Source organism: Sebastes umbrosus, chromosome 14 (assembly GCF_015220745.1).
Source record: "Sebastes umbrosus isolate fSebUmb1 chromosome 14, fSebUmb1.pri, whole genome shotgun sequence".
Taxonomy (NCBI): domain Eukaryota; kingdom Metazoa; phylum Chordata; class Actinopteri; order Perciformes; family Sebastidae; genus Sebastes; species Sebastes umbrosus.
In genome coordinates this window covers 2,797,419-2,916,606 of record NC_051282.1, presented here as the reverse complement: position 1 = coordinate 2,916,606, position 119,188 = coordinate 2,797,419, and the positions used below count along the sequence as shown (strand labels likewise).

General features: G+C 42.5%; 7 protein-coding genes and 1 pseudogene across 11 annotated transcripts; 3 read left to right on the top strand and 5 right to left on the bottom strand.

The window, feature by feature from the left end:
* Positions 1-7,509: 7,509 nt before the first annotated feature.
* LOC119502255 lies at positions 7,510-8,924 on the top strand. The gene is made up of 2 exons (XM_037793127.1): positions 7,510-7,571; positions 7,702-8,924. The coding sequence occupies exons 1-2, from the start codon at positions 7,523-7,525 to the stop codon at positions 8,262-8,264; spliced, it is 612 nt and encodes a 203-aa protein (XP_037649055.1). The 5' UTR covers positions 7,510-7,522; the 3' UTR covers positions 8,265-8,924.
* Positions 8,925-16,522: 7,598 nt separating this feature from the next.
* On the bottom strand, positions 16,523-20,274 carry LOC119501243. Its single transcript, XM_037791484.1, has 2 exons — positions 18,877-20,274; positions 16,523-18,838 (listed from the first exon to the last, which is right to left on the bottom strand). The coding sequence occupies exons 1-2, from the start codon at positions 20,272-20,274 to the stop codon at positions 16,898-16,900; spliced, it is 3,339 nt and encodes a 1,112-aa protein (XP_037647412.1). The 3' UTR covers positions 16,523-16,897.
* A 4,542-nt stretch (positions 20,275-24,816) lies between these two features.
* Positions 24,817-34,610, top strand: si:dkey-283b1.7 (von Willebrand factor C domain-containing protein 2-like). The gene is made up of 3 exons (XM_037793119.1): positions 24,817-25,280; positions 27,823-27,952; positions 33,834-34,610. The coding sequence occupies exons 1-3, from the start codon at positions 24,882-24,884 to the stop codon at positions 34,073-34,075; spliced, it is 771 nt and encodes a 256-aa protein (XP_037649047.1). The 5' UTR covers positions 24,817-24,881; the 3' UTR covers positions 34,076-34,610.
* A 4,831-nt stretch (positions 34,611-39,441) lies between these two features.
* Positions 39,442-52,754, bottom strand: LOC119502238 (SWI/SNF-related matrix-associated actin-dependent regulator of chromatin subfamily E member 1-like). Its single transcript, XM_037793084.1, has 11 exons — positions 52,650-52,754; positions 52,361-52,418; positions 50,243-50,286; positions 49,447-49,545; positions 46,015-46,107; positions 45,217-45,348; positions 44,515-44,686; positions 42,520-42,692; positions 42,247-42,348; positions 41,710-42,007; positions 39,442-40,149 (listed from the first exon to the last, which is right to left on the bottom strand). Exons 1-11 carry the CDS (start codon positions 52,737-52,739, stop codon positions 39,755-39,757), a joined length of 1,656 nt encoding a protein of 551 aa, XP_037649012.1. The 5' UTR covers positions 52,740-52,754; the 3' UTR covers positions 39,442-39,754.
* Positions 52,755-58,591: 5,837 nt separating this feature from the next.
* LOC119502234 (all-trans-retinol 13,14-reductase-like) lies at positions 58,592-69,352 on the bottom strand. The gene is made up of 13 exons (XM_037793078.1): positions 69,267-69,352; positions 67,427-67,772; positions 66,262-66,444; positions 65,027-65,165; positions 64,694-64,796; positions 63,481-63,676; positions 63,196-63,393; positions 62,881-63,000; positions 62,634-62,772; positions 62,410-62,519; positions 60,377-60,543; positions 59,933-60,092; positions 58,592-59,087 (listed from the first exon to the last, which is right to left on the bottom strand). The coding sequence occupies exons 2-13, from the start codon at positions 67,590-67,592 to the stop codon at positions 58,936-58,938; spliced, it is 1,833 nt and encodes a 610-aa protein (XP_037649006.1). The 5' UTR covers positions 67,593-67,772; positions 69,267-69,352; the 3' UTR covers positions 58,592-58,935.
* A 1,883-nt stretch (positions 69,353-71,235) lies between these two features.
* On the top strand, positions 71,236-72,028 carry LOC119502259 (annotated as a pseudogene).
* Positions 72,029-74,017: 1,989 nt separating this feature from the next.
* Positions 74,018-97,665, bottom strand: mpp2a (membrane protein, palmitoylated 2a (MAGUK p55 subfamily member 2)). Of its 5 annotated transcripts, none has more exons than XR_005210027.1 (14): positions 90,479-90,612; positions 85,530-85,630; positions 85,221-85,376; positions 83,258-83,428; positions 82,910-83,017; positions 81,893-82,012; positions 80,510-80,641; positions 80,272-80,374; positions 78,848-78,916; positions 78,516-78,677; positions 77,664-77,866; positions 76,739-76,867; positions 74,821-76,571; positions 74,018-74,790 (listed from the first exon to the last, which is right to left on the bottom strand). XR_005210027.1 is itself a non-coding variant. In XM_037793082.1 (14 exons), exons 2-14 carry the CDS (start codon positions 90,619-90,621, stop codon positions 76,395-76,397), a joined length of 1,662 nt encoding a protein of 553 aa, XP_037649010.1. In that variant the 5' UTR covers positions 90,622-90,640; positions 97,451-97,664; the 3' UTR covers positions 74,018-76,394. The 5 variants fall into 5 exon arrangements, 3 of the variants coding, with proteins under 3 accessions (XP_037649010.1, XP_037649011.1, XP_037649009.1); XR_005210028.1 differs by having other exon boundaries at positions 75,332-76,571; XM_037793082.1 differs by adding an exon at positions 97,451-97,664 and having other exon boundaries at positions 74,018-76,571; positions 90,591-90,640.
* Positions 97,666-101,175: 3,510 nt separating this feature from the next.
* Positions 101,176-109,988, bottom strand: pyya (peptide YYa). Its single transcript, XM_037793132.1, has 4 exons — positions 109,856-109,988; positions 106,879-107,078; positions 101,703-101,783; positions 101,176-101,588 (listed from the first exon to the last, which is right to left on the bottom strand). Exons 2-4 carry the CDS (start codon positions 107,064-107,066, stop codon positions 101,564-101,566), a joined length of 294 nt encoding a protein of 97 aa, XP_037649060.1. The 5' UTR covers positions 107,067-107,078; positions 109,856-109,988; the 3' UTR covers positions 101,176-101,563.
* Positions 109,989-119,188: the final 9,200 nt, after the last annotated feature.

Sequence of the window (119,188 nt, the reverse complement as noted above, 5' to 3'; positions counted from 1 at the left end):
CCATCAGAGGACATGAGATGATTGATAACAGCTGATTGGAGAACAGAGAGATCAATGACTGAACCAACTTACAGCTAAATGTGAATGAGAAACTCTTCATACAGTGATGATGACTGAGACAAATATGACGCTTTACAGGTTTTACAATGGAGGATCTTGAATGGAGTCACATCAACCAGACGGTGACTGTTTAGATGTTTGATCTCAGCACAACTTCTGAGGTGATGTTAATGGTCATTTTCCCAAAACCGTCACAATTGATGTTGTTTGACATCCAACATCTGGGACGGTGGAAGCATTCTGTACTCTGACGTTAGTTATTTCTGCTGGAATCATTTCAATTCAAACCCATTGTAACATGAACATCATTTCAAATAGAATCATTTCATATATTTTCTGACACTTCAGACAGATGTTGGAGGGAGAGAGTCTTGAGTCTCTTGTGTTCTGACTACTGTATGCTCTGAGGACTCATTCAAAGGGGGTCCTCCAGACAGAGTCCTGTTAGTCCTGATGGGTTGTTTCTCTGAGGAGCTCTATAAGACTGCACAGATGTTTCATTTCTTATCAGTAGATTTAGTAAATAATGTCTGAAGGCAAAGCAGAGTCCAGCACAGAGAGCTGCTGTCAGTCCCAGTCCAACGTAGAGGTCGATCCTTCCCCGACTCTCTGGTTGTGGACTCACTGTTGGTCTCTGAGGTGTGGGCTCATCAGGAGCTGCTGTCAACTCACCAGTGACATTGAGGCGACATATCCTAGACTTCCCACCATAACCTGTGAGCACGTCACACCGGTACAGACCCGAGTCATGATGCTAATACAAAAACAATAAACTACAACTACAGCAATGTAAAGACATCTAACATTTATAATAAAGAAAATGTCTAAGCTGCAGTAATGTGTTTCTCTCATAAGATGGCGCCAGAGGTTAAACTCTCCAAAAACTCACGTTTTTTCATTTTTTAATTCAAAAGGAATAACGGATTATCCGATGATACAAAGACAACTGACTCTCGTCACAGCAAACCTTGTGATTCCAGGGGTCATTTTGATGACATTTGCAGCAGCTGCCCTGCCATGTACATCATGAGGTACTGAGCTCCAACAGATCTTACCATTTTTGGACTTGAATCTTTCAGCGGGAGCAGCTTCACCACCGGTGACCTCCTTATCAGACTCATCAGATGTGTCTGTGTCTTCTGGATGATACTCCACATTGTCTTCCTCCTCAGAAACCTGCTCATCCGTATCGCTATGCTGCTCTATGTCCTCTCCCTCATTTTCACCAAAAATATGATCCAGAACTTGTATCACTGAAAATCTTCTTTTCATTTTTGCATGCTGCAAATTGGAGATGTGCACTCTGCAAGTCACCAACTCTATACTGAATTGACCTCACATGTCTGGACATGCCCGTCTTTGTTTGTTTTGTTTTTGTGCAGGTATACTGGATAACAAGGCAAAATGAGAATCCCCTAAAGCTCACATGATTGGGAGAGGAGCTGGCTGTCAGTGTGTTGGCTGACAGTGCACTTATGATTTCAGTTTTGGCTCTAATTATTGCTTTATAATCTTATTTTTATAACTGGGTCGAACGGACCCTAACAACACAAAGGTCATAATTTCAACCAGAGCATTTTATAATTTAGTGAAAAAAAATGTTTTTGTTTTATTTTATTGAAATAGAGGTTCCTGACAAAGTCAAAAAGCCTTGATGCAATAAACAAATTCATGTGGTTCTTTTATGCATTTAAAACCTAAAAAGGGTCAGTGCCGACCCTAACACAAGAGGAAGGTTAAACAGATGAGGAGCGTGCAGGAGAGGAGAGAAAGGCTGCGCCAGTGAGGAACAAAAAAAATGCTTTCATCTGCAATATCCAACGCTCTTACCGTGTTACCAAAATAGTAATGATCATGCACTCGCACAATGCGACTAGGTAAAAATTTCACTCGCATATGCGATCATTTTGGTCGCAGTCTAGAGCCCTGTATTATACTCGTGAGTCAGTTGTTTAATAGAGAAGGACTACTTTATAATTACTCCGAATTTCTCACCAGGTACAAGATACCAATAACCCCAAAATAATTTTCTATTGTTTTTGATGCTATCCCATCTGGTTTGTACATGTTATTGAAGAATGCTGACCACTCTCCGCCCTTGTCAGTGTCGCCCCCTGACCCAATTAAATCTCCCTCAGCTAAAGTCTGTTTTTCTGTTGATAGGAGGTATGAACTCCAGGATAAGGGCCTTGTTTCAGGACAACATGGTTTCTACTCCGGCAGCAACATTTTATTGGAGTAATTTTGTTAGTGATATTGACTGGAAGAAAGTTTGGTCCTTACCGCAAAAGTTCCTTTTAACAAATAAGGTAAAAGAGGTGTCATTTAAGTTGATCCACAGATTGTATCCAGTGAAACATTTCTTACAAAAGTTAAAGAGTGACATAGATGTAAATTGTTCCTTCTGCGAATCACATCCTGAAACGTGCTCTCATTTATTCTGGTCCTGTCAATTTATATGTGAATTGTGGAAAGATGTCAACAATTTTATACTTGTTAACATTTTCTCAGATGTTGCACTGTACTATAGAAATATTATATTTTGTTGGTATGATTACAGAGACAAAGACAGTAATGCATTTTTTCTTATTAATTTAATTTTAATTCTCGTGAAATTCCACATTCACAAGTGTAAATTTACCAAGAAAAAAAGCCTAATTTCTTTGTATTTATGAATGAAATGGAATTATATCTGTCAACAATGTATTCCTCACAAAACAAAAAAGCAATGAAAACAATGAATTTATGCAATATCTTTAAAGTTTTTAAGTGAAAAAAAACAAACAAAAAAACAAGCGTCACTAGACACAGTGAGAGGCCCAACCCACCAAGCGTCACTAGACACAGTGAGAGGCCCAACCCACCAAGCGTCACTAGACACAGTGAGAGGCCCAACCCACCAAGCGTCCAATGAGAAGCGAGTCCCCGATAAAAAACGCCCCACTGCAGCTGGTCGTGCGTTGCTATATCATACTCATATACTGTATATCAGACATATATACATATATATATATATATATATATATACACATACTGTGTATATATATATACATATATATATATATATATATATACACATACTGTGTATATATATATATACTGTGTATATATATATACACAGTATATGTACATATTTTTTATACTTTATTTTGTCCCTTTTTTCAAGGCTGTTTTCATATATGCAATCCACTGTGTGTAATTACAACAGTCTATAAACCCACTTTTAAGTAGATGAGCTTACGGGCAAACCCATCAAGTACTCTAGTGAAAACAACCTCAACATTCTAAACCAAAACAAAACTAGGAAAAGAAATAACAATAATAATAATGACAAAAAGATAGAGTAGAGTTAAAAAACAACAACAACAAAGCAAACCCAAAAAAAACACACATAACAAACAAAAAAAATAATAATAGTACAAAAATACGAGAGTAATAATAAATGAAATCAACTAATAAGTTAATAGAAATAAAAGGGGGTCGGTTGGGGGAGCGCAAATATCTAGTAATATCATTTACATGGGCACACATATGCATCCTCCTTAATGTGAGGTCACCTCCAAGAATATGTACATGTGCATGCGTGTTAACCTATGTAGCTATATTTTTTCTTCTGTCAGACTCCATCTCTTCTAAAAAAAAATCCATATTCCTTATTTTGTGAGTTCCCTTTTCCATAACTTTTACTTCTTAAATTAAACTTTTCCATTTTATAAAATCTGGGGGTTTAGTTTTTTTTCCACCCTTTTGTTATTTGCTTCAGTGCTGTGATTCGGAGTATTCTAAATAAGTAACGTTCATCTTTGCCGAGACCAATTGGGTGTTTCCCTGAGTATGATATGCTCTGCTTTTAAATACAGAGGTTTTCTGAAAATGTCTTCTATAAACTTAAATATTTCTAACCAAAACAGATTTAATACACTATATGTGTAAAAAATGTGTAAATGATTTGCATTACTTTCACCAAAGCATCTCCAGGACTGAGCGCTTGGTTTTATTTTATATTTAGAAGTGGGACGGGGTAGCCTTCACTGACTGTGGGCCCGCGCACACATCACCTCAGGCCACATACACTAACATTTCTCCGCCGCGCCGCAGACACACACACACGCCAAACATTTCTCCGCTCCCTTCCTGATTCACTCCGTAGTTAAAACACATCGCGACATATCCCTCTCCCCTAAACTGTTTATCAATAGTGCAACCAAAGGTGCACACTTGATTGTTCTGCTGTTTCCTATACGCATATATTCACACAACGCTGCCTGTCCATCCTGTCATGTCCCATTCATGGGTTTGCCGAGCGAAACAGGGCCGTAACAAATCCCCCCGTTAAAAAGGGCGCTCTCGAGCGTTTTTGAGATCATGTGATCAGCATAAATATGTTTATTATTTTGAATTGTGATTTTGTTGCAAATTAACTTGTTTTGGTTGGGGGGGAATGTTTAGACAGAGGTATATAATTTATATGTAAAATATGCCTAGGTTAAAGGGGCTATAAATATCTTCTATGATGAAGAATGTTGTTAATTGTTATTTTTCTATGTAAGTAATACGCCCAGGGGAGGGGCTATGAGTTTAAAAGGGGGTCATCTTGGCCTGCTGAAGTCAGTCTGATCTTGAAGTGGTTACAGAAAAGGTAACACTCAGGAAGGTAACATATATGTAGATTGCATTGTTTTTGCCTGTTTTGAAAGAGAAGCATGGAGTTATTGTGGAACTCAATTTTCAGTGCTATTTGATGTACATAGCTTATTTTCTATTTTTTCACTTTTTGTAAATATTAAGCACTGATTGCACTTTGGGAGGCCGGCATAATAAAAGGGATTAATACAACGTTTTTCGACTATGCCAGTGTTTTTCATGTTGTACAGAGTTTGGAAATAGAACCCCGCGACAAGAATTTATTTCAGATGTCAAGAAGTATCTCATATTTATCTTCCAAGCGAATTCTCTCCAGAACAAGGAACTGGTTGTTTTATATATTTCACTCGACATCTGTTTCCATTCTTCATCAGTTATTTGTGTTCCCAACTCTTCTTCCCATTTTGTCTTTGTATTCATTGTTTCTTCTTTCCCTTGTAAGATTTTATATACATTACCTATAGTATATTTAAGTTTGCCATTATAATTGCTTAAAATATATTTCAACAGGGGGTGAATATTTTATATGTCTTTTATTTGTTTACTTTTTACATAACTTCTAATTTGTAGATATCTATAAAATTGATAGTTAGGTATGTTATAATGTTTGGAGATGTTTTCAAAAGTGTCCATTTCATTTCCAGTAAACATTTGCCAAAATTGAACGAATCCCTTTTTAGCCCATGTGTTAAAGACCATGTCTGTTGCATTTGGTTTAAATTCTGGATCTTCAGCTATTTCCTTCAGATATAACATTTCATTTTCTGTTATATTCATTACCTTAACAATCCTAATCCATTCAATTCAATTCATTTAATTAACAGAATACTCAAAAGTCAGATACAGTCGTCTAGATGGAGCAGTGATATTATAAATAGCTTTCAAAATAAATTAGACAATTAAATTACACTTGATTATGCCCTTTGATGTGGAGGTGTGGCGATGGAGATCTACCCCGATAAGAAGTGATCTACCTTCGTAGGAGTGAAAACCCTGAAGGGTTAACCCTGAAGTTACCTCACTAACCCCAGATCCTGCTTTGTAGTCCAGACCTCTGGTGAAGTGAAGATAACTACAACAACTACTATGGTTACTGTAAATGCAATAAAACCTTTGTGAGTAAAAAGCCAATACTTTATCAATAAACCTGTTCAACAAGCATGAACATGATGTTAACATGTTATGAAAACATGATATTTCAATCTGCTCTGTCTGCAGTCTCTCATCCGCTGCTTAGCTCAGTTTGCCGCGTATCTTGAAATTCTGATGAGTTCTGGAGACTGAGACAAAGCAGGCCCTCCTCCAGGGCCGGCTCTAACCCTTTTGGTGCTCTACGCCAAATTCCTCGTAAACTGCAACTCACATCAGACATCACAATGGTTTTAAAACAAAAGTTAAGATTTTTATTTTCATAAATACCTGTATTTATTATAATATAAATAAACTATTGGTCCCTGATATTGTTGGCTTCAAAGTGTTTAGTCAGTTTCACTACAATTTACATTTTTATTAACAAATAAGTGCAGCCAGGCAGATGAGAAAGTGTGAGAAAGAGAGTTACAGAGCTGAAAAGTGTATTTCTTTCTTTATTTTTTTGTTCATTCGTTACCTCAATGCAGAAAATAAGGAAGGGTGCCCATCGGCATTGAGATATATATATATATATATATATATATTTTTAGAGGGAGATAAGCGTCCTTCCGTCCGTTCACGTGTCACACTTTTGTTTCCGGAGCAGAACTCAGAAACTATTTAACTTAGGAACTTTAAATTTGGTCTGATGGTTGACAGTGTGGTCTCGTTGTGCCTTTTGGGGGTTAGAAGTCCAGGGTGCAACAACATTTTTGAAATTTTGGCCAAAAACTGTGAACTCGAATACCATTTAATTTTATTGACATTTTAGATTGTTTCCAGTGAGATTATTGAGTTGATATGGTGACTTTACTGTTGTAAACATTACTGTCGCTGCTCTAAAACAACATGTAGTTATTTTTAATGTATAAATAAATTCTAATCCTGTTCTGAATATATTCTTTTTTCTTGTGTTATTTGTAGCCTATAGTAGGGTATCATTCAGATCCAGGCAGGATGCTCCTACATATTATGCAGCAGGATAAAGAAAAGCTTAAAGATCATCTTGCTATAGTTAAATATGTATTTATTTATTTACACATATCACAGTCTTCATGTGAACATTTAATTATTCTAGTTTGCCCGGTGATATTATATTTTGTAAATCAAAAGTGCAGAAAAGTTCTCTTTGGTTTTAGAAAATTTAAAAAGCAGAAATAACAAAAAAAATGACTTCGAGAGGGGGAGAAGGAGTTAAAAAAAGGTGCATAAAGGCTAAAAATAGATGCAAAGCCATTACAAAAAGATGTATGAAGACTGAAAATGTATGCAAAACGACTAAAAATAGATGTGAAACTACTAAAAATTGATGAAAAAAGACTAAACATAGATGTGAAATGACTAAAAATAGATGCCAAACCACTACAAAAAGATGCAAAAATTGTTTCCTGGAGAGTTTAACCTCTGGCGCCATCTTATGAGAGAAACACATTACTGCAGCTTAGACATTTTCTTTATTATAAATGTTAGATGTCTTTACATTGCTGTAGTTGTAGTTTATTGTTTTTGTATTAGCATCAAGACTCGGTGTCCATCAGTTGTGTTTAGTAAGCAGGCTAATAAATACAGAGGAGTATTGTGATGACTACAGACAGACTGTAGATTTCCCCTCTATCACCTGTAATGACTGAACTTTGATGTGATGTGTTTGTGTCTTTTCTCCTCCGTCTGCTCTCACAGGGAGAAGATGATCTGCTGCATCCTGCCTCTCATCAGCCTGACCTGCTGTGTCTCTGGTTAGTTCACTTTATTATCTTTAAAGCACTTTACAGCACTGAGACCATGATCACTAAACTCTCCACAGAAACATCTCTAGACGGAGTTTGACATGTTCAAGTTGTCAGTTTGTCTCTGTCTCCTCAACAGGATCATTTGTAGTGAATGTGACACAGACCTCCTATCAGGCAGAGGAGAACCACAACATCACACTGGAGTGGACGTTCACAACCAGAACCAACAGTTCACCCAACTCACTTTATATCTACTGTGAACTGTTAGCTGATCATAAGGCCTTAGTCCTGTTTCATCTCCATGAAGGTGTTGAGCTCCCAGATTCTCAGGATGAACAGTTTACAGGACGAGTCCGGTGTGACGAAGACGTCCTCAGAGAAGGACGACTCAGACTTCATGTGTCCAGACTCAGGACTAATGACTCGGGTCTGTACCGGTGTAACGTATTCACAGGTTATGGTGGGAAGTCTAGCATATGTCGCCTCAATGTCACTGGTGAGTTGACAGCAGCTCCTGATGAGCCCACACCTCAGAGACCAACAGTGAGTCCACAACCAGAGAGTCTGGGAAGGATCGACCTCTACGTTGGACTGGGACTGGGACTGACAGCAGCTCTCTGTGCTGGACTCTGCTTTGTCTTCACACTTTCTTTTACTAAATATACTGATCAGAAAGGAAACATCTGTGCAGTCTTATAGAGTTCCTCAGAGAAACAACCCATCAGGACTAACAGGAGTCTGTCTGGGGGACCCCCTTTGAATGAGTCCTCAGAGCATAAAGTAGTCAGAACACAAGAGACTCAAGACTCTCTCCCTCCAACATCTGTCTGAAGTGTCAGAAAATATATGAAATGATTCTATTTGAAATGATGTTCATGTTACAATGGGTTTGAATTGAAATGATTCCAGCAGAAATAACTAACGTCAGAGTAAAGAATGCTTCCACCGTCCCAGATGTTGGATGTCAAACAACATCAATTGTGACGGTTTTGGGAAAATGACCGTTAACGTCACCTCAGAAGTTGTGCTGAGACCAAATATCTAAACAGTCACCGTCTGGTTGATGTGACTCCATTCAAGATCCTCCATTGTAAAACCTGTAAAGCGTCATATTTGTCTCAGTCATCATCACTGTATGAAGAGTTTCTCATTAACATTTAGCTGTAAGTTGGTTCAGTCATTGATCTCTCTGTTCTCCAATCAGCTGTTATCAATCATCTCATGTCCTCTGATGGAGATTGTTTCAATGCACTGCCTTACATGTAAAGTTCATATTGTAAATAAATGCTTATTTATATGAGAAGTTGTTATGAAGCTATTTTGTATATACATAAAGTTTGAACTAAATCTAAAATGTAAACACCTGACATCTCTCCAGCTACCAGTCCTCTCTCCATTCCTGGTCCATGCTGGACTTGAACCGGCCACCCTCCGGTTCCCCAAGTCCCCACGGACTTTAAAGTAAAAGTACTTCCCCCTGTGAGTTTCTGTAGTACATCTACTGAGGTACTAATATACTGTAGGCCTGTAGGCCGACCAGTGTAGCCAACATGAATACTCCTGCATTACTGCTACAGACCAGCAGAGGGAGCTCTTTACTGGAAGTCAAGAGGTCTTGTTTGGAAATGCTCACCTGTCTGCAGGTTACAGCTGGGAGGTTTTAGGGAATATAGCCCATTTTTTATTTTAATTCTCATCTGAAATCTGCCTCACATGAACTCTGACTACACAATCTGTGTTGAGTTGAGTTTGAAGTGTGAAGGACACAAAGAACAGCTGCTGTCTGGTTACCTGCTGGACTTTATTCTGGTTGGAGGGAAACAGCTCTTTCAGTCACACAATACATTCACTTCATAAAAAATACATAACAAGGTATATTTACACATAATACAAAACACTATAGTCACATATTGATGTTTCAAACAAAGTTAGAAAGTGATTCACAGAGTCTAGTTTGGTTTTTAGAAACGATTTAAAAAGCAGAAATAGCAACAAAAAAACACCAGAAGGAGGTGCAAAATGAGAACAAGATGTAAAAATACTAAACATAGATTCAAAACATATAAAAGAAATTGCAAAACCATCACAGAGATCACTCAAATTAGATGCAAATAGACTAAAAATAGATGCAGAACGACAAGAAAAAGTTGCAAAACGACTTAAAATATAAGCAAAATTACTAAATATAGATTCAAAATGACTTCAACAAGATGCAAAACAACTAAAAATAAATTCAAAAATGACTAAATTAAAATATTAATGAAATGTTTAGATATTTTTATTTGACCTCAGATATAACTCTTTTATCCTCACTGTTATAAACTTATTTGCTTAACTTATTCAACTTTCCATGAATACCAAAACCACTACAAAATGATGCAAAATGACTACAAAAAATGCATAAAGACTAAAAATAGATGCAAAATGACTAAAAATAAATGCAAAACTACTACAAAATGATGCAAAAAAAAAACTAAAAATAGATTCAAAACGACTAAATTAAAATATTAATGAAATGCTTAGATACTTTTTTTCCCCCTCAGGTATAACTCTTTAATATTCACTGTTATAAACTTATTTTGATCTCGTCAGCTTCCCATGAATAGCAGATAAACAGCACATGCACATCAACGGTGTGATCATGTGTAGAAACTGTTGTTCATGTTGATGATATTCAGGTTCAAACAGAGAAGAACCAAACCGTGTTGTTTGTGGGAGTTTAGGTGTTAAACGTTGACTAGTTCTACTTGATCCTCGTTTAAGGCTGATTCTGCTACTTTAGAGACTCAATGTGTCTGTTGGAGACAACAAAGTCATGACATTAAACATGAATAACAACATGTCATGGTCTTTATAGGAAGTCTAGTGGTGATTAAAGGTCATCTCTCTTCGCTTCACAGTTTTCAGGGATCCATAAAGACTTTAGTGGTCTGTGTTGATCCAGATAAACAACACTAGGATGTATTGATGACACTGATACCAAGGTTCAAATACTGAACATCTTCCTTATGTCAGGCTTGGCACACATCTCTGATGAAGCTGTATTTCATGGTTGTCAAGACACTTCCTCTTTCTCTGTGAACGAACTAGACAACAAACTTCTTCATCATCTAAACTAACAGAAGCCTTAAAATGTCTTTTATTTCTTTGTCCTGTCATTTATATATTGAACTGAACCATATCAGGACACAACGGTTAATGTCACCTCATTGGCCCAGATAACATAATAAAATATTTTAAATGCAGTTGGTTGCCTTGTAGTCTACATTTTGCCTCACTAACCAAACTTCTTTCTTGGCTTAAATTGGTGCTGGCATTCATTGATGTACTTCTGACCATACAGAGTGTAGCCTATTCATATTCATACTACTGTACTTTAGGCTACATGTAGGATCTATAGTGTAGTAGACCTATACACCACATTCTTATCATACCTCCAGCTGTTATCTGTATATCATTTCATACTATAGGCCTATATATATTTTTACTGATACTTTTACATACACTGCCTGCTGTAATTGCTGCACGTTCTACTGTTCTTACTGTATACAGTAGGCTATATAACATGTTCCTATCCTTACCGTTTGTTCTACATGCTGTATGTTACTGTTCATTCTGTAGTATTCTGTACAATATTTACATCTCTGGTTAGATGCTAAACTATATTCCGTTGTCTCAGTAACTGTACTCTGTGCAATGACAATAAAGCTGAAACTTCTATTCACTTGTTGTGCATGCTTATGTGAATGTCACAGTAATTATGACCACAGAAGCACGAGAAAAATATTAATAAGCTACTGTATCAATATTCAACGCCATGCTGACATCCCCCTTTCCCTCCATAAAACTCAATAATACGGTTTCTCTGCCACTCCCCACAAAAACAACATTATATACATTATATAATACTGAATATAAATGTAGTCAACGTAGTAATCAATGCGCATGATGCGTTAATATTCACTGAAAACTGCTGCAAATATAATCACTGCTGTCTGTCCTGCTTGAAACCATTCAACACACTGACAGAGCAGGAGTGTTTCACAGTTTTCAGTCACGTGACTGGCACAGAGCCTGGACGGCAAAACCAAGCCCCCAGGAAGAGCACTAGGCTGTCAAATCTTTATTTTTTACAATCAGCAAGTGTTTAGATCACCTCTCAAACGAGGTTAACACAAAGCTTTTGTTCTGAAATATTTGCAAATCTGCCTCACATGAACTCTGACTACAGGATCTGTGTTGAGTTGAGTTTGAAGTGTGAAGGACTCAAAGAACAGCTGCTGTCTGGTTACCTGCTGGACTTTATTCTGGTTGGTATATATATATATATATATATATATATATATATTTCTTTATAGGAAGTCTAGTGGTGATTAAACATTATCCAGGGCTGGACTCGCCATCTGCCAGGCGGTCAAGGTGAGGAGGAGAGGGAGAGAGATGAGGGAGGGAGTGTAGAGTTAAGCAGTTCTGGGCTGTCTGGCTCAACATGTCATGAGAGATGAGCAGTGCTCTAGTGGGCCAGTACGGAGCGGTACGCAGTATTTTACTCATTTTACTCCTTGGCGTACCGTGACTTTTTCATGCGTACCGGAGCTTCTCACAAGCTGCCGGATCTCCTCTGACCTCTCCAGATCAGGTTCTCTGGGAGATTCATAACGGCGCAGAGCCAGCGGATTTGCGCCGCGTGCATTCCCGTAGTGAACGGAAACGGATGAAAAAGACTAAACATAGATGTGAAATGACTAAAAATAGTTGCCAAACCACTACAAAAATGTGCAAAAATAGTAAAAATGGATGCAAAAATACTATATAAAGATGCAAAATGGCAAAAAATAGATATAAAATTATTAAAAAAGGATGCAAAACAACAAAAAATGTGTGGACCAGTGAGGAAAACTCCTGTTGACCTCATTCTGTGAGATGTCACATGATTCATTTTGTAGTCTTTAGGCAAGACTCGATTGTTTCCTGGAGAGTTTAACCTCTGGCGCCATCTTATGAGAGAAACACATTACTGCAGCTTAGACATTTTCTTTATTATAAATGTTAGATGACTTTACATTGCTGTAGTTGTAGTTTATTGTTTTTGGCATTAGCATCAAGACTCGGTGTCCATCAGTTGTGTTTAGTAAGCAGGCTAATAAATACAGAGGAGTATTGTGATGACTACAGACACACTGTAGATTTCCCCTCTAACACCTGTAATGACTGAACTTTGATGTGATGTGTTTGTGTCTCTTCTCCTCCGTCTGCTCTCACAGGGAGAAGATGATCTGCTGCATCCTGCCTCTCATCAGCCTGACCTGCTGTGTCTCTGGTTAGTTCACTTTATTATCTTTAAAGCACTTTACAGCACTGAGACCATGATCACTATACTCTCCACAGAAACATCTCTAGATGGAGTTTGACATGTTCAAGTTGTCAGTTTGTCTCTGTCTCCTCAACAGGATCATTTGTAGTGAATGTGACACAGACCTCCTATCAGGCAGAGGAGAACCACAACATCACACTGGAGTGGACGTTCACAACCAGAACCGACAGTTCCCCCAACTCACTTCATATCTACTGTGAACTGTTAGCTGATCTCAAATCCTTAGTCCTGTTTCGTTTCCAGGAAGGTGTTGAGGTCCCAGCGTCTCAGGATGAACAGTTTGCAGGACGAGTCCGGTGTGACGAAGTCGTCCTCAGAGAAGGACGACTCAGACTTCATGTGTCCAGACTCAGGACTGATGACTCGGGTCTGTACCGGTGTAAAGTGCTCACAGGTTATGGGAGGAACTCTGGGAAATGCTGGCTCAATGTCACTGGTGAGTTGACAGCAGCTCCTGATGAGCCCAGACCTCAGAGACCAACAGTGAGTCCACAACCAGAGAGCCAGGGAAGGATCAGCCTCTACGTTGGACTGGGACTGACAGCAGCAGCAGCTCTCTGTGCTGGACTCTGCTTTGCCTTCAGACATTATTTTACTAAATCTACTGATAAGAAATGAAACATCTGTGCAGTCTTATAGAGCTCCTCAGAGAAACAACCCATCAGGACTAACAGGAGTCTGTCTGGAGGACCCCCTTTGAATGAGTCCTCAGAGCATAAAGTAGTCAGAACACAAGAGACTCAAGACTCTCTCCCTCCAACATCTGTCTGAAGTGTCAGAAAATATATGAAATGATTCTATTTGAAATGATGTTCATGTTACAATGGGTTTGAATTGAAATGATTCCAGCAGAAATAACTAACGTCAGAGTACAGAATGCTTCCACCGTCCCAGATGTTGGATGTCAAACAACATCAATTGTGACGGTTTTGGGAAAATGACCATTAACATCACCTCAGAAGTTGTGCTGAGATCAAACATCTAAACAGTCACCGTCTGGTTGATGGGACTCCATTCAAGATCCTCCATTGTAAAACCTGTAAAGCGTCATATTTGTCTCAGTCATCATCACTGTATGAAGAGTTTCTCATTAACATTTAGCTGTAAGTTGGTTCAGTCATTGATCTCTCTGTTCTCCAATCAGCTGTTATCAATCATCTCATGTCCTCTGATGGAGATTGTTTCAATGCACTGCCTTACATGTAAAGTTCATATTGTAAATAAATGCTTATTTATATGAGAAGTTGTTGTGAAGCTATTTTGTATATACATAAAGTTTGAACTAAATCTAAAATGTAAACACCTGACATCTCTCCAGCTACCAGTCCTCTCTCCATTCCTGGTCCACGCTGGACTTGAACCGACCACCCTCCGGTCCCCCAAGTCCCCACGGACTTTAAAGTAAAAGTACTTCCCCCTGTGAGTTTCTGTAGTATATCTACTGAGGTACTAATATACTGTAGGCCTGTAGGCCGACCAGTGTAGCCAACATGAATACTCCTGCATTACTGCTACAGACCAGCAGAGGGAGCTCTTTACTGGAAGTCAAGAGTTCTTGTTTAGAAATGCTCACCTGTCTGCAGGTTACAGCTGGGAGGTTTTAGGGAATATAGCCCATTTTTTATTTTAATTCTCATCTGAAATCTGCCTCACATGAACTCTGACTACACAATCTGTGTTGAGTTGAGTTTGAAGTGTGAAGGACACAAAGAACAGCTGCTGTCTGGTTACCTGCTGGACTTTATTCTGGTTGGAGGGAAACAGCTCTTTCAGTCACACAATACATTCACTTCATAAAAAATACATAACAAGGTATATTTACACATAATACAAAACACTATAGTCACATATTGATGTTTCAAACAAAGTTAGAAAGTGATTCACAGTGTCTAGTTTGGTTTTTAGAAACGATTTAAAAAGCAGAAATAGCAACAAAAAAACACCAGAAGGAGGTGCAAAACGAGTACAAGATGCAAAAATAATAAAAATAGATTCAAAACATCTAAAAAAAATTGCAAAACCATCACAGAGATACAAAATCACTCAAATTAGATGCAAAAATACTAAAAAAATAGATGCAGAACGACAACAAAAAGTAGCAAAACGACTTAAAATATAAGCAAAATTACTAAGTATAGATTCAAAATGACTTCAAAAAGATGCAAAACGACTAAAAATAAATTCAAAACGACTTAATTAAAATATTAATGAAATGTTTAGATATTTTTATTTGACCTCAGATATAACTCTTTTATCCTCACTGTTATAAACTTATTTTTTATCTTATTCAACTTTCAATGAATACCAAAACCACTACAAAATGATGCAAAATGACTACAAAAAATGCATAAAGACTAAAAATAGATGCAAAATAACAAAAAATAAATGCAAAACTACTACAAAATGATGCAAAAAAAAAATAAAAATAAATTCAAAACGACTAAATGAAAATATTAATGAAATGTTTAGATATTTATATTTCCCCTCAGGTATAACTCTTTAATCCTCACCGTTGAATCCCATGAATAGCAGATAAACAGCACATGCACATCAACGGTGTGATCATGTGTAGAAACGAGAGTTACGTATGTAACTACGGTTCTATGAGTTCTGGATGACTGCCAGAGGCAGTGTTTAACACTGGATGTTATCCATCTCGCGCACGCGCAGGTCGAGTATTTAATATCAACAAAGTCACATGTGACCTGGGATGACGTAGTTTATATAAGCCCACGTCATCATCAGAGATGTCCCTCCAGAAGCTTCTCGCCAAGATTCCGAGTGACAGCCAACTCTGGCAGTCATCCAGAACTCATAGAACCGTAGTTACATACGTAACTCTCGTTCTATTTCGTTCTTCCTGACTGCCAGAGGCAGTGTTTAACACTGGATGACGACTACCAACGTAGTCACGAGGAAAACCCACCTCACCGGGAACGGCCTGTGGATTCCTGAAAGACCACCGATGCTACTGCATGGGGAGCAGCAACATTGACCCTGTAAAAACGGGCAAAGGTGCATGGAGTAGCCCAGCTGGCCGCAGCGCAGATATCACTTAGGGGGATCCCCCGTAGTGCTGCCCAGGAAGTGGAGACACTCCTGGTGGAGTGGCCTCTGATATTAAGAGGTAAAGGCAGTCCTTTTGACCTGTATGCTTCCTCAATGGCCTGAACAATCCACCTGGAAAGCCTCTGCTTGGACAGGGTGTGCCCTTTCCTATGGCCCCCATAGCAGACAAACAGACTATCAGAGCGGCGAAAGCTCGTAGTCACCTGTATATAATGCCTTAAGGCCCTCACTGGGTAGAGCAGTTCTGCTGACTTAGCATCTTCACCCTGTAGGCATGAAGGGTCATAAGCTGCCAGCTCAATGACCTGATTAGAGTGGGCCGGAGCCAACCTCTTCGGGAAAAATGATGGGTTAGGCCAAAGTGCTACCCCTGTGCCATCCGAGTTCCAGCGAATACACGTTTCACTCACTGACAAGGCGTGAAGTTCACTCACACGTTTTGCTGATGCCATCGCCAAAAGGAAAGCAACCTTTACTGAAGACCACTCCAGCCCCGACTGATCCAGAGGCTCGAAAGGGGGGAGACAAAGGGCTTCTAGCACCAGAGGCAGTTCCCACAAGGGAACCTTGACAGCCTGCGGGGGGTTCCGCCGCTGGGCTCCTTTAAGAAATCGGGTCACCAGAGTGTGAGACCCCACGGTCTGGTTATCCACTCTGACATGCCCGGCTGAAATAGCAGCTACATAGACCTTCAAGGTAGAAGGAGAGAGTTTCTTCTCCAGCAAAGACTGCAAAAATCTCAGTATTATTGGCACAGAGGCACTCTGAGGTATCTCCTCATGAACTTTACACCACTCTGAGAATATTTTCCACCTGTTGGCATACAGTGCCCTGGTGGAGGGTGCTCTTGAGTCAGAAATGGTTTGAATTACCGCCTGGTCACATACCCTTAGGAGTGGGTCCGGCTCCTCAGGGGCCATACCCAGAGCTGTAGGCGATCCGGGTTCGGATGCCAGATGCGGCCCCCCAGCTGTGAGAGCAAGTCTTGCCTCTTGGGCAGGCACCATGGAACTCCGTCCAGAAGCCTGTGCATCCCCGGAAACCAGGGTCTCCCCGGCCAGTTTGGGGCGACCAACAGGAGTCTGTTGTTGCCGTGCTGTATTCTGTGTAGCGTTACTGCTATCAGTGGGAATGGTGGGAAGGCATAGAGGAGGCAATCTGGCCATGGGTGTGCCAGGGCATCCTGTCCCAACGGGCTTGCTGTCTCCGTCAGGGAGAACCAAAGAGGGCAGTGCGTTGAGGCTTCTGAGGCAAACAGGTCCACCTCTGCTGCGCCATATTTGCGCCATATCTCCTCTACCACCTCTGGGTGGAGCCTCCACTCGCCCGCGGGGGGTTTCTGGCAGGAGAGAAAGTCTGCCACCACATTCTGTGGCCCTGGCAGATACATGGCCCTGAGGCTGGAAAAACAAGGGAAAGCCCATACCAGAAGTCTCCGTGCCACCTGTAGCAACCGGGTTGATCTGGTGCCCCCTTGCCGGTTTACATGGTAGACAACTGACTTGTTGTCGGACCGTACAACAACATGCCTGCCTCTCAAATGTGGTAGGAATTTGCGAAGTGCCAAATATATAGCACGGAGCTCGAGCACATTTATGTGCTCCGCCGCTTCCTGTGCTGTCCAGAACCCCCTTATCACTCTGTGCTGCCATACTGCCCCCCAGCCGGAGGGCGAAGCATCGGTCACCACCACCTCGCGACATGAGGGAATCGAACCCAATGAGATGCCCCTGGCCAGATATGCCCCAGCTCTCCATGGCCGCAATGCAAGGAGGCATCGGCTGGACACCCTGACTCTCTTGGATCTGTGGGACTTTGGATCTAATTGGAGACAATTGATCCAAATTTGGAATGGCCGTAAGTACAGGAGGCCCAGTGGCACTACTGATGTTACTGACGTCAACATACCTAACAGCCTGAGAAACAGGCTGTACCTCAACCTCCTGTTCTTCCGGAACCGGAGGAGGAGCTGGAGTATGGCGTTTACTCGTCTTGGTGTTGGGAAGGCCAGCATATGGCGGGAGTCCAGAGTTAAACCAATGAACACTACCCTTTGGCTGGGTATGAGACAACTCTTGGCATGGTTGACGGTAAGGCCCAACCTCGTCACGTGATGCAGAAGGGACGCAGTGTCCCGCTCTGCCTGTTCCCTGGTCAGAGCACAAATTAGCCAATCGTCCAGGTATGGGAGGATAAGCATACCCCTTGCCTGCATCGGGGCGAGTGCCGCCCTCATGCACCTTGTGAAGACCCGTGGGGCAAGGGAAAGACCAAATGGGAGCACCTTGAATTGGAAGGCCTTGCCTTCGAATGCGAAGCGCAGGTACTGCCTGTGAGGTAGTGCTATTGGGACGGGAAAGTATGCGTCCTTCAAATCGATGGATGTGAACCAACTGTGCCGTGTCACGTTTTGGAGCACATCTGCTGTACTCAGCATGTGGAAGGGCAACACCTTCAGAAATGTGTTCAGCCCTCGTAAGTCCAGTATAGGGCGAAACCCACCCTCTCTCTTTGGAATCAGAAAATAAACTGAGTAAAACCCACCTTGCTGTGTCTCTTGCCCCAGCTCTTCGATGGCACCCTTCCCCAGGAGGGTGGATATTTCTTGTCTGAGTGCCTGGGACTTTGTGGGATCTCTGACCGTGGTCAGTCTGATCCCACTGAAAACTGGGGGCCGGCGTCGGAATTGGAGATTGTACCCTTGGGAAAGCGTAGCCACCACCCAAGGGTCTGAAGTGCTGCTTTCCCAGCAGCTGAGTTGCTGCTGGGAGAAGCGTCCGACTGCCGGCCCCGGGGCATCAGGATCTTCCCCTCTGGCCCTTATGGGTACCTGAGGGGGCGATACCCTGACCCCCGACCCCTTCTCACTTGAGGCACCGGCCGTGCCGGAGCCTGCGAGGTCCTCGGGTACGTATCAGGACGAGCTGGAAGCCGAGGGCGACTGGTACCACCACCCTGTGGGGGCCGCTGTCGCAATAAAGGCGTAGGTTCCCGGAAGCTAGCAAACTGCTGCCGAGTCTGGTTCGCCTGGATTCCCCGCTCCAAGGCCTGCTGTGCTGCTGGGCCAAACAGCTCCCCCGGAACCACGGGGAGAGTGCGGAGGGCTCTCCGGCCCGGCTCCGAAAGCGGAGATTGGGCCAGCCATACCTGCCGACGAGTCAGCGTAAGGGTCGACATTAGTCTGCCAAGCTCCCTTGTGATAAGACCGAACGCCTGCAGGGATGCATCACTGAGGCTCTGGACGGAAGCATCCACGCCAGCAGCTTGCAGGGACTGGGACAAGGATAGTATCAGGTGGGAAAGAGAGTTTCCAAGACGGCCCATGCGTGCCGCTGTTTCATAAGCCTTGACTAGAAAGTCGTCTGTGATGCGACACTGGGGCCTGGGACAGCGAGCATCAGGCCTCAAGACCTCATTGGGAGACACAATAAGGGCGGCAATAGATGGCTCCACTGCTGGCATCTTACCCAGTCCGTAAGTGTCAGCGTTCTGCATTGAAGCTAAGGCCCTGCCGTCAGTGGTGTGGTGGGAAAGCGATTTCGGGTCTGGCCAGCATTTGTGGAGCTCCTCAATGTATGGCTGGGAGGGTGGAACAGAGAAACCCGCCAGGGGCGGGGCCCACCTAAAAAATGCACTGGATGAGGTGCCCGCAGTCGGGGCCTCATCCAAGCCTAAGCGTGCCAGAGCCATACGGACCACTGGCTTAACTGTCGCTGGAGCAGACTCTGAGCCTGCCCTGGACCCACTTCCTGACTGCTGGGAACAGGTGTCAGAAGCGTGGGAGGAGGCTACTAGCTCTCCCTGTCCAGGCCGGTCCTCACAGAACTGGCTACAGGAAGCCCTCGTAGACAGGGCATCCTCATCCCATCCCGGTGGGGTAGGTGTCATAGCCTGCGGGCTGTCATTCTGGGTTGCGTTCACCCTGCCTGGCTGAAGGTTAAGGAGCAGCACTTTAATCTCAGCAAACTCTGATGTTAGCGTGTCGACCTTAGTTGCCAAACAGTCCACTTTCCGTGCCTTTTTTGTAGGTGGGGCCCCCTTAGGTGGGGCGCGTCTCCGCCCACTCCGTGCATTTGAAGGTACACCCAATAGGGGCAACTGGCACTCGAGCTGCTCTTCTAGCTCAGCTAATCGAGCTATCTTCAGCTCCCGTGGCATAAAACTACAATTCATGCACTGACTGTCGGACAGCCCCTCCCTCAGGTGTACAACACCGAGGCATGTGGGGCATTCATCATGGCCATCAGTAGCTAGCAGTGGAGCCATGCAGGCACGGCAAACATGCTCACCTAACATGGTGCTGCTGATATTTATAATAATTCTTAGTATTAATTTTATACTCTTATATTTAATTAAATAATGTATTTATCTTACTTATATAATGTGTTTACTTCGTTATGCAAATCATTGGTTACACTGGAGTGAAAGCACTCTCTAGTAACAGAGAGAAAAAAAATTACATCAATTTGCTTAACAGCAAACTGTCTCAGTAACTAGACACTAGCTTTGAACTAGCACTGTTATTATACAAAAGACAGGGGAGATAATAACTTCCCCTTCAACAGCAGCCACAAAATAAGTTAACCCACAAGCGAAATCACTTACTGGGGAGCGGTCGCTCTATCTATCAACAAAGGAGATGTCTGCTTTAACGAGCGAAATCACTCGCTGCTGAGCAATACACACTGTAAAAGGAAATGAATTAGCCGACAACAGCCCAACGGGGCTCGTTGTCCGACGGAGGCTCGCCGATACTGTAGCGCAAACACTTAGCTCGGCGGCAATAAACAATAAAGGAGACCGAAAACAGACTCCTATCAACAAACGTAACTTAAACTCTAACGACGGGAGGATATACTCACCTTGTTATGCTAGCTCACCTGTCGTTAGCCTCGCTGAATTGAACCGGCGAAAACACCGGTGTTACAGCGTCTAAAGTGTTAGAGTGTAGCCGTGATTAACTAATCGCAGCCCTTGGAGGACGAAACCGTAGCTCCAACCATGCGGTTGCAGGGCTTCCAGCGAAAAGTCAACGGCTTATCTCTTTTAATCAACCTGCATTCGCGGATTACCTGCCGCGAGAAGATTCAAGGGACATCTCTGATGATGACGTGGGCTTATATAAACTACGTCATCCCAGGTCACATGTGACTTTGTTGATATTAAATACTCGACCTGCGCGTGCGCGAGATGGATAACATCCAGTGTTAAACACTGCCTCTGGCAGTCAGGAAGAACGAAATAGAACTGTTGTTCATGTTGATGATATTCAGGTTCAAACAGAGAAGAACCAAACCGTGTTGTTTGTGGGAGTTTAGGTGTTAAACGTTGACTAGTTCTACTTGATGCTCGTTTAAGGCTGATTCTGCTACTTTAGAGACTCAATGTGTCTGTTGGAGACAACAAAGTCATGACATTAAACATGAATAACAACATGTCATGTTCTTTCTAGGAAGTCTAGTGGTGATTAAACGTCATCTCTCTTCGCTTCACAGTTTCAGGATCCATAAAGACTTTAGTGGTCTGTGTTGATCCAGATAAACAACACTAGGCTGTATTGATGACACTGATACCAAGGTTCAAATACTGAACATCTTCCTTATGTCAGGCTTTGCACACTTTAAGGGACACATCTCTGATGAAGTTGCATCTCGTGGTTGTCCAGAGACTTTTTCTGTGAACAGTCTTGACAACAAACTAACTTCCCCATCATCCAAACTAATGTCGACGAAGAAGCGTTGAAACAAAATGAAAACTTTTGAAGTTGTGAAGTTCTTTTAGCCATAGGTTTATTTTATCAATAGTTTAATTTGAAATCAATACACAGGCTAAATAAGACCTGGGACCATTAAAGTAACAGTGTTTCTTTCCATTGAATAAGAGAGCATTTAGACATTAACCATCATTGTGGCATGTCTTGATAAACCACAGTGAAGGTGTCAATAAATAAATAATAAATAAGGTCTATGACTCTAAATTAGAAATGTTCTGATCTGTCAGGAATAGACGTGGTTTTAAATATTAATAACTATTACAGACTGTGTGGGCTAAAACACTAGAAGCCTGATTCTCCTTTACAATAATTCACTAGTTACATGTTTACAATCAGGCAGGCAAACTCATTAAAATACATAATAATTAAGATCAGTGTATATGATGGAATAGTAGCATTACAATGTACCAGAGGTCACCAAGTTTTGGCTTTTATAAAAAAAATTATCCGGGGGGGCCTCATGCCACAGCTGACTACTGTTTCCCACTGGCTGGCTACTGTTTCCCCCTGGCTGGTAACTGTTTCCCACTGGCTGGCTACTGTTTCCCACTGGCTGGTAACTGTTTCCCCCTGGCTGGCGACTGTTTCCCCCTGGCTGGTAACTGTTTCCCACTGGCTGGCTACTTTTTCCCACTGGCTGGCTACTGTTTCCCACTGGCAGGCTACTGTTTCCCCCTGGCTGGTAACTGTTTCCCACTGGCAGGCTACTGTTTCCCACTGGCTGGCTACTGTTTCCCCCTGGCTGGTAACTGTTTCCCACTGGCTGGCTACTGTTTCCCACTGGCTGGCTACTGTTTCCCCCTGGCTGGTAACTGTTTCCCACTGGCTGGCTACTGTTTCCCCCTGGCTGGTAACTGTTTCCCACTGGCTGGCTACTGTTTTCCCCTGGCTGGCTACTGTTTCCCCCTGGCTGGTTACTGTTTCCCCCTGGCTGGTTACTGTTTCCCACTGGCTGGCTACTGTTTCCCACTAGCTGGCTACTGTTTCCCCCTGGCTGGCTACTGTTTCCCACTGGCTGGCTACTGTTTCCCCCTGGCTGGTTATTGTTTCCCACTGGCTGGCTACTGTTTCCCACTAGCTGGTTACTGTTTCCCACTGGCTGGCTACTGTTTCCCCCTGGCTGGTTACTCCATATCCTTGTGGAAAGCCCTGATCAGGGCCTCAACAAAATAAAAGCCAGGGTACAGAGAGAACAAGAAAATGGAAGGATCAGAGATTAAAATCTTAACCACTAGATGTAGTTTTATGTGCCTGTTTATATATATTACATACTCTTATGGTTAAAATTCATAGAGGTTGATTTTTTATTTTGGAGAGTTTAAGTGCCCGTAGTTGCAGAAACAGCCATATATGATATAGTGTATATGATGTATATCAGTGGTTCTCAAACTGTGGTAGGAGAGATCTTTATAGTGGTATGCGGAGGAATCTCTGAAATATTTTTTTAAAATGAATAAGAAATAGGGCTGACCCATAAATCGTATTTTCATCGTCATCATATGAACATGCGCGATGAACACATCGCAAAAGGCTGTCTGAAACGAGATGAATAAGAACAGTCATAATATTTAGTGATAGTTAACACTTCATCTTCTCCTCTGTCTCTCCGCTGTGTCAGAGCTCTCCACTCACATCAACACACAGTCAGTCAGTCTGTGAACAGCTGATCAGAGAGGAGGTGGAGACAGATACAACTACTCCTTACTGTAAGTTCAATACAACTTTGCAAGTGTAAAGCCAAGACACGTTATCATTACACCTGTTCAACAAGCATGAACATGATGAAACTGTTAAAGGAAAGCGACGCTTCAATCTGCACAGCGCGTTAGCTCGGCGGCTAACAGCGAACTGGAATGACGTGCAAGTTATTTAGTTGAGTTGTGACTGACTTTAGTTCCCTGGTCAGCAGCGATCCAGTGTTGGTGTCCGGGGAGTTTATTGTGAAGGACCGGAAGACGTGAAGCGGTGATGCGCTGCAGACTGAGCCTCTGTGTTATTCATTTATTATCCTCATAAGGTATCATAAACCCTCGGCTACACCAGCTGAAACTAAAGCTGCAGTAGGCTGTCTAGTCTCACTGTTTAGGTTAGTTTGTCACATAACTTACCTGTAAACTCATCAGCTGGCTGAAACCAAACAGCCTCTCTTCACTCTATCAGCCCTAACTGCAGCAGAGGGAGGAGGACAGAGGACAGGAGGACAGAGGACAGGGGGACAGAGGGAGGAGGACAGAGGACAGGAGGAGGACAGAGGGAGGAGGACAGAGGACAAAGGACAGATGAAGGACTGATACTGACTGATGTCTGTGTTCTTCAGCCTTTATAAACTTCACTTAGTATTTTCATGTCAGGAATATGATTTATTTCATTAACATGTTAGATTGTTTCCAGTGAGATATTAAGGAGTTGATATGGTGACTTTGCTATTATAAACTTTACTGTTGCTGCTCTAGAAACAACATTTAGCCTAGTTATATATTAAATACAGTATATGTATATGTATATGTATAGCTAATATGCACACTTATATATTTGTTTATTTATCACAAGTCATATCGTCATCGCAATATTGAACAGTGTTATTGCGCATCGCAGATGTTCCTCATATGGTGCAGCCCTAGTGTGAGAGGCTGCCCCTTGTGTAGTATGAAAGTTGTGTGGAAGAGTTTAAGTACCAGTTCTAGTACTCCCCCTTTGTACAGCGTGGCTGACAAAAGTCAACAATAAGTAATATTCTTATTAGGAATAAATTTGCCTCCTGTGTGAACTGTGCATTGCTGAATAGTGTAGGCCTACGCTACTGTATTTTAACATCGGTCATAATGGTGATACTTGGAGAGACAAATATTATCTGAGGTGGTACTTGGTGAAAAAAGTTTGAGAGCCGCTGATGTAGATTATATGATAGAGGTCTGTCGCCTGATGCCTCCTGGCTGAACTCCTGGCTGTCCTCCTGAGCTGCATTTCAGTGACACACCGGACTGACGCGCATGTGTCTGCGCGTCACCGGCGCCCTGCCGATGGGAGGGAGGAGAAGCTCCCAGATGGTTTTAGTGTCACAGACTGTCACAGTGTCGGTGGTGCGGGTAACCTGTCCACCATGAGACACCGGCACCGCGCGCTCAGCTGCCTCTCCATCGCGCTGCTCCAGCTGCTGTTACCGCTGCTGCCGCTGCCGCACGGTCCGGGGCGCGTCATGGCGGCGGAGTTGTCCTCCTCTAAAACCGACCTGGACTACGAGTTCGGGGACTACCGGGGAAAGTGGTGCCTCGACGACCACGGCTTCGTTTACGGACTCGGAGAGGTCTATTACCCGAGCCCCACGGCGTGTCCGTGCACGTGCACCGCGGACGGTCCCTTGTGCGTCCGACCCAAGTGTCCCCGTCTCCACCCCCGGTGCACGCGGATGAGGTATAAGGCGTGCTGTCCGGTGTGCGAGGCTGTGGCCCGGGTGTGTGTCTACGGGGGAAGAACGTACCGGCTCCTAGAGGAGTTCAGGGTGAGACACATACACACTTATATACACCCCCCTCCCCCCACACACCCCCACAACAGTAAAGTATTGGTAGTAAATTGTACTTAAAGTATCAAAAGTAAAAGTACTCATTATGCCCAATGGCTCCATTGAAAGTGTTCCATTTATTATGTAGCCTATTTATTATTGGAACTGTATTCCTGGTCGGGTAGAGCTACATTTGAACAGCTTAGTAGTATCATCTAAAGCAAATTCATATTCATAACTACAGCTGTGAGATAAATGTAGTAGAGTAAAAGTGTAAAGTAGCAGAACATGGAAATACTCAAGTACAAGTACCTCAAATGTGTATATCCACCACTGGATATAATTATTGACATGTAAACACCCAAAAGTGACCATGTTGTATAATGAATAGAATATTTGTGTATCATCATTGCTGGATTAAGCCGAGGGCTTAATCTTTACGTGCTTCTTTACGTGCTTCATAAATGCTTTGGCAGCTTGCAGAGAGTAAGCCACTTCTGGGTGCCAGCTGTGCTAGCTGTGTGTGATGAAGGGGGCGTGGCGCAGCACGGTGTTGTACAGGTGATCCTGGCAGTCAAGTCGTCGGTATAGATCAGGGTGTTAAGTTCTGGTTTCAACAATAGCTTGAACTCAAATGCAGACACAGACTTCTTTTAAAGGTGAACAAAGATAATTTATTAACACAATATTAAATGTTCAATGAACAGGGCTGGAGATCCTGGAGGTCCGAAACGTGACAGTAACACAGTCAATACTTAATTCACGGAACGGGGGGCACGGGGAGGGGGTGTCCAGGAATCTTTCCGGAGGACCAGATGAATCCACAACAGCTCCGAGCGGTGGAATGGCGTCGGAGAGTGAATAGGCAGGATATAACTAAAGCAGGGTTCCAGGTCGAGGAGGAGCAGAATGCAGGAGTGAGCAGGCAGGTTGGAAGCAGCCACAGCTGGCAGGTGAACAGACCTGAGCACAGAGCAAAAACGAGGTGAGTCCAAACAATCCAAAAACAAGAGCAACAGCAAAGTCAAGAGCAAATACTAGGGAGCCTGAATTTGTCTAGTACCACTGAGGGCGACGGAACGATCTGGCGATGACTGGCAGGAAAACCGGGGTAGATATACTGCAGGTGTGTGTGATGATTGGATAATTGTTGTCAGCTGCTCCAGCAGTGCCTGCCCAGGAGAAGGAGGAGGAGGAGGAAGGCCACACCTCCCAACACACTGACAGACTAGACAAACCAGGGAAAAACACACAGGAGACAAAAGGGCAGGGAAACAGAGGAAACAAAAGGAAACACTAGACTGCCAAAGTGATATCATGACACAGGGGTCAGCAACCTGCGGCTCCGGAGCCACATGCGTCTCTTTAGCTCCTCTCCAGAGGCTCCCTGTGGATTTATAAAAATGGAAATGAATAACTGTTTTGTGTTTACATTTTCATTTTTATTTATCATTGTTATAGGTCTATGGTACGACAGTGAGACGGAGTATAAGGGCCACATTGAGAAAAAAAAAAATCTGAGATTTCGAGAATAAAGTCATAATATTACGAGAATAAAGTCTGAAGTTTACGAATAAAGTCATAATATTATAAAGTAGTAATTTTACGTGTTATTTTTTTTTCTCGTAAAGTTATGACTCTATTCTCGCAATATTACAACTTTTTTTCTTGTAATAATATGACTTTATTCTGTAAATCTCAAATTTTTTTTCTCTCTTTGCCTAAAATGGCTCTTTTGATAGTAAAGGTTGCTGACCCCTGGTATAGTCTGAGGGCAGACATTATGTTTGAGCCCTGATCTGTCATCCACACCACTTTATTGAGCGCGCTAATGTCTAGCCCGTATTCTGTTTGCATTCGGGTTATTTCTCTCCTGATATTTTCGCCTCGTTTTAGAATCTTCTGGCTGGAAACACTGCCACTGTCGACACTTTGCTCATCAGTCTGAATGCCGTGTCACGTAAAGACATGACAAGTGATTATCATGTAGCTTCATTTGTGATAATCTTCTGTCCAGATGTTCCAGATTTCAGTGGTCATTCCAGCTGTTTTCACTTCACTTCACATGTTATTTAGCTGCTCAATCAACTGCTTGCGTGTCTCTGCATCCAGCTCGTGGCACCGCCGAGACACAGATCTGGGATCAGGCAGTATACTTTGCTGGACAAAGGTCCATCCATGATGTCCAGCACCATGCTGATGATCTCCTGAGCTAACTCCACAAAAACCTCTCCTGCGATGGAACGAAACGGTCTAATATCTTTGCAACAGTATGCAACACATTTCTCTATGACCTTTGATTTGGCCTACTGTCAGATTTTCTTTGAGGGTGTAGTAGCGAAGCCAGTAAGAGTAGTTTGTAAATGCTGCCCTTGTGTGTGTTTGTTGGACATGTGACCTACCAATCACCTCTACCATGCTCTCAGTTCTTGACTGTAATTACACCAAATGGTCACAATTAATGAGGCAACTGATTGTTCAGATGGCCACATGTAAAAAACTTGAAATCGATGACGTTCAAATTGTTTGTGTGTTCCAGTTGTCGAGGTGTGAACGATGTCGCTGCGAGGCCAACAGAGAGGTGTACTGCAGCATTTCAGACTGCCCCGCCCCTCACTGTGTCAACCCCACCTACGAACCCAACCACTGCTGCCCCATCTGCAACGCTGGTGAGACTCACATGCAACTTTCTCTTTGTCACTTCAACACATTGGTCCACGAGTAGCTCTCAAACTGATGTCAGGATGTGCCTTGAACTTGCTGTGGACGTTCACGGTCTACAAAGGACTACTAATGGGTTCTATGGTCACCCCTTGGATCTTTCCTCTCGCTCTACTCTTGAGCCACAGTTTCCACATGCACACAGCTAATTACAACTATTTAAAGGGACTGTTTGTAAGAATCAGAAATGTCTTGTTAACAGTGACACCTGTGGCCGTTAAGTCAACTAAAGTCAGCGTCCTGTTGCTCGCGCTTGTGCTCGCTCTACATAGACATGAACGAGCATCGCTCAAAACAGTGAGGCGACACACGTCATCTAAAAGCACAATATCACTCTATATTTCTGCTGCTTGGCAGTAATGTTAGCTGACCAGACGAAGGTCTCCATGAATCAATGCTGATCCTAGTGTTGGCTTTTCCTGCTTCAGCCTCCCGACCGCGGCCGGAGGGAACAGGGTGTACATTCACTAGATATTCTCAGAGCTAAACTAACTCTTCTGCAGTGTGTAGTGTGCGCGCATGCACGTGAGAGGTGGAGCGAAACAGTGAGAACGAGCGCGGTGTGTGAGTGAAGGCAGGCAGAGGAGCGGAGGAGCAGAGTACAGCAGAGACTCCGGCCCTGGAGACCAAAGCTACGGTCTCCCTGACGTACTACGACTGCGGCCAACACTGTTTAACAGACGGGCTTCACTAGATACAACCAAGAGGTTTTGATGCTTCCGTGTAGTTTGTGTTGGAGTCTCGTCTGAACAGCGTAGCCACACACGAGCGCGCATGGGACACCGACCCGCAATGATTTATACGTGTAAGAAGTTACAAACAGTCCCTTTAATGATGAAGCTTCTAAACTCAGGAATGGTCCCAAGGGGATGAACCCTTTTCCAATTTGGACACTCAACAAGCCGTTCCTCAGAGAACCTCTTTTGGTGTTAACTTTGCACACGACATGTCTCGTGATCTGACCGGGAGATCTCCATAAAATACTGAAGCACATTCACACAAAACAAGTGGATTAACCACTTTGATTGACTGGGTGACATGTTCCTTCATTGTATTCAGACTCAATCCCACATACGCTGTCCTGTTGCCACTAATACTCACTAGAGCACCAAATGTGGCTTAAACAACCGCTGAAAATAGTCCCCAACAAAGGCACTATATATATATATATATATATATATATATATATATAAGACCACCAGCCTTACCCATTACCAGAGCCAGTTCTGAGAGAAACAACGGGCCCTGACCAGTGCTGTTGACAGTTAAAAACTTCAGCCCTGCAAATTTTTTTAATCCTTTAACCACATCCCTCCAGAACATCTCTGGAACTACTCATCTCTTGAATCATTGATACACATCTGTGTGTTTATAGCTCATAAAGACAGAAGCACAAACGATGCGCTTCAGTAACTGTGCTCTGGTTTGGTAATCTGTGGACTTTAGAAGCTGCAGGGACACAAAGAGACAACTAACTACACCGATAAAGCTAAAAGAGCTAGCTGGTGAGATAGACACTGCCATATCTCGCTGTTGTCTGTCAATGAAAACAATTTTTTTTGATGATCTGCCTTCTTGGTAATTCAGTCTTAGTACACATAACTAAACGAGGCGGTAACGAAATTCAACCCTGATGAAGAAAAACAGCAGCTAAAGGCCAACTAACGTCGCAGATATCACTTTTTGACTCTAGTGGAATTCATGTGAATAAAAATTTGAAAGTAGCATCGCCTCAGGAGCTCTGTCTAAACCACCCCCCGCCCCTCGGGGCTCCTTCCAAGGCAACGCCCCCCCCACACACACACATGCACGAGCACCGCCGCATCGTAACTACTTCACAGAGCGGAGAGAGAACCTCAACTCAACAACGCTACCTCATGACAAGTAACCGCAGCAGTGTTACTGCAGGACTGAGTTTTCTCTTCCATTCTCCAGGAAACGTGCGATCAGACCGACAGACGCCTAGCAGAACAGAGAATGAAACAAAGCTTTTTTTTTGGCAGATGCTGTGTTTTCATCTTTTGCATTCCATGAAGAATATCCCAAAAACAGAACGCACTCTGTATTTTTGTAGATTATATGGCGATGGGTTTTCAGGGGTTAAATAATCTGCGTAAAAAATACATCAAATGAAGGCATTACAAGCTGTCTATACTGTACGTTGTGCAGTTTGCCAGCCAGCTTGAAAACTTTAAACCCTTTTTTTCACAACTTCACTACTTCAGTTTCGGCTCTCTGTGTGGGCATAGGCAAACTACTACGACCTATTTTACCTTCCGTACATAGTGTCTCAAATGTAATCTCTCAACTGGCAACATCCATGTGTACCAGGCAGCTCATAGCAGGACGCACGCACACACACACGCACACTTAAGCTCATGCCCTCAGCCTGTGTTGTACACATCATTAGGAGGCTGATCTCCCTACCACTGGTTACGTCACCTATCAAACCCAGCAGCTGTTATGTCATACATGCTTTCACTCTCTAACATCTGTTGGCTTTGTGTGTGTGTGTGTGTGTGTGTGTGTGTGTGTGTGTGTCAGACAGGAATAGCAGAAGCGATAATAACGACTAAGCTAAACTAAACAATCAAAAGCATTATTTCACTTCTGTATTTTGATTCTGTACGAACACCTAAAAGGAAACCACGTGAACGCACAAGCCTGCTGCTTCATGGCAGTTGTGGTTTCTATTTCGACCGCTCCACAGATGGTTGGGTTTGTTGCGTCATTGTTTTTTTCACCCCCTGCTGCTGTCAAATTCCCTCTCATGAGCACTGCTTTATCCAACGGGGTTGGGATCTGGCATCAGATGAACTGTGCTTCCTGTCCTCCTGCTGACTGGCGATGGTAATTGCTTCACAGGTAGCTGCCAAATCAAGGAACCCCCATCTGTGAGAGAGGGATGCTAATGATTTCAAAGGCAGGCTGTTTATATTTTTTGCTTGCATGGTATTCAGCATGTCCGTCCCAAACAACACATAACTGCTTTACTGAGAATATCCTTATTATAGTAGATGACATGCACAGAAGAAAAGAAATAGCATCTGTGGGAAGGATTTTTTCAGGGACAGTTTAATTTGACCTTACGTGGTCGGTGTCTGTAGCTGTTCCTGTGTTGCTCAGATCATATTGCCCACTTCTATTGATATCATACACACATATAGACGAGATTATTTCATGATGACGTTGAACCACAATTGAAGAAAGACTTTGTGCTGCAATCAGTCTAATTAGTCTAATTTAGAGCTTCATTCATTGCAGAAACAAGCCGGAAACACAACACTATAACATTTACTCTATTTTAGCTCCGTTTGTTTGGTCTCCACCAACTCCTGAGGGAAATATCGTTCTCTAGCTGCTAAATGCTCCACTATGTTCACCAACTAACTGTCTGTCTGCCATTTAGAGAAGGTAGGGAGAAGGTTTTAAGAGCTTTTGGCTGTTAACAGCTGAACCAAAACAATAAAGTTGGTGGACATAAAACCAAAACTAGGATCAGAAAGACGCTAAAACCCTCTGTAGAGCAATGAGAACTGCAGAAGCTGGCCTGCAGTCGAATATTAAAAAAAATGACGAACACTTTTCCTCGACCTCGATGGAAAATGTCATGAGGTCAAGGAAAGATCCTGATGATGAGTTCAGAAGGACTTAGGAAAAGACAACCGTGGTGCTATAGAATCTGACTCCAAGTACACTAGACCCCGTAGTTCTGATGGTAACGGCGGATGTTGTTAATGTGGGTCTGCCGCAAGGAATTGTGGGACGGCATTATCTCCTTTCCTTTGGTAAAGGATAGTCCAGTGCAGTGGCGATTTTAGACTCATTTTAGGGGTGCTCAAGTACACCTAAATTTGATCTCGGCACCCCTTAAAGATACTACAGAACCTTAGAAATCCATTGGTACCAACCATGTTAAGGTTATAAAGGGATAACATTAAATGACAAAAGTTTATCTACAGGAGAATAAATATTTGAAAGCAATACAGAATGGCTGAGAGCCTTACTGCATTATATTCCATTATATTCCATAATTTTTAGGGCCCGAAGCACCGACAACGTTGGGCAGCAAAGCCCTATTGAAACTTTAGGAATTATTAATCTTTTTTTACTTAAAATGAATCACATTTCTGAGGGCCTTAAGGTGCTTGAAAAGTTGTTTAACTTTGCACACTTATCAGTTGGGTGTAAGATTTGTTATTTTAAGGGTCTTGGGCTTGGTTGTTGACAAAATGGCTCGCTGGCACCCCTTACAAAGTTAGAAAAATTGAGCCCCTCGTTCAGGTTTTATCTACATGTATGAAATTTGGTAGGCAAATGTAACATGTGGAGACGCACAAACAAGCCTCTTAGAGGTATACCCAAAACTCAACAGGAAGTCAGCCATTTTCGATTCAATGTGCCATTTTCGATCATTTTTAGCGTTTTATAGGCTGTGTACTTTAATGAACTCCTACAGATTTAATCATAATGACTTGAAATTTGGTCAGGACCATCTAAAGACCTTAATGATGGAAAGTTATTAAAACCTTGAGTTTTCATTGAACGACCTTGCCGTGGCGTGGTGGCAATTTTGTGCCATTTGCCATGAAACAGGAAGTTGTTGTAACTCCAATGTATATAGTCCAATCTGCCCCAAATTTCTCAAGCATGATAAGGGTCCAATCCTGAGGACATTTACATGTCAATATTGAGTCACACTTATAGCGCCCCAAACTGGCAACAGTAAATGACATGTTTATTTTTTAATGTACTCCTCCTAGCAAGTTAGCCGGATCCACCTCAAATGTGGTCAGAAAAGCCTGAAGACCTGGATGATACATTGTTGTGAAGATTGTGAGTTTTCGTTGAACGGCGTTGCCATGGCATGGCGGCCATTTGGCGTGATTCGCCATGAAACAGGAGGTTGTTGTAACTTCAGCATACTTTGTCAAATCTGCTCCAAATTTCTGAGCCATGAGGTCATTTACATGCCAATATAGGCTCATGAACGTTGTAGACACTTGTGGGAGGTGTCACTGCACTCAGCAGAGAGTTCCTGTTTCATTGGTGACAGTGTTCCCCGCCCACTGCAATTAAACCCCGCCCTCTTTCAGAACTCATGAACGGTTTGTCGCAGGCTCTTGTGGCAGGCGTCATTGCACTCAGCAGCGTTGCGGTTTCACTGTGCCTGGCCACGTCCACCGGCGTTCTGCCAGTACCCCTGGCGTGCGGGAAGGTGTGAGGGCCCGTTCGTCACTGCTTGCAGCTTTAGTTTTGTTTGTATTTTGAATTGTCACCTGGCGCCTGAATTTAGTGTTTTCCTTTACATAAATAACATTTCCAACAAAACGTGATGCAGAAAAGGCAGATGGTGCATCAAAAATCACTAGAATGCAGGAAATTAATTGTTTGATGCTCAGAATTTCCTGAGGGACAACCCCCAGACCCCTCATTTATGTGTCCCTCCCAATGTAAAAATGAAACCTACGCCCTACTGTACACATGTCACATTAGGGGCTGATTGAGCCTGAAGCTCTGATCCTAGAATCGCTCCTGGTCCAGATTATCCTATGCTAAAGGAGATAAGAAAAGACGCATTGAAGCACCTTCCCTTAGCATTTAGAGGATTCAACCAGCTGTTATCATGGTGGGCTCTTACATACTTCGGCTAATTTCACTCCGTTAGGAACCTTCCTAAGAAGGCTCTTTAAAATGAATCAGGAGACGAGACTTTCTGGCATTCATTGATAATACCAGAAACGAGTATTTAGGCTTGTGTTCACAAGATGGAAAGTACAGCTTTCACTACAAAAGCTGAGCAAAAAAAACTCTTTCCTGTCCCTCTAGGTCCCAACTGCTTTGCCGGGAACAGGGTGATCCCAGCGGGGGAGCGTGTCAACATTGATGAGAGGACGGTATGCTACTGCAGCTACCGGGACGGGACGTGGCACACCCATCCCCAGGCCACCTGCGAGCAGCGCCCCCAGCCCAGCCCGACCGCCGGCGCCCGCACCGAGCCCCCCGGAGACGAGGGGTCCAGGGGGAGAGAGGGGAGGCCGTTTATTCCCAGGCTGGATGTGATACCATGAAGCCGAGTGTGAAATAAATGTCTCATGGTGACAGAGGTACAAATAAACTTCAGCTATATCGATTAGCATCAGGTTTGCTATACCGGGCTGCAATGTAACATTACGTTTAATGAGACTATCTGAGACGTGTAGGGTAACCTGCTGTGTGGTTGGTGTCGAGAGGAAAGAAGGAACACATTTTCATATTTCTAACATTTTGTTTTGTTTAATTTCTCCTGTCAATATTTGTTTCAAATGTGAAAAGTAATGTGAAAAGAAAGAATTTGCATGAAAATGTAATTTTCTCACAGAGAATGAATTTCACATTAACCTTAACTACCCTTCAGTTACTGATGCTATGCCCGTCAAACTTTCCACTCTGGCACGGCACACACGCAGTTTTCGATGATAACAGTGGCTTCTCAATCAATTTCGCCACCATTAAATGAAACTGTCCTAGCAGATTTTATCATCTGTAGCCAGCTAGCTGATCGTTCATGTCCCGTGTTCACAATGTTCCGTCACATTTGCGCTGTAAAAACGTAGCAAATTTTAAGCCCGACCAGTGTTGTTTTTTTCCTAAACGTAACTAGAGTGGTTTTGCTGCCTGAACCTAAACAAGTGTTTTTGTTTAATTCACAACGTTAAGCACCGAAAAGTGACGCAGAGAGGTGCGACAAAGCGTCGGTATGTGATGAGTTGGGACGAGAACGTGTTGAGATGTCTCCTTGGAGAGATGACATCTGAGAAAAGAGTCGTTAGTTGCATGTGAAGCATGAAGAGGAATGATGAATTATGAAGAGGAGCCGCCCACTGACGGGGAGATCTGTCTTTTTCAATGCCTGATGTGGGTGAGGCCTCACTGATGTTAAGGATGTTAACTGTATTTATGTGTGTTTATACCTTCCCTGCACACGGGAAAATCTGCAATCTATCTACCGGAAACCCATAAAACCTCCCATCATTCCGCTGGGGGAACATGGATGGAGAGGACTGTATTGGTGATATTATACAGTGAGTGACAGAGGGGGGAGTGTTTCCGTTAGTAAGCACAGCGAAGCCAGAGATGTCCACAAGTAGACCAGACGCACAGACACACACAAACACTGCTGACGGAGAAAGACTGTAAGCAGAAGATCACACAATACCTGGAGCAACAGATGGTACATGCCAGTAAGCATTGATGTCTTATTCCTGTTAGTCTCAGATTGGGATGATTTGGACTCCCATATTGCCAGGTTTCGTACAGCTAACACATGCTTTAAATCCCCTCTGTTCAGACATCTACTGTATGCATTTTCTGTCCTATCCTCGTGTTATATCCTAGACTTCCTGTCCTCATCTTCACGGTAGAGACTTGTCCTGTTTATTGCTCATTAGAGGAGAGTGTCGCTCAGCTCCTCAGGTTTCTAACCCTTTCCCTCAGTGGTTTGTCTTCCCGTAGTCACCCTAACCCAGGGGTCAGCAACTTGTGGCTCCGGAGCCACATGCGTCTCTTTAGCTCCTCTGCAGTGGCTCCCTGTGGATTTATAAGAAAATTAATGGAAATGAATAACTGTTTTTTGTTTACATTTTCATTTTTATTTATCATTGTTGTAGGTCTATGTTACGACGGTACGACGGAGTATTAGGGCCACATCGAGGAGGAATAATGAATCTGACATTTTGAGAATAAAGTCATAATATTATAAAGTAGCGATTTTACGTGTTATTTTTTTTTTTTCTTGTAAAGTTATGGCTTTATTCTCGTAAAGTTTTGACTTGATTCTCGAAATCTCCAGATTTTTTTCCCCTCAATGTGGCCCTAATACTCCGTAGTACATTTGCACTTTTTCCCTCACTGCATTAGACTTATATATTATATACTTAGACTATAAACTGTGTTACCTTCATCACAATGCTCAAATGTTTTGCTCAAGACAGATTCTTTTTTTATTAATTTGCCTAAACTGGCTCTTTTGATAGTAAAGGTTGCTGACCCCTGCACTAACCTATTGAATTGTCTGCTATGTTGTTATGCGTCTCATCTGTTAAGTAGTCACAGTTACTGTGCAACAACTGTATCCAAACTGTAAACTTTAAAATAAAGCTTTTACAGATCATCATATCTTCTCCCAAGTCTTGTCCGGTTTCAGTACCCCCTCTGATGGTAGGTCTGAGGAAGTGCATCAACATGTGACAAAGCCCTCTATTAAATAAAGCACTCAGGATGTATTCATACATCAAACAGGAAAAATTGGACCAACTGTAGAAGAAAATGATTTCATGGCTGACTGGAAGTAAGTAGCCATATCTGAAAACGAGTGTGTACAATGTTAAGTAACAACCATGTGGACATATAGAATACCATCACCCACAAGAGAAACACCATCCTCACTCAGAGATATCTACAGAGAGCCATCCATAACCCTGCCATGACACAGTTAATCCATGAAGGACAATGGGCCACCAGAACCCCCCTCCAACCACCTGTACTAACCCATGATCACATTTAATTCCATTTACAGTCCACACACCACGTACAATCCATCATTCTCTTTTAAACATCGTCTTGTTATCCATTACCCTTTTAAACACCATCTTTTTTATCATCATTCTTTTACTTATCCATTTATATTTATTTGTTTAATCTTGCCTTAAATGAGATATACATACAGCAGGGTGAAATATAATTTCATTGTAATGAGCAGTTTTAAAAATGTATTAGATTCTTCTAATACCACATCTGCATTTATTCATAGAACTATTTCATAATATTGAACTCTTTGGGTCTCCTATATGTAAAAGCACAATGCATTCTATGTGGTGCTCGAATTTAAACGGATGTAGTGTTTTCTGTGTTTGCTCTCCTTTGTATCTGTAGCTTCCTAATTGTGATTTATGGTGCATTTCTATTATTTCTTTTTGAAAATGTACAGTGGATACTCATGTTAAAATACCCATATAAAAATCCAAGAGATCAGTTTTTCCAACACTCACTCTTAACATACACTAAAATCGGACCTCAGATGTAAAGGTCGAATTAAAGCTGCAGTAGGCGAGATTGGAGCAAATATGATTAAAAAAAAGTTATTTTTATAAAACGGTCGCTATGTCCTGACAGTAGTACATGAAACAGGTAACCTGGAAAAAAAAACGGTATCTGCAAGATTTCACAGACCGGAGGAAAACAAGCAGTAAGAGCTGATCTGAGGTCTGCTGTCCATCTGCCGTCTGCGAGAGCCGACTGTCAATCACTCACGAACTCCGACCAAACGGTCAAACTAGGCAGCGCTGATCAAATATGAATCAATATTATGTTATGTTAATGCCTATTTCTCTCCTCAAATGTTCTCAGAATCATCTTGTAGTGCACGGTTTAGCTGTAAAATGAGAAAGTTTGACGCCGCCGCCATTGTGAAATCTGGTGAAGGAACACCAAGTACCGATCACATGACCGGAGCACATCCAATAGGAACGCTCTCTCAATGAAATGACCTGTGATTGGTCAAAGTCTCCCTTCACGGGCTAGATTTTCTAAAGCCTGAAAACAGAGCCATGAGGAGGAGCAGAAGTCTAGTTTTCTATCAGAACACTTGAATTACAATATGCTGATAGGTTATTATGGAATTTTTGCCCAATGATGCCAAAAATATACTGCCTAGTGAAGCTTAAGAGAAAACCTCCTTTAAAAAAAAGAGGTGAAAAGATCCAGTAATGTCTCGAACTGTAGCAGAAAAAGCCACCGAAGGGACTGAGAAATCATCTTTATTTGGATAGATAAGTTCAGACAGTACAAAAGAAAGATGCAAAAAACAGGCATATTACTAAAAACAGTCCAATTCAAGTAAGAAAAACAGTCCTTTAAATGCACAAATTTACTGAGGTTACATTAGGATGCATTTCTCTGCTTGCGGTGTAAACAGGAAATATGCAGTCTTTAAAAGAGCCTCACCTGGTAGAGAAGCTCTGAACACATTAAAAAGACTGTGTTGGTTCTTTCTACAGGGAACAAAACACCATGTCAACGGTCTATACTCAATGCAAGTCATTTAATCACCCACAGATTTTTAAAAAAAGCACAATCGGAGACGTGCCCATCATTTCATTTTGTCCTACACATTTCATTTCAACTTTTTTTTCAAAGTTTTCCTCGGCCTCAACTCTTTGACTAATGCTTCAGTTCATAGTTCAGATTCTTGCAGGATTATGGTTAGTATTTAGCATGCAGAATGTGAGTGCAGCAATTATTTAAAATACCTGGAAACAATCCTAAATTGTGTTATCCCCAGTCGAGTACAGGATTCATTGAAGTATATTCATCTAAAAAAGGTTCCACTATGTCTCTAAAAAACACAAAGAAGTAGTAACAGTAGGAGTTCTGCAATTCACACAAACTGATAATCCACTAAATTGTGAGGTTTTAAATTGGGGGGAGGTGTGTGTGTGTGTGTGGGGGGGACATAGACTCAGACTCTGAACATGGATTATGTAATATGTACCCCTCACGTTTGCAGCTGTGATGTGATTGAAGAAAACTGAGGGGCTGATTTAAAGGTTTATACACAGAGGCTGAGCTGATATAGAAGCATGAGGAAGTCATTACAAAGACTACACAGTGAGGTTTACATTGGATCTATGGATGCCTGTTTGTCCTGGTGTCATAGACTAGGGAGTCTTATGGAACATGGTAATGAGTGCCCTTCACACAGTAGCTCGTTGATGTAGGATTGTAGTTTAAACGAGAGGATCGACAGATTATTTAGTTTTTTTCCCGAACATACGCTCTGTAGTTGCAGCCGCTTAAAAGGACTGTTTGTCAGAATCAGAAATAACTTGTTAACAGCGACACCTGTGACCGCTAAGTCAACGAAAGTCAGCGTCCTGTTGCTCGCGCTTGTGCTCGCTCTACATAGACATGAACGAGCATCGCTCAAAACAGTGAGACGACACATGTCAGCTAAAAGCACAATATCACTCTATATTTCAGCTGCTTGGCAGTAATGTTAGCTGACCAGACGAAGGTCTCTCCATGAATCAATGCTGATACTGTGTTTTCCTGCCTCAGCCTCCCGACCGCGGCCGGAGGGAACAGGGGAGAGTCTGAGTCTGAATGGGGTAGCCACAGGCGAGCGCGCATGGGACACCGACCCGCAATGATTTGTAAGAAGTTACAAACAGTCCCTTTAAACGTAAAAATGTGCTGCTTTTCTCTGTCAACTGGAGATGTATCTGAGGATTTATGGATGGATGGATGTTGGACTAACGGTGGCGTATAGGTGTTAAGTTGGAGGCGTTACTGTTGACCATGTTACAGCGCCCTGCTACCCTGTATGTGGTTATTTTATGCTGGACATGATTAGAACAGAGGAACGGCTTGTACAACGCCTGGAACACAAACTTGGGTCGGGGTCAAATTTTGTACTCTTTGGTGACATTTCAATTCATTCAGTCACATCATCATGCTGAGTAGGCGGACTTCTCCAACAGGCTGCTGCTTGGCCCGGCTATACGAGGCCGGGTGATGAAAAGCCTTCATCTCTCTCTTGTATGAAACACATGTGGACTGTTTATTGAGCGTACCATCAGACCCTCGCTCATTCACCAGATCCGTTACGATAGAGCCACCACACCACTAGAGCTGCTGCTGCTTCACCCACAGAGGAGGAACGGAGGAGAGCTGCAGCACGGGGGAGGACTTGTACAGTTACTAACGGACTACTACACATCATACTGCTGCTGACTGCTCTGGCTGGAGGGCAGTAGCGGTGGTGGTGGTGGAGGTGGAGGTGGTGGTGGAGGAGGGGCTGCTTCTTCTGAAGCAGGGGGTGGCGGAGGTACTGCGGCCGCGTTAGGGTTAGCCGCGCTGGAGTTGGCTTCCTGAGCCGCCGGGGGGTCGGGGGCTGCTGCTGCTGCTGCTGCTCCGGGGTTGCTGTCTGAGGAGGGGGGGGGCATGCTGTTGCTGCTGTCGTCGCTGGGGGCGCAGCTGCTGTTGGGAGTGCTGGTCTCCCTGGCTGCCTCGGGTGGAGGGGTCGCTTTATCGGAAGAGGGGGGGTCAGACGGAGGAGGCGGAGCAGGCTGGGGGTCTGAGGAGGGCTCCGCAGACGGCGCCTCATCTGGGGAGACGGAGACAGAAATGCTTTAGTTAAAATACTTGATTTGAACACTTTGATTTAAAAACTGAGAGCAAACTCAGCACTCTGGGCTCGAGCACCGCTCTAGTGGATACTGGACTTCCTCACAAACAGACCCCGGTCACTCCGTAGACCCCCCAACCCTACCCGCTGTTAAACCCACGACTGCAACCCGTGACATGGAGAGAACTTGTGAAGTTTGTAGACGTGAGAGGAAATCAACAAGCTTGCAGAGTGGTGCTCGGAGAACAACATGACTTTAGGGAAAAAGGAGGTGAAGACACACACTAGGGATGTCAATAATTAACCCTTTAACCGTTAAACAAGATTAATCATTTTAACTGATTAACGCTATCGGTTAAAACGGTTAAAAGAAATGTTAATAATTAACTCAAAAGCTGAGCGGCTCAGAGGAGCGGCTCGTCACTTTAAGGAGAAAAGCTGGTCCACCTTAACAGCCCATGAGCGGAGCGGAGGAGTTGTAGTTTGGTAGCATTTATTCACCGACAAATAAACTGTACACACACTGCTACACCTACGTTCACAGCTAGAACGCCACCAACAACCTCACACTCACCACCAACACACACACACGGTCTGTTAGAAACTCACTAAAGTTACTCAGACTACGTGTGCGGCGGCGAGCACGAAGCCTCCAGCAATGCTAGAGCTGCTAACGTAGCACAAATACACACACTGTTTGTTGGCCATTCGCAAAAGTTCCGCCGGGCAGACACACAGCTGACAACCTGCTAAACTAAACTAAATGTGCGGTGGAGACTTTTACTGGGAAAGTGGCTGCATGTCCGCGACACTACACGCAGCATCGTAGCTGCTAAGTTAACGCTCCCGGACGGTGAACTGGAGACTCCCGTCAACCAATATCTGTTGTGCTCCTGCAGCTGGTACACCGCTGCAGGCGAGGCACAAATCTTGTCAGTTAACGGTTAATAATCGGTTAACGAGGGTCGGTTATCGGTTAAGATTTTTTTTCAAAATGAGCATCCCTAAAGTGAACCGTTTTAGATTCCTGGGAATCAGCATCCCAAAGAATCCGACAACTTCACCTCACACTTCCACCCTGGTTAAGGAAAGTTAAAGAAGGATCTCACCGCTGGAAAGAGGGTGTTTCATAAAACTAAGATGTCTATGAAGTAGAAAGGCGCACATAGTTTTTGAAAGTGGTGCAACGTGAAAGAGAAAACAGAGAAAAGGGAGCTGTGGTATTCTCTTTTGCTAAGAAGGTAGAAAACCTACAACACCCACAATGCACCGGGCTCACTGCAGCCACTGAGTCTTTTAGCAACTTTATAAATATCACATGGAAATCAAGCCAAATGTGAGCATGACTGCCTGACCCCTGCTAAAGTAGGAACAAAGTTTTACCCTTTAGGAAAAATTTCAGAAATTTTGGGCACCGTGGATGAACCATCTCAGCTGGCCCCTTTACAGACGTATTAAGACGGCTTTCATCCATATCTACAGGAACATCTGCCTTCTGCCTAGGTTGACCAGTGGGAGTTCTGATTGCTGTGTAGGTACCTGTCTCCATTGGGGTGGGCTTGTCCTCCTCCTTGGTCCCTGAGGGGGGGTTAGCTGTGCTGCTAGCATTAGCACTGCTCTGCTCTGCAGCTTTGTTTCCGGCAGCCTCCTGTTGTTGCTGTTGCTGTTGCTGCTGCTGCTGTTGTTGTTGTTGTTGTTGAGCCTGTTGAGCAGCTTTCTCCGCCTGCTCTGCTGCCTCACGCTCCCTCTCCTCCGCCCGCCGCCTGGCCGCCTCTTCGGCAGCGGCCATCTCTGCTGCTAGCTTCTCCATGTCCACCTCCACCTTCTGACTGCACAACTGGAGACAAGAGGGGAACACTAGTAAAACGATGGCTTCAACAAAACTCTATTCTCCATTTACAAAAGTAAGCTTAAGATGTCAGCTGATTGAATGCAAAGGACAAATCAGAAGAAATAAAGTGAGGTGAATACGTGCGTCAGTACAGATGCTCCTTTTGTCTTTTATAAATCAGAACACCTCAGCCTTGCCTCTCACTCAGCTGTCTCTAGGTAAAAAAAAAAAAAGTGCTGCTGTACCCGCTTCAGTTCAGTGTTGAAGGAGTCAGTGGTCTCCAGGAAGCGTCTTTTCTTATCTTGGTGGCGATCCTCGATCTGCAGAAGTTCTGCCTCCAGCTTCCTCTGAAACACAAAAGAGGCCGAGTGTGTGTGACTCTGAGGTGCTCATCATGTGCACAGGACAACATTCTCCAACATGCTTTTTTAGAAGGAAATAAAAAGCCACTGAACTCCTCTCAGCTCACATATTCTCTGGGCCCCCCAATGGCAGAGGATATGTTCGTTCAACCCTACCTGGTGCACCATGAGAGACTGGACCTGCCTCTTAAGGACCTGCATGCGGGCCGTGGTGACCACCGAGCGGACATCAGGCACCACGATCTCACTGAGGATGTCGCTGATGAGCCGGTGGTTCCTCTGGAAGCGAGCGGCTGCCGTGTGCTTCACTGAAAAACCGTCATCGTAGTCTGGACGGAGGAAAAAAGAGGACACTGAGCTGACCGCCATGAGAGGAGCAGGTTAACTGCACACACACACACACACACGCTTTGCAGATGTCCATCCTAAAATTACCTTCAAACCATTTTGTATGTTTAAAGCACAAAGAATCCCACTGAAAGGGCTTTTCAGACGGGGAGCGATTGAACGATTGCAGCTCGTAATTCATTTTCAATGAGAGGCGAGAGGCGCAGAAGATCTGACAGGATGGAGCGATAAGCGGGCGTAATCCCATGAAACTGTCGCGATTGTGCTCGTCTCACGCACACCCGCTGCCAGAGTTGAATTGACTTTAACTTGTTTCCTTACACCTCGTGATGTGAAGTGCAAATCAGTAGAAGAGAGATGGATTCTTGTTGTTTGTTGAGTTCCCTGAAACCTAAAACTATTTTCGGGACACAAACAGGAGGGCTTTCACGCGGCAGAGCATCGGCGCCAGACTGGATGTGTCAGGTAATGTTATGTGTAATGTTATGTGTAGTTTTGACGACAATGCTTTAGCTAACTTTAGCTATCGACAGTAACAGTCTGTGGTTGGCATTGAAGACTAGGAATGCCGCTGTGGCCCTGTTCACACCTGGTATTAACATGCGTCCTCAGTGATCGGACCACAAGTGGAGAGCTCTAAGTGCAGGTGTGAACACACTCGAGACGCATTGAGATCGGATCATTCAGAGGTGGTCTGGGTCACATGTGACCACATTCTTTTAGCAGTGTGTAGTGAATGTGTCCTGGGCCACATTAAGGACCGCCTATCAACTGATCCGCGTGTCTCAGGTGAATAGACAGGCAGACGCGAGTGCTCGTCTGCCTCACGGCATGGAAATGGCCTCTGTGCTCTACTGTTTTCTGTCGGTACAACTGTATTATATTAAAATATATCTTGTTTATTGACTACATATCTACAGACTATTAGACTAGGAACAGGAAGTGCATTATTATCATACTGTCGGAGATGTGTCTGTGTTTTTGTTCCGTTGCTTTGCTCTGAGCTGACACCCGACCGACTGTCTCTCTCCTCCCCGGCTCTCTGAAGCTCTGTACCCCCGTTATCTGGCGGCGCGGATGTCGCGGAGGTCGCCGGGGACCGCCGGTACAATAACCTTTTATTTTGATGTTATAAAAATGTACCCAAATTCACGAATATGTAGGATATTACTACTGACACTCATATAATACGACGTCACAACGGCTGCTGTATTAACCGTGTGTTTACTGCATGTTTATTTGCATATAGAGCGGGGAAGTGAGATCGGATCACAAGTGGCCACTGAAGACGCATGTGGAGACGCATTCTAATACCAGGTGTGAACAGACTTACTTAAAGCTGGTCACTTGTGATCCGATCACTGAGGACAGATGTTAATACCAGGTCTGAACAGGGTCATGTGTCAACAAATGGGCCTGTGATTATGGATATATGAGACACCACACAGTTGTACCTGCAGGGCAGGGATACATACACTAGTGCACAGCGGCACATTTCCATGGTTGTTACGCATAGCGTCTGACGTTTACTCGCAGAGCGCTTGTGTGTCTGTCTGTGTATTCCCATGAGGAGCGCGGTCAGACCCCGCGGATCCAAGCGAGTACGCAGGCGGAGTGTCGCTCCCCATCTGACGAGATCTTCAAACATTGCTTTCACTGCTTTGTAGCACCACACATTCTCATTATAAATGCACTGGCTTTCACATATATATATTCATGTTTTCAAGCTATTGTCAAACATCTTTGATATCTCGACTGATACACTTTTTAAATGATTTTCAAACATCCATATCTAAAACTTACCATCAGGGTCTTCAGCGGGCTGAATGCTCATGTACGGCTCTCCTTTGTCCATACGGCTCTGCCTCTGTCTGCTCTCCTCCTCCATCGCGGCCTCGGCCCGGTTCTTAGCGTTGACGTAGGCCAGGTAGGCGGGCGAGTTGTGGTAGGCCTTCAACGAGTCGTTATATTCAATCTGAGATGGAGAGAGAGAAAAAGCAAATAAGCTGAGCAGGATAATAGGACTGCCTGTCTGGTCCTATAGGCCATCAATCATTTCTGTTAAAAACACATTTGTTATTAAGTTCACAGACTTTTACTGTTAAATGTCTTGTTAGCAATTAAAGGGACATTCCACCCAATACCTATACGCATCAAAGCCTCATCCCTTATAGTCTACTTTGAAGCTTTTTTCCTGAGGGTGGTGGCTGTGACAGAGAGAACGAGCGTGACGTGTGAGTGAAGGCAGGCAGAGGAGGAGAGACTCCGGCCCTTGAGACCAAAGCTACGGTCTCCACCTCGTCCTCCGTATGCTGTTGACTTGTCATTTGAATACTAAAATGTATTTAAGTAATCCACAGTATCTGCAGATCTGTCCTTCCCACCGACACAATTTTCTGAGACGTATGGACAACAGAATTGTGCAAAGTGTACACAAGTAAAAAAAAAATACTGCAAAGTACACAGTACCGTGCGGCCGTAATTAGGACACTCGCGGCGGCTCACCTTCTCAGCTTCGTACTCGTTCAGGTAGTCCTGTTTCTCCTCATCGGTCAGGTCTCTCCACATCCCTCCGATAATCTTTCCAATCTCCCACAGCTTCAGGTCCGGGTTGGATGCCTTCACTTGGTCCCATACCTTGCATTTGCGCACACAAACGCAAGACGCAAACACACCATGCACCATCAGGAGCATCGCCCCACACGCACACGCACACAAACACACACACAAATAACACATGGTCACAATAGGGCTACTGCAGTTGAGGCTAAGTTAGGTTGCTATAAGAGAGTGAAGGAAATAAAGGAGGAAAAGTGCCAAAGAAAGAAGAAATTAGCTCCAAAATGATCAATCTATTGGACAGAATTATTAACTTACATAAGATAAAGCACGTTTTGCAATGGAATGGGATGAAATATATCTAAAGACAGAATCTCCCGTTTTATATGAACATGAACGTTTAGAGTAGATTTTGTCTTTATGGCATATTCAATGTTAAAATTTCAGCTGTAAAAACTAGAGAAGCAGCGAAGCGACAAGCACAAAGGGGGAAACGAAGGCAGGAGCAGATCATGCTGGCAGAAAGACACACAAGGAGATGTAAGTTCTCTTTATAGTTATAGACAAACGTAGGAGGCTACTGGAAGACAACGGCATAACAAGAGTGGAGAGTCTCCACACTGGGTGGTTGAGGTGGTGGTGAAGGCGTCATGGCTTGGCTGTTTCCCACCCTAAAACCCCTGCAACGTTTCAGGGGATGGGAGGACAAGCAGTAAAAGCAGACACCGTGGATGGGTGTCTTACCTTCCTGCTTACCTTCCGGCTGTACCGCATGTAAGGCATCAGTGGCTTGTCTGGAGGTTTGGGAGGCTTTGGGACGGTGATGCCCGTGGAGTTCTGTGGAGGGGAAAGCAGAGAAAGAGAGACAAGGGAGGGGGGGGGGGCAAAGAAGTGTCAACGAGGAGATGGGAGGGATGTAGATGAACGAGAAACATAAAAAAGGGACAAAGGTTTAGAGAGAGGAGAGAAAAAAAAAGAAAAAAAAAACATCAGCTGTTTATGGTCTGTTCATGCCGAGGCTTGTGTGAAGGCAAATTAAGAGGTGTACATGTAAACATGACGATACATAACTACAGCAGGATTAAATGCATTCACGATGCATGTTGCATGGCTAGAAGTGGTTCTAAAAACTATTACAAAAAGGGGAAACGGTGTTGGTTTCTATTTAGGGGGTTGGCTGAATGCCAGGCAGCCAGACAACAAGCCATGTGAGCTTTGGGAGCTGAAACACCACCAACTTAAATCAGGCATCTAATTCCTTTTGGCCATTCCTGTTCACATTTCCACTGCATCTGAAAAAACGGGAAGACGAGGCAAATTATATCCACCCGACTGGCCAAAAGTAGGCTAACCGAGAGCTGTATGGCAGCGTCCCATAAAAAAAAAGGTATATTCAGTCGTACCAAACGAGAGACAGCAGATATTCATTAAAGGGGACATATCGTGCTCATTTTCAGGTTCATATATTTGTATTTTGGGTTTTTACTAGAACACGTTTACATACTTTAATGTTTAAAAAAAAACTCTATTTTCCTAATGCTGTCTGCTTGAATATACCCGTATATACCCTCTGTTTGAAACACTCCGTTTTAGTACATTTCAATGGAATTGCGTTGCTAGGCAACAGCTTGGGTCCATGTTTACATCCTGTCAGCTGATGTCATTCACATACACTGCAACGGGAAATAAATTGGGACACATTTAGAATGTTTATGTTTAAAACTTTGAAATGGTCTAAATATTGAATATTTGGGACATCACAAATGGACAGAAATCCTGACGGCTTATTTCAAATGCAGAGTTTTTGAATATGGGCTGTGTGTATTTATCTGTGGATTGAGCGTTTTGATACTCTTACAGTATTTATAAAGAACTTAAACCTGCTTTATAATATAAAAGCCATGAAAATGTCACTTTTTATAATTTGGGACCTTTAAGTTCTGGCCTGTAATACCCAGGAACTCATAGGCAATGCATGAAAATGACTTGCTTTCAGTCTAAAATAGGCCAGAAAGTCAAACTGCCGTGACTGTCACTCTATATTTAATTTTTTTTATGATGGGACAGTTGTGCACGAGTCTAAAAAGGGGGTAACTGTTCTTTCAGAGGTGGTCTGGGCCACATGTGACCACATTCTTTTAGCAGTGTGTAGTGAATGTGTCCTGGGCCACATTAAGGGCCGCCTATCAACTGATCCGCGTGTCTCAGGTGAATAGACAGGCAGACACGAGTGCCAGCACCCATTGTTTACTACGAAAGCCTACAAAACGAAACGGTGGCATTGAGTCGGACACACCGCTGTCCTATTCCCCAGCGGCTACATGCACCAGTTCTCCAGCACTTGAGAGGGAACTGTCAAACTAATTACAGAGTACGCTTTATATGAAAAGTGTCTTGAGAGAACTTCTGTTATGAACACGGGGCTGAGGCGGCGCTTTAAAAGGTTGCGCACGGTGACGAGATAGTTTGATTTGGCCAGTTTTCTTTTATCCTGACAAATGTACATATTTTTTTGTTTTAGATTTTTAATGTTCGATCTTCATGATTGGTGAGGGGTCTTGCTATGACTTGTAGAGAACATTAGTTATTGTCTGACAGATTAATTTTTGAACCCGAGAATGCAGCAACACATTAAGATAGGGGGTATCATTTTGCCTCTAGTACCTCACAAGTAAAAACACACTAAAAGACATTCATAAACTGAAAAATAGAAAACATATAGCCTACTATTACTGTCCTGTGTTCTCATACAGCGTTTCAAGCTTAAAAACTAGACAGGTAAACAGGTAAATCATCAATCACAAGGACTGATTAGGTTTTCCCCAGTAATTTACATTTACACGGTTGTTTTTACTCGTTAACTGAATGATAGTAAATATGTTTGGTGGAGGAGACGTCAGTATTATACAGCCTGCATTGAAAAGTCTAATTGAGTCAGAATTATGTTTAATGCGGTTGAAAACGTTCTTATACTTTCATTTCCACTGTCCAAAAAATGTAACCCTAAATTATGTTTCTGGTATAATGGCAAAAAACACTAATTTGTTGAGAAACTAAATTAAACTACTAACTACAGCTAACTTAGCAGCTAGGGATGTTAATAATTAACCGTTTAACTGTTAACTGACGTTAAGAACTTTAACCGATTTACGCTATCGGATAAAACAGTTAAAAGAAATATTAATAATGAATCAAAAAGCTGAGACACTCAGAGAAGCGGCTCGTCTCTTTAAGGAGAAAAGCTGGTCCACCTTAAGGGCCCACCTTAAGCGGCGGAGCCGGAGTTGCAAGATACAGGAAGTTGGCTCCGGTCTATGGCTCGCTTGAGCGGAGCGAGTTGTAGCCTCGTAGCATTTATTCACCGACAAAGAAACTGTACACACACTGTCTGCTACTCCTACGTTCACAGCTAGAACACCACCAACAAACCCACACTCCCCGCCGCCACACACATACGGTCTGTCGTACACTCGCAAAAGTTACGCCACAATGACAGAGCGGCGGCGATCACGAAGCTACCAGCAGAGCTACAGATTAAATGTGTGGTGGAGACTTTTACTGGGAAAGTGGCTGCATGTCCGCGACACTACACGCAGCACCGTGGGTTCTAGTAGCTCTCCTGATGGTGAACTGGGGACTCAGTTGTCTGTTGTCCTCATACACTGCAGCTGGCGCACCGCTGCATGCGAGACACAAATCTTGTCGGTTAACGGTTAATAATCAGTTAACGTGGGTCGGTTATTGGTTAAGAATTTTTTCAAAATTAGCATCCCTATTAGCAGCCTAATACTAGTTTAGGTAGTATTTACCACAGGTTGTGGATACGCACTGAGCCCAACTGTGGCATATTGCACTATATGAACAGGAAAAAGATGGTGACCGTTTTAAAAAGAAAACCGTGGGAGCCGTAAATGAGCTGCTTATAAAACTGAACACAACTTTTTTCTCACCGCCACCTCGATTTTGTCTGTTCAAAGATTTTACTGATCGTCTATTCACATCTTATTTCCTTCCTTAGCACCACCTTCTAAACCTTTTTGAGGCTCCTTTCTTTCTACTTGTCCCATATCTGTGCCCCTATATTTAGCCCAAGACAGTTTCTTACTACCCTCCCTCTTATCCTGCACCATCCCCTTCTTCCGGTTGTTTTTCCAAATCCCTCCATCAATTCATTACCCTGCTGGAGCCTCCGGAGCTCCCTCCCAGCCGGAGATTGTTGTAGGCCAGATGGCTGTAAGGGTTGTAGCCCACAAACCCTGGGGTGGTAGGCAATTGCTGATGGAAGACAAATGAGACAAAACACGAATGAGAAATGGTTTACAAACAAGAGGAGGTAGAGGGATCAACATAAATAAGTGAAAAGGGGGGAAAACGTGAAAATATATGCGTATTGTTTTCCTTGGTTTGTTTTTCATGATGTCATCATGCGAGGCAAAAAAGGCAACTGGCTTGCCAGGCTGGCAATCTGAATGTGAGCGTTGCATGTAAATCAGGACCCTGCGACAAGCTCACATCACCCCCCCAAGTTGCATTTAATTAGCCATTTGACCGCAACATTGCATTTCAACTTTAAACAGTGCCGTGGCCTGATACTGGAAGTTGTTGACGCTATAACTGTATACATATGTGCTAAACTCTGACATTTGGTGCAGAAAAGCCTCAAGATCTTAAATCAGATTTACTTCGTAAAAGCGCATGAGGCACATTGATCCCTTCTGTGCAAGACCTTAAATAAGTGGTGGTATGACAGTAAAAAGCAGGAGTGAGAGCGATGATGGAGAGCTGAATAACTCTGTGGCAACCTCTGTGTGTTCAGATAGAGAGAAAGGAATTAAATGAAAGCAATATCAAAAAGGCAGAGGGAGTAAGACTGCAAAAAAGAAAGATAAAAGTGAACCCAAAAGAGTGTACTGAGCTAAAATGGCCCTTTGGCCACTAAACAGTAAAATGCTGAGACCGGTTGGACACTTACTGCTGCAGGGGCAGGGGGAGGGGGAGGGGCGTAGGATGGTCGTTCTGTGTGAGAAAGAAGAGAAAAAAAAGAACCGTTAGTCGGCTATTACCACAACCTGCTGTGTGTATTGGCTATGGTTTATATATATATATATATATATATATATATATATATATATATATAAAATGTCCCTTCATAGTACTGCTATACAGTGAACACTAAACGTTGATGATTCAATCATGGCAGGTCAAACCCTTTACAAACTTGTCTTGTTTCAAAATGACCCAACTGCAAACCTAACTATTTATTTATTTATTAAACATAAAGAGGGCTAATAGCAAATGAGGACAAAGCGACATGGGCAGTTTACTAAGACCAAGGACTATTGAAAGAGGCTGGGTCACACATAATATCTTTAGGTACAACACATGCACTGTAAAACCTGGTCTCCACTCGTCGAAACTGAGCTAATTGCAACGCATGACCGCAGCTCCAGTTACACTGCGCATGTGTTATACCCCAGAGCTCAAAACCATGTCCCAGCCTCTTTCAATGGGCCTTGACTAAGACCAGGAAGTACGCTATATTTCTTTGACTGTGTGTGAATAGGGTGTCTTGTGGCTGTATTCGAAACCACATACTGGTAGTACGTACTGATTTGGCCAAAATGTAGCATTAAGTATGCAGTATGCCAACAAAAGCAAAATCTACAGTATGCCAAAAATACCGGATGTCGTACTGATTTGGAAGAAATCTCCAGTATGCATCGGACCAGTCTACCTCGCTTACTGTATCCCACAATGCAGAGCTCTGGACCGCTACAGGCTACGGTTACGACAACAACCAAAAACGGCTTTTTTTTTTTTTACATTTTTCGTAGCTATTTCATCACTAAATTCAATTTTGAAACGCTTTGAGGCGAGAAATCAACGGCGTAGATTTTGAATATTGACAGTTTTACAGTATTAGATGGCGATTCGAACATTTGCTCCACTGTTTTCGGAGTTTAGAAGCTCCACAAACTGCAGTCACAGCAAGCTATAGTGCCTGCCGGGGTCGATACCTCTCCAGCCGGACAGTCACTCTCACAGACCGCTATGAGCTGGCAGGAGCTCTCTGTAGAGACCGGTCTTGTAAACGAAAGGCTTTTATTTCCTTGTTGACGGATAGTTTTGTTAAAATATCACAACGCACATGTTCATTATAAATAAACGGGAACCTGTGTTTATCTGACTTTTAAATTGAAAAGCTCCACAAGCGCGGGCGGGAAGGGAAAGAGCATCCTCTGACGGGGCAGAGAGATACCTGCTGAGACAACATGACCCTTTTAACATTACTCTAATATCTGGAGGGAGATCACTGTTTTGTTTCTGTAACTGAAAAAGCAGTTTGAGTAAATTTTGTGGATCAATATTTTATATTTCCCGTCTCCCCTCGTTGATGATCCTGTTTGTCCTACTTCACTATGAACTTGTAGAATAAATAATATAAACCTGCAGTATCTTATAAAGTAAACAAAGAGAACATAAATCAACTAAATCGAAGTTGTATTTTTCGATAATATTACAATAGTGGTACGTTTTTTTGTCCAGTGCTTTAAGAGCTGGTTTAAAGGCTAAAGCCTGGTCTAGCATACTGCTAAATACATCACTTTAACTGTCGCATACTGCATACTACTCAGGAACGCAGTATACAGTATACAGTATACGGTATATAGTATACACACATTACAGATGATGTGTTCAAAGGCACTAAAACAAGACTGTTGCTCTACTTTAGGCTATTATAAGAAGACTGGAGTAGCTGCTCTGCAGGAAGGCTGCACTGAGGCCGTGACTAATATTGTATTTCTTATAAATCTACAAAAAACATATACAGTAATAATGTTGAGTTTTTATTTGAAATAATTCTACATAGATACATTTGCCACTTCGTGCAATCTCTTCTCTTGAATTGTGATTTATTCAATCATTCATTTATTTATACACAAGAGCTATGATAGTGTTTACTATTCACTACTTACAGATCCATCACATAATATGCTGCCTGCTCTAATAACAGGAACACCACCAATGAAGTGATCTTTGTTTTTCTTCGTACAGTATTAACAACGTGTGTGTGTGTGTGTTTACTCACTTGACATGGTGGCTGGAGACGAGGCTAAGCAGAGGACGCTGTTTTCATACTGGTTAACCTGGAGAAAGGAAAAAGAGATCAATCAGCCATACAAATTAAACTAACTACAACCAGTCCGCTATCACAGTTGCTAGTTTGGTAGCCAAAGTAGCAAAAAGACATCCGGTAAATGACTTTAAATGACCGACTAAAACGACGAATGATAACAATGGCTGACGGGACTAAAGAAGCTAACTAGCGCTAGCTGACCGCAAGGCCTAAGGAAAGGAGGCTGGGTCACGCGTCATACCTCCAGGGGTATTGCACATGCGCTGTAGAATCTGGCCTGCACTCGTCGAAATTGAGCCAATCGCAACGCAGCTTGAAATACATTGCGCATGCGTCATACCCCCCACACCCATGTATGTTCTATCCTCCTTCTATAGGCCGTGGCGCACCGGCTCGGCCTCCTAGCCGACCCTGCTCACACAAAGACACCATCTGTCCCAAAATAATGTTGAAGAATATCATTCAGTCAATGCGTTTAGGAGCAGCTTCGTCTCACAAATAGAAAACACACAAAACATGCGTTCGTGCAGACCGATTGGCACTTGAGGAGCGTGCACCGTGAGCGATCTGCTGCTGAGGCTAATGAACAACACAAAGTCCCGCTGCCGGTAACAGCTACCGGCTAACAGCTAACGGTAACGGTAGACGGAGGGAAGGAGCTACCGGTAACCTGACTAGCTGAGTTATCTAGTGGTAAAACAAATAGCCTACATTTTAAGTCGTTTTGAAACCGAAGTTACTAAAGTTCCAGTAACGTGCTGTAAGCAGCGTAGAGAGAGAGACTCACTCAGTCGTCCTTTGTTCCCCCTCGCTCTCTCTCTCTCTGCAGGTCTGTCTGCTTCCGCCTTTCACACACAAACCGGAAGTGCTATATTAGTTGGGCGGAAACGATGTTTTCAGATGAAAAGGCCAAATACACAGCTGCTGCACTGTTACTACCAATAAATACAGCAATACTAATAATACCAGGTTCCTAAATCAGCAATACTCCAAATTAAGAAACCTTTTTTATTTGTTTTACTTGTGTTCATTGAGAAAATTAATACAAACAAACAAGGCCTCTTTACATCATGAGCAAGATCACAATCAAATCAAACACAAGAAGTAGATTAAAATAAAAAATAAAATAAATAAAAATCAAACATAAAAAACAGGGCTATCTCAAAGTTACTTAAAGGGACGGTTTGTAACTTTTTAAGCGTATAAATTTAGCGGGTCGGCACACATGCGCGTTCACATATGCGCGCTCGCGTGTGGCCGGAGCCTCGTCTCCGCTGCCTGCTCTCCTTCACTCTGACAGCGCGCGCGTCCTCCACCTCTAGACGTGAACGCGCGTTCACTACACACTGCAGAAGAGTTAGTAGCTCTGAGAATATCTAGTGAATGCACAGGGGACGTTTGTGCAGAAATAAATGCTGCAGCTCCTCCAGACCAACAGAGCTTTCCCATGTCTTGTGAAGTGACGGAGCTCTTCAGAGAGTTACGTTGTCTTCTCGTTATCGACCGGGTGCCGGTGTCTCCTCTGCTCTCTCCGGCTGCAGGCGGAGAGAGCAGGGAGACATGCTGCAGAGCCCCGCTGCTTCAGCCTGCACTTAGGCAGGAAAAGCCAACACTAGGATCAGATCTAAATCATGTTCATGGAGAGACTTTCGTCTGGTCAGCTAACATTACTGCCAAGCAGCTGAAATATAGAGTGATATTGTGCTTTTAGCTGACGTGTGTCGCCTCACTGTTTTGAGCGACGCTCGTTCAGGTATATTTAGAGCGAGCAAGCGCTAGCCCGACGCTGACTTTCGTTGATTTCACGGCCACAGGTGTCGCTGTTAACAAGCATTTCTGAAAGTTACAAATAGTCCCTTTAAAGCCATAAAGTAATGAAAACAACAAGAGTGTTCTTGTCTTTAGTGATTTACTTTAGAGTTAGGGTTAGTCATTCTTCTTATGGTTCAAACCGGACTTAGTCGTAAAGTATCTACATTCATGTATCAAACCTTCTCCAGTAGCAACACAATATTGAGAACACAGTCCAAGTTCCTGTTTTCAACACAAACACCACGCTTAACAAACAACTCAGTCTACCTGGACTGGAACCAGCTCTGCACAATCCCTCCAGACAGACTGCACCGATTCACAGTGAAAAACACACATTCCAAACTTCACATTCACAAACAAAGTTCACGTTCACAAAATACACAGTTATTCACCTCAAAATGAAATCTCAATCTTAAGAATTCATTCATTGGGTAAATCTCATTTAGGATTTTGAGGTTCACCTCTTTTACCTTCGGAGGAAGTGGAAATATCTAATATATATATATATTTTTTCTGATTTTCTCAACCTCTTGAATTCCAAACTATTTAAGAACACATTTTCTTCTTACTGGGTTAGGGTTAATTTCCTTTAATAGAAGGTTTCTAACAACTGTTGGTACATTTATTGTAACAAAAGTCAATTCCTTTGATGCATGGGCGGCCATGACCGGATGTAATCCTTGAATGCAGGCGTGACGATAGACAAGACGAGCGGCCCCGGCCAGCCAATCTGACATAAGTTGAGTCGGCTAGACCCGCCCTCTCAGGCAGCCCAACACACAAATAGAAATAATACAAATTCTCTGATTTTTTATTTTCCATTTTCCAATCTAACATTCCACAAATATAAAATTAGAAAAACTACTCCAAAAATGATTATACAATGTAATTATACAATGATCTGACAAACGAAAAATACAGTTCAATAAAATTGAATTAAGTTTTCCATTTTTCATTTTTTAGATGGAAAATTGAACTGATTAGCATGACATAGACCGCCCATGTCCAATTTACAAACGGGTGGGTACAGGATTGTCGGATCTACAAGCCAAATGCCAACTACACAATCAGCCGAACAAATATAAGCTACCTAATGTTATGCTAACTGAATGCTAACAAAACGTCAGCTATTCTTGCATAATGAAACCCACAACATTAGCCACCTTTGTGCCGGACTGTATACTATATATACTACATTTAGTCCTTTGAATCTTATTCACTGTGTAGGGTTTTGTGTTAGTTCAGCAGTTATTTTGACACTTGCAGTAAATAGCCAGCAGATGGCCGTCTTACCCTTTACCCTTCAAAATATGTTGTAAAGTTTGCTGATGTCACATTCCCATTCCCGAAAGCTCTCCAAACAGAGGCCTATTGAAAGAGGCTGGGACATGGTTTAGAGCTCTGGGGGTATGACACAAGCACAGTGTAACTGGACCGTCAAAGTGATTTATGGCATGTCATGCTGTTAATGAAGGCTAATAATAATAATTGAATGTCAAGCAATTAGAGACACAAATAACATTTGTTGTTCATTTATATTTTATTGCATGTTAGTTGATACACGTTTGAGTTAGTCTCAGGTTACTGGTGCGTCTGCATTGAACGTGGCTGTGGGAGGAGAGTTTTGCTCTCTTTGGACTCAAAACAGGAAGTTCAACAAGACATGCCAGTGTCCCACGTCTGAATGTGCACCAGAACGCAACACAGTGTAGTCGGGACCTGCAGACCGTTCATAGGTCACACAAATTCTAACAAAAAAATACCATATCTGGGGTCTCATTTATAAAACAGTGCGTAGGATCCACATTAAATGTTTGCGTACATACAAACATTATATTATTAAAATATTCTGATTTATAGAACCGTACGTGCGCCTGCCAGTGCGCAATTTCCTTTTATAAATCCCAAACCAACTTGGAAATGTGCGCAAGTGGATCAGCCTCATATCTCGCCCACTACACGCCCACATTCAACCGTAAATGGTCGATGCAAAGCACCTCATGAATGTTTCTGTGTAGTAATGAGCCTGCTGATCGATGAGTCTTTATGGTGAATCACAGCAACGACTGAGGAAGACACAGAAAAAGGAATTTCTCTGACACAGAGATGGAGGAGCTTGTGGGTGAGCTGGTCCCTGAACACTCGTTCCCTCCTAGATCTTCCAGTCACGCAGTCCTCGCAGTGCCAGTACATCCAACATACAGCATATAATGTTGGAGTGTCAGTGTTAAAGCTTCAGTAGGCAGTATATTTTTGGCATCATTGGGCAAAAATTCCATAATAACCTTTCAGCATATTGTAATTCAAGTGTTCTGAGAGATAACTAGACTTCTGCTCCTCCTCATGACTCTGTTTTCAGGCTTTAGAAAAATCTAGCCCGTGACGGGAGACTTTGACCAATCACAGGTCATTTCAGAGAGAGAGTGTTCCTATTGGCTGTGTTCCGGTCATGTGACCGGAACTTGGCGTTCCTTCACCAGATTTTACAATGGCGGCGACGGCGTCACAATCTTTCTCATTTTACAGCTAAACCGTGCACTACAAGATGATTCTGAAAACATTTGAGGAGAGAAATAGGCATTAATGTAACAGAATATTGATTCATATTGGATCAGTGCTGCCTAGTTTGACCGTTTGGTTGGAGTTCGCGAGTGATTGACAGCCGGCTCTCATAGACAGGAGCTGGACAGCAGACCTCAGATCAGCTCTTACTGCTTGTTTTCCTCCGGTCTGTGAAATCTTGCAGATGCCGTTAGGAGCCGACCGTCACACGCGTCTCAGTGACTGTTTTATAAAAATAACTTTTTTTAAATCATATTTGCTCCAATCTCGCCTACTTCAGCTTTAATCGGCTGCAGTGCTCCACAGCTGAGTGTCTCCGGGGGTGAGAACGAGATGGTGAGAAAACGCTGATGAAATATTGAGCGGAGTTTTGATTTGAGATTTGAGTTTGAGACTTATAGCTTTTACAACTGAAAGGTGCTTATGGAATAGTTATGTCACAAGTAACACTGCTGGTTTGAATGTTTATGATAAAGATTTAATTTCTACAATCTAGCTGCAATTCACCATCTATGTCTCCATAATGTGCGTACGCGTGGGTCAGAGTTTCCACGTTCGCGTTCTCCCATAAAGTTTGTTTTTATAGATCACAACTGTTGCGTGGGAAGTGGCGTACGCACATTTCAGATCTTGTTTTGTGCGTACGCAACGGTTATAGTTGAGACCCCCTGGTCTTGGTTGTGAAAGTTTATTATTGACCTTGAGACTATTTACTACCATTACTTACTACTATTTACTACTAGATTATTTTGTCAAACCAATTATGACCTGTTGGCAAACTGAAATCAATAAGACATTTCAAGGTACAAATGTCAACCCCCATTTTTGTTCAAGTTTAAACATTTCAGATGGAAACACGAGAGCAAAGAAAGTGACCTGTTCTCACTGTTTATTAACACCTGCCTGCGGACAGCAGACACATCAGCCAACAGGGCTAATTATTAATTCATTAATTCATGCATTTATTGTCCCCAAAAAAAAAAAGTATGATGTTGTTAAGCAGGGGTTGTAGTGGATTTAAATATGGTTGTGTAGTGTTAGTCTTTGTATTCAAATACCATTTTAGCAGGTTCAAATCTTTTGTTTAGTGTTCGTTGGGTTAACATGATGCATATTAAACTATAAACTTGACTGCTTTCTCACAATGTATTCATGTTTCCTCATCACTTGACATCACTTTCTCTCTTTTCCTCCATCTTTTTCTTTAAATCTTGAGTCAGTTGCACTCTCTTTACTTTCTCCATGTTTCTCTGTCTCTCGCAAGCTGAGACACTTCGCCTTCCTTCATTTTTAACCCTGCATGACGCAGCGGTTTAACTTGCATAGTGTTAACAGCAATCGTGGTTAAAGAAACAAAACAAAAAAGGTAATGTTGTGATAATAGAGAGGCAAAGTCCCGCCCCCTTGCGATGGAACATAGCTAAGTTAGCTAGCTAGCTAGCGTCAGTGACGTATATTGTGCGAGACTAGAGATTTAGCTCACCGAGCGGTTTCACACAAAACTAAATGATACAATGACAAAACTGAGACTTTCTTGACATGCAAAATCATCTTTTGAATTGACAAACATCATGTGTGTGATTCATGGCGCAATTCAAAGGGGATCAAAAAATTTGTCATACATATTTTTTTCGAAACAAGGTCCCATGGGGTCCACCGGAGCTACGGAGTTTACATTCAAGCTAAACTGGATGGTTAATCTTTAGCCTCCGCTACGTGCTCATGAGTGGCTACTTATTTTGTGGTCTTTTGACTGGCAGATTATTATTATTATTTGAGCCAGTTGAGCAGCTAATTGAATCCTTTTTGAATTGTGCTTCATCTGGCTGCTCCGTGTAAGCGGCTCTAGCCAGCGTTAGTTTGAGGGTTAGCTTGTTTTAAATCCTGCATCGCACGAATGGTGGTGGGTGGTGGGTTGTTGTTAACAGGATACAGTGGTTCTAACATGAGGATGCAGTGTTAAACAGAGAGCTAAAAAAAAGTTACCCTAAAATGTACAATAGAACCTGTGTGAATTAAAGAGCCCAGCTTGAGCACACTCAGATGTGTTTGAAATGTGCTATAAAACTGCCTCGCCTTGCCTTAAAGTGTGTGTAAAAGCTGTGGGTCGGGGCTGGGTTAATGGCGGTGTTTACCCTCCGCTAGCCCTGTCGCTACCAGCTCGTCCTATGATTGGTCTGTTTGTTTTTGATGCGGGTCTTCAGGGCTAGAAGGTCAATGTAGAGGATCTGGTTGAGGACGGCCGAGGCACAGAGCAGTCCACCGTGCAGTGCCCCAGCCATGCCGTTACAGAATACGTCCTGACCTGTACACACACGCACACACACACACGCAGAGACATTAAGCAGGTGTGTCAGTCCCTGTAGAATCCAGACTAGATAAAGCCTCGTCCACACTGGGAACGTCAGGAGCGCGTGGCGGCTGCGTTACCTGTTGTTTTTTATTTCGGTGTCCGTGTTAACAGGTTAGAGCAGCCACACTGCCATCTCTTCTAGAGATTCGAGGTCTCGCCTATTTTTGCCGCGAGCCGCGCGCGGTTCACAGCAACAACAGACAGTGAAGATGATCTATTGACTGTATATTGGCATCATATCAGCAACATTACTACAGTTTCAATGTCTAGACATCTGTAGAATATGTTATGGAGATGAAAAAAGTAAAGACTTGTTTTTAAATCAACACTTCCTGCCTTCATTTAGAAATAAAAGCCCTCAAGCGTTTTTTTCTGTGGACAGAATTCCTTCATTTGTCAACACGGGGCTTTTATTTTGAAATATGTGCAGGACAGTGTTGTAGAACATGCAGTGACTTGCAGAGCTCCATGAGTGAATATAGTACAGGGTTTTAATTGTGGATTATTACTATTATTAATACATTTTCACACGTTTCTTAACCTTTCTCTGTCTAAAATAAATATTAAATGATATATATAATGAAATGAAATGGCCATTATGGCAAACTCTGTAGAAACAAAGAGCTGACAGCAGCAGCAGAAACGCAGCTGAAACACAGCTGGTGTGAACACCAACTCGTAAATCATGCAGCTGGTACGCGACGCAGCGCAGCCGCCACATGATGCAGCGCAGCCGCCACGCGCTCGTGACGTTCCCAGTGTGGATGAGGCGTTGAGACTGTTGTCAGTCAGGTCACCTGTTAGGTAGAGCCCATCGATCGGTGTCTGTGGTCGCGTCCTAGCGACTGTGTCCGGGGTGAAGCGCTCCAGGTTGTGTTCAGCACCGTACATCTCACCTCTCGGAGCACCCAAATAGTGGACATTAGTTAGAGGAGTGGCAGCGTCCACCATCACCACCTGGACACAAACACACCGGCTATTTGTAACAGTAGAATAGTTTCCACTTTGCGCTCGTGTTTTGGAGACACAACAATACTTTGGACTGGCAGCACGTACATACAGTAAATACAGTAAATACAGGCTTCTATTGGAGTCAGGGAACAAAACAACAGATATACCATATCCCACTGCTTTCTACAGCAAATGGAAAAGGTGACACCTGAGTTCCTTTCACCGAGGATGGCTGTGGGACATAGTTGAAAGCCCCAGGAAAAAAAGCTAGTAAGTGAGCAATATATTACCTTGTCTCGCAGTTGAGGGAAGATTGTTAGCGCCCATTCCAGCAGCTCTTGAGCCATGCCGTTTTTCATATCCAGGTAGTTCTGTCCCCTCTTGCCGAGCTTGGTCCCCTCCCATTCCTCGAACCACTCGTAGCGAGCCATGGTTAGCAGAGTCATACAGGACTTACCTGCAGAGAGGTAAAGAGAGAGGGATACAAAAGGTTTCAGTCCATTTATCTTTTGATTCTTCTTGAATTGAACTACTGGGTTGTCCAGAAAAAGTCATTGGTTGTGGGTAAACTTTGCATCATACGGTTACATGCTGCATTAGATTCCAGATGAAAGAACTTACAGCAGGTGATAGATAGCTGCAGAGGAGGAAATGATTGCTGCTGTATTTCTTCTTGCCTGCCTCTGCTGCTAAGAAGGTGTCTTTTCATGTAAATGACATTTTTGTACAGTGCTATAAAGACTAAGAACAATGCTGCTCTTTTATTTTCATGTTATCCACATCAGGGGTTCTCAAATTTTTGCAACTTAAGGTCCATTTCTGATTGTTAAAACATTTCCGATGACCAGCTTCCCAAATAAATGAGAAAAAAACACAACATGACAAAAAAAGCGAAAAAATAAACTTGGCTGTCAATATGTGTTATACCGCTGTCAGCTGTAATGACCAAAATAAATATTCTGCTCACATTCAGTGAGACACTCGGGCTTGCCTCTGGGAAATAATGAGATCAAGTCGTGGTGGGATGGGTGAGAGGCTGACACGCAGAGTAGCATTCAAAGTTCATTGAAGAGTGGTATTGACTGAACTTTGGTTGCAGCGGCCTCCCCCAGTAACTCTCGGCACATACCCACAGCGCTTGGCAAAATAAGCTCCTCTGATATCGTAAAGGCTTTCTTTCTACGAGCTACACGAGCGGCATTCATATATCTAGCTTTCAAAGTGGCTTTTGACTGAGTTGTTAATGTTGTGATGACTTTCTGTTGTGCCTGAAGCCCGTCCCTTTTCCTTATAGGTGCTTTGTGTTTAAGTGTCTCTGGAGCGTCGATGGTTTTAGCACCTCATTGACAAGATTTCCCCACATTCAACACACTGTGCTTTCGGCTCAGCATCACTGCCTGCCATTATGAATCCAAATTTAATGTATTCAAGGTTGTCTCCCACATCACTTTTTCGTTTCAAAAGCCGATCCATTTTGTGTCACTGCACCCGAGGAAACCTTAGCTAGCTAACAGTGGCAAAACACCTTTGTTTCTACCTGACGATGTTCGGGGTTTTACGCAAGTCCTATTGAAGGAGGCTGGGTCACACTTCATCAACGCGTCATATCTTTGGGGTAAAACACATGCGCAGTAAAATCTGGTCTGCACTCGCCAAAATTGAGCCAATCGCAACACACGACCACAGCTCCAGTTACACTGCGCATGTGTCCTACCCCATACAAGGCCCGTGTCCGCCCATGTCGCAGCCTACTTCAATAGGCCTTGGTTTTACGGCAGCTGGCATCCTACCTCTTTCAGGTTTCACCCGTCCATTCTGCTAAATAATAATAAAAAATGTAGATAGATGGCGCTCTGAGGCCCACCAGTGGGCTGATCTACATGGATCATCAGCTGTTAAGGATGCTGAATTTTTGCCTGGTTTCATTCAGCTTCATCCTCACAACTTTTAGTATACTATATCATGTATGGAGCCATCGAGTGCATTAAGAGCGTTTTACAGGGTTCTTGTTTTAAAAAGTTAGACCGTTGCCGGCTAGAAAATGAACAGCCATTTCTGTTTATTTGTGTGTGAATTGTTTAAAAAGATGAAATACCAGTGGTAGGTCAGCCTGAGCTATATCATTGTGTATCAATGGAGAGCTCGACTTGGCACAAACAGTCAGTTGCACAACTGTATGCAGGAATCCACCTGATCACATGATTGCATATCTCGCAGAAAAGAGTACAGAAGCTCGAGGAGCCAAAGACCGACATCGAAGAAATGTCAGTGAAACGGAGGGGCCGTTATCAAGTATCCATTAGTGCACGTGTGAGTGTGTTACCTGGATGTCTGATGTTGGCTGTAGGATCTTTAGCGGATGGGGAGGTGATGAACATCATGGGAATGTTCCCCAATACCTGCTCTCTGCTCAGAGAAGAGTAACGCTCCATACTACACACACACACACACACACACACACACACACACACACACAAACAAACACACACGGATGTGTTATTAAACTAAACAAAATAGTAATATCTTGTTTTTTTTATAAAAACTTACAGTGAGTCCAAGTCATTGTCTTTATACATCCAGAAGTTGGTGGAAGGGATGCCCAGCTCCTCTTTGGTTCCATCCAGACCAACAAAGACCAAGAAGGAACCCATACCATGACGCACCAGACCTAACAGTGACTGGATCTCTACACACACACACACACAAACACAAACAAGATAGCAAATGAGCAAAAAGTCCGACATACCGTTAAGTGGCTGCAGTCAAGTGATACATAGTCCACATTCTGTGTTACCTGGTTTGTCCTGTACGGTCTGAGGCAGAAACTTCTGGAAGGTGTTGAAGATTCCAGCGTTGGAAATTATGACAGGGGCGTGGACCTCGATCTCTTCTTGTCCTTTAAGCACCGTCACTCCTGACACACATACACACAGGGTGCGAAAGGTCGAAAGGTAAAACAAAATGACATCCTAACGTCTTTTCCTAACCACTTTTCTTCAAGGAATAGAGTGTCAAAGAGCATCTCACTGCGGACCTCCGTGACCATAACGAGCTGATGGAAAAGGCTACTGCATCACAGGAGCCCCTTCTCCCCCCCTCCCTTTCTCACCATAGGCCTTCCCTTGATGGTTGAGCAGGACGCGTTGGACAGGAGCTCTGACCAGCACAGTGCCGCCCCCCTGCTGAATCACAGGGATGATGTGAAAGGCGAACTCGCTGGAACCTCCCCGCGGGTAGTACGCGCCACGCTTGTAGTGTTGAAGAAGGAGAGCGTTGATGAGGAAGCTGGAGTCTTTAGGAGGGACACCTTAAAAGCACATAAAGCAGAGCATTGAGGAGAATGTACGGAACGGACGTGGTCTGGGATGCATCCAAGTGTGTGTACGTCCATCACCGTAGAACAGGTAGGCAGACAGTGCCTGCAGGTCCTTGTTCTTTGTGAGGCGGTTCATCATTTCTGAATGGTTGGTTGCCGCTAGGCGGAACACCGAAGAGATGCGATCCAACAGGCCGGTTCGAATCAGGAAGTTAGACAGCCAGTAAGGTATAATCTTCAAGGTGGCGATAAGTGGCGTCCGCCGTGAGGCTAGCTGCAAGAGGAAGACATACAACTGCATTTATTAATCACAATCAATAATACACGTCCTTGGCACTATCCTCCATCATCACAATGTCCACTTTCACCGCTATGCCGACGACACATAGGTCTACATTTCAACGAAAACCCACCGCTGCCCTGCAACCCACCTCCCTCGCCACCTGCCTACAACACATCAGGAGCTGGATGAGCAGGAACTTTTTAAAGCTCAATAGAAATAAAATGGAGGCCCTGCTCATCGGCTCCAAAAACAACCTCTCCAAAGCACATCACACAACCGCTCCAAACCTCATCATTGATGGCTTCTCCGTTCCATTCTCCACCCACGTCAAGAGCCTCGAGGTCACCCTAAACAGCACCCTCTCCTTTGCACCCCACATAAAAAACGTCACCCGGACTGCTTTCTTCCACCTACGCAACATCTCCAGACTCCGCCCATCCCTACTGCAACGCTGTTCTCTTTGGCCTTCCCTCCAAACTGCTCAACAGACTTCAAATCATTCAGAACTCTGCTGCCCGGATCATCAGTTTGAAAAGGCTCTGGGCGAGGTGGCTTGCAGCCGCAGCTTTTGACCCGGGCGGACTGTCCTCAGTGCGCCCCAACCGCGTTGTGCCACAGCCCACGTAAAAGGCGCTAGGGGTCTGTGGCGATGTCGGCAACCCACCCGACCCATCTTGAAACACGGACCAAGGAGTCTAACGTAAGCGCGAGTCAGAGGGTGCAAGCAAAACCCTGTGGCGCAATGAAAGTGAGGGCCGACGCGCACCGTCTGAGGTGGGATCCCGGCCCCTCGGGGTCGGGCGCACCACCGGCCCGTCTCGCCCGCACCATCGGGGAGGTGGAGCGTGAGGACCCGAAAGATGGTGACGAGAGGTTAAAGTCGCGCTGCCGTAAAGTGGTATTGGTGCTGTTGTATCGGAGCCATTTTGCGAGTATGAGTACGAGTACATGATCACAGTATCGGACCCATCCCTAATCATGATCATCAATAGCTCCCTCCTACTCTACCTTCATCAGTCTCATGAACTCATCAATGGCTTCCTCCTCTCCTGGGAACTGCTTCTTCAGGCTAGCCGCCATCTCCGTCTTCCCGGCATGGATATGGTACTCCCTGACATAGGGGTTGGAAATGTTGGATTAGTTGGAAGCCAGGTAGGATTCATAGCCCTCTGTTGATCACACTTGAACACTCCAATATGGATGAAGTAACAAATATAGTTCATGTCAGGTTTTTTGTTTGTTGTAGATTTGAGTAGTCCTGGTAACGAGATCAGAGGGCAGAGAACCCCACTAAAAGAAAGAAATCATTTCATTGTACAATAACCAGATTATGTGCCGTACCTGCGCTGGTCAGGCTGACCCAGGATCAGCGTGTCAAAGTGCTGCTCCAGCCGTGTGAACTGCAGCTGTCCCTCTGTGATCTGATCCAGAGCAACCTTCAGCAGGCTGCCCTCATGAAGCTGGCCCAGGTAATGGATACCTGGTGGTGGCATCAACGTCAATGATATCGTGCTTTAAAATGTCAAATATTCCAAAGTGTGCAGCACTAGGAATCATTCTCAAGACAAGATTATTTTTAGACTTGACAAGATTCTTCATTCAGTCATAGTGAGATGAATGGAGCATGTAAAAGTAAAGCTAAAATCAGTCCTAATCAGTCTAATACGGTGGTAATCTTTGCCTCTACTTTGTCCATTTTTACTAACATTCCAAAAAAAAAAAGTAGAATAATTTAAAGATCCCATAGTGTAAAAAGTGAGATTTTCATGTCTTTTATATTATAAAGCAGGTTTAAATGCTTTATAAATACTCTTAAACTATCAAAACGCTCAATATACAGAGAAATATACACAGCCCGTATTCAGAAATTGTGAGTTTGAAACAAGCCGTTAGGATTTCTGTTCATTTGTGATGTCACAAATATACAATATTTAGACCCTTTACGCGGTTTTAAACGTAAACATTATAAATGTTTCCCAGTTTATTTCCGGTTGCAGTGTATGTGAATGACATCAGCTGACAGGAAGTAAACATGGACCCAAACTGTTGCCTAGCAACGCAATTCCGTTGAAATGCACTAAAACTGAGCGTTTTGGACAGAAGATAAATACAGGTATATTCAGGCAGACAGTATGAGTGAAATAAAGATTTTTTTGAACATTATAGTATGTAAACATGTTCTAGTAGAAACACAAAATGCAAGTATGAACCTGAAAATGAGCACGATATGGGACCTTTAAGAATTTTAGAAATAGAAAACTAAAAATCTGTTACTTTTTTTTGGACCGCTAAAAAAAACACAACCAAACAGCTGGAACTTCAGATAACAAATGAAGCAGTGGAGAAAGATCTAATACTGTATTGTAACAGGTTTGCCTCTAATAATTTTTGATAGGTGTCTAACATGTGAAATATTATTTAACATTATGTGAAAGCGCATGAATTAGTCGTTTGTGTCCATGAGTTATGAATCTGCAGGACTCTAAACTAATTAATAAGCATGAATTTTGTGTGCGTGCGTGTGTGCGTGTGTGCGTGCGTGTGTGCGTGCGTGCATGTCTACTTGGCCTTCTTACCCACATCAAACTCAAATCCCTTATTCTGAAAGGTGTGTGTGCAGCCTCCAGCCTGGTCGTGTTGCTCCAGAACTACAACCCTCTTCCCGGCTTTAGACAAAATCGCCGCTGCCGTCAAACCTCCCACACCGCTGCCAATCACCACGGCATCCAGAGCACGGGGAACACGGTCCACACGAAACCCTGCAGGGGAGCAACGGATCGCATTTTAAAAAACAGTCACGGTGAAAAGGTCGTCGGCTGGTCTCCGACTGCATCACACCGTTCATAGATGGCATGCGCAGAAACAAATTTTTCAGAAGCATTTTTGCTGATGAACCATGACTATAGAGCTGGTTGAAAATGACTTGTGATGAACCAGATGAAGAGAAGCTGTCCGAACATTAGCGGGGTCCTACAACAGCAGATCACACTACAAAACTAATGGACTTATTTGAATATATGTTTGCACAGTGCAGTTGTGTTCTGTGAAAACTCAGAGGATCACCAAAGTGATTTAATTTCATCCTCTTAGACGACATGAATGTCGGTACAAAATTTCACAGCAATCCATTCAATAGTTGTTGGTATATGGTATAGAGGAAAAGGCATTAGGATACAACATCTGGGACCATGAATGTTTGTGCCAATCTGTCTATTACAGGTTCCTTCAATGTGTCCCTAATACTACGTCGTACCGTCGTACCATAGACCTACAACAATGATAAATAAAAATGAAAACGTAAACAAGAAATAGTTATTCATTTCCATTTTTAAAAAAGCCACAGGGAGCCACTGGAGAGGGGCTAAATGTGGCTCCGGAGCCGCAGGTTGCTGACCCCCTGCTCTATTAGATGTCAAGTTTTTTCACTGAATGAGTGAAAACTTTGACCTGCTGGTGGCACGAGAGGAAAGGATGAGCACGGTCCTCAGAATTTATCCTCTGGGGAACATGACATGCATGCTATGCATCCAATTTTCATTCAACTTCCATGTGGTACAATGTGAGATATTCTAGTGTGGACTGGTGATGTGATGGACTGGAGAGGTCTTGTTTTTCATATTTGACCTCTCTGTTTCCCAACGATTCCAAAAGATTATAATATAATAATAAAAATATGATATAATAGACAGGACAATACACGCAGTGTCTGTCCGCTGTGTATCAGAAAGCAGCTCTCCTTACCTCTCTTCAGCCTTTCGTCCCTCTGCCTGCTGTCGGTGACCAGGGGCCCCGGTGGCCTCAGGCACTTCTCGCTGAACACCTTGTAGCGCTGCCCGGTGGTCAGGAAGAAGATGACGACCCCCAGCAGCAGCACGCAGCTCAAAACGCCAAGCAGCCACCACCACATAGTAGCAGAGGAGAGCTGAGTGTCCTACTATACGGCAGGATGGAGAAGAGAGGAACGAGGAAAAGAGAGGAAATGCTGAGGTAGATGGAGAGAATAATCCAGAAAGAGAAGGGATGAGGTAGGAAGTTTAAGGATGAAGACAGATGAAAAGCTATCTTCACAAAAAGAGCACCAACCACGCTGCAGAGGAGGAGATGGATCAAGTGAGGGGAGGAGAGAAGGAAGAGATGCTTATTAAGGTTCAGGGAGGACATGCAACACATGACATTTTGGAAATTCGGGCTCCGCAAAGAGCAGAGCAGATAACACATTCTCCACGCCAAGGACATGAGACTGGCAGAGAAGAGAGAGCTGGTTGTTTATCACCTCTTTAGACTGGTTTTACACGCCCGCCACCGATTTGGTGCTCTTTCTAAACTGCCTCAGGAGGACTATTCTTACAACTATCTCACTGTATAGCTGAAAAACCCAGTTCCACTGCATGACTGTGAACAAATGGTGGGTTTTCCGAGCGGAGATGCTGTGAATGCGATATGTTTGGGCCACTTGGCTTTCTGGATAAATGGACCAAGGTTTAAAGGTCCCATATTGTAAAAAGTGAGATTTTCATTCCTTTTATATTATAAAGCAGGTTTAAGTGCTATATAAATACTGTTAAACTATCAAAACGCTCAATATACGGAGGAATACACACAGCCCGTATTCAGATATTGTGCGTTTGAAACAAGCCGTTAGGATTTCTGTCAATTTGTGATGTCACAAATCTACAATATTTAGACCATTACACGGTTTTAAACATAAACATTCTAAATGGGTCCCAGTTTATTTCCTGTTACAGTGTATGTAAATAACATCAGCTGACAGGAAGTAAACATGGACCCAGGCTGTTGCCTAGCAACGCAATTCCGTTGCAATTCCGTTGAAATGCACTAAAACGGAGCATTTCAGACAGAGGGTAAATGCAGGTATATTCAGGCAGACAGTATGAGAAAAATGAAGGTTGTTTTTTTGAACATTACAGCATGTAAACATGTTCTAGTAGAAACACAAAATACAAGTATGAACCTGAAAACGAGCACGATATGGGACCTTTAAGTATACGTTAGTAAAGTTTATGACTATTTCAATTGGACCTTCCAGAAGCCATGAGGCCGTTTCTTTTCTTTTCATTGTATTCTGTTCATATGACATGTGCAATGGAATGCAGCGGAGCCTTCTCTAAAAAGGTTAGTGTGGCATAAAGAATAATTACCATAAGAGTAAATATGAAGGATAAACATTACAAGATAACTATCTACGTTTTAATGTATTAATTGTGGAAGTTGTGGAAGTTGTGGAACCTACAAGGTTCTACAACTTCCACAATCAACCCCCCTGTATTGATCAGTTTTAGAATGAACACACTTGAGTCACATTCATTTATACTTTTTCCATTGTTGCTTGTTTAGGTGACCTAACTGGCGAGGGCTGGAGTCTATAGGGACACTGAGTATTGAACATGAGGCACCAGAAGTAGGGACAGCAACCCAGATATTTCCATCATTCTCCATCAACAGTTCATCCTTGTTTTAGATGAACTCCCCCTTTAATATCATCAAATGGTGGATCTCAGATATAATTTAAACACAGATACTAATGAGTTATAAGGTGTACAAAGGAACACATGGCACTCACTCTAGACGACGCTCTTGATGAAGATGGGGGAACAGGTGTGGGGTCTCATTTATAAAACTGTGCGTGCGCACACCTGCAGGCAATGTTCCCTTTATAAATCACAGTCCACATGGACATGTGCGCACGTGGATCCGCCTCATATTCCGCCCTCTACACGCCCACATTCAGCCATAAATGGTCGATGCAAAGCACCTCATGAATGTTTCTGCATGTGAATGAGCCTGTTGATCAGTGGATCTTTACGGTGAATCACGGCGACTACCGAGAGGAAGTCGCCGTGATTCTGACACAGAGATCGAGGTGTTTGTAGGTGAGGAGGTCTCTGAACACTCGTTCCCTCCTCATTCTCTCATTCACGTCACGTAGTCCTCACAGTGCCGGTATATCCACCATGCAGCATGTTACCAGTGTCACTGCTGTGATTATATGTTTACAGCATCAAACAGATCCATTCACAACTTTTGAAGTTTGATAGGTGAACACTATTTGATGACTAGATGTGCCGGGTGGAGGTGACTGGAGGAGGCAGAGTGTGTGTGGCGCACCACGATGGCGCACTGGAGACAATCTGATAGTTGCGTATAGCTGTTTTCATTTTGTGTATGTATACTGTATCTGTCCCTATCTAATAAATCATAAATAAATGAATAAGTCATGTCATGTTCACTGCAGCGATTTTACACACAACAACTTTATGAAAACTAATATGGTACTTGGTGATATCTGCACACTGTTAGAAGATATTATTAAAACTATTGGCGCTCTGTTTTGCCATTCTTTAATGCTATTTGATATAATCTTGGATTTCTACAACCGATGATAATGATTTCAACAGCTGCTCCACAACTGACTGCGAGTGTCGGTAGTCCGGTCCTCTCCTCTGAGTTCCGGAGGAACGTGATGGTGACACAGCGCTGATGAGATATTGAGCTGAATTTGATTTGAGATTTGAGTTGATCTTTTACATTCGTAAGGTTCTTATGGAATAGTTATGGCTCACTAGCACAAATAGCACTGCTGTTTTAAATGTTTATGATAAAGTGGATATAAGTATGAAGAGAAGTTAAATGTGTGAGAGGCTGTAGACATTTATTTTCTACAGTCTGGCTTCAATTCACCACCTCACCGTCTGCGTCTCCAGTTTCCCCTACCTCGGTACCTCGGTGTCTCCATAATGTGCGTACGCACGGGTCAAAGTTTCCGTACCAGTGCGCACATTCTCCCGTCAAGTTTGTTTTTATAGATCACAACTGTTGCGTGGGAAGTGGCATACACACATTTAAGGCCCCGTTTTGTGCGTACGCAACGGTTCTAAATGAGACCTCTGGCCGGTAGCAGGGCAAACAGAGCAACGTTCTTCCCTCCCGGTGATAGCAGCACTGATTCAACTGGGCTCACCTGTAGGCTCACCTGTGTCTAGTTGCCTCCAGGTAGCACAGGTGAGCCTGTGGCTCCTCTCAGAGCTCACCAGGGCCCTGACAGACATGGAAGACTTCCAACATTGCTGCTGTATATGATCTTCACTGGATTTTAATTCTATTCTTATGCATTTATTATTATTTATTGTTTTATCTTTTTTTTTTTCTAGATTTTTATTTTAAAAAATCTGGGTCAAATGTTTCTTACATAATTTACGTGATCTGTAAAGGGAAGTAGCGTAGTAGCGCATCAGTCCAGAAATGGTACCATACTTTTAAATGTACACTGATACTGCCACGGACGGTGTTCATCCAACACATTCTCAGTCCCAACTCGTCAAATACCGGCGCACAGGTCGTCACAGTATAATACCTGAAATAGTTCATGAGATATGCAAGTAAAACGGTTTCAAAAACGTTTTTAGGAAGAGGGTTGCTCAAGAAGTCAATAAGCGGAACTAATGATAAGCGCTTTAAGCTCACAGGAAGAGGATTCGTATTTCGGTTGCACAGTGTGGGAGTCTTCGCTAGCTTGTTGGACTGTCTTGCTCATGTTTCGGAATGTTTTGGATAGATTGGTGAAGGAAACAGTCGGTGTGAAGAAGGCCCCGTTACTAGAGAGGCTAACAGCTCCCTCTGTGTCCGCCAGGAGCTTGTCGGACGTAGAGGACGAAGTGCAGCCGCCTTTTGACGCCTCCCTGCTCCAGGTCCTGGTGTGTCTGCTGTCCCAAGAAGCCACTGAGGTACAAGGCTAAGACCAATGAGCTGATCAACGAGGAGCTTGGTATCTCATCATTTACCGCATCCCCAACATGATCCCTCAGGAAGCCAGACTCCTAAAGAACGACACGGATACCTCAACCAGACCAACGCAAGGGTAGAAACTCCATCACAACCCGTTCGAAAGACCCAAGCAGACAGACTTAACATTGTTGTGTTTTAAAGGCTGTTGGACAGAAGGAGACTACTTGTGTAACACTGTAACTGGATCCTGCTCAGCTCAAACGCCATCTTGTATTGCAGAACAGTGAGAACTTGTACTGCGTTCTAGCCACCTGGCTAAAGCTACAGGCATACCCCTCTTGCGTTACTTTTGGACGGACCGGGCACTGCGTGTCAACATACGCTCGTTGAGTGCATAGTGTCCTTTCAAAATAAACTTTTTCCCAGGTGAGGGTTTGGAAACGGTCGTGGTTAATGTTTACTTCGCTGACTAGGGACGAGCATCAGTCCTGTGACCGACGATACCGACGAGTCACGTGACTAGAGACTGACGTGACAAAATCAACGCTACTTTTAGTTTCACATGGGACATGAACAGCGGTCTCCTGGTTGAAAGTCTTGTGTTTGTCTTGATCCCGGCCCCGCGGGGTCGGGCGCACCACCGGCCTGTCTCGCCCGCACCGTCGGGGAGGTGGAGCGTTAGGACCCGAAAGAGGTTAACGTCACGCTGTTGTGAAGTGGTATCGGTGTCGTTGTATCGGAGCCGTTTTGCGAGTACATGTACGAGTACATGAGCACAGTATCAGACCCGATACCTGATACTGGTATCGGTATCAGTGCATCCCTAATAAAAAACACAGACTCAATGATCAATCAGAATCAATCATTTATTCAGTATAGATAGAAGCCTGCACAATCATCAGTCCTACAACAAAACTACAAGGTTCAAGCTCCATTCACTGTCCATTTAAAAGCCGTGTGTGACTGTAGAGATGTTCTTCTTTGTTTTATCGTTGTGTTTGTTTAATCTGAAATGCAGACTATTGGAGCGCCCCGGTAGCTCACCTGGTAGAGGCGTGGCGTGAACCAAGTACCAAGGCCCGGGTTCAATTCCAGCCCGGGCCCTTTGCTGCATGCCACCGCCTCTCTCTCTCTCCCAGCCTTTTTTGTTTCTATCTAAGAAAGCAGACATGCTGACAAAGTGTCTTTGAAAAAAAGAAATGCAGACTATTTATATAGAATTTAAAGGAACATGCTGAATTTACACATCAAGGTTACTCGGCCTGTGAAAACATTCGAATAATGTATTTTTTACTCTGAGGGGACCTATGAAAGTAACCCAGATGATGTCATAGTGATGTCATCCTGATCATCTTGGTTTGGGCTGCGTTACAATCTGGGGCCATGGGATTCGAAAGACACAAACGTTTACCAGGCAGGGAGGGTTTAACGAAAGAGATGCTGCTGAGTTGCCTTATGGGAAATGTAGGATTCTGCTGCTTCAATTTTGACCAATCCTTTTTTTCAGTCTGTCTCTTGTGAGTTCCCCGACTTTATGGAAGTGCAACACTGAATCACTGGAGCATCCCTTTAAGGTAACTCTGCTCTTGTTATATAGCATCTTGGAATGAAACCCTTCAAAAGTACACATTTAGTACATAAACAGTGTACATATGTACAGTTAACCCATAGTTCAAGCCACTTCATATTTCATTTATTCAAGCACATAATTAACAGTGAGCCATGTTTTCTTTTAGAAACAATACAAATTGGTAAGCCCAAAGTTACGGTTTGTACTTAAATATACATCATTAAGTAAAGATACATTGACAGAAATGGTTTTATTGCATTTGTGAGATTTCATAGAAAAAAGGAGACAGTGAGGTTCAGGAATGTCCTCGAGAGAGAGAGAGCAACAAACGTCGAGTATCTCAACACCAAACACGAGATCAAATATAGCTGCCAGACAAATACCTGCTATTTTCAAGCCAGTTTTGGAAAAAACTAGAGCATCATTATACATTTTACAAAGAATGAGCCACTAAAAATGTCGGCTGAAGACAACTGGTCTGAGGGTCTCTTATTTATCAGTATTTGACAATTATCCTCATTTATTCCTAAACAATTAATTGTACATCGAATGTATTCAGTATAGCTGCCACAATAAAAGATCAAGAGTACAAACAAGCTGCTCGAGGAGGGTTCTGGCAGGAGGCGCCGTGGACAGTGTTACATGTACAGAGGCCCAAGAGTGCACAACACATTTGCAAGCTAAAGAAGAAAAAAGATGACACAAGGTTGTTGTAATTGTAATTTAAATTGTCTTCTTACTTTCACACTTGTATTACCTCCGCCAAGGCCGAAGGCCTAGGAAGGAGGTTATGTTTTCACCGGCGTTATTTTGTTGGTTTGTCCGTTAGCAGGATTACTCCAAAAGTCAGCAATGGATTTGAATGAAATTTTTTGGAGGGGTGGGGTGTGGCACAATGAAAAATGCATTTGATTTTGTGGGCAATCCGGATCATGATCCGGCTTCGGGAATATTTTTTGTTGGGGCAATCGTACTCGGGCATCTTTGCGGAGGTCTGCGCTCTCCGAGTGCCATTCTAGTTTTGAAAGTTTTGAAGTGCTTCAGTCTTGGAGGGTTTCTGCCACTTTTTTCTGTTGTGTTGTTCACTCGTAGGTACATTAACTGTATATATATATATATATATATATATATATACACATGTATACACGTCTCTGCTGATGGAATTCTGAAAGTTATCACTAAACTGTTACATCCTGTAAATACTAGGCAGGAATCTCATACCATCTAAATCAGTATATCTCATATCATTGTGTCTCTACATGCTATCTACAAACTATTAACAACTGACTTCATCAAAACAACCAATAGGCTTCAATTTGAGTTATAAATAAAAAGTGCACATTAGGAATGATAGTATGAAATCCAAAAAATAGCTTGTGTACAATGTTTTTCTCTGTGTGTGTGTGTGTGTATATAATGGGAACTGATTATATCTGACTGATATTGTGTTCTAAGGTTCTACATAACAGCATCAACTCTTCCACATCTGATAGTTTTCTTTCTTCATGTTCTACATGTTTGATTGCCTCATGATCACCAAATGTGATTGGCTGACTGCTCCAGCACCAATACAAATAATAAAAATTGTCGACGAGGTGCAGCATCTGCCTATAAAGGCCTGCTCACACCAGCTGAATTAATCTGTGTCTTTGCTAAATATTTGATCGTAGAAACTTGGTGATGTAGGGTAGTAATTTGTCAAATATAACATTCTCTGATAAAAAGTAATTTGACATGAAGAACATTCAAAGTTATTCTAGACCTGTAGTATTAAACCTCCAGTATTCTAGACCTGTAGTATTAAACCTCCAGTACTCTAGACCTGTAGTATTAAACCTCCAGTATTCTAGACCTGTAGTATTAAACCTCCAGTACTCTAGACCTTTAGTATTAAACCTCCAGTATTCTAGACCTGTAGTATTAAACCTCCAGTACTCTAGACCTTTAGTATTAAACCTCCAGTACTCTAGACCTGTAGTATTAAACCTCCAGTATTCTAGACCTGTAGTATTAAACCTCCAGTATTCTAGACCTGTAGTATTAAACCTCCAGTACTCTAGACCTTTAGTATTAAAACCTCCAGTATTCTAGACCTGTAGTATTAAACCACCAGTATTCTAGACCTTTAGTATTAAACCCCCAGTATTCTAGACCTTTAGTATTAAACCTCCAGTATTCTAGACCTGTAGTATTAAACCTCCAGTATTCTAGACCTGTAGTATTAAACCTCCAGTACTCTAGACCTGTAGTATTAAACCTCCAGTATTCTAGACATGTAGTATTAAACCTCCAGTATTCTAGACCTGTAGTATTAAACCTCCAGTACTCTAGACCTTTAGTATTAAACCTCCAGTATTCTAGACCTGTAGTATTAAACCACCAGTATTCTAGACCTTTAGTATTAAACCTCCAGTATTCTAGACCTGTAGTATTAAACCTCCAGTATTCTAGACCTTTAGTATTAAACCTCCAGTATTCTAGACCTGTAGTATTAAACCCCCAGTATTCTAGACCTTTAGTATTAAACCTCCAGTATTCTAGACCTTTAGTATTAAACCTCCAGTATTCTAGACCTGTAGTATTAAACCTCCAGTATTCTAGACCTTTAGTATTAAACCACTCATTATTATGGACCTCTAGTATTAAACCATATTTGCTGTTAGCACCAGTAAACAGGGTGTCGCCAAATCAACCAGGACTGATTGCCACTTTAAATAATAAGTCATAAAAATGTATTCATGACAATAATATAAAATCGCTGACCTTTTTTTCATTTCATGCTGTTGTAAATTGAAGAACTTTTTGGACTGCCAGGCAAACAAATGAGCATATTTAAGATATCTGTGTGTTCGGTTGTAAGTCATGACGGGCGTTTGTCATTATTTTCAACTGAAAAAAAAAAAATCAATACATCAGTTTTTGCTATTATGTTGTTGTTTTTTCTTTAAAAAATTTTACTAGCCCTCATAGCTTGGGAGATTAAGGTTAACCATCAGTATCGATCTCTGCGATCATGAAATGTAAAAGATGACGAAGTCTGCTGATCATCTCCAGTAATAACACCATACAAATCATTTAAAAACATACAAAAGTCTGCTCTAAAATCCATACACACACACGCACGCACACACACACACACACACACACACACAGTCCTTGATATGGTAAAATCTGACATAATCCTGTTTAAATAATGGACGTCTTATTCAAGAAAATATCCCGTAATGTAGCAACTTTAGCAAGGAGATAGCTTTCTAATGCTAAGCTACTTCTATGGTCAAAATGTAATCTCTGTGTAAACTTTAGGAAACCTCTATAAGAACTTCCATTATTGGCACAGTTTGTCTTCCTTATGTTCCCTCCCTCCCTCCTCTGCCCTCCACATACAGCCTCTGTCTAGAACACCCAGGTGACCGGGACCCACTGGGGGTTTTTAGAAACCGTTTCTAGGGCGGCCTTGACGGTGCGGTAGGTCTCGTCCAGGTTGTCGTTGACGATGCCGAGGTCAAAGTAGTGGCCGAAGGCCGCCTGGATTTTAGTGCTCTCGTCGCACGTCCTCTGCAGCTCTTCATCCTGAAACAGAAAACACATGACGGTCGGTGGTTTTGCACGTTCTCGTTGGATTGTTACCGTAATCACAGGACCTCATCTTTGAACTATTTCCAGTTTATATTGACTCCTACGCTGCTTCTTGGGCTGAAGATGTTAGTTTTCTCTACATGTGTGTGAGTGTTTCTTACCGTCAGTGTTTTGGCAACCACCGCCGCCTCTACAGCGGAGTGGTTCATCGCCTTGAGCACCTCAAAGTCTGGAGACTGAAGGAACACCACGTAGGGCAGGAACTCCGAGGTCCTCAGCACTTTGAGAGACTACAATACAAACACATTGGAGTTGGGAGAGTGTCTTAGAGAGTTTAAACAACTGGAGATTCCTGGCTGGTGACACTCAGTGACTAACTTTGTACTCTCCTACTATGGAGCGCGGAAGCTGCCAAAATCCTAAATAAATTAATAAATTAATAAATAAATTACTCGTAAATAAATTAATATGTAATTGGATGTACCAAAAAATTATATTCAAAATAAATGTAGGCATTAATAGATTGATAAAATATGACATAAATGGATATTTGTTATAATTATAACTCCTACAGTCTTTAATGCACTAACTTTTCAAAATATCTACATATCATCTGTCACTGTCAGTATAAATCCTACTTACTGTACATACAGTATATAGACATGTATACATACATACTGGACATAATCATCCAGTCCATGTATATCTATCCAGTATTTATTTTTTTTGACACTATTTGTATTGTTTACAACTTCTAGAACACTTGACTTGAGAATTTATTTTATTTCTTATTTTATTGTTGGTCATTGGTGCTTTTTATATAGATTAATATAATATGTGTATACACACCTTTATTTTTTATTTATTAACATTTTGTTTTAATTAATTTGTTATGTTTTTTAATTTATATATTTATTTATGTATTTATTTAGTTAGAGAATTAAGCGAGTTACTTTGTATTTGTTTACTAGTGGATCTTGACCGCTCTAATACGCTCAGTATCTACTGGTGTGTTTCTATATCTGTTTATAAGCCATGCAGAAATCAGTGGTGAGGGCTTTGAATGATTTCTTTACATATGTGTACCTGAGGGTTGGCGTCCAGTATGCAGACGCGTCCTGCCTCCACCACCTCATGAATGGAGTCCATCTTGATCCCATACAGGCTGCCGTCGTACTCTCCGTGTTCAAGATAGCGCCCGTTCTTGATGTCGGCCTCCATCTTGCTGCGGCTGGTGAAGGCGTACATCCGACTCTCACGATCTTCCTTTTTGGGCTTTCTGGAGGTGTCTGGACGGACGCAAAAGAATCCAGTCACGTATGCATACACATGCATTTCCCCTCTTAGCTTGAGTTTGTTAAAAAGGTCCATATCGTAAAGATTTTCATGTCTTTTATATTATAAAGCAGGTTTAAGTGCTGTATAAATACTGTTAGTATTATAATATACGGAGAAATACGCACAGTCTGTATTCAGAAACTGTGTGTTTGAAACAAGCCGTTAGGATTTCTGTCCATTTGTGATGTCACAAATCTACAATATATAGACCATTACACGGTTTTAAACGTAAACATTTTAAATGTGTCCCATTTTATTTCCTGTTGCAGTGTATGTGAATGACATCAGCTGACAGGAAGTAAACATGGACCCAAACTGTTGCCTAGCAACGCAATTCCGTGTGTTTTCAGACAGAGGGTAAATACAGGTATATTCAGACAGACAGTACAAGGAAAATAATGTGTTTTTTGAACATTACAGCATGTAAACATGTTCTAGTAGAAACACAAAATACAAGTATGAACCTGAAAATGAGCACGATATGAGACCTTTAAAATCATTTTCTGTCAGAACCACACTGAATATCTGTATCATCTATCAGCACCTGCTCCGAGTTCAGCTATATGATGTTTTACTAATTTAATAGATCACATTTCATACATGGGATGGTGGTGCCGAAGAGTAGCGGATCCCTCAGTAGAAGCTTGTTCTTCAGTCTCCGCCGCCCCACACCCTGGGCACCAATCAGAATCAGAGTTTTCCTCTTGAAAGGCGGAACCTTGGCCACCTCCTCATAGAGCAATATCTCATGTCTGTCGAACTCTGACAGAGGATGGAGATATAGCGGAGAGGGACAGACAGATGAGAAGGAAAAGTAGAAGAGTTGGGGGAAAAAAAGAGAATAAGAAGACGGAAGGAAGAAGTTGACCGCTATATGCAAGGATATCATGAAACTACATTTACAGCCACACATCTACAGCACAGGCTGTTACCTGCATTCTTGGTGGTCACGTACATCATTTTCTTCTTCTTCTTCCCTCCAACACCAGTACAAAGATTTCCTGTCACATTAAATGGGGCACAGAGTTAGTCCCACATTAGCTGATGTCCTGGCTCATCCATCGGGGTTATGTGCCAAATTATTTCTGGTCAGGACAATTTGCACGGCAACCAGTAGAGAGGAAGTTACTGGACCCAACCGAAACACAGTGGTATCAATCTTCTCATCTAACTTCCTCTGGTTATTACTAGCGGGATGAATTGGAAAAAAGCATGACTGTCACATGTCTGGGCTACAAATCACTATCATCTTGATGATCTGTATCTGATCTGATAAAGCTTCTTCTTCACACATCAGATGACTTGCTTTACAGCTCTCAGACTACACTCACTGCAGAGCAGGAACATTTAGAAAACATCTAGAACTCTTGGGTTTATTAAAGCTCCTCTGATCATTGGTACATAAACTTCATGATGTGTATATACAGACGCGGTATTCACCACCAGATGGCGGTGTAAAACAGCAGAAGACTGAAGATGGGAACAATGGCGCACAGATACATTAGGGAAGGTGCAACAGGAGCTAAATACACAGGCTGAGAGCTGTAAAGAGCTTCTGCTCCCTGTCATCATTATATTTAGGGATGCACCGATACCACTTCTTTCAGATCGAGTACAAGTACAAGTACTTACATTGGGTACTCGCCAATACCGAGTACCGATACGAGTACTTCTCTGTGCAAAAAGACCCTCGTTAACAGCCAGCTGGAGAGTGTGAGCGACACACGGCAGGCTGGGGAGTCCCGCATACGAGGCGGTGCACCACGACCGGCTCTAGGTCGTCTTGGAAAGACTCGGGGTGAAGGTGCTTCCCGGGGGCCATGGACAAAGTGTCACCGAGGCGGACTGTCTTTAGTGCGCCCCAACCGCGTCGTGCCCCCAGAGCGGGGCTCGGCTCACGTAAAAGGCGCCAGGGGTCTGCGGCGATGTCTCCAACCCACCCGACCCATCTTGAAACATGGACCAAGGAGTCTAACGCACACGCGAGTCAGAGGGTGCAAGCAAAACCCTGTGGCGCAATGAAAGTGAGGGCCGGCACGCGTCGGGCTGAGGTGGTGTCCTGGCCCCGCGGGGTCGGGCGCACCACCGGTCCGTCTCGCCCGCACCGTCGGGGAGGTGGAGCGTGAGCGCGTGCGATAGGACCCAAAAGATGGTGACGAGAGGTTAACGTCACGCTGCCGTAAAGTGGTATCTGTGCCGTTTTGCGAGTACGAGTACATGAGCACAGTATCGGACCCGATACCCGATATCCGATACTGGTATCGGTATCGGTGCATCCCTACTTACATTAATTTGTATTATCAGATTTTTCTCCATCTGTAATTATTGATCATCACTATTGTTTCTCTCCAGTTACCTGCTGGCGCCAGTTCCACATCTCTCTTGACAAACGCTTTCCTCTTCTCCTCCAGCATCTGGCTGGGGATCAGCCCCGCGCTGCCGCCCTCCACATGACGGGCCTGTATAACACACACATTCAGAACAAACGCTGACACTTGTATTGCTCCTGTGCTTTTATTATCAATCTTCAATCTAAAGACAATCTGAATTTGAACACAAACAAGTGAAGATTTGAACATGTTTTTGCACCACACCTGCCACCAGTTGACGTCATCCTGGTTGACTATCTGCAGGATGTCTCCTGTCTCGAACCTCAAGCCTGCCTCCTTACAGGGAATCAGGTTGTCGTTGGCCGGGTCGTAGTCATAGTGACACTTAAAGAACACCTGGAGAAACAGAAACAGGTTAGGGGGAGTCGGATAGGGCGGCTGTGTATCTCAGGAGATCGGGTCGTCCACTAATCAGGAGATCGGCGGTTCGATCCCCGCGCTCCTCCAGTCCGCGTGTCGAAGTGTTCTTGGGCGAGATACTAAACCCCAGTAGGATTTCTCAATAATATTCTTGATACCATGGTAAAAAAACAAAGCAATACACACTTTGGATACGTTGTTAAAGGAACAATATGTAGCACTGACAGCTAGCGTAACAGCACTCCAAATTCAAAACACTGGAGCCGTGGCCATCGCTCCTCCGCGTGACTGATAGCAGTTAGTGTGTGTTAGCATCACGGTGTAAGCCTCCGGACAGCAGTAGTGGGGAGCATTTCAGCGGCTGTGTGTGTCAAATACTCGCTGCCTTGATAATCCAGCTGCACACAGACCACAGACAGATGTGCCAAGGCTTTTCAGGTCGGGTAGAATCTAACGTTAACTCTGTTGATCCAGTCCGTTAGCTTGCTTCCATGGCTGCAGAAGGCTGTTTAGTGTTTGCGTGCCAGTTTGTTACATATGTGTCAACGGGGTGTTGAAATGGGCAGTGGACGGGATCACACCGGCCGAAACAAAAAAAAGACGTTACGGACCGGAATGGACATTTTAAAGGAGAACTTACTGGCTGTAGCATTGTTGTTGGAGAGGCCAGTATTTAAATTCAGCATGTTTCCTTAATCTTTGAAGACATATCGTGGTCATTTTATGATTTATTACAGTAAATATATTACATATTGGTCCTTTAATGTAACGTTAACATGTACTGAAACTCACTCACAATCTGGATGTGTGTCTTTAAGGTACTTCTTTGAGTTGGAAGTGTTTCCTCCTTTTGTCTGAAATGTTTGATGGCTCTGTTCGCGTACTGTTTTCTGCGAATTTATATTTATTTATTGTCGCGTCGATGGTGAGTTTACTGCACTGTTAGTCTCGATCACCCCGGTACCTATGGTACCTGCGGTACTGTAGAAAAACAAGTACCGTCACGTTTTCAGAATTTTGGCATCGACCTGGCAACGAAGTTTCTTCTTCGGTTCTTGTGACATCCCTAGATACAGATCTGTACGTCCTCAATGGTGCATTTGACAATGTGGGCTATTTATTTACTATTATTTCATAATCCTCAGTCACCAGAAAGAAACATGTACGACTGGTAGCATGAGCATGTGTGTCCACTCTGTGTGTGTGTGTAGCGTTTGCATCGGTCACCTGTCCTGCCTGTATGGCTTCATGGTAGCTGGGCAGTATCTTCAGAACTACACTTCCACTGGCTGCTTGCAGCTCCTCCTGCAGCACCCTGGCATCCTGGCCCACCTCTCGGCCATTCACCTGTTCAACACATCGGATAAAAGGACACATCAATAACCACATCTGACAGGTTACCATGGAGTTCACAAATATATTAACAGTAGAAAGAGACACTTTAGTCGGAGTGTTTCTGGAGGGATCTTAACTAGGTTTCAAAAGTCAAGGAACAACTACTGGAATTTCAAGGCACTCCCAGCTTAAATCAAAAGACTGGACGGCGTCAGTAAGGTCATATCTACTTAAAGCTTCAGTAGGCAGTATATCTTTGGCATAATTGGGCAAAAATTCTATAAGAACCTTTCAGCATATTGTAATTCAAGTGTTCTGAGAGATAATTAGACTTCTGCTCCTCCTCATGGCTCTGTTTTCAGGCTTTAGTAAATCTAGCCCGTGACGGGAGACTTTGACCAATCACAGGTCATTTCAGAGAGAGAGAGCATTTCTATTGGCTGTGGTTCGGTCATGTGACCTGCGTTTGGCGTTCCTTCAAGCCATCTCAACATGGCTGCCGTGTCACAAACTCTCTCATTTCACAGCTAAACCGTGCACTACAAGATGATTCTGAAAACATTTGAGGAGAGAAATAGACATTACAGTAACATAATATTGATTCATATTTGATCAGCGCTGCCTAGTTTGACCGTTTGGTCGGAGTTCGCGAGTGATTGACAGCTGGCTCTCATAGACAGCAGACGGACAGCAGACCTCAGATCAGCTCTTACTGCTTGTTTTCCTCCGGTCTGTGAAATCTTGCAGATGCCGTTAGGAGCACCGGAGGACACAGAGGAACATGATTTATTCCAGGTTACCTGTTTCATGTACTACTGTCACGATACAGCGACCGTTTTATAAAAATAACTTTTTATAAATCTTATTTGCTCCAATCCCGCCTACTTCAGCTTTAACGGTCTACCTTACCTCTTTGATGATATCTCCGACGTGCAGCAGTCCTTGCTGGTCGATCATCCCTCCATGGAGGATGCGGGCTATAATCAGCTCACCACCCTCCACCTTGAATGTTACACCCTGAAACACAGTTAATGTCCGTTAACATTATCATGTACAGCAGTAAGTAAAACACAAACTACACATGACCTGCTGTTTTACTAGAAGCACAACATTCAGGAACTGGGACTCAGGCTCTCTTTGAATTACTGATTCAATGCTTTTATAACAAACATAAAGAATACTTGGAGAAGAAAAGTGCAAAACAACATGGACTGAACTCAGCTGTGTCGACTGTGTTTTTTCCATAATGTTACCTACCAGGTGCTCCCCCGCCACTTTGCGTATGCCCACCATGCGGATAGCGTCAGGTGGCGGGTGCAGGTTGTGGGTGTGGCCGTCGTCCTGCTCGTGATCCACAAAATCACATGGGCTGGGGGGCGGGCTGTCACATGCCTGGGACGCCACTGAGTCATGAGTCTCCAGCAGAGACTGACAGGCCAGAAAAGAATACATTCAATGTTAGACATTATCACAATATGTAACACTATTGGCTTTTTTGAAGGTCCCATATCATGCTCATTTTCAGGTTCATACTTGTATTTTGTGTTTCTACTAGAACATGTTTACATGCTGTAATGTTCAAAAAACCCTTTATTTTCCTCATACTGTCGCCTCAATATGCCTGTATTTACCCTCCGTCTGAAACGCTCCGTTTTAGCGTATTTCGACGGAATTGCGACAGAATTGCGACGAAAGTGCAACAGAATTGCGTTGCTAGACAACAGCTTGGGTCCATGTGTACTTCCTGTCAGCTGGTGACACACACATACACTGCAACCAGGAATAAACTGGGACACATTTAGAATGTTTACGTTTAAATCTGTGTAAAGAGTCTAAATATTGTATATTTGTGACATCACAAATGGACAGAAATCCTGACGGCTTGTTTTAAATGCAGAGTTTCTGAATATGAGCTGTATGTATTTCCCTGTGGATTGAGCGTTTCGATACTTTCACAGTACTTATATAGGACTTAAGCCTGCTTTATATTAAAAAAACATGAAAATCTCATTTTTTATAATGTAGGACCTTTAAAGAAGCAAGATGCAGCACTGACAGCTTTTCAGGTCGGTAGATTCTAATGTTAACGTTATCTCTGTTGATCCAGCTTGTTTCCATGGCTGCAGAAGGCTGTGTAGTGTTTGTTTGTATCATATGTGTCAACGGGGTGTTGAAATGGGCAGTGGACGGGGTCACACCGGCCAAAACAAAAACAGATGTTCAGCACCGAATGGACATTTCAAAGGAGAACATACCGACTGTAACATTGTTGTTGTTTCAATTCAGCATGTTTCCTTAATCTCTGATGACATATCATGGTCATTTTATGATTTATTACAGTAAATATATACATATATATTACATATTGGTCCTTTAAGTGTGTGAGGAGAAAAGAGGTGCAAAGGTTACAAAGCCCCATTTTATTGTCAGATTCAGCAAAACAAGTTAATTTATGGTTTCCTAATACAATCCACATTAAAGACATTTTGACACTGGACTATATTTTTCACTGTTTTGCTATACTTGCTTTGCTTGTACTAGTGTGTGCTAGTGTGCCCATTTGGAACGAGCCGATTGCTTGGCTCCCGGTAGCCTTCTGGTATTGCTGCTTGCAGCGTTGTCGGGGGCTCGTCAGTACTGGAAATTAGCACCAGCCACCAGCCAAATGCTGGTAAAATATGGAAGTGGCTGCTTAGATTTGCTTCACTCACCGGCCAAAAAAACCAATGGTAATCTACGGAGTGGCTGGCAGATTAGATTTGATACAAGCCACAGTGGCAAGTGGACAACATCGGGGCTCGTGCCCATTCGGAGAGCGTGGTCGTTCGGAGCAGGCACATTGCTTGACCCCAAGGAAGTGCTTCTTTCAGCATCCGGCAAAAAAGTGAACTGCAGTCAATGAGCTGCGGCCTGTAAAGGCAGAGCCCTGAAGCCCCGCCCCCGCCGCTGCACAGTGCGCTGTGTGTTTGTCTATTCAAAGATTACTGATATTGAAAGTGTCGCGTGTCCAAATTGCACCAAATTTGACACTGCGCTACCTTGGGTCCCCAACAATACACACACCAAGTGTGAAGTAGATCGGATGAGCGGTTCTCGAGATATGTGAGGGACACACAGACAGACAGACAGACAGACAGACAAACAGACAGACAGAGACAGACAGACAGAGACAGACAGACAGAGAGACAGACAGACAGACAGATGTGTGTGTTTTCTCCACCTGGAAGTGAGGCTGTGTGAGGATGTGGCTGAGCTCAGCTGCAGTGTCCGAGTGAGGGGTGAAGGGGTCCAGCTCACTGAGGATCTCCTGCAGGAGCTCCACGTTGTTCTCCCTCACCGGCGACGGACGCGGCTCCTTCAGGCTCTCGTCCTGCTCCTAACACGCAAACACACACATGTTCATCAAGACGGATACACGTAGACACAACAACATGTATGTATGTGCACATAAACAGACGCACAGACACACACCGGTAAGTCTATTTCAATTATTGATGTCATCCAGTGTGTGTGTGTGTGTGTACCACACCAGAGGGCTTTCCATGATGCCTTTGAGGTAGATGAGGTCCAGGTCATTGGCTGTGGTGGAGCTGGTGGTGCTGTCGCTCATCGCGTCCAACACCTGTGGCACTGTGACACACACACACACACACACACACACACACACACACACACATACACACACACAGACAAGGAATATAATGAGACAGTGACAAGTGACAGAGCTTTTCTGGCTGAACTGTACTACTTTAAATTAGGTCTGTCAGTCGATTCACATATTGAATGATTGTCTATAGTTAATCGCAAATTAATCACACATTTTTTTATCTGTTCAAAATGTACCTTAAAGGGAAAATGTCAAGTATTTAATACTCTTATCAACATGGGAGTGGACAAATATCCTGCTTTATGCAAATGTATGTATATATTTATTATTGAAGATCAATTAACAACACAAAATAAAGACAGATATTGTCCAGAAACCCTCACAGGTACTGCATTTAGCATAAAAAATAATATGCTCAAATCATAACATGGCAAACTGCAGCCCAACAGGCAACAACAGCTGTCAGTGTGTCAGTGTGCTGACTTCATGTTCTATCAGTAGGGCTGAACTGAGTGTCATGTTTTTTACAAAGCTTTTATTGAGGTTTTCTGATTATGCTCCGAATGCCCCTCGTCATATTTTAAGATGACATCTCCCTAGAGCAGGGGTCAGCAACCTGCGTCTCTTTAGCTCCTCTCCAGTGGCTCCCTGGGGATTTATAAAAATGGAAATGAATAACTGTTTTTTGTTAACATTTTCATTTTTATCTATCATTGTTGTAGGTCTATGGTACGACGGAGCATTAGGGCCACATTGAGAAAAAAAAGAAATAAATCTGAGATTTCGAGAATAAAGTCATAGGTTTACGAGAAAAAAAGCTGTAGTATTATGAGAATAAAGGCATAATATTATAAAGTAGTAATTTTACGTGTTATTTTCTTGTTTTCTCATAATATTATGACTTTATTTTCATATTACAACTTTTTTTCTAGTAAACTTCTGACTTTTTTCTCGTAATATTACGACTTTTTTTCTTGTAGAGTTATGACTTTATTTTCATAATATTATTACTTTTTTCTCGTAATATTATGACTTTATTTGGGAAATCTCAGATGTTTTTTCCCTCAATGTGGCCCTAATGCTCCGTAGTACATTTGCACTAGGGCCCTCACTGCATTAGACTTATATACTATATACTTAGACTATAAACTGTGTTACCTTCATCACAATGCTCAAATGTTTTGCGGCTCCAGTCAGATTTTTTTTTTTTTTTTTTTTTGCCTAAAATGTCTCTTTTGATAGTAAAGGTTGCTGACCCCTTACCTAGAAAAAGGTAAAAATATAGAAATGTAATTCATGGTGCCTCCCTTTGTGTTTTTGACCTCAGTGAAAATGTTGTTTTTGAAAGAAACACACCAACAAATATGGATTAAAGCAGAATATTGTGTCGGACAAAAACATGTTGTGAATTGGGGGAAATTATTTCATTTAATACATTTTGACTTTTGGACTGAAGACTGAGATGATTACAAAGACGAGGGCTGAGCACCGCGTCGCTCACTGTGTGCGTGAGAAATAGAAGCTGGAACTTTGAACACAATTTTTCTGTCGGTTATTGTTGATAATAATTTGAATATCGATATTATGAATGAAGCTTCGAAGCTTTTTGAAGCTATTCGGTGCAGCCCTAGTTCGATGTTCCGCTGTTTTATACCTGCACAAAGTGCTCAGCGCACGCCTCAGCAAAACCTGTAGATTTGGTGTTTTTTTCACATTTAACTCGGTGAAATTACAGTTGAGTTGGACCAAAGCACACTTGGTGATTGTTGGAAAGAGTAACGACGACGGTTTAGGAGAGGTTTACTTTGTTTCTGTCCGGTTTGAATGAAGTGTTTTACGATGCTCCTCTACGTACAGCTGATCTCAACATAAAGAAAAATACACGTGGATGATGGCGCAGGCTGAACGGAGAGAGGGGGGGGGGCAATCGTACTCGGGCAGCTTGGCGGAGGTCTGCGCTCTCTGAGTGCCATTCTAGTTATGAATTGTGATGTGAAAATATAGTATACGTTTGCCATTACTGCTCTACTGTAACCCCCGCTCCCCACATACACACACACACACACACACACACACACACACACACACACACACACACACACACACACACACACAGACCACCGACCGTTAGTAGGACTGTCTCACATTCAAACACATTACGAGCTTCACATCGGCTTACATTTTTAATTATTTTCAGGCCTACACTCGTTCACTTTCAGGGTTAAGCACAGACTGTGTATACAGTGCTTGAAGTAGAAAGTGCCAGTACTCTCTTATTCACGTGTGTGTACATGTGTGTCGGCCAGTATCAGTAATCTCTTGCCGCTTATTATTTGTTCATTATTTCTTTAAGCATGTTAAACTGTGTCAGTCATAATCAGCTGTGATTTTATTGCTATATTATTATTGGGCTATGCATCTTCTACAGTAGGCCTATAAAACTCCAATAATATTCATGCTGGAACATTATAGGTCTAAGGTGGTGTGTTTAGTGTTAATAGTTAAAGGGGACATATCATGCTCATCTTCAGGGTCATACTTGTATTTTGGGTTTCTACTAGAACATGTTTACATGTTGTAATGTTCAAACAACACATTATTTCCCTCATACTGTCTGTCTGACTATACCTGTATTTACCCTCTGTCAGAAACGCTCCGTTTTAGTGCATTTCAACGGAATGCAACGGAATTGCGTTGCTAGGCAACAGCTTGGGTCCATGTTTACTTCCTGTCAGCTGATGTCATTCACATACACTGCAACAGGAAATAAACTGGGACACATTTAGAATGTTTATGTTTAAAACCGTGTAATGGTCTAAATATTGTATATTTGTGACATCACAAATGGACAGAAATCCTGACGGCTTGTTTCAAACGCACATTTTCTGAATACGGGCTGTGTGTATTTCTCCGTATATTGAGCGTTTTGATAGTTTAACAGTATTTATATAACACTTAAACCTGCTTTATAATATAAAAGACATGAAAATCTCACGTTTTACAATATGGGACCTTTAAAGTGTTATTGTAGCATATACGTAGTAGGGTATCATTCAGGTTTTAGGAGCAGAGTCCCAGTCAGGATGCTCCTACATATTATACAGAGACACAATCTGAATTTCAACAATGAATAAAAGATACCAGGAGATACTGGGTTTGGGGGTTCTCCCTCAAGAAAATGTGAAGGTCTTTGACTTAAAAACAATGCATTTTGACATCATTTTGGACCATTATTATTACTAGTTAAATGATTATTTTTATCATTTATCACAGCCTTTGTCTGAACATTTAATTCTTCTGGAAAGGTTTGCCTTGTAAAATAATATTCTATAAACCAATTCAGAGACCTTTTAAATAATGTTTCATTGTTTATATTTGTTCACAACTAAAAAAAGTACTGACACATTTTTCATTAATTATTTTACAAAAAGCACGTGAACATTGTATTTGATAAATTACAGCAGCATCTCAGCGTTCTCTGTGTGTGTGTGTGTGTGTGTGCATGTGTGTGTGTGTGTGTGTGTGTGTGTGTGTGTGTGTGTGTATGAGTGTGAGAGAGAGAGAAACGTTGGACTATTACGTGTGATGGATCTGTAAGTTATAAATAGCCTGGTAATAATTTGAATGTCAACGTTATGAATGAAGCTTCGCACTATTCAGCCCTAGTGCGCCCTGCAAGGGAGGAGAGGAGATGGAGAGATTCATTTCACACACCATTCAGTAGTTGTATGAGCTCATAATTCATATTCATATTAAATATTTTGGTAGTAAAAAAAAAAACATCACCGTGGCTATATCCCAATATCCAGGCCCTAAACCAACATTATGGTTACCAGGCTGTCTGTCACCAATGAAGGCAGGTCGGGGACACGTGGATGCTGCTCCGCGCTGCACTCGATTTGCGTGCGTTAACATGTGGCGGTTGTGACGAGGGAGGTCGAGGAGGAAGGGGCTCGCAGATTTAGAACTCAAATGCAGTTGTTTTTTTTTGCATTACAACACGCTTTTAATTGAGAATGTTTTTGAATTGAAAAATTTAAATATAAAAATTAGAAAAAGATATGGAAATAGGAAAAAAAATGTCTTGCAAAAAGGGCACTTATCTAGTCAGAGGCCAAAAGGAAAGGTGCTTGAGCACCACTCGGGGGGGCGATCTGTGCACGTTCCTGTGAGCGGAGTCCAAGAGTCTCTGGTGAGTGCAACTGTCCTAGTCTGTCCCAACTCCCCCCATGCTACTTTTGCTTTCTAGTCTTCAGACAAGTTGTGTTTCTTCAATACGATGGTGACTCTCAAAAGTTCCATTCATTATGTGCAATCGTTGAATGCGATCTTAAGTATTTTATGCAGACCTGCGTCAATGAGTGAAAGAAATTGATGGCGTTAAAACAGCCGATAACGCCGTCCCGACCAACCCCGTCGTTGCAGAAGCGTAGCACCCCCACGCTCCGGTTCCCCCCCATGTTAACGCTGTTAGCACTGTTGATGTTGTTTTCAACTGTTAGCGCTGTAAGCACCATTAGCTGCGAGCCGCCAGCTCAGCTGTCGCCATGTTGAGAGCCGCGTGGAAGCAATAGAAATGCTCCCGATCTCACCTTACGATTAGAATTAGAATAGTTTAGGCCACGGGTTAAAAGTAACTAATTAAATCTAATAACTAACAGCTTTTTCATGTCCTTGTACAAGCTGGAGTGTATTCTGTAGCTAGACACTATTGAAATGGCAAAATGAAATGATGTTATTGCAGTCAAAATTATATTAAGTTGTAAGTATTAAGTTTTCCCTACTATGGGTAGTTTTCAACGGAAACCCTACTCTAAATCATTATCATGCAAGTGAAACGTTTCTTTTGCTTCAGTCAGATATTCTTGTACCTGTTTTTATCCGTTGAAACAGCCCCTTTTGTAAATTGGATGTGAAGGAAAGCATGGACAAAGAAAACATAATCAAATATGAGCTAATGAGGAGGAAGGTGTCTGGTCTCACCAGGCTCTGTCCTGGTGGAGGCCACGGGCATGGTAGAGCTTCAGTCAAATCTGAGAGAGAAAGACAAATAAAGAGAGAGAGAGAGGGAAAGAGAGAGGATGAAATAGTCCATCTTTTACAGTGAATTCAGTTTTCAGTTTTAGCAGGCCTCCAGTCTTCGTCAGCCCTGCTCAACACCCCATCATCGGACCTTCAGCAACTCCATTCACCACCACCACCACCACCAGTATCCAGACTCTTATATTCTGAACTAACCACGACATCAACATCCCCTTTAAAGTGCCAGTAGTCCGTATATTTTTGGCATCATTGGGCAAAACTTCCATAATAACCTTTCAGCATATTGTAATTCAAGTGTTCTGAGAGATAACTAGACTTCTGCTCCTCCTCATGGCTCTGTTTTCAGGCTTTAGAACATCTAGCCTGTGACAGGAGACTTTGACCAATCACAGGTCATTTCAGAGAGAGAGCGTTCCTATTGGCTGTGCTTCGGTCATGTGACCAGAACTTGGCGTTCCTTCAACAGATTTTACAATGGCGGCGGCGGCGTCACAAACTTTCTCATTTTACAGCTAAAACCGTGCACTACAAGATGATTCTGAAAACATCTGAGGAGAGAAATAGACATTAATGTAACAGAATATTGATTCATATTTGATCAGCGCTGCCTAGTTTGACCGTTTGGTCGGAGTTCGCGAGTGATTGACAGCCGGCTCTCATAGACAACAGATGGACAGCAGACCTCAGATCAGCTCTTACTGCTTGTTTTCCTCCGGTCTGTGAAATCTTGCAGATGCCGTTAGGAGCAGCGGAGGACACAGAGGAACATGATTTTTTCATGTACTACTGTCACGATATAGCGACCGTTTTATAAAAACAACTTTTTTTTATCATATTTGCTCCAATCTCACCTACTGCAGCTTTAATATACTACGTCACGGTGGGGTCTAATCACCAAAGACCCTTCACTATCCATATTATTGTGCACTATGCAATGAATTATTGTTCATTCTAAATGAAATCTCTCCTTATTGAAACACAGTTATAGAGTAATGTTTACATTAGATCAGGCCAAATATTTTCCTCAGTGTAGCTGCAAACATAACCCAATAACCTTTTGAGTCACTCTTTTGGGCAAATCAAAGGATTCGACATTTTGGCAACCGCTTATTGGCTTTCTTGCTGAGAGATAGATGAGAAGATCAACACATGAAGCTACAGCCAGCAGCCGGCAGCCTGTTTGTATTATTGCCCTACAGCTGTTGTATGCAAACTCCTTTAACCAGCACAACATGGCACAACAACACACACATACACACACACACACACACACACACACACACACACACACATATATAAAGCAGACAGTGACGTCAGCAAGGGAGGGCGGAGCTCCAGCCATTGTTCTGGAAAGAGAGAGAGAGGGGAATGTGGGTGTAACTAATCTATACATCGCCATGACAACAGACACACTACAATTGCAAAAGAGAGGAGAACAAAGAGGCACGGACACGCCGTTCAACTATATATGAAATCCCTTCTACTCCTACAGCTTTAACACTATCTATCTATCTATCTATCTATCTGTCTATCTATCTATCTATCTATCCATGCACCTACCTATCCATCCATCCATCCAAGCATGCCTTAAGGACATAAAACCCTGGATGACCTGCAACTTCCTGATGTTAAACTCAGACAAAACCAACGTTATTGTACTTGGCCCCGAACACAAAATTATCTAATGCTATAGTTACTCTAGATGACATTGCCCTGGCCTCCAGCACCACCGTATGGAATCTGGGAGTTATCTTTGATCAGGATATGTCCTTTAACTCTCACATAATACAAACTTCAAGGACTGCCTTCTTTCATCTACGCAGCATTGCAAAGATCAGGCACATCCTGTCTCAAAACAATGCAGAAAAATTAGTCCATGCATTTGTTACTTCTAGACTAGATTACTGAAACTCCTTATTATCGGGCTGCTCCAATAAGTCTCTTAGGACTCTCCAGTTGATCCAGAATGCTGCAGCACGTGTACTGACTAGAACTAGAAAAAGAGATCATATTACGCCTGTATTAGCTTCTCTGCACCGGCTCCCTGTAAAGTCCAGAATAGATTTAAAAATCGTCCTCCTCACCTACAAAGCGCTAAATGGTCTGCCACCATCATATCTTAAAGAGCTCATAGTACCCTATTACCCCACTAGAGCACTGCACTCCCAGAATGCAGCAGGGTTACTTGAGGTCCTTAGAGTCTCCAAAAGTAGAATGGGAGCCAGAGCCTTCAGCTATCAAGCTCCTTTTCTGTGGATCTACTCCAAGTCTCAGTACGGGAGGCAGACACCGTCTCTACATTTAAGAGTAGGCTAAAGACTTTCCTCTTTGATAACGCTTATAGTTAGGGCTGGCCCAAGTCTGGCTCAGACTGCCTTGGACCAGCCCCTAGTTATGCTGCTATAGGCCTAGACTGCCGGGGGACTTCCTGTGATGACACTGATCTCCTCTCTCCTTCTCTCCCTCTCCATCTGGATGCATTCACGACCCATTCATGCATGTTACTAACTTGATTTCTTCCCCCGGAGTCTTTGTGCTTTCTCATCTCATGTATCCATGGATCGGGTTACACCTGGATAGTGGTTGTGTCTGCTGCCTGCTCGACACCCACTGCTATTATAATTATCAGCCTTTTTATTATTAGTAGTAGTTATATTTCTATTATTATTACTGTTATTATTACTGATATTTCTAGTATCACTCTGTTCCATCCACTGCTATTGATTATTGTTAACAGTCCTATTTGTATTACTACTTATAGCTATTGTGCTATTATTGTGGTTGCTGCTCATCTCTCTCTCTCTCTCTCACTTTCTCTCTCTCTCTCTCAACCCAACCGGTCGAGGCAGATGGCCGCCCAACAGGGTTCTGCCCAAGGTTTATACCTGTTAAAGGGGAGTATAATAATAGAGTACGGTACACTGCTCTATATGAAAAGCGTCTTGAGATAACTTCTGTTTGACACTATATAAAAATAAATTGAATTGAATCTATCTAGCCATCCATCTTATCCATGTATCTATCTATCCATCCATCCCCCTCACCTATCTATCTATCTATCTGTCTATCTATCTATCTATCTATCTACCTATCCATCCACCATCCATCCATCCATCCGACAAAGCTGCCGTGCTAAGCTGTAGCTCGTGGCTGCCATGGTAACCTGCCCTCCTCCTTCAGTTTTGCCTTCACACACACTTCCATTGCTGTTTATGCTAGAGTACGCATTGCACAACACCTCGGGCAAGAGCAGGAGAGTTGGAAGAGAAGATGGTGTAAAAGACATGGAGATGTGAAGAGGAGAAGGGGATGGAGGGAGGACTGGGTGTAAATCATGATATCTGACCCACTATTATCTATCTTTTCCACTGATTACATTCAAGCTGATGACAACACGTGTAGTGGGAATCGCTACAACATACTAATTATCCAATCTGGTTAACAACATATCTTTAGGATTTATGTACCGCAATTCCTTGTTATTCACACTGTTATTCGCTCACCAACATAAACACTAACACCAAATATATCTGTGATCAGCAAAAATTGGTCAATAAATTCAATGTATTAGTGAGGGTGTACTAACATTAAATCAGTTTTTATTTTCTATTATATTCAGTATTGCTAATGGCCGTATTTGCAGATACTTCTATATTTTCTATACTCACATTTGACATCAAATCATTTTATTAATTTAAATATAGGCCTTAAGAAAGAACTTAATTTGTTTTGTAATTCAGATGTCCCAAAGTCAAAATGTATTATTTGTAGTTCAAGACATGCACATATGAAGAAACACGTCTCACATTTCTGGTTAATTTGATAGAGCAGATTACAGAAACTAATGTCTTAGGTAAATGTCTTGGTCTGGTCTAGTGTTTCGTGGCGTAATAGGTCTATCTGTTATTAAAAGGTATCACTGATGTCCATCACAGAGCACATTAAAGGTCCCATATCATGCTCATTTTCAGGTTCATACTTGTATTTTGTGTTTCTACTAGAACATGTCTACATGCTGTAATGTTCAAAACACCCTTTATTTTCCTCGTACTGTCTGCCTGAATATACCTGTATTTACCCTCTGTCTGAAACGCTCCGTTTTAGTGCATTTCAACGGAATTGCAACGGAATTACGTTGCTAGGCAACAGCTGGGGTCCATGTTTACTTCCTGTCAGCTGATGTCATTTACATACACTGCAACAAGGAAACAAACTGGAACACATTTAGAATGTTTACATTTAAAACTGTGTAATGGTCTATATATTGTATATTTGTGACATCACAAATGGACAGAAATCCTAACGGCTTTTTTCATTCTATTTAACAGCCAAAAGGGGGCAACTCCTCTGGTTGCTAAAAGAAGTCTGATTGTATAGAAGTCGACGAGAAAATGAGCCTACTTCTCACTTGATTTATTACCTCAGTACACATTGTAAACATCAGTTTATGGTCTCAATCGCTATTTTCAAGTCTTCTTCAATACAGCATGATGTTCATTTAGTACTTTATGGTCCCATTTAGAGTCAGATAGACCATAAAGCAGGGGATGCTTTAGGGCGTGGCTACCTAGTGATTGACAGGTCGATATCACGGCGTTGTCCGGTCTGGGAGTTGTCCGTGTTTTCGTCCTACAACTTTAACCCTTTCACAGTGTGCTTTCACTTCATCAAAGTTAATTATAACATTTATGGTTACCTGAAAATGTCTTATTCAGTGATCGGTTGTACTTAGCTCCACCCTCTCGTGTCACTTCTGGTTGCAAAATACCAAGATGGTGACGGCCAAAATGCCAAACTCGAGGCTTCAAAACGGCAGTCCACAAACCAATGGGTGACGTCGCTGTGACTATGTCCACTTCTGACATAGAGTCTATGGTCCTATCCTATTTACCCGTTTCATATGTTTCATAGACCACGCAATTAACATACTTCGCACACCTCCGCACAACCCTGCGGGAAGGTGCCGAGTTGTTGGATTTTGAATGATTGCAGCCGAAAGGCAGGCTGTCCTCTCTAGTGCCTGGTGTGTGCGCCTCAGTCAAACTGAAACACCGATAGCTGCACACAACAGCCACTGCACACCGCAGAGGAGAGACAGAGGAACAGGGGAACTCACAGCAATATAACAAACCCGCGCTCATCCGTCAAGTACGGCCGCAAAGCATCTAAAGGGGGACTTGTGCCCATTGATGTATAATGCTTGTGCCTTGGTATCAGAAGCCGAGGGGCATGACGAAGCGGCGTTATTTGACCACCTGAAAGGGCTGCACATCCTGCGTGCTGTTATTGGCTAGGGGTTACACCCCCACGTGGGGCCAAAAGGCCGTTTACAGACGCACAGAAGCGTTTTGTGTAAAGCAGAATAATAAGAAAAGAGAAAACCCAGGCAGAGGGCTGCAGGGTCTCTGCAGAAACAGACACCACCACACACTGCTAGTGGGGCAGAAGTGATGATTGAGAGGGATTCTTTTTGTATCAGTCTATACATTGTTTTTTTTAGAAAATTGTTGAATATTATACCTTTAAGTTTGGTTTACATAATAAAATTAAATTATTGTCATTATTTTCTTCCTGTGGATCCCTCTGTTGCCCTGGTAACACTGCTGCGAACTCCATCTGCTACCCTCTTTCTCCTCATCTTGCCTTCTCTTTCCATCCACACTGTTTTCTCTCCTCCTCAACATCAACAGCTCCCCCCACTGCCCTATCCTCTCTCTCTCCCTCTCTTTCTTTATGCTTTCCCTTACTCACGTGCCCCCTAATGTTCCCTCCCTCCCTCCCTCCTCTCCTCTCCTCTCCTCCTACCTCCATCCTCCCCTCCATTACTCCCTTATTCATCCCCCCCCCTCCTCCTCCATCACTGCCCCTCCTCCCCCCCCACCATCATCCATCTGCTCACACGCTATAATATGTAAAGAGACCAGTCTTGCCAGGTGCGCACACTCATACTCACTCACACACTCACACACCATTACATATATAAAAGGTGTTCTTGCAATGTCTGGCAACCATAACCTGGTTTTAACTGTTGTTGGCCTCCATGCAGTGAAACTATCTGTTTTAATATAAAGATACAGTGTTTGCTGACATGTTTACATGATGATCTTTGTGCAGATATGAAGCTGATAGGTGGAGTGTTTGTGTCAGAGGAGGAGGTGAGTCACCTGAACCCCATCAACACTGTCTGCTGTCAATGTGGCTCTTCTTCTCTTGTTAAATGTCAACTTTTGCATTATCTGCAGTGTATCCCCCACCTACACACAACACCGCACGCGCGCACACACACACACACACACACACACAACCACACACACACACACGCTGAAGTCTAATGAGTCTCCGGGGTCACATATACAACAAAGCATGACACACACACACACACACACACACACACACAAAGACTGCCCGAAAATGAAAAAGCTAACACCACACAGTTAGACTAACTGTGTGGTGTTAGCTTTTTCATTTTTTTTTTTTTGCATTTTAATATTAATAACGTGAGACTAACGTTATTAATACTGATGGTCCTATGAGCGACTACAGTCCAGTCCGGTGTGAACCGGCAGCTGCTCTCAGTCCCGTTAAGCCAGCCTCAGTGGGACGAGACAGAAAAAAACAAAACAGAAGCACAATGAGTTCAGTACCACCACTGAACCATCACAGCCAGCCTCAGTGGGACGCCGAGGTGGTGCTGAACCAAACCACCGTGGTTCAGCACCACCACGGTGGTTTGGTTCAGTGGTTCAGCAGGCTGGCTGTGATGGATGTGAATGAAGCCGCCATGTTTGTGTTTCTCCTACCTTTTCAACACAAAGAGACGTTTCCCGCCGCTGCTGTCTGTGATGTCTCGTCGTCTGGCTTTCCCTTGTCTTATTAGGGTTATTGTTATTATTATTATACATCCATGCGTCAAGACCACAGACGGTGTCAATGGCAGCAAGAAAAAGACTAGCACTTCCGGCAAAACATTTCAGAATAAGACGCTTGTGGCAAATATAGTAAGCATAGGCCCTACCGGTATGTGAAGAGTCAATAAAAAAACTAAAATTAAACTGTTATCATTGTTATGACATGACTAGAATGAACTGTTATAAGACCTAAACTACATGGTATGCATTATGAAGCATGTCGAACATGTTCAAACTAAATCTTGCAGGCCGATTCGACGTATTTCCGGTTCGACTTTCCACGTTACTGGTGTTTTGACACCTATCTGAGTATTAAAGGGCCAGTGCGCTCCTCTCTGAGTCATCGAGCTGGTCTCATCAGACTCTTCTTTGTGACAGGCCTGTTCTAAAATAAACGTGTCTGTATGTTCCTCCATTTCTATCGAGTGAAATGTTGTCAGAGAACAGACACACACACCAGGAAACAGGACCATAATAAACCCTTCAAGTTCCCATGCAGCTCTGAAGTTGGGATGAAAACAGAGCAACAGCAGCGCGCAGTGGACAAACTAGAGTATTACACCTGGGTTGAGTCAACTAATGTGTCAGCTATGGTGAACAGGGATGACTTCATATTACAGCTCAGTAAAAACAAGGTAATGTGGGACTAGTACCTTAGGAACAACAGCGTAATACTAGGGTACCCGGGGTTAAGTTCTGTACTACTGTAATAATGGGGCAAAATATTAGCATAATAATGTGTGAAGAAATCTCAAGGTAATAATGGGTTAATATTTGTATTTTCTTTAAAAATATTGAGATTTTTCCCCAGATATTTGTCTTACTCTATTATGGGAAATAAACCCAAACAAATCAAAGAAGAAAAAAATCAAATAGATTCGTTGGGGATTTGGGTGGGATAGTGCAGCATAAACAGAACTGTCCATACCAATTACAGATAGCCTAGACCAGGGGTCTGCAACCTGCGGCTCCGGAGCCACATGCGGCTCTTTAGCCCCTCTATAGTGGCCCCCTGTGGATTTAAAAAAAAACTGTTTTTTGTTTACATTTTCATTTTTATTTATCATTGTTGTAGGTATATGGTACGGCGGTACGACGGAGTATTAGGGCCACATTGAGGAAAATAAATAAATCTGAGATTTCGAGAAAAAAGTCATAATATTACGAATAAAGTCATAGGTTTACGAGAAAAAAGTCGTAATATTATGAGAATAAAGTCAGAAGTTTAAGAGAAAAAAGTCGTAATATTATGAGAATAAAGTCATAATATTATAAAGTAGTAATTTTACGTGTTATTTTCTTTTTGTCTTGTAAAGTTACTACTTTATTCTCGTAATATTATGACTTTTTTCCCGTAAAGTTGTTACTTTATTCTACCAATATTACGACTTTTTTTTCTTGTAAAGTTATGACTTTATTCTTGTAATATTACGACTTTGTTTCTTGTAAAGTTATGACTTTATTCTCGCAATATTACAATTTTCTTTTCATAAAGTTATGACGTTATTCTCGCAATATTACCACTTTTTTCTCGTAATATTTTGACTTTATTCTGGAAATCTCCAATTTTTTCCCCTCAATGTGGCCCTAATACTCCGTAGTACATTTGCACTAGGGCCCTCACTGCATTAGACTTATATACTATATACTGAGACTATAAACTGTGTTACCTTCATCACAATGCTCAAATGTTTTGCGGCTCCAGACAGATTTTTTTTTTCTTTGCATAAAATGGCTCTTTTGATATTAAAGGTAGCTGACCCCTGACCTAGACCATATAAGAAGCCATTGTATTCAACCATGTTGAACAGCTGGAGTCTGAGACCCCAGACAGAAGTAATACGTAATTTTTCTCTGGAAAATGACTGGACTTCTGAAACATCGTCCATCCATCATCTGTATCCTTTAAGGAGAAGCAGTTACAGATGATGGATTGTAACCACTCCAGGAGCTCAGGAGCCGATCCCAGCTGACATTGGGTGAGAGGCGGTGCAATCTGACTCAATCCCACACACACCGCCCTGCTGCCACTAATACTCACCAGAGCACCACATGTGGATTAATAGTCCCCAACAAATACACTATTTCCTCTTGTTTGAGTGACATTTGTAACCAGCTGTTAGAGGAAACTACTGTACATATATACAGTATATATATATATATATATATATATATATATATATATATATATATATACCGATCAGCAATGACATTAGGTCAGCATGGGCTCCCTGACCGGTCTGCGGCTACGCAGCCCCATACGCAACAAACATGATGCACTGTGTGTTCTGACACCTTTCTATCAGAACCAGCATTCACTTTTTCAGCAGTTTGAGCTCCAGTAGCTCTTCTATTGGATCGGACAACGCGGGCCAGCCTACACTCCCCACATGCATCAATGAGCCTCGGGTCTGACCCTGTTGCCGGTTCATCGGTTTTCCTTCCTTGGATCACTTTTGGTAGGTCCTGACCACTGCAGACCGGGAACATCCCACAAGAGCTGCAGTTCTGGAGATGCTCTGACCCAGTTGTCTAGCCATCACAGTTTGGCCCTTGTCAAAGTTGCTCACATCCTTACGCTGGCCCATTTGTTCTGCTTCCAACACAAAGTTCAAAGTTCAAAATCTTCACTAGCTGTCTAATATATCCCCCCACTGCCAGGTGCCATGGTAACGAGATAATCAATGTTATTCACTTCACCTGTCAGAAATCTGAATGTTATGGCTGATCGGTGGTATATACTGTTTACTGTATATATATATATATATATTATGACTTCAGTAGGAACAGAGATCAGAGAGTATTGAGAGACGGACTAACATATTGTGGGTTTGATCTTTTCATGGGATTTGTTGACAATAAAATATATATATATATATATATATATATATATATATATAATAACGCCAGTCTTATCTTAAAGGTCCCATATCGTACTCATTTTCAGGTTCATACTTGTATTTTGTGTTTCTACTAGAACATGTTCACATGCTGTAATGTTCAAAAAAGCTTTATTTTCCTCATACTGTCTGCCTGAATATACCTGTATTTACCCTCTGTCTGAAACGCTCTGTTTTAGTGTATTTCAACGGAATTGCAACCGAATTCCGTTGCTAGGCAACGGCTTGGGTCCATGTTTACTTCTTGTCAGCTGATATTATTCACAAACACTGCAACAGGAAATAAACTGGGACACATTTGGAATGTTTACGTTTAAAACCGTGTAATGGTCTAAATATTGTAGATTTGTGACATCACAAATGGACAGAAATCCTAACGGCTTTTTACAATTTCTAAATACGGGCTGTGTGTATTTCTCCGTATATTGAGCGTTTTGATAGTTTAACAGTATTTATAAAGCACTTAAACCTGCTTTATAATATAAAAGACCTGAAAATCTCCCTTTTTACAATATGGGACCTTACATATGAAAAGTAAGAGTGTCTTGGCAAAAGTGTCTTTGTTTCTAATTATCCTCTGAATTACAGTGTGTGTGTTAATCATCAGCTGATATTGAAGCTACCCAGAGGGTTCAGAATAGGATATAAGATGAGTATGCTCTACAACCATACTTATTAAAAAGAAAAAAAAAACAGTCTGAATAATCAACAAATTTGTCATCACACAGAACAGTTTTATTAATTTATTCTGATGTTACTTGTTACAGTAGCAACAGTGAAACAGGAATTTCCTCCTCTAAACAGTGTTGGACAGCAGAGGGACGTTAATGCTCACAGAGACAGACGGACACAGTTCCACCTTCTGATTAATAGCTCTGATCTCATATATATATATTATTATTTCAATAATAAATTATGTACAATTGTGTTGTAATGAGAGAGGTGTGAGACAGCTGACAAGAGAGACAGAGAGAGCTTGTGTCTTGGGTCGGGGTCGGGGTCGGGGTCGGGGGTCAGGTCCAGGGGGTCAGAGGTGAGAGGCACATGTCGGCCCCTCCGGGTACATAGCGGGACGCACCTGGAGGGAGGGAGAGGGGTGGTTGAGTCACCACACGTAGGAGTCGTCGTATCTGTGGAAGAACACGAGGGAGAATGTGTAACTGCTTGTATAAATTATCAGCATTTATATGGGTTCATTACAGGTCACATGACTCCTTCAGCTTATGTGCATGAGGTTTCTTTACCTTGACCTCTGGTCCCTGTTGCTGTCGCCACCGAACAGCAGCTCTGCAACCACATCCTCCTGAGTCGAACGCTTTCCATACCTGGGAGAGAGACAAGGAGGGCAGCACATTTTTATTATTTCAATTCACTATTGGATAGATTGCCGTGAAATTTGGTACAGATATTAACGCCGCATGCATTCATGATGAATCCAAATGACGTTGGCGATACTGATTGGATGGATTGTCATGAAGTTTGGTAGACACATTCATGTACCCCCTTGAGGATGAATTGGTGATCCCCTGACTTTTGATCTATAGCGCCACCATCAGATCAAAATTCCCATCCTTCCATCCATTCCTATCTCCACTCTGTGTTTGCTAAATAGCAAATGCTAGAATGCTAACTCGCTAAACCAAGATAGTGAACATGGTAAACATTACGCTTCTCACTGTAAGCTTGTTAGCAAACTGATGTTAGCATACTGATGTTAGCATTTAGCTCAAAGCAGCGCTGTGCTTCCGAACAGCGTCATAGAGCTGCTAGCGCGGCCGTAGAACCTTGTTAAACCAACACAATATTATTTCAGAATGTCGAGAGTTAATAGTATATATAGTAATAGTTAGTAGTTGCTGAGCCCCGACTGAGATAACCCTGATGACATCACTATGACATTAACTGTTTTCGCAGGCTGAGTAATATTCCTCGTGACTAATAAACTGACCTTTATGTGTAAAATCAGTTGAGTTCCCCTTTAATGAGATGTAGAATATCATTTAGCTTTTACATTTACCTTTTATATATACATATTTTTATGAGCATTGTTGAAGGAACCGGAGACCAAAGATTTTCATTGCCAATATGACAAATAAAGAACCTTTAAAGGAACGGTGTGTAGCATTTAAAGGGATCTATTAGCAGAAATGGAATATGATATTCATAACTATGTTTTATTTAGTGTATAATCACCTGAAACTAAGAATTGTTTTCGTTAGCTTAGAATGAGCCCTTCATATCTACATAGGGAGCGGGTCCACTTCACGGAGTGCTTCATGTTGCTCCTTCATGTTTCTACAGTAGCCCAGAACGGACAAACCAAACACTGGCTCTGGAGAGAGCCTTTAGCATTTTTTACGTCTCCTGACGGCCACCGTAGTTCTCCGACACGCTTGTGAAACTGTGGTAACGGGAGCCGCGGAGTACAAAACTGTGGCACCGCCAACTGCCGTCTGAGTTCCGTAAAGTAGCAGAGAGGTATTCAGTTGGTTGCAATCTGCAACCGCACCACTAGATGCCACCAAATCCTACACACTCTCCCTTTAAACACACAAGTCTGCATCACTTTTCAAAATCCAGACTATTTTTCCCATAACACAATGCCTCCTGTGTCAGAGAGGACACCACTGGTCTGTTTCAAACCTCTGGTTTTGGTGGTGGTTGTAGCAGTGAGATTAGGGAGATTATGTGTTATACAGTATATTCTGAGACATTCGAGACAAATGTGTCTTTTTTGCCTTCTTGACTCTCTTTGTCTGTGTCCTCTTACCCTGTCTGTCTGTCCGTCTGTCTTTGGTTCTCCTCCCTCCCTTTGTTCCTAATGCTTTAATTTCACAGTCAGATTCAGACTGGGCACGCTGGAGTGTAAGAGGGTGCCATTTCCCAGTCTGGGTGAGTCTTCTCATTCTCATGATAAGGAAACCAAGAGAGCCGCGAATGTAAAACCACAGAGCCGTTTAACAGAAAGTTTACTACCTAATGTGTGTGTGTGTGTAACCGCACTATTCAACACAGCCCCTGCAGCGCGACCTGCAGTTCCTCTGTTTTCCCATTAACCACCTGTTCCACCTCCCACTATGCCCCCCAGCACCCAATCTTATGCTTCGTTACACACACAGGGAGGTGTGTGAGTGTGATGCCCCCGTAGGAAAGCAATCAAACAACTGTGTCTCCGCTGTCACACAGCGCGACACATCCGGACATAAAATGTTTTCCCCATCTGATAATGGCTCCATCTGCACCCATATATGTGTCCCTGAGTCTCCCTGCTCAGTCCTGCTCTCATTCTATCTGTCTGACTATCTGAATATCTGCCTTTTTTGTTTATGTCTGATTGTCTGTCTATCCAATGGTCACTTTGACTTTGTCTTTTGCTCTCTGCAATGCAGTAACCTTCATCACGTTTTTTAGAAATATAACCCCAGTATGTGCTTTTCCTGTATTACCATTACATCAGAGTCAAAGTTATCCGATTTTCTAAAAGATAAGTACCTGGCCATCTTTGCCTGAATATATTTTCTGTTGATTTCATTTAAATTCAGAACAGTATACTTTCAAGAAATGTCCTCTGAAAATCAACAGCTGCTTATAAACTCAACTAACAAAAATAACTATCAGAACTTTGTCGCTATTTTCTTTAAAATAGTTCTATATTTCATGAAATTATGAGGAAAATAGAAATTGTCTTCAGAAAACGTAAGTCTGCTTGCTTTCACTGAAAATAACAGGAGCAAATAGAGATTCAAATGTCGTATCATTGAAATAGTTTGCATGAGAGATGTCTAATGGGAGCTAAAACAGTTGAAGTGTTTGTTGAAGTTGAATCACTGAAAGGGGTTTGAAATGTAATTCTGCTGGAGAATACTGAATCCTGGCGTCAAAATACTACAATCAGCTTAAAACATGTACAAAGTGTAACTTATAGAACATTAAAGGGGACATATCATGCTCATCATCAGGTTCATGTTTGTATTTTGGGTTTCTACTAGAACATGTTTACATGCTTTAATGTTCAAAAAACACACTATTTTCCTCATACTGAATGTCTGAATATACCTGTAATCACCCTCTATCAGAAACGCTCCATTTTAGCGCATTTCAATGGAATGGCAACGGAATTGCGTTGCTAGGAAAAAGCTTGGGTCCATGTTTACATCCTGTCAGCCGATGTCATTCACACACACTGCAACAGGAAATAAACTGGGACACATTTAGAATGTTTACGTTTAAAACTGTGAAATCGTCTAAATATTGTAGATTTGTGACATCACAAATGGACAGAAATCCTAACGGCTTGTTTCAAATGCACAGTTTCTGAATACGGGCTGTGTGTATTTATCTGTGGATTGAGTGTTTTGATAGTTTAACGGTATTTATATAGCACTTAAACCTGCTTTATAATATAAAAGACATGAAGATCTCACTTTTTACAATATGGGACCTTTAACTCTCCACATTTCCAGAACAAATACAGAGGATATGACCTCAATGGTAACTACGCCTCTGATTTTCATGTCTGTAAGTAAAGACACCAGTATATTTATACAATGCTATGAACTGCAGTATAAATTTATGCACCAAAGGCACCTGACTGCCTGCATCCATCTATTGGTATTTATATTATGTAGAGTGCATATAGCCATCACTGCATTCCCCAGCCAAACCTCCATTAGTTACCTTTATCACATATAATATGTCTTCATCTGCAACTCTCCAGTGAAATGTAAAAAACATTTGACTTTCTATGGCTTCTTTAAAACCACCATATCTAAATATCAACGACCTATTTGGCTTTCATGAATGAGAAACAAATAGCTCATGAGCCACACTGCTTCAAATCAAAAGATATCCCATCTGACAATTCTGTACCAGTGACGTTTATACCTGAGAGCAGCAGGCCTCGGCTCAGGCCCCGCTAACTGGATTTGGGATTCTTTCTTGGGTCCATCTGTACTGATTTTATTGCTCTGGTCCCATTGATTTGGAGGCCTGGAGGTTTTGGAGAGTGGCCAGTAATCTAATCTACTGAGTTAAAGGGTTAGGGGGGGGGGGTGGAGGAGCGGGGAGTGCATCACACATCAAAAGAGCTTTGGGCTTAAGTATGGCTGGAAACTCATAGAACTCAGTCGCTATAATGACTTGAATCAAACAAAATGAAATCTGGACTAAATGGGAAGAAGGAAAAAAAAAAAAGGCTAACTCAGTTCAGCTGCTGTTACATTTTTATTAGCTTAACACCTGGAAATCAGTTTGGGGGAAGGGTTCGTTTAATTTTTTGGGGATCCACATATGGTCCATTCCACAGAAGGATGTTGACGTCTATCTTCATACCCTTAGGATTTATCCTTAGGGAGTGTATAAAAATGATTAAAGGTCCCATATCGTGCTCATTTTCACTTGTATTTTGGGTTTCAACTAGAACATGTTTACATGCTGTAATGTTAAAAAAACAACTTTATTTTCCTCATACTGTCTGCCTGAATATACCTGTATTTACCTTCTATCAGAAATGCTCCATTTTAGTGCATTTCAACGGAATTGCGTTGCCTGGCAACAGTTTGGGTCCACGTTTACTTCCTCTCAGCTGATGTTATTGATATACATCGCAACCAGGAATAAACTGGGACACATTTAGAATGTTTACATTTAAAACCGTGTAATGGTCTAAATATTGTATATTTGTGACATCCAAATGGACAGAAATCCTGACGGCTTGTTTCAAACATACAATTTCTGAATACGGGCTGTGTGTATTTCTCCGTATATTGAGCTCTTCGATACTTTCACAGTATTTATAAAGCACTTAAACCTGCTTTATAATATAAAAGACATGAAAATCTCACTTTTTACAATATGGGACCTTTAATGACGTAGGGGTGAACAGAAAAAAGGGGGGAGGGCATTGTCATCTGTCTTTTGGCTAGAATGGAGGGTAGTCTGACTTTTTAGGGAGAGCCGAGGGACCCCAGATTTATATTGTAGTATTTCTGGCTTCCCTTGTCAGAAATGTCAGCGAGAAAAAGATTGCTGTTGGTCATAAAATGTCTCACTCCACTCATATTTATCAGCCCTGTATTCAAAAATAAAGAGATTGTCGGGAGTTGTTATATTTCTAATTTCACTTAACTTTCAACTTAATGTGTGCACTGATGGCTATAGTGAAAATTATTATTCAATAGTGAGATCTACACTATCTGATCCTAAATTTGGTATATGACTTGATTTGGTGAGTCCAAACATTTGGAGGATCAAAACGAACATTCAGTAAGTCTGTTGTGGCCCTTGCGTTGTTGGACATATCATAGTATAATAATCTAAACCCATAGCCAGAGAGCTTCACCCTAATGACATCATTTATCTGTCTACAACTCAACAAAGTACAAGACTAAACCTGTGCTGTGTATACGTGTGTGTACATACCTCTGCCTGGTGATCAGATTGATGTAGTGCCTTAGGGCGGTGTAGTACTTGGCCAGCTCTTCAGGTGGAGCGTCATCTCCGGGGTTCTCAGGTTTGGGGGGGTAGGCGTCCGCCAGCGTTCCCAGACACACCAGCACGCACAGCACTACGGCTGCCAGCACCGTCCATGGCTTCAGTATCACGGCCATCTGTAACAGGGGCTGCAAGATTTTGGTTTTGAATTAACTCCAATACGACAATTAACATGACCATTTTGGATTTCTTTAAAAAAAAAAAATTCTATAGTTATTTGATTTGTTTCAATGGTTGATTGTTGTAATTGTACTGTGTTAATTAGGTTGTGAAAAAGTTTTGTTAAAAATGAATAACTAAAAGAAAAAAAACACTTTTCCTATCACAGATGTTTCCTTGAATCAATCCCATTACACCTCACAAAGAAAAGAGAGTGAAGGAGGCCTGACGGCTGATAAAGAAACATTTTCTCCATGTTTTCTATGAAAAAAATGTGTGTTAAGCCTCTCCTGAGGGGCATGGGGTGGAAAAAAACATTCCACCCGATTCATTTGTTTTCTTAGGAAATGCCTGCTCAGGCTAAGTTAGCTGACGAGTAAATAGAGGTGTATGGAGCAGCTAAACAAATCAATATTTATCATGTAAAGAAAAAAAGGCTTTAGATTGACTTATTGTCCGCATTGTTTAGTTCCTGAGGAAGATGAAGAAAAATGGATCGACTCCAGTGGAGGAAAGTAATTTCACATGTCATCAGGGAGTTTGATGGTGGTCATGAAATGGACATAAATGTTGTGCAATATGTTGATGATGTGATGGTAATACTCTGTGTGATGTGATGATAATACTCTGTGCGATGTGTCGATAATACTCTGTGTGATGTGATGATAATACTCTGTGCGATGTGTCGATAATACTCTGTGTGATGTGATGATAATACTCTGTGCGATCTGTCGATAATACTCTGTGTGATGTGATGATAATACTCTGTGTGATCTGTCGATAATACTCTGTGTGATGTTGCAGCAGCTTGATTTCCATTCTAGTGCATTATGAGGCTGATATACCTTTTCTTTTATGTGAGCTTTAAGGCTATTATTATTATTATTATCATCATTAAATCTACTACTACTACTACTACTGATCATTATAATTATTATTAGTATGAATGCTATTTTAATAAAAATATCAATAACAATATTAAATAATCATGACTAAATGAAAAACGAAAGAAAAACAGAAATATAAGTAAAGTTTGCACACTTGCCACTCCACCACTGTTCACCAGTAAAACAGTCAAATAATCGCAATAATTATTAAATCTTTTTCACTTTTACTTAGGCTTCTACATCGGAATATCAAGGCTGAGTTACGTCGTCAAACAATGAATAAAATATATAAGTAGATATACAGTAACTCCTCTTTTTTCTTCTTTTTTTTCTTCATTAAACCCGCCGGCAATAAGAAATACAGCTGCAGGTGTTTTTTTTAGACCCTCTATCTGCTCTTACAATGATTCTTCTACTTCTAGAGTTCTCTTCCCGCCAGGTCACGGGGGGGGCGGGTGATTACCTCTGTGCTTCTTTCTTTTGCTGCATGTGCGATGTTTTAAGTACGAACTGAGGCTTGTTTGACTGAAAAAGGAGCAAGTCAGCGACTGCATATGTCTGCAATAATGTAATGACGACATAAAATAAGGAGACTTGCTCCAACAGTCCCGTCTGTCTGTCTGTCTGTCTGTCTGGATGAGGTTCGGATTTGGCGCTGTCCGTGGTGCTGAACGCACCTCGGAGCTATGACCTGCTGCCTTCCACTCTGCAATCCACTGAAATATATGAATTATTTAAAAAATATATTTTGATTTGTTTTGTTGGATTGACGTTGTTATTTCTTTTAAATCTCTATTATTATTATTATTATTATTTATTATTATTATTATTATTATTATTATATATATATATAATTTTTTTTTGTAGGTGAATATTGTATGTATTATATTATTTTCTAGTGTGTTTCTAATTTTGGTGTCATTACTGCCTTAAGTCTTATCACTATTAGTGTTATATTGGTTATTTCCTTTATTATCGGAGGTGGGAGGGAAAAATGGATGAAAAATAGAGGACTACTTATTTGCTCTGTAATTTATATGCCTTGCAATGTTCTTACAATTAAAAAAAATGTTTTAAAAATGTTATGAGAGCTACAAGTTCTTTTAATATGGTATATATGGTATATATATATTTGTATTCTGTGGGTATCGTTCCTATGCAGAGGGTAATTTAGTTTATTTATTGACTACACTGAGAGCGTTTTATATTTTAATAATTTATTGATTTATTTATCGTGTTGAGTTGAATGTGCTACTTATTGTCTACTGTAATTACCCTGTGCCTTTTTTACTTTTTCTTTTCTTAAAGCTGACTCTGTGTAAACTGCTCAGAATTCCAATGTACTTAATAATAATCTAATAATCTAATAATCTTGAATCTTGAATCTTGAACTGGTCATTTAAACACCGAGTTTTACAGCAAAGCCAGGATAAGAAATATATACATGTTAACCGCCGAGGCTGAGCAGAAAATCGGAGTTGGTAAGTTTAAAAAGTCTTAAACCTTTAGTCTGACTGTAAAGATGTGAGCTTTTTGGAGTCTGGCGGGGAGCGTTTTATTTTACGCGCAAAAGTTGAATAAAAAAAGACATCGGTTGAACAAAACATTGAGACACAGTAAATATTTAAAAGTATTGCTCATAAAGTTTAAATGTGTCGTAATATTTGTCATGTTTTTCTCCTAAAAAAAAAGTACAAAAACTGTTGTGAGATAATTTGATCCAACGCAATTTAACTTGTATGTTTGCCCAGAATACGGCACAAATATATATCAGATAGATCTGCTATTAAAACGTTCTTATTCGTATCAGAAAACATGTTAAATGGCTCCATGTGAGAGTGAGGAGAGTGAAGACTTACTTTGAGAAGACTTTTGGAGGTTACAGGTAGAAGAAGTCGGTCTTTGCTGTCTTCTTCTCTCTTCTTCGATCAGTTTGACTCTGGAGGTGTCTTGGTTTCAAACTCCACACAGAGGTGATTTATATAGTTGAGCAGCACCGGAGGAGGGAGGGGTGACACCAGAATGCGTACATACTTTGGTGCGCGCGTGTGTGTGTGTGTGTGTGTGTGTGTGTGTGTGGTGTGTGTGTGTGTGTGTGTGTGTGTGTGTGTGTGTGTGTATGTGTGTGAAGCAAAAGGGTGGATGAAGAGGCCGTATGCGTCAGATGGTGTTGATGATGGAGATATTACGCACGTCAGTCCTGTGTCTTTGATAGAGTTAACAGATGATATTTTGGGCTGTGATGACACACAAAAGCTCATCAGTGGTGAATAAAAATAATCATCCACCCTTTTGCTGGATTGTTCTTTAAAGCCAGACTGCAAATTACCTTAATAATAAGAAAGGAGAAAAATTAATTAGTCAACCAGAAGGAAATATTTCATGAACTGTTTGTGCCATCCTGAGATACTACAGGTTGGAGTTCAAGACGATGTGGATTATTCACAGCTTGCAAACTTGGTTCTGACTAGTGAAGTCCAGCCTGGCCACTGCATTTGTCCTGCAGAGATGGTGTGTTTTGGGGGCATTACTGCAGCAGGGAAGCCCTTAAAGGGACTGTTTGTAACTTCTTACACATATAAATCATTGCTGGTCGGTGTCCCATGCATGCTCGCGTGTGGCTACGCTGTTCAGACAAGACTCCAACACAAACTACATGGAAGCACCAAAACCGCAAAGTTCTATATAGTGAAGCTCGTCTGTTAAACAGTGTTGGCCGCAGTCGGAGGATGCGGGGGAGACCGTAGCTTTGGTCTCCAGGACCGGAGTCTCTGCTGTACTCTGCTCCTCGGCTCCTCTGCTTGCCTTCACTCACACACCGCACTCGTTCTCACTCTTTCGCTCCACTCTCACGTGCATGCTGCTCACTCCACACTGCAGAAGAGTTAGTTTAGCCCTGAGAATATCTAGTGAATGTACAGTGGACGTTTGTTCAGAAATAACTGCTGCAACTCCTCCAGACCAACAGAGGTTTCCCGTGTCTTGTGAAGTGACGGGGCTACGCAGAGAAAAACGTTATCGTCTCCGACCGGGTGCCATTGTCTCCCTCCGGCCACGGTCGGGAGGCTGAGGCAGGAAAAGCCAACACTAGGATCAGCAGTGATTCATGGAGAGACCTTCGTCTGGTCAGCTAACATTACTGCCAAGCAGCTGAAATATAGAGTGATATTGTGCTTTTGGCTGATGTGTGTCTCCTCACTGTTTTGAGCAATGCTCATTCATGTCTATGTAGAACGAGTGCGAGCAACAGGACGCTGACTTTCGTTGACTTAACAGCCACAGGTGTTGCTGTTAACAAGCAATTTCTGTCCCTTTAACAGGGGGCAGCAACGTATAGAATAAATCTGTAGTCCAGACCACAATCATTGTTATGTGTGTGGTCAGCTTGACTGTCTTTTGTGAGAGGCATTTCCCGCCCACCCCTTGAAAATACGCTAGTAAACTTTCAGTTATTTCACCTCAGCAGTCCGTCACAATCTGTTTCTGACTAAATTTGAGGCGAGAAATTGGCAAGACATAGCTGCTAAATCTTCACTCTTAGATACACGAGGCCTAATTTAAAAGTTTGTTCTGACTTTGGTCGCTCAGCAGACTTCCAGCGAGTTAGCCTACGTTAGCACAAAGAGGGCGGCAACGGAAGAGAGAGACGGCGGGAAAAACCAGCATGTAGAGCCGTCATATCTTCACATCTAACTCTCCAATTAAGGCTTTATTTTGACCAAAGTTAAAGAGTTCAAGGTTGTTGTGAAAGTGGAAAGACTAACCAAGACAGGTTTGATGAGTTTTATTTGGTTTCTGTCGTGCTTCAAGTGTGTTTTACGATCAGCGAGGTCAAATTGCTGTTTTTTTCTATGGAGTCTGGTCGGTTTGAGGAGAGCATAACGGCGTTTTCTTTTCACCACTAACACAGTGAATTGAGGGTTTATTTCCACCAAACCGGAGTTGGTGATTGTTGGAACAGTGGAGAGACTAACAAAGACGGTTTTCATGAGTTTTATTTTGTTTCTGTCGAGTTTGAATGAAGTGTGTTTTACAATCTATAAATACTGTGTTTTTTAATGGAGTCTGGTGGCTTTGAGGATGATATTAATTGTGTGTTTTGTGCGTTTATCAATTACAATTGTCCAAATCCCTGTTGATTTTATTTATTTTTAATAGGCCTCCATGTTTTCATGGCAGCAGCGGCTCCTCCTCCATCCACTCCTTGCTGCTCCTCACTGCTCCGCCACTGCTCCTCGCACCATTTCATGCTTGAAAAACATCATACATTTCTTAATGTAGACCACTGACCATACCTGCTACAGTCACGTATCATATATTGCTGGATTCAGCACAGTCATACCGTTTCATCAAACCAACAAAGATTGGTGCTTCTGGGACAATACCAGCCAAAGCTGCCTAAAAAGTAAATGAATACGTTCATCATAGACCTTCATATTTGATATTTCCCTTTATTGTACTTATGTGTTTGTAGTACTGTACTTCCTCAATGCATCAATATATTCACATTCTGTTTCTTCACACATGGAGAGGAACCTGGTCACCCTCACACCAAATTTGGGATCAATCAGAGCTAGCATTATGAAATTACATGAGTTTTGTTGTACCATCTCCCATTCGGCCTGGCTTTATTTTGCACTTCTTTAATTTATGCAGTATGTCACAATATCTGTCAATTTAATCCCTTTTACAGTAAAATATTTTTATACAAGAATACATTTCATATATAGGAGACCTAAGAGAATATGAAAAAACGTTGTTGTTGTTCTTTGTTTTACCTCCTGTGGGGGTATCTCAAGAACTAAAGCACCTTTGGGCGTCTTCCCTCTAGCCTACTACAGCTTTAGTCCACAGGAACCACCAAAATCAACACAAAATGAAAGTTCCTCGTAGTAACTGTGGCTTTACACAGTATGTGTCTGTGAAGATTGTGACTTTGTAAAGATTGTGTTTGGGGCAGTTGAAGTTGACGTTGCTCGCCCGTTCCCACATATTCTTTCACTTCCATTTAAAGGGAATGTTTGTAAGAATCAGAAATTGCTTGTTAACAGCAAAACCTGTGGCCTTTAAGTCAACGAAAGTCAGCGTCCTGTTGCTCGCGCTTGTGCTCGCTCTACATAGACATGAACGAGCATCGCTCAAAACAGTGAGGAGACACACGTCAGCTAAAAGCACAATATCACTCTATATTTCAGCTGCTTGGCAGTAATGTTAGCTGACCAGACGAAGGTCTCTCCATGAATCAATGCTGATCCTAGTGTTGGCTTTTCCTGCCTCAGCCTCCCGACTGCGGCCGGAGGGAACAGGGGAGACACCGGAGTTTTGGTCGGAGACGATAACGTTTCTCTCTGCAGAGCCCCGTCACTTCACAAGACACGGGAAACCTCTGTTGGTCTGGAGGAGCTGCAGCAGTTATTTCTACACAAACGTCCACTGTACATTCACTAGATATTCTCAGAGCTAAACTAACTCTTCTGCAGGATGTATTGGCGCGCATGCACGTGAGAGTTAAGCGAAAGAGCGAGAACGAGCGCGGTGTGTGAGTGAAGGCAGGCAGAGGAGCAGAGGAGCAGAGTACAGCAGAGACTCCGGTCCTGGAGACCAAAGCTACAGTCTCCCCCGCGTCCTCCAACCGCGGCCAACACTGTTTAACAGACGGGCTTCACTAGATACAAACAAGAGGTTTCGGTGCTTCCATGTAGTGAACAGCGTAGCCACACGCGAGCGTACATGGGACACCGACCCGCAATGATTTATACGTGTAAGAAGCTACAAACAGTCCCTTTAACAAGTGTAGCCAGTGTGGATAATGGCACATGTACACAACATGAACAGACACATACGTTAAAGACTGCTTCAGTTAGCATAGTTTTATATCAGGATGCAAATTTAATAAGAGTGAGGTATCACATATCTGCATAATATAACTAATATCAAGGATATTAATAATGAAAACCCACCACTCATTTACATTGTAATCATATCTCTCACTGTCAATACTGTGGGAATAACATAAAGCCTTGGTCTTATTAAAGCAAATACCCCCCCCCCCCCCCTCCCCCCCCCACAGAAGGTAGATACGTAAAAACTTGACATATGTAACACTAAACCATTCCAATACTAGTAGAGAAAAAACAATGTTATATCAGTCTCCACCGCAAAGCGTGAAATCCAATCACATAAATTTAATTATCCTGCCGGATTATGATGAGGTTCAAAAGAAAATAACAAAAAAATAAAGAGAGATGATTTGCTCACTGTGATGGATAACCTATTAGCAAATTAAAAGTACCTGCAATTAGATTTTCATGCTGTTTTTGTGAAGTGAATCTCGTGGCTGCTTGGAGGGTGAGAACTTGTTAAATGTTCTGGTGTTCTTTAGCAAGTGTAGATGTAGAACATGTAGTTAAAGGTCCCATATTGTAAAGAGTGAGATTTTCAAGTTTTTTATTATAAAGCAGGCTTAAATCCTATATAAATACTGTGAAAGTATTGAAACGCTCAATCCACAGGGAAATACACACAGACCGTATTCAGAAACTCTGCATTTGAAACAAGCTGTCAGGATTTCTGTCCATTTGTGATGTCACAAATAAACAATATTTAGACCCTTTACACAGATTTAAACGTAAACATTCTAAATGTGTCCCAGTTTATTCCTGGTTGCAGTGTATGTGAATGACATCAGCTGACAGGAAGTACACATGGACCCAAGCTGTTGCCTAGCAACGCAATTCCGTTGAAATGCACTAAAACGGAGCGTTTCAGGCAGAGAGTAAATACAGGTATATTCAGGCAGACAGTATGAGAAACATAAAGGGTTGTTTTTACATTAAAGGATGTAAACATGTGAAACAAAATACAAGTATGAACCTGAAAATGAGCACAATATGGGACCTTTAAATCTGAATTCCCTTAAAGGGGACATGCTCATCTTCAGATTCATACTTGTATTTTGGGTTCCTACTAGAACATGTTTACATGCTTTAATGTTCAAACAACACATCATTTTTCTCATACTGTCTGTCTGAATATAGCTGTATTCACGCTCTATCAGAATCTATGGCAACAGAAATGCGTTGCAAGGAAACAGTTTAGACACGTTTAGAATGTTTACGTTTAAAACTGTGAAATTGTCTAAATATTGTAAATTTGTGACATCACAAATGGACAGAAACCCTAACGGCTTGTTTCAAACGCTCAGTTTCTGAATACGGGCTGTGTGTATTTCTTCGTATATTGAGCATTTTGATAGTTTAACAGTATTTATGAAGAACTTAAACCTGTTTTAAAATATAAAAGACATGAAAATCTCACTTTTTACAATATGGGACCTTTAACTTTTCTTCTTCTCAGTTTCAGTCATCTTTTCCTGTTTAAACACACCGGACGAGAATTGGGGAAACTTGATATACTTTATATTTTCTTATTTTTTTTGCCAAGCAACCATCCATTCATCCAGCATAATCATCCAGCGTAATCCATCTCTTTCGTTGTCTCTTTCTGTCTCTGTATGACACACTCAAGGCCAGTAAAAGCAATACAAACATGTCAGAGATTAGCTCTCAACCATAGTCTATTCCCTGAGCAAACACAGGAGCCAACTGCCCTACTGAGTGTGAGTGTGTGCGCGTGTGTTTGTGTGCGTGTGTGTGTGTGTGTGTACTTGGTAGGGAATGTTGAATGTGTGTTTAGAGAAGCCAGCACACCATAGTTCCTTTCACAAATACTTTTACCTGTGATAATGCTTCACTAAAAGGGCAATTACTGACTATGGCGTATGTGTGTGTATTTGTATGTGTGTGTATATGTGTATGTGTGTATGTGTGCGTGTGTCTGTCTACCCAAGAGGCCACGTTTAAACTGACAATGACCAGTTTTCTAAGACCTAGCTTAATCTATGATATGAGACAAATGAAGAAGATGGAAACAGATTTCAGTGGCAACTAGAATGGCACTCGGAGAGCACAGACCTCTGCAGTATTCATCAGTGATACACAAAATAAGCTTTCAAGTTGTTTTATTGACACCATCAGCATCATTCTATTTTTGTTAACAAATGTGGTCCTCAAAGAAAATATTAGAAGATACAAAATATTACATAACGAATGTGGTTAATTAAGGATACATCTGACAGGAGAACAGGCTGAACTGAAGGAGTTTTGTCACACTATACTATAGTTGACCACAGTTTGCGATGTCCACCTTGGCTGAAGTTTTGCCGCTGTGTGAGCCTGCGCTCTCCATTCTCTGGACAACATGGAAACCCTCCTCAACCTTTCCAAACACCACATGCTTCCCGTCCAGCCTGGAGAGGAGAAACGAACATCTGAAATAAGCTGAAACTGATGATTAAACCTGAATCCAGCAGCCCATGAGTCAAAGTGGAGCTCACCATTCAGATTTTTTAAAGCAGATGAAGAACTGGGATCCTTGAGGAGCTGCAGCATTTATATCTGCACAAACTTCTGTACAGTGGAAGTTTGAATATCACTAAATATTCTCAGAGCTAAATTAACTCTTCTGAAGTGTGTAGTGTGTGCGCTCATGCACGTGAGAGGTGGAGCGAGAGAGCGAAATGTGCATCAGTGAAATTTCTTCGGCTGTGCTTGCGGAATATGTGGTGCTGGAAGTTTGGTGACACAGTAACTTCTGGCGCTCTAATTGGACATATCGTTTTTACAGGGTAACTATCAACAAAGTTAAACTTTAGTATGGATTTACTTGCCCCTCGAGGTAGTCCACTGCTTGTGGGGATTCCACTGAAATGACCCAATTTCAGTCCAAAACTCTGCTATTCTAAGGACTGTGGCCTTAATGTGGGTGTGTTTTCTCCCAGCAGATGATGAGTCAGTCCTTAGTGAGTCTGGATGCAGATTAAAGGTGGCAGCTCTTCCTTAATCTCCATCTCACTGCCCTGGGCTGTCTGACCCATGTGGGGAGAGGGGCCCGTACATTTTTCCCCGGGGTTCTACACTTCTGTAAAAAATCAGGCATGATAAAAAAAAAAAAAATCCTAATTACAAATAGCACTTCAGTTCAACAGAATTCGAAAACCTTTGTCTCCACACTAGTTTTTTGGTTACTTGTGGGGCTCTGTTTACAGCTCTAGTTTCTGTATTCATTGTTTTGTTTTCTTGGTGTTCTGTCTTACAATAGAAACATTTAAAAAGGGGACTCTTTTACAATATTTACCCCATACACACACATTCATACACTCATAGCAGAGGCTGCCATACAACCCATAATGGCAGGTATATTTAGTTTTAATATACCTGCCATTATGGGTTGGTCTGAATCTATACATGGTAGCAGCCGTGATCAAGAGTGTCATTGGGCAAGATACTGAACCCCAACAACTGTAGATTTGGCGTTTTTTCACTTTAAACTCTGTGAAATTACAGTTGAGTTCAACCAAAGCACACTTGGTGATTGCTGGAAAGAGTAACGACGACGGTTTAGGTGAGTTTTATCTTGTTTCTGTCCAGTTAGAATGAAGTGTTTTACAATGCTCCGCTACGTACAGTTGATCTCAACATAAACAAAAATACACGTGGATGATGGCGCAAGCTGAACGGAGATGGGGGGCGGAGGTCTGCGCTCTCCGAGTGCTATTCTAGTTAGCATATGAATTCTTGAGTTCTGGCCAGTTTTTTGAGTTTACAGAGATCTTGACCTTTGACCACCAAATTCTAATCAGTTCATCCTTGAGTCCAAGTGGACGTTTGTGCCAAATTTGAATCAATTCCCTCTGATGGTATCAGACTATCAGATGTGTGGAGGGAGAGAGTTCCAGAGCCTGGGAGCAGAGCAGCTGAACTCCCTAGCTCCCATGATGCTGAGGCGTGAGGTGGGGGGGGGGTTAGAAGACCAGCTGATGATGAGCGGAGGGAACGGGAGGGGGTGTACTCCTGAAGGAGGTCAGTGAGGTAGGTGGGGGGGCGAGGTTGTGGAGGGCTTTGTAGGTGAGCAGTGTCACAATATCTGTCAATTTAACCAATCACTTTACCTTTACACTTTCTATGACGCCCATGTCTATAATGCATTATAAACATACTAAAGGGATTAAAAAAACAATACACTGTCATTCACTGACTCGGGAAGGACATTGTTACACACTCTTGGTATTAATGATTTTAAAACCCTTAAGTTTTCTTTCTGTCTTTCTTTCTTTTTTAATAATTGATCTGCATGCCTCTCACTCTCGCTGTCTCTGATCCCCTCAAATATTTTAGAATCGTCGTCCTAGAATGAAACATCTTCACAGGCCCTACAGGGGTTTGTGGTGTGTAGGTGTATGTGATTGTGACTATGCATGTATTTGTGTCATTTATGTACGAGCGTCTGCATGTGCGCAAGTTCTTTCATTACAGTCGTAAGGACCAAATGTGCAATGACGTCCTCCAGAGTGAGTGCCTTTTGCTGGCAAACCAGTAATATAGATGAAAGTGTGTGTGTGTGTGTGTGTGTGTGTGTGTGTGTGTGTGTGTGTGTGTGTGTGTGTGTGTGTGTGTGAGTGTGTGCGTGTGTGTGTGTGTGTACACACGTGTGGAGAAAAGTGTGCAAGACCTGCAGATGACAATCTCTCTCCATCGCTGTGATGACTTGAGCCCCACAGACACCATCACCGACAATTCAGTGCACATACATACACACACTTTGCAGGAAATGATTGCATATTTTCCACGGCGACAGTTATTAGGTCATAATGATGATGGATTCTCCAGCCCTGTGAGGTTGTAAACTTTGTTTCTCCTGCAGACAGACGTCCTCAGAGGACGCTGTTTTTTTACACTGGCAGCCAGTTCACTCGAAACATACAAAACTCTCATCTCAATAATCTGATTTGAGCTGGTGTGTGTGTGTGCGTTCCTTTGGTTCATTTCCCAGCAAATGTGTGTGTGTCAAATATGTAGGAAAAAAGGACTTGAATATAGGGATGCACCGATACCGATACCAGTATTGGGTATCGGGTCCGATGCTGTGCTCATGTACTCTTACTCGCAAAATGGCTCCGATACAACGGCACTGATACCACTTTACAGCAGCGCAACGTTAACCTCTCGTCACCATCTTGCGGGTCCTCACGCTCCACCTCCCCGACGGTGCGGGCGAGACGGGCCGGTGGTGCGCCAGACCCCGCTGGGCCCTGATCCCACCTCAGCCGGCGCGCGCCGGCCCTCACTTTTATT

Excerpts from the sequence above, each read along its gene's own strand:
- LOC119502255 (XM_037793127.1), top strand. The coding sequence starts at position 7,523 with ATGATCTGCTGCATCCTGCCTCTCATCAGCCTGACCTGCTGTGTCTCT. Across the intron at positions 7,572-7,701 it reads CCTGACCTGCTGTGTCTCTG|GATCATTTGTAGTGAATGTG; the intron begins GTTAGTTCACTT and ends TCTCCTCAACAG.
- LOC119501243 (XM_037791484.1), bottom strand. The coding sequence starts at position 20,274 with ATGGCTCCACTGCTAGCTACTGATGGCCATGATGAATGCCCCACATGC. Across the intron at positions 18,839-18,876 it reads CGGCACGGCCGGTGCCTCAA|GTACCCATAAGGGCCAGAGG; the intron begins GTGAGAAGGGGT and ends TCGCCCCCTCAG.
- si:dkey-283b1.7 (XM_037793119.1), top strand. The coding sequence starts at position 24,882 with ATGAGACACCGGCACCGCGCGCTCAGCTGCCTCTCCATCGCGCTGCTC. Across the intron at positions 25,281-27,822 it reads GGCTCCTAGAGGAGTTCAGG|TTGTCGAGGTGTGAACGATG; the intron begins GTGAGACACATA and ends TGTGTGTTCCAG. Across the intron at positions 27,953-33,833 it reads CTGCCCCATCTGCAACGCTG|GTCCCAACTGCTTTGCCGGG; the intron begins GTGAGACTCACA and ends CTGTCCCTCTAG.
- LOC119502238 (XM_037793084.1), bottom strand. The coding sequence starts at position 52,739 with ATGCGCAATGTATTTCAAGCTGCGTTGCGATTGGCTCAATTTCGACGA. Across the intron at positions 46,108-49,446 it reads GCTCCGGAGGCTCCAGCAGG|AACTCCACGGGCATCACCGT; the intron begins GTAATGAATTGA and ends TCCCCTCCACAG. Across the intron at positions 42,008-42,246 it reads TCAACACTGAACTGAAGCGG|TTGTGCAGTCAGAAGGTGGA; the intron begins GTACAGCAGCAC and ends TCTTGTCTCCAG.
- LOC119502234 (XM_037793078.1), bottom strand. The coding sequence starts at position 67,592 with ATGTGGTGGTGGCTGCTTGGCGTTTTGAGCTGCGTGCTGCTGCTGGGG. Across the intron at positions 63,677-64,693 it reads AGTTCATGAGACTGATGAAG|CTAGCCTCACGGCGGACGCC; the intron begins GTAGAGTAGGAG and ends TTCCTCTTGCAG. Across the intron at positions 63,001-63,195 it reads CCATCAAGGGAAGGCCTATG|GAGTGACGGTGCTTAAAGGA; the intron begins GTGAGAAAGGGA and ends TATGTGTGTCAG.
- mpp2a (XM_037793081.1), bottom strand. The coding sequence starts at position 90,548 with ATGTTTTCTTTGTCCATGCTTTCCTTCACATCCAATTTACAAAAGGGG. Across the intron at positions 80,375-80,509 it reads ATGACGTCAACTGGTGGCAG|GCCCGTCATGTGGAGGGCGG; the intron begins GTGTGGTGCAAA and ends TGTGTTATACAG. Across the intron at positions 76,572-76,738 it reads TGGTTGCCAAAACACTGACG|GATGAAGAGCTGCAGAGGAC; the intron begins GTAAGAAACACT and ends TTTCTGTTTCAG.
- pyya (XM_037793132.1), bottom strand. The coding sequence starts at position 107,066 with ATGGCCGTGATACTGAAGCCATGGACGGTGCTGGCAGCCGTAGTGCTG. Across the intron at positions 101,784-106,878 it reads AATCTGATCACCAGGCAGAG|GTATGGAAAGCGTTCGACTC; the intron begins GTATGTACACAC and ends TCTCTCTCCCAG. Across the intron at positions 101,589-101,702 it reads AACAGGGACCAGAGGTCAAG|ATACGACGACTCCTACGTGT; the intron begins GTAAAGAAACCT and ends GTTCTTCCACAG.